Here is a 144,179-nt window from a genome sequence, read left to right on the forward strand (position 1 = left end):
AGCATGAAAAAGAAGGCAAGAAAATTTCTCACCTATTTCCTAAAGGATTTAACTAAATGTGGCACATGAAAAAGAGTATCAATGTACAGAAAATGATATCCATCATTCCGAAATATAATTTCCGAAATCTAGAGCTATGAGCAGCGGAATTCGAGTTAGTAATCCAAGCTTTTCGGTTTGTTTTTCTAAGTCAAGCTGCAGTTCGTGTCGATGGTTGTTTGTCGCTGCAGTGTTGAAATGAGACAGCTCTGTGAAAGAAAGCACTTGATCATCATGTAATCTCTAAGGCGAAAACTACTTGGTGTTTCCGGGGGCTCTCTTTGGCAAAGTTCCGGGGGCGAACACTGGGAACTGATTTAAAACTTGCCGCCTCTCTACAGTTGATTCGCGAGCTGCATTTGGTTCCCTTTCGGTCTCTGATCTCAGCCTTGAGCCTCCTTCATTTAGAAGAGGTCCGCCGAAGAATATCGACTGTCCAGTGTACATTAGTCTCTCCGGTTGTTGTGCAGGAGCAGCGGGCGCTGAAGTACTTGGAAAACTCGGCCTTCTTCCATGACCACTACTTGTTTCAGCTGTGGTGTTTGTCAAGGAAACACGAGAAGTTCTCACGGGTGCATCAATCATAGGTTCAGTTCTAGTAGACGATGCAGGAACTGAAACATATCGGCCGGCTTCTTGGTCCCAAACAACCGATGCCTTTTTGCTCTCCCGGATAAGGGAAGTGGCGGTCTGAAACATCGGGTTGGTGAGCTGAGTATTCAGTATCGGTCCTCTTTGAATCAAGGGGCGATCGGGAAGAGAACGCTGCAAAGGAAGAGGGTTGAGGACCACAGGGGCTTCATGAATGGGACCGGGACTGCTGAAGCTACTGGCAGATGGTGTAATACTTTCATAGTCCTCTTTGCTTGCAATACTCTGCGGGTATGAGTTCTTTAAAGAATCCGGTTTCAACTGAGACTTGAACTCTTTATGAGCACTGTAATCCATGCTTGTACTGCTTCGAACACTGGCATTACCACTAGAGCTGAGATCACCGTCCGGTAACCTACGAGGTTCTATTGGCCGGAGAACAGAAGAGGATGCTCGGGCTTTTGCGGCTGCTTTCATTGCCTCACCAGAGTCTAACTTAGCGAGTTTCCAAGCGCTAATCTTAACTGCCCTTTTAGACTTCATTCCACTATCTGCATTTCCAGCAGCATCCGGATCAACAGTCGAAGGTACCATCCCAGGTTCCAAATGCGGGATAATCTCATCCTGCAACAAGAGTTAAATTAACGGTGAGAAACAAGCATATAAAGTTTCAATTAAACTTATGTATGTCTTACCTGTTGATCAACGAACACTCTCGGTCGGAGTACACCAAACGCCTTTGTATTGTAGACCAAGAGAACTACCACCGCTTATGCCAGTGGTGGCAGAATTAGTCGGAGAATAAAGGGCCCACTGTCTAAGCTCATCTTCCGGAGATGCCGGAGGTGCCTCGCTCATGGCTCTCATCGCCACCACATACTCATATGTTGTGATGCCCTGTTAGAAAGTCAGAAAAGACGGAATGAGTGAAGTAAATATAGCTTATTGACGTTTAGAAATGATGTGTTCATCTTCTTTGAGTCTAACCTTTTTAATCAAAATCATATGGAAAAAGAATAGTTCGCCCAGTGGCACACAAGCCAATAATGAAACTGCAGTACAGATAGCCTGCATATCAAAAATTTGGCTTTAGCATATGAATGAATAATTCAGATATATAAAATAAACACAAGTCGGTGATGCATATGGTATGGATGTCGAAGGGGTGAAATAATTAAGGAGCTAAACAACTAGTTTGGAAGAGGAGAAGACCAAGACTAGTGCAATCCTTCTAAACATACTCGAAATCCAGCCTAAAAATCACTAATGAAACATCAGCGATACCTAGCTTGCAGACGCAGATCAAGTTTATCACTTACTTGTATGTCGTGAAATTAAGTTTATCTTCTTGGAAATAAATCTCAACTGAACGTTTTTCTCTCATTTTAGATCCCTAAGACGTTTTTAAACAAAACAATTCTTTGTCTACCAAATCTATTTGTGTTTATTTTGCTAGCAATATTGCTCTTTCATTAGATACACTTCTTATTAGCACACCATAAACAAAATTCCTCCACAAAAATTGGTAACATGATTGATTAAAAAATAATAATACAAAATTTTATAAAACACAAACAAAATACCAAGAAATGTAGCAAATATAGGATCAATGCGAGAATGATGTGCTTGTAGAACAAAGAACACACTTGAACATTTAACCTTTTGCCAAAGTTCTAAAACTTATTAATGCTCTTCAATCTTGGCTCTGAGCGCACAGTCCCAAGATAATAAAACACACCCTTTGTGGATAATACACATCTTCAATGAGAGTAACATGATCGGGGATGGTAAAAATTTCTCTATTTAAAGATGCTGCTATAGCATAAATTCTGGCAGCATCCAAAAACTTTCAGACAAAACAAAACTACGATTAAGGTAAAAAAATGTAAAGTAAAACTGAGCGTGGTTGGGTTACATATAGAGTAAACATAGAGTAGGGAGATTGAGAAAGAAATAAGGGAATAGAAAAGAGAGGATATTCCGATATTGATTCAGACAGAAAGAACCTGAATGGTGATATTAGTTCCTTGAGACACTATGAAACATAGCATCATGTGATGCATATCCATTAAGGATAAAAAAAAATTGCCATGTAAATACAGACACTCAATTAAACCAAACTGAAAGAAAGTTAACAAGAATGTGTTTGCATCCTAGATGGGCCATTAAAAGCAAAAACTATAGCAAAGATACTTTTGATCACAAATAAACAAAAAGTCAAGGAAAAATAAAACATCAGAACATGTAGGAGACAGATGAAAAGGAACAGAAAAGGTTTCAATAACTGAGCTCAATATTCTGCAAAGAAGTCCGATTTAGTTACGAGCCTATTTCAAAAATAAAACCAGGGCTGACCAAACACAACAATTTAAATAAGCAATCCATTTCAAGAATATTAAATCATTACCAAGGTGAACTTACCACAATAGTTGCAAATGGGGCACGAGAGAAACCATTTCCAAGCTTGTCAACAATGCTTTTCTCTGTGCCCTTCTTATCCACAAAACAGAGCACAAGAACAGCAACTCCAACCCCAAACTCAATCGCAAGCTGGGAAAGTTAAAAAAATAAAATAAAGACGCCATAACCCATATCAGAACTTACTAGATCATTTAAGATGAATATTGGGAAGAAAATCAGAAGGTCCAAGCCTTAGCTCCTGCTGCATACCCAAACCAGACTTGTCGCCATCAGTGATATAAATGTGATATAATTCTTTCTCCCCACACAATTATTCAACCACTGTTCATAAATAAACACCAGGCAAATTAAAAAGTTCTGTAGAATACCAAATATTAATAAAGTGGTAATAACAATGTTCGAAGAATATTTTACCCGACAATGATGATCAAATCCATCCACACATTTATCACAACTTCTACAATGTTTGCTGAACTTACGCACCTGCAAGATGAAAATGCACACAAGAAGTTAACCTTTATGAACATAAAAGATCAAAAATAATTTTGGAGTTGAGGAATCCTGCAGTTTTTATCTATTATGCATCTAACATTGATAACACAGATTCTAAGAGGCTGCTTTGGAGTTCATGCAAATTCAGTGAAGGTCAATAAAAAATTTGTTAAAATTTTGAATCGCCACATCAGATTTAAGAAGATGGGCAAACCTCCATGTGAAGCAAAGGTCCTAAAGATTTTAATTCCAAGGAGAAGGTTTTCAAGAAAATCCAAGTTAAAGCAGTTTCCACATAGAAAGAAAGGGACAACCAACATAAATTTGGATAAAAGTACAAAACAGATGCAGGAGAGAAAAAAAATCCTATTATACTTTATGAGGAGATGCCTCTAAAAAGAATTAATAGAGAGGCAAACCATACAAAGCCCACCGAACAGGAGGGTTCACTAAATCACCACAAATAAAATTACAGAAACATGAAAACAGAATAAAAATAGAATATATATATATATATATATAAAAGTAATCAATAAAAAGGAAACAAAAAGAAATTTACCAAAATTCTCTTGAATGTTATATTACTTAAGCTAAGGCAGGTTTCAGCAACTGAATTAACGTAAACAAATAAATGAGGGCAACAAATGGTTATCACAAAGCACAAGAGAATGCATATGGCTTGGACCATAGAATTGATAAAAAAAAAAATTACAGAAGACTGTAACATGGTAAGTGATTCCAGAACATTGCAAAAGGGACTGGTTCAAAACAAAGATAAACAAATGCTTTTGATCAGGAAGCTATACCTCAGCATTGCACAGTGTGCAGAACAAAGCATCCTCCCCACCAGCTTGTTCATTAGCATCTTCTTTCCGGCAATCATCTTTTGCAAAAGGTAAACAGATTAGCGCACCGAGTATGCAGCAAGGGGATGAGCGTTTTCTAGGAGGAGCCACAGGAATATCTATTTTCCTGTCATCTCCAGCTGACACTTTTTTCTGAGAACCATCCACAGAACTCCTACAAGCTGACGAGGGAGAAGAATGCGCTCCAGTTCCAACATTGTCGAAATTAGCTGGCAGATTCATGTTTTGCAGACCCGGATTGCCATCCGGCATGCTACTGAACACACCATCAAACTTTCCCATAATCCCCTGGATCAGCGGGATTAATGCGTGTGCAGCGGACATAAAGAACAAAAACAGCAACAGCCTGGAAACATTGAACAGAAAAGAATGTCACTTATTAGTTCAAAATAATCCCAGTAAATATATCATCACCTAAGCCTTTGAAGAGGCCAGGCATACATACCACTGGAGTGTAAACTGCAATCGCAATGTATTCGAAGATTTGCTTGCTCAGAAAGGGTGCGAAGAAGGCGTAGAAAGCTATAACCAGCAGAAAGAAAACAGTGATAGCAACAACCTACCAATGTAAAGACACGCAGAAAAGAAAGTTATTCTCTGATTATGAGATCATGCACAATCATATATCGCAAATATATATATATATATATATATATATACATGCTGAAAAACTCTGATCATAAGCAACACCGCAAACGCAAGAAAATGCCACAAAACCTAAACCTAAAACACAAATGAAAATTCCCATATGTGCTACAAAGATGAAGACAGCCAAGAATAATCAACAATGGTAAAAGCAAAAGAAGAGAAATTGAAACGAAAAAGACGATCCATTCTCTCATTCTTCTCACACTATACAATCAAAAAAATCAACTTCAGTGAGTTTACAAACAAATCAAGCAAATCCACATCAAGCTGACACCTTTTTTCAGAAAATGATCTCCAAACATTCCAATATCCCATCACTCAACTAACATCCAAAAAAAACCAACACCAATAGAGTCAAACACATGATTTGAGGTACCTGAAAGGTGTGCGCTGGGAGTTGCCATCCATGGCGCCTCACCATGGTTTCTTATACAGATTGGAACCGCCTCTTCCTCAGATCACAGCATCCAAAGAGAGGGTGAGAAGGAGAGGAGTAGGAGAAGAAGGGTTGACGAACTCGCTCAAGAGGAGAAGGCCATGGATTGCTTGGTGTTTGTGCTTGTGTTTGGGATGAAAACCTTTTTCTTTAGTTTTTCTCACTCTCTCCCAAGTTTCTAGCTTTTGACTCTTTCTCTCTCTAAACTCTCTTTCTCTCTCTAGACTTTTTCTCTCTCTCTCTCTTCTTTAAAAAATTGCATTGAAGCCAGTTTTTCAAGAATTTTTTAATGAGAAAATTATTATTATTAATAAAAAAAATTATTAAAAACTTTATAACATTTTCCCCTTGTTCCATCTATTTTTCTGTTTATTATTTTTATTTTTTTAATAATTATTAAATAATATAATAGAAGACATCACAAAAATAAGTGAGTGATATAAAATCGAATCACTTATATTATAGTACTGTATAAATAATACTGTGATATTATTATTTATCAGATTCTCTGAGGATTGAATTATATGTTTTTACTTTTATTTAGAATTGTTAGGTTGTCTGATTTTTTTAATTTTATTTTATTTGATATTTTAAAAGAGATTTTTTAATGTTATTTTAAATTAAAATGATTTTCTTATTTTTTTTATTTATTTAAAATAATTCTAACATATAAATATTGAATATAAAATTTGGCAGTTTATTCTGCTTTCACTAAAAAAGTATTTTTAAAAAAATTTATTATATTATATATTAATAAAACCCGTGATTTATTTGTTAAAATTAATTATTAATCTAGTGCAAAAAAGAAGGCTTTAATATAAATGATTAAAAATTATTTTTTTAACTCGTTAAAAAAAACAAATAAAATATAATTCAAAACTTAATAACTAAAATTTGAAATATTTCAGAATTATTTATAATAATTATTATTATTATTTATTAAACGTACTTATTTTTGGTATCTCGGTTCTTTCTTTTTCTCTCTCTCTAGAGTTTCTCTCTCTTCTTTAAATGTGGCATTGTGAGATACGTTGGAAACCTAAGACTAGTTTTCCAATGTTAATTAATTATTATTCTTTACTGTTTATTAAAATAAAATTATTTTATAATTTGTGTAATGAAAACCAATTCATATTTTAGTTCTATATCAGCCCATGTAAATTTTTTTATTTTAAAAATACTATTAATTTAAGAATTTAACCTCCATTATTTCCGTAACAGTACTAATTTGAAGAATTTGATTCTGGGTTTACATACTTATTATTTAAGTAATAATTCACTGAACTAAATAAAAGTTGTTATCTCTTTCGGTGTTTTAAAATTAATTATTTATAAATTATAATTTTAGAAACTAAATATAATAATAATAATAATAATCATAATCATAATAATGATTTTTTTTCAAAACCATCCAAGAAAAAAACATTTTTTTTTTAAATTTGAAATAAGTCAAAAATGAAAAGCAGCATTTACAAAGGGACCTTTCTGCCAAGTTGGCGAATTTATTGGTTTTTTTGTGGGCCCCTACGATTTGGATTTTTTTTTTTTCCGTCTTTTTGAAACACGTATCATAATTTCCTCAATAAATGCATATTTCCTTAATTCCTTTAAAAAGAAAAAAAAAAAGAATTTTCAGATGGACCCCTATAAAAAGGGGTAATTATGTGGGTTTCTATTTTCTAATACCCTTTTTGGCCTCCTTCCTATCTCATTTAAGTCCTAGATCTATTCTAGAAGAGGAAAAAAAATTGAGGGCAACATAGTCATTTTAAAAAGTTACTCAATTGTTGACTTGAATATTTACATAAATATTGATTTTTTTTTAAATTGGTATGGTATTCATGCAAATATAATTCCTGAAATTAAGAAACAATAACATAAAACTCCACAACATATATGTTTTTTCCATAAATTGTATTATTTATTTATAAAAAAAAGTAATAATAGAAAAATTTTAAATGAAAAACCTAAAATCACAAAAATAACGACAAAAAAAGGAGAAAATAATTTTACTATATTGAAAATCAAGTATAATGGTGAGGCACATACTTTGCCAAATTTGTTATTCACGAAAATAAAATTTTAAAATTATATTATTTAATATACTCTAAATCCTCTGGGTTTAATTCTAAATGATTTTTTTAATTTTTCATAATTCAAAAAATCATATAAGCTACATCGGATCAGTATAATTAGCGTCACAAACTCTACCATAAATCAATCTTGTAAAAAAACATTCAAATACATAACGAATTATTTTCAATATATATATATATATCAGAAATTTTCAAGGGTATATATGTAAAAAAACGCCACTTCTATGTTGTTCAAGTTGATAACACAAGCAATTAATAATTCAAAAGTCCACTTAGCCTCAAAACATACAAAGAAAGAAGACAAATCTTCAAACAAAAAAAAAAAAAAGATTAATTAAATCAAAATAATGAGAAGTAGTTGAAGTTGTTAATGTATGCACAAAAGAGTAGATGAGATTTCCCAACCTTTCTTGGCTGCAGTTTCCATCTCATTTTGGACATGAAGAATCCACAAACAAATACATGTTTGGAAGTCAAACTATGATGCATAAATTAATTGGTTTGCAAATTTTGAGACCTTGTTTAATGTTCGAAACATCGATATTATATCATCGGTTTAGTTATGTTTCCGATGCTCATTGGTTTGTTAACCATGGTTAACTAAACTATGCTCAGAATAAGAAAATTCTGCAGAAAAAAAAATTAAAATCATGCAGGCAAGAGATCATGATTTTCTTTAATCACATTCCATGTTTCCAGTTTATTGTTTGATTAGTTTGTTAACCGTGGTTAATGGCTTGTTAACCATGGTTACCTAAACTAAGCTCAGAATAAGAAAATTCTGCAGACAAAAAAAAAATCATGCAGACAAGAGATCATGATTTTCTTTAATCACTATCAATGTTTGAATTCAAGACAACGGTATTCTCGATCAAGTTTAATGTTTGATTATTTTGTTAACCATGGTTAATTGCTTGTTAACCATGGTTACCTAAACTAAGCTCAGAATAAGAATTTTTGTAGACAAAAAAAAATCATGCAGACAAGAGACGATGATTTTCTTTAATCACATTCAATGTTTGAATTCAAGACAAGGGTATTCTCGATCGAGTTTAATGTTTGCTTAGTTTGTTAACCATGGTTACCCAAACTAAGCTCAAAATAAGAAAAATATGCAGAAAAAAATGATGCAGATAAGAGATCAAGAATTTTTTTTTTAATCACATTCAATGTTGGAATTTAAGACAGCAGGATTCTTAATTGAGTTTAATGTTCAATTAGTTTCATATGGCGATAATTAAACAAAGTTTCATATACTTTTTCTGGAAAGAAGAAAATTCTATAGTAAAAAATTATGCAGAAAAGAAGTCATGATTTCATTGAATTCAATGTTAGAATTCATGGCAGTAATGATATCGGAGTGTTGATCATTCGACATAATAATTAGAAATTCTACAAAAAAAAAATTATGGTTTTACCACATTCTAAATTGCTGTTAACATGTGATATATCAGCTGAGTTTGTTAGTTGTGGTTTAAATAGTTTCATATGACGATAATTAAAGAAATTTTCATATAATTTACTGAAAAGTAGAAAATTCTGCAGAAAAAAATCATGCAGACAAAAGATCATGATTTCATTGAATTCAATGGTGATCATAACAGTGTGGCCCAGTAATGTTTACAGGTTGATTTGATACAGCAATGTGCACAAGTTCTATCATTCAAATGAGATTCGACATATTAATTCACATGGGTAGTAGGGTGATAATTAGAACAAGCTGTTCAGTAATAATCAAGCAAACTAGTTAAGAATAATCACATTCTCTGACTATTATGATGAATTAGTACGTAAACCTTGTCGACAGAATGCAAGCACTCAACAGTTTCATTCATCGGCCTTGAAATCTAGCATAATATGTTCATGCAAAATTATTTGAAGTTCAATATAATTTGGTACAAGCTGTTGAGTCAAATAAATACATACAATAGCTTTGTTCGACTTGGGCATGTTGTTTCCAATGTAATTCTGACGGCAAGGCCGAAATTATTTTAGCATGTTAATTGAGGTATTTATCACAGTTTGCTTGTGGGGACGCCAGTCGGCGATGTCCTCGACTTCTTCTCTACAACACGAGAGAGTTGTTTCACTTCCTCTTTTGGTATGTGTCTAGGCTGGCTTAGCCAGAGCCCACCATCAACAACCATGGTTGCTCCATTGACATACTTACCTACACGAGGATTTCAGCAAATAAGAGACGATCAGGGAAACGAGAACATCGTTTATCTCAGTGATCTAATTGTATATTTTAATTCACAAAGATTATTTTGAGTGTAAGAAATGAAACTAATAGTGATAAAAACTTTAATAAGATCATAAAATACGAGCACATTGACAACCTGCATCAGAAGCCAGGTACACGGCGGCCATTGCAATGTCCCATCTCTCTCCCATTTTGAACAAAGGCATGGCTTCTCTCAATTTTACCTTCATCTCCTCCGGTGCGAGTTTTCGGAGTCCTGGTGTCCCTTCAATGGGCCCGGGCGCAATCCCGTTCACCCTTATATCATAATCAGTTCCCCATTCAAGAGCCAAAGATTTTGTAATGCTATCTACTGCTGCCTGTTGAACAAGAATATCATAACATATCGGAAATATAAACTCTTCATAATTTAGACGATCAAATTGCATTACATATAACATGCCTTAGCTGCCGATACGTGAATTTGATACCAGGATGCCGTGTAGTGAAGTGTTGCGCTAATGTTCAGTATGAGACCACCTGTTGATGAATCTCTCCCTGGGCCACCCTTTTTCAGATACTTCAGTGCTTCATGGCACATTGTGTATGTACCAACTGAATCAATGTCTATAACTGCCGAAGGTTATTTACAATGTAAATACACTCTTCGGGTAGCAGGCATTTGCTTGCATGGAATGGAAAGTGTAAAATGTGAAACAGAAGAAACCTCACCGGTTCGAAATCCATTGGGTGATAAGTCTTCCGGCGATGCGAGGAAATTACCTGCTGCTCCATTCACAAGAATATCAAGTCTTCCGAAATGTTGAACAGTTGTGTCAACTGCCTTTGCTGCATCTTCCCGCTTACGAACATCTCCCTCAATCCCAATGGCCTGCATGATACATTAAGCAAACTTGCTTCACATAAAGTCCAAACAATTTGAATATCATAATCAAACCCATTATCTGATTTTTATCTTGAAGAGATTCAGAGATTCAAATTATCAACCAAACAATTTAACTAATCTCACCACAGAGGAAACAAGAATTTAGACAGTCCAAACAGTTCAGCATTCTATAACTATCCCTCTGAGCACATGAAAGATAACAAAAAAATGAAGAAAATTATGACAGAAAAGTCAATTAAACTTTTCAGTAATCCAAACCAAATTCATAGACATCAAGTTCTCAAGAAAATTAAAGACAGAAGAACTCTTCTTTTGGAGGAAAGCAAAGAAATGTAACGACAGAATGTAAAGCATTCAAATCATCAGCATTCTGTGGTTATCCATCAAAGACAAATAATCCCATTTTTTGCAACATGATAAGCATGGAAATAAAGAACACCATGAGAGGTACCAAAAAGTCCGAAAAGAACAGCTTAATTTCACGTGATGTCGGTAATCAAAATAAAAATCAAAGGCATCAAACTATGGAAAAAGAAATATTCTCTTCTGACAGTTACCCATTTCAGCAATTGATGACAGAAACAAAGACACTAAATTCATAAGATAAAAGACATTTCTCCTCCTTTCAAGAAAAGAAGACTAGTCAGCAAGGAAGACTACTTGATTTTTTTTCTCCACATTACCATCTATTTAAAAACACTGCACAACAAAACCATCACAAACCATAAAAAATAGAATGCCATGAGAGATACCATAATAGTTCATATAAACATTTGTGAGAGGAGAAGTACAAGAATCAAATATGTTAAGTTCTGAAATACAAGCATTTCTCATCCTTCAGAGAAAACTAAAATTAATCAGCAAGGAAAAGTACTCCATTTCTTTTCACATAACAATCCATCTAAAAGAAATACTCCATTCCATCACAAAAAACAGTTACCATGAAATAAAGAATACCGGGAGAGATAAGATTTCTCCTCATTAACACACAAAAAAAAAACAAATAAGTAAATTCACCATTCAAGTAATCCAAACCAGAAACAAAGACATTGTGGAATAGAAATATCTCTCTTCCTTTCAAGAAAAAAAAAACAAACAAACACCAATAGAGATACCAAAAGTCCCAAAGAACCAAATTTTCCTATGAATATCGATATCAGAAATCGAAAACATTAATTTTTAAACAAGAAATAAATCTCTTCCTTCAAATGAAAAGAAACCAAACAGGAAGGAGAACTCCTCCATTTCTCTTCACAAAAATATCCATCTAATAGATCTCCTTCAATCCATCACAAGAACATCACAAACAAGGAAACACCACCAGACACACCAAAAAAACCCCAAAATTAAACTCCCAAAGAACCAATTTTTCCCAATAATTAACAATATAATCAACCAAAAACAGAAGTTTTTTTTTAAAAAAAAATAGAATCAAACCTCTTCTTTTTAATGAGAAAAAGAAAACAAATCAGAAAGGAGACCTCCCCCATTTCTCTTCACATAACCATCCAAACGAGCTAAGCTACTCCAATCACATACAAACCCCAAAAAGAAACAATTTTTTTCCCAAAAATCAACAAAACTCACATACAAAAAGAAGTTAAACTCAACATTCCAGCAAAATAAAACCACAAATCAAAAACATACATCAAACTCCCAAACAATAAACAAATAAAAAGAAAAGCTTACCCGAATCCCTTGTGACTGAAGAGCCAAGACAGCAGCATCAAGGACCTGACGCCGGCGGCCCATGATGGCAACGGCGGCGCCATGCTTGCCAAACTGTGTGGTGATCTCAAAGCCAATCCCTGAGCCTCCGCCGGTCAAAAGCGCCACCTTTCCCTTCAAAATATCAACTTTAAACGGCGAATCCATCTCTCTCTCTCCTCTCTCTCTCTCTCTCTCTGTGTGTTTGTGTTCCAACTTTGTGGGAATAAAACAAAATCTCCAACTTTGTGGGACTAAAACAAAATCTAAGCCGTTTACTGTCATGGGTTTCCGCACATGGTCGGTAATGTGTTGTCTTGTCAAGAGAAGTTGGCCGAGAAGATCAAAGTTGGCCAAAATCCAATTCCAATGGAAGTGGTCTCACTTACCATGGCTGCCGGCTAAGTTTTTTTATTTTTATTTATTTTTTAATTATTATTATTAATATATATATATAATAATATTATAATCATTTTATGAATATACCCTTGAATATTTCAAGATTTAATTATCGAACCTCAAGTATGGCAGAATCAAATCTCAATATTTATGTTTTAATCACTCACTGGGAAGGAGTTGAACCCTTAACTTTATATATGAAAGTTGAATGCTTTACCTTTCAAGCATTAAGACATAGCTTCATGTACTTTTGACAAATGTATTCACACGGCCAAACATTCTGCATGTTAAAATTTTATTTTATATAATTTTGTTAAAAAACCACATTAAGACCAAGGTTTGCAGACCTGGATCGGGCATTGACTAGGGAAAAAGTTAAGAGTCAAGGGTTGGATTCAACCAGGTTGAACCGGGGTCAACAATTTTTATTAAAAATAATTTAAATTTTAGTTATATAATTAAAAAATAAAATATTGAAGAATAAAAAATAATAAAAATAATAAAAACATGAATTTTAAAATTTTAAGCAAGTATTTTATATAAATAATATTAGTACACCACATTAAAAATAAACAAGTACAAAATTAGTATATTAATAATTATATTATAGTACATCAAATAACATAAAAATAAACTAGTACAAAATTAATTGAAAACATAAAAATATTCCACTAGAAAATAAACAAGTAGGAAGTTCTATAATTTTACATTATAACCCTCAAACATTAGTATATTATAAAATAAAATAAGAATTAAAAAAAAAATTTGTGCAAACCCGGGCTGATGACAAGGCCGATCACCGGTCGGATCGGCCGGGTTACCTATATATTAGACTGGACCGGTTTTAAGGCCTGATTCGGGTCAACTCGATCTGACCGGCTGGTCCAGTCCGGGTCTGAAAACATTGATTAAGACTATGTTTTCAATAATAATAATAATAATAATAATTAATAATACAAGGTCTAAATGATCACCTTAGAATGATGACAATTGATGCTCTATCTTTATATATATATGTATATATTAGAAAAATGATAAGGTTTTTTTTTTCAAAAGCGGTAAGCGACAAGTACTATATACATAAGAGGCGCACGCACGGGATAGAAATTAATCATTCAACCCACGCACCCTCAGCCAAAGACAAGGGATTTGGGTTGTGAGCCCATACTAACAACTCGTTACCATTATTGCTTCTAATGAGTCTTGAACTCGAGTTTTTTTTATTATCTCACTAGAGACATTTTTGCAATAAGTCTAAATGGTCACCTTAGAATGGTGACAATTGATGCTCTATCTTTATATATATATATATATATAATACTAAGCTTTATTAATAAAATCATCCAATTTGCATAACTCTTCCATCTCTCTCTCTCTCTATAACGCTTTTGACCATAACCTTTACTTCACTTTGGGTTGTAGATTCATCACCGGCGCTCATCACCAGAGTCCAAGTCAGTTGAAAAGCATAACAACCCCCTAATGGTATCAGAGCTAGAGTTTCAATCTTCAAGAAAAAGGTACTTTTTACCATGCAAGGGTAAACTCTTAATAGGGTCTCCAACATGTCGACAGTTAGCTTTAGCTTGGTTACATGGCTTTTATTGATCCATTAATTAATTAAAAAAAAAAGAAAAAAATGAAGCTTGAAATGGGTTTTAATATGAAAAAAAGAGCTGATATGTCTGGCATGAAGAGGTAAGATGAAATGGAGAGCACCAATACTACCCGTCAAAGGACAAGAGATATGTTTAGGGGAAAGAGTGTGGCGGTAAGTTTAAACTCTCGAAACTTGAATGATCATCCCTCGATTGTTTCCATATCGGATATTCATGATGCTTGGTCCCTAAAACAGCCAAGACTATTCTTATATTAAGATAGTGAAACATGAACTAAAAAAATTTATATATATATATATATATTATTTCAATAAGCATAAATCAATTAAAGTTATTAATTTAGTTAAATCATCTGTCATATTATATGTTGAGGATCTTGTTTGCTCATAAGAAGTCTCTTTTTTCTCTTACTTGTGGAACTTATTTCAGTAAAAGTAGTATTTAGTAAAGTAAATTTAGTATTTAGTAAAATTTTATTTAAGTAACTTTAGTATTTAATTTAGTATTTAGCATTTGGTAATATTCAGTAAATTTTATTTTTATCATAATTCTTGTTTATGATATAAGTAAACAAAGTAATCAAAGTAGTAGTTAATTTAGTATTTAATAAATTAATATTTAAAGTATTAGAAATTGCTAGCCTTATGTTTCCTTATAGTAATGTATACTATTTTTCAATCAAAACCTTAATCCTATGTTTTCTTTTCGAAATGTTTCCTATTTTGCAAATAAAACCCAAATCCTATGTTTTATTTTCTTAATATCTCCTATTTATAAATTTTGAATCAAAACCTAACCTATGTTTTCTTTTAGGAATGTGTTCTATTTTTCAGGTTTGATTCAAACCTTAATCATTTGTTTTTTTTTTCGGAATGTCTCATTTTTTTTAATCAAAACCCAGATCCTATCTTTTGTTTTGGGAATATCTGCTAATTTTTAATCAAAACCATAATCCCATGTTTTTTTTATAATGTCTCAGATTTTTCAGTCAAATCCCTAACCCTGTGTTTTATTTTCGGAATACCTCCTATTTTTCAGTCAAAATCTAATCCTATTTGTTCTTTTCTGAATGTCTACTATTTTTAAATCAAAACTCCAATCCTATGTTTTGTTATAGTAATGTCTCATATTTTTCAATTAAAACCCTAATGCTATGTTTTTTTTTTTCGGAATGCCTACTATATTATGAAAAACTAGTTTACAATATCTTGCTGATGGAAAGAGTCTGTGTGCTAAAAATTTTGGCACTTTTCCAATTCTCCGCATATCCGCGTATGGTAAGTTTTTCACTTTGACAATTCTCCACAAGCCAATGTATCCGTGATTGTCAGGAACTTGCCCTTTTGAAGAAAGTGTTTTCAGCGTTAGCTCATCCAGGAACATGACGAAGCATACATTCTTCTTAGAATATTTGCCAAGCTGTGAAAAGTATGAGCTAGCGATACTTATTACTCATACAAAACCTGCGAGAATATTTCTAATGGTATATAGTATGGCAGTAGGCATAATGATACAACATTGAATATTCAAATATATGGTCTATGGTTCATGTTTGGGGATATTCCTTTTAAAATCCTAGAACTACATGTACAAGATTTCTATCAGTAATAGGCAAATTACCCAAAGCCACCACCCCTTGAGATGATTATGATATAATCAAGTTGGCTAAGGTCAGAATTGAAGGAGAAAGCCCACTTAGGGCCTGCTTGGTTGAAGGTTTTGGGAGGTAATGTAAAGTAAGGTTTTGGGAATAACCTTGCTTGGGGGAGGAAGTAAGGATGGAGGTAAAGGTTTAGAGGTTGGGGAGGTTTTGGATGGGAATTATTTTATTGTTGACCAAAATGCCCTTGGTCATTTACAAAAAGTCCAACATATTTAATTAAAAAAATAAACATATAGTCTTGCTCATCTTGCTTCTCTGGCCCCTTTTTCGTTCTCTCTCTTGTGCAGCCCCATCGGAACTCTAATCGCATCCCCATCGCAGCCTTCTGCTCCCTCTTTTTGAAAGTATGCTTGTTTACTGTTGATTTTTATCCACTTCAGTGGGGGTGGTGGTGTTGGTTTTTGAGAACGAAGATGGAGCTGCTGGTTCTTCTTTGGGGCTGAAATGGAACTACAATATTTGTGTATTTGTATAGCATTTTAATGTGTTTGATGTTTTTATTTTGATTTATGTTATTCATTGTTCTTGTTTTTCTTTCTTATCAGAATATGTGGGGAAGAAGATTGTTCATCAATTATTTAGGATTATCTTAGAATTTTACTCTATAGTATCTAATGCTGATGGCTTCCTTAAGTTTTGGTTCAGATATGAGTTCGTTATCTAAATATATATATATATATATATAATTATATATGTTGCTGGTTCTTCATAGGGGCCACAATGACACACTGAATGTTTATATGTTTGTATGACCTTTTGATTTGTAAGATTTTTCTTTTATTTTGCTTTATCTCATTCATTGTTCTTAGTTTCTTGCTTGTCAAAATAGCTAGGCAAGAAGAAAAACTTTGTTGCAATCTTTAGATTTAGAATGTTTATGAATTCTATGTGAAACTGTTAGAATTTGACTTTGCAATATCTAAAAGTTGATGACTTTAGATATATGGGTTAGTTATCTGATAATATTTTTAAGCATTTTTTATTGTGAATGTGGTGTTGCATGTTCTTCTTAGTGGCCACAATGACACTGCCTATTTATATGTTTGTATAACTTCTTGATTTATTAGATGTTTTTGTTTTTCTTTTATCTCACTCATTTCTCTTACTTTATTTTCTTAACAAAATATCTTGGGAGGAAGAAAATCTTTGCTTGATTTTGTTTGCAATAAGGGTTAGTTATCTGATGATTTTGATTTTAATTATTAGTGTGGTGGTGGTGTTGCTGATTCTTCTCAGGGGCACAGTGACACTAGCAATTTTTATGTTCGTCAAAGCTTTTAATTTATTAGATGCTTTTATTTTGTTTTAATATTATTGTTCTTGGCTTACTTGATTGTCAAAATGTCAAGAAAAAAAAAATTCTGATTGCAGTGTTGAGATGTTAGAGTGTTATGATTTTTTTTGGGAAATCTCGGAACTTGACTTTGTAGTATCTAGATGAATTTCTTTACTTTTGGTTCAGGTTTGAGTTAATTATCTGAAAAATCACTTTCTAAGTTTGAGTATGAAAATGAGATTACTGGTTCTTCTTACTGGCCATAATAACATAGCCTATGTACATGTTTGTATTATTTCTTGATAATTATTAGATGGATTTATATTTTTCTTGTTTTACTTGTTTATCAACATATGGGTAATTTGGTAATATTACTATAAAACCTTATCTCCAATTACCTTCAAACCAAACACAACAAGGTTTCAAAACCTCCATTTACCTTACCTTGCCCCAAGCAAGGAAGGGTTTAAAAACTTCTTTTTACCTCCCATTACTTAACTTTACCTTACTTTACAAAATCTCCCAAAACCTTCATCCAAGCAGACCCTTAATTGATCACGAGATATAGATTTCCATAACCATTTCCACATATGTATGCCATGCACTTACAAGAAACCTCTTTGATATCATACAACAAAGTTATACCCTAATCTCCGCTTTTTAAAACCAACTTATAAATAATATATGTCCAATGAGATAGAAAACTATTTGAATGTGGGATTTGTGGATTAAAGTCACATGAAGATTTCCTAAAACAAATGATCAAAGCTTACAGTGTAGTTAGATTTAAAGAACAATATACCTTCTTGCTTGCAGGTTTTCTCAAAAAGTCTGAACTTCCAAAAATGCATGATGACACCACCACATGACAAGTAGATAGGTAATCCTTATCTTGTTCATCTAAATCAAAACCAGAGCTAGGATGCTCAACTGGTCCTTTGAGGAAACCACAATGAATTGTTTGGTCAGTTGCAAGAAATGAAGCTTCCCTCTCATCAAGAGTTTGATGACCACCAAATTTTGGTACAAAGCTATCATCCTCACTAAGTTTTCCCTCTTTTACAACATATTCAAGTGTGAATTTTGTAAATTTCATGTAATTCTCTGGTTCCAAAAGATCACCATCACCAATTGACTCTATTAACTTACCATGCAATTAGTATGTAATTTAATTATTTTTACAGTTTTAATTAATATTCTAGTTATCATCAGAAAAAACACAATTATTAAAATTAGAACCATACCATCCAACTTAGACTATGTAAAAAATAGTATAAAAAGAAAAATAAAATCACAAAATTGATATAGATAAGTTATGCACCCAAGAAAAAATATACAAATAGGATCTGATCAAAAAATTAGAAAACCAATAACTCCTTTCAAAATATGGACTAAATAAGAATTAAAAAAACTATCAGAATATAGATTAAAATTTCTTAGTAATGAAGCACTTACTTGAAACAATAGAATATTACAAAATAGAACTCATAAAATTAAGATATTTTCCTTTAGAAAAAAAAAATCAAATCTACATAACATAAAAGATAAAATAATATATCAAAAGTACTTATGGCTTAATGAAGTTGAAGTCTATTTAACAAAAAAAAAATAAAAATCATTAAAAATGGATCGAAAGAAGAAAGAGAGCTATTAGAAAATTGAAAAATAAAATTATCACAAAAGTTAGATGAAATAGAAACAAAATATGTTTAAAGAAAATACAGAAAATTCAGAACATAAAACTATATTAAAAGTATAGATAATATTAGAAGATTTTTTTTCCTAAATCACATTAGATATACTAGTCAGATTAGTAAGCATCATAAAAGAATGGAAGTAGTACATATGATTGAAGAACAACAAGATAAGGCTATAATTATAAATATTAAATTAATTCCCAGAGAAAAATTATATAAATTTGGAATATTTGAATTAAAAACAAAAATATATGAACATTATGATGAAATAGATATATGTTGTACAAGTGATGATAAACAAATAGTATTAGATTTAATTACAAAATAACCATATCACAAAATGATATCCTCAGGTTATACTTTAATCCATCTAGGCCTAATAATGCTAGGAGTAATAGGTTTACATTGAAAAGGATTGGTACAAAAGTTTTAGTAAGTTTGGTAGACTTAAGGCAAATCGAAAACATGACTAAACCTACTATCGAATCCATAGAATTAGATATGAATTATAATCATCCGGAGATAATATACATGACCCCAAACTTCCTAATCTCCCTAAAAACTTCTATAAATATATAAAGATAGTAGTAAACTCCAAAGGGTATAATATGATTCCAAATGCATCAAATCTTTTACTAACAAAAATATTTACATGACAATTAACAAATAGTTGTAGGGTAAAATATATTTTAACACCCAAAAGGGTAAACTCTTTTTTAGAAAATCAAGGATTAAAAGGAATAGAAAAAAATACTATGCTTCAGAAATATTAGAAGGAAGTGAGGAACATAAAACCCATAGAAATTGTATCTACAAATAAGGATGTTAGATTATAAAAACAAAGGAATAATGATAGAAGAACTCCAAGAGTAAAATGGATCTACTTCACACAATGAATCCAAAATTAATTAACAAACAATTAGAACCCTTAAGAAAGTATTTTGGTACCATAAATACAAATATAATAGAACAAATAAAATATAGAAAAGCTATTTGGTTAATATGTGTTAGAGATTATGTAGTAACGAAAAAAGCTTATCAACAAAGTGCAAAAACTTTAATGGAAGTTAAATCAGTCAATTATGATAACCAGGGAAGCTGGATATGGATATCAAAATGGATACCAACAAAAAAAGTACATCCTTTAGAACACCAACAAAGAATGATTAGACTTAATAAGAGAAAAAATCATTATAAGATAAATATCAATCCATAGAAGTTCATTTTACACGAAAAGTTTAATAGATTCAACAGACATAACATTAATAGATAATCTTATAGATGACTTAATAAAATATAAATTAAGGACAAATAAAAATCTAAAAGAAAAAATAAAAGCTATAAAATGTCTTTGGTTAAGAGGAGTTAAAAGATATATAAGATTAAGGGATCAAATTCATTACCGAGCAAAATCACTTATAGAAGTTAGAACTAAAACTAAAAAAAAGGATGAAAAAGGCAAATCTATTTGGAAATCAACAAAATCAAGTATATAGATTTTTATCAAGATGAGTATCTTAGAGACCAACAAAGACTATGGAATTATCGAATGAGACTTACAAGTGAATATGATTCAATAGAAAGTTGTCATGATTAAAATAAAAGAAATAATTGAAAAAATATATCCAGGATATGACTGAAAAATAGATTTTGAAGAATTACCAGAAAATATAGATGATGTAAATTTTCTGATAGAATGTAGATATGATCGTTATAACTATCCTATGAAACTAAAAGAAGAAACTTATATGATGGAGGACATCAATAATGTAGAAGATAAAGAATATCAAAAAATCATTAAACAATTAGAAGAAATTATGGTGAATGTTGAATCAAGAGGAAGTAATAATAATCAAGATAACTAAAGAGCAGAAAGCTCTAATACTAGAATAATAGTAACATCTACAACCATTGAAAGAACCAGTAGAACTACACAACCTTTACAATTTCAATCCCAACATAGTTTTACTTGAAATAATTATTATGAACAAAATTACAGAATAAGCAAAGGAAAACCAAGCCCCTTAGAAGTTATAAGAATAATGCCAAAACAAAACAATGAAAGTAGTATGTTAGTATTAAGTATAGTTCATCCCCAGAAATGGCCTGAATTAATAGAAAGATGGGAATCAGATGCAACAAATGCACTAGAAAGAATACCTTATACATTAGACTCAATTGGAACAACAAATTTCATTGAAAATCTTTTAGGAAACCACTGCAAGAGACTTATTAAATAGCTAAACAATTAATTATTCTAAAGAATACCAATACATGGTACAGATGATAGATAACCCTTATAATGTAACATGACAAATCATACAAATCATATTAGGAACTAATTTATCCAGAGGAGATACATTATTACAATATATGCAGCTAGAGATTTAGAAAGACTCCAGATTAATAATTTTGGTGAAATAGTACAATTTAGTCAAGCATATATCACTTTAGCAACTAAAACAAGAAGTGCATTTACAAATAATGAATTAACTAAAATATGGTTTAATAAACTTCCTAAACCATTAGGAGACATAATTCTTAAACATTGGATAGATAGAGGACATAAAAATTTAACTGGAATATGACCATCAATAATGTTTACTTTCAATTATTTAAAGGATAAATGCTTAGAAGTTGAAGCAGATAGACAAATATCAAATTACAATTATTGTAGTAAAAGTTATGTACCAACACTTAATAAAGAATATAAAAAACATAAAAGACTTAAAAGAAGCCAATACTTTAAGAAAGGAAGACCTAAACCAAACCATTTTAAAAAATTCAAAACACATAAATCCCCAGAAAAATGTAAATGTTATTTATGTGGTAAAGAAGGGCATTATGCTAGAGAATGTAAGAATCCACAAGTTAAAAAAGAGATATTAAATATGTACCAAAATCTTGAAATTCATGATTAAACAGACATAGTAAGCCTTGATAGTAATGATAGTGAAAACGATAGAGATGTGCGTAGTATATTTGAGAAACGAAGGACCAAACTTTTTCTTTGAAGATTTATAGACTTTAATGATATAAGATGACTAAGCAAACATATAGTCTAGATATAAATCCAAAATATTTATTTGAACAGTATCATCAAGTAGAGGATTTTGAAAAATGTATACATGAGTTTGAACCTTTGTAAGATAAATTTTAAATCAAAATGTGATAAATGTTATAGATTTCATATAACAAGACATAGAATAACTTGCAAAAAATGTGAATTATCTTTATGCAGCAAAATGTGTTTCAGATCTTTTATAATTTTAATTTTGAAGAACAGAAGGCAGAAAGACCAAATATACCAAATAATGATAAGGAAATCATAGAGCAACTATTAAAGAGAATAAAAACCTTAGAGGAGGAAGTTAGTAAGTTACAGGAAGAACTAAAGAATATAAAAGATGTAAGAAATAATGGGAAGAGTATATTAATACAGGAGGAAGAAGAAAATAATGCCTAGAGAAAGAAGCAGAGAAACAGATGAAGAAAATCCAATAGAATTAGGAAAGATGATTAAATATTTAAGAGAATTTAAAGATAACATAATATTAAAATATTCTCTTTCATATTCTAGAAATAGAATAGTTGATTCTATACAAAGGATAATAGATCTTATTACAAAAAGAGAAACAAGAATGAATGGGGATGTTAGTGAAAATAAGGAGAAAAAAATTAACAATGTCCCAAAAAATAACAAAAATAGAAAAAGATATAGAACAAATACAAGCTATTTTAAGACAATTAGAAATAGATAATTATTTAAAGCAACAAGAACCCACAACTTGTCCATCTGCGATGATAGAAATGGAAACTACACAATCAGTAGAATCTTTAGTATTCTTATCACTATGGGAGTCATGCAACCTGAACCTTACCCCATAGTTTGTCCATACGCATTAGAGAAATTTGTAACTGCAAAACTAGTAGGTTCATTTGTGTTTTCTTTAATTGTGGGAATTATGTAAACAAGTCCCTTGTAGCAATAGAAGACAAAGGTTTGCTCATCAGAATAATAAGAGCTGTAGCTACAAAACCAATAGGTCCATATGTGCCTCTTGTTATGGTGAAAACCTGGCTATCCTCAAAACCAGATATATGTAAATTAGATAGTCTAATAATTATAAGTAACAAGTTTTCTCTTTCATGCAAAAATGGCAGGAAAAACTTTTATAATCATCAATCCATTTTAGAACCCCAATTGAAGAAGTCAAATAAATCATCTATAAAAAAAGTGATGACATCTCAATATTAATAATTCATCTCTGAACAAGAAGTACTGAGATAGTTAGCAAAAGAAGAAGCCTTTCCTGTAGGATTTGCAATAGATGGAAACGCATTCAGAGAATTATCACACAAGGATGTAGGATGTCATTGTGAAGAAGGTTTCACAGTATTAAAATGCTCATTAGATATGTCTCAATGGAGAAATCAAGAAATCAAGAAATCAATGGTGTACATATGAAAGCTATAAGTCTGTTTAGACATGGGTATCTAGCCAGAATTATGCTAACCAGTCCAGAGCAAGTAAATTTTTTGAATGACTACTGGCAACTGATCCATCTGCTTCACAGATTCTTCAAAGCTCTTGGGCCACATTTGGATGGATATGTTAATTTAGAATTAAATTCCATTCCCCCTTGTTGTGATGAAGGCGATGATGATGAAGCAAGACATCATATCAAGATAACTCTTCTTCGCCATCACAAGCCTGATCAAGAAAAGATAACTTCCATTATATTAAAATACGTGATCATCCCAAGAGATGTCAAAAAACAGATGAAATTATGACGAGCGTGTGCAATTTCTACTGACTGGAAGAGAACATGTCCTAATCTTGTTGAGAATCAGAGATGTTAAATGGTGTTGGAAACAAAAGTAATGAGGTATATGTAGATCAATACATGTTCCCCATGTATTATCCATTTCCAAATTTAATTTCACAAATGCAAGCCACCGAACATCACATGAAGAAGATTTATGCATGGGAAAGAGAATATCGATTTGGAGACTATTCTAGGGTAAGCATACCCTCTGAAGCATTAATGCTACCAAGCCCGAAAGGATCTCCTATAGGCTTAGATGACATTGCTGAATAGAATTTAGACAATATGATGGAAGGATAAGAAGTAATTCAAGGATTCTACTAAAGATCACCATTCACATTGCTCATCTTTTGTAGGACTGAAGCGATATTTGTTTTTTTAGTATGTAAAAAAGAGCGAATGTTTATTTTTTAATGTGTAAAATAGGATTGTAATTGTAGCAGTATTGTCGAAAGTGGAGAATTTATGTCATCCCCTATCATGTCAATCAACCAATGTCTTGTCAGGGTCTTGTCAAAACCCTGTTGCAAAACTTTGAGCTTGAGTGGTTTCAGCCCATGGTTTTGTGTCCCTTGGAGTCTATATAAGGCTTTTTAGTGTTTGTAAGAATCAATGACCAACTTTTGGAGTAAATTCTAAGCTTTATCAATAAAATCATCCGGTTTGCATAACTCTTCCATCTCTCTCTAACGCTTCCAACCTTAATCTTTATATCACTTTGGGCTATAGATCCATCACTGGTGTTCATATATATATATATAATGTATATTATAAAAATGACAAGGGTTTTACCCTTTTTCTTTCCATTAATGAGCTATAATTTTTTAAAATATTTTAGTTTAGTTTCACTTGCTCACTAACTTCAAATAAATACTGTGTTTTTGGATGATCATAGTGTGTAACGTTCTTTAATTAAATATTGTATTTAAATGTTGTATTTTTGTTGATGTCTTTAGTATAATTTTAATATTTGAATTTCTACATAGATGATAGTACCATGCTATTATTTGGATTTTTTTTTATGATTTTTATTTTTATTTTTATTTTTTGGTTTGTTTACTTGTTTTTGTTTTTCTCATAGGGTTTACAAAAGTAATATATCCTAAGATAATTTTTTAATTGAAAATTGTTATTAAATAGAAAATATAATGTCAATTTCATACTATTCATATTGTAATATATATGTTGCATTAATGGCTAACCGTTTACTTAAGATTAAAAAAATATATATTATGCCTTGTGATTACGAATTTTCCCAAATTACATTTTTACACAAAATACAAACATTAAATTGGATCAAACGAATTTAATAAAGTACTAATGGTTTCGTAAAAACAGTACATTGTGATTGGTTGAAAAGTTTCAATTTACTAAAAGCTAAGTAATTATAATTATAAAATTTAGGAGAAAAGAATAGATGCATTTCCATTATTTTGCTATGGTTTTATTACTATACACACACATAAGAGGAGCAATCTATTAGGGGTCAACGGATAAGAATTCTACCGACGCCTTTATATCAATCGTTGGATTCAGATTTAATAGTTGCACATCATCTATTAGTGTGAATAGTTGCATAAATAGTGTTTCTCTAGTGCTATGTATAGTATTATAAATAGTGTTGAGCTAGCAGTGATCGTATCACAGCCGTTCGATCATATCTCAATAGTAACATTCTCATCACAGTCGTTCAATCTCTACAACAACCCCTCCCTCTCTCTCCAACCTATTATAACCCTCGTCAATTGTTCCGATTACTGTTGCCCCCCCTCTCTCTCTTCACCAATGTCTCTGTCTTTATCTTCCATTTTATCGACTTTTTAGTATTTTATTAATTCCGCCAGATGTCATATACAGGGCAGTTAGAGTTGTACTACATGCACGCCCACAATATTTTCAGAAATCAAACAAAATTAAGAAATCTACTGCTATGCAATTCTAGAGGAGAGAAAAATAACATTCTTCCACAGATGACCCAATGAACAGTGAAATTAATAATATGGTTACAGTGCTTTACAATGTTACACAACCCTGTAACATAACGGTACCACCAACCAAAAGATACAGTCTATGGGTTTGCTTATTTGCCACCCCAAGTAACTTCTAAAACAAAATAAGACTAATTCATATATATATATATTCATTGAATGGCATTATCCTATACATGTATAAAAATAATTATGATATGTAGGATTATATGATGTTTATACGAGATTCAGATATACATGAATAAACCCAGCGATTTATGGATTTATGCTCCTCTTTTTAACAATAATGTATTACAATAATCTAGATATAATTGTGTATCTAAAATTTATAGATTAGCAAAAAATAAGTAATATGAAGCAACAAGAAACTTCACACACACTCACACACACACACATAAGTAATATGAAGCAACAAGAAACTTCACACACACTCACACACACTCACACACACACACACATATATATATATATATGTGCAAATAATTATAATTACTTTGTATTTTTGACACTTGCATACTACTACATTTCAAACATAAAAATGTTTTGTCAACCGAGTTCTTTGAAGAACAACTTATTACTTTGAGTCTTTGACCATACATCATCAAGCACACTCATGCAATATTTCTAAATATATTTTTAAAAACTTTCTCATTGGTATGACTAACATAACCAAATCAAGATTGTTATTGCATAAAATCAGTATCACTCACATAAAAACCACATTTTCAAATCAAAATAACTACAACACACAAACATCCAAACACTAATTTTGAATCAAAATAACTAATTTTGAATTAAAAGCTATGTGTATACCTACGTGTGTGTGTATATATATAGTTAAAGTAAATAAATCACAATTTTATTAAAAAAAATATGTAATAATTATAATATATAAAATAAAAAAAAATAACCTAGCTAGATTAAATAAAATTTATGATCCTCTAGATTCACCACGAGCGATGGAAGTATAGCTAATAATAAAAAATGGCACCAATGAAAGAATCACAGAGGAGTTGATAATCCATTAAACGTGGCACTAGAAATAGCTGCCAACATATACATATTTTTTTATAAATAAAATAAATAAATCATTATTTTTTTTGAGAAAATCAGAAAGAAAACAAAATAGATGAACAACGTAAAGAAAATAAAGCAACAGAAAACAACAAATCAGAAAAGAAAAAAAGAAAACAACAACTACAAGATGACATGAAATACTGAGATAATCATCAAAGGTGAGTATATAAAATAAAGCAACAAAGTCAGCATTGCCTGACGTATGGCAGTACGAGTAAAACTCTTCTGTTAACTTCCAATATGTTAAAAATCTTTTTTTATTTTTATTTTATTAACGACAACAAATACAATAACAATAACAAATATAACACACACAAACACGACACACACAAATAAATTGATTGAAGAGCAAGCAATTCTTTTCAAAAATTCAATTTTTTTTTTAAATTTCTGCTGATAAAAAGTTTTGATCTTTGATTCAAAGAACGAAGAAGAAAAAACTCCAAAATAATTATAAAAAAAAGGGAAAAAAAAGAAAGAAAGGAAGAAAAGGAAAGCCTCGGCCTCTTAAAACCCTGTCGCTCGCTCGCTGCTGACCCTGCCGCTACTCTGCACGGCCTTCCACGTGTCAAGTTCTCATTGGTTCAAGGGCCCGGGATGGTCGCCCGGGTCGCGCACACGCGCACCGGCCCCTCTCTCCGCAGCCCCCAAATGATATTCCCCCACCCAACCCTCCCATTCTCTCGCTCTCTCTTGCCCTAGCGCGACCCATCTCCTCTTTCGATCGCCCCTGTCCTCTTGAGCCGGCTCTTCTTGATTCCGAGCGTGCAGCTGGAGATCCGGCGCTGGTAGGGACTGGGTTGTGGTCTGTGGATGGAGATGTGAAGGATTCCAGGTAAAACTTTGTGGATTTTTGTTTTTTGAGCTTGTTATGAATGATCGATTGATTGATTGTGCTGTTCTTGGTTTTAATTCGGTTTGGATCGGTTTAATCGAAGGTGGTTGTTTTGTTTCTTGATGGAAAGGAAAAAGGTCTTGCCTTTGAGGGTTTTCGGTGCGGCTCAGCTCCGAAAGATCGTATCTTTGGTTTTCTTTCTTTTGTTCTGTTTTTGGGTGTTGCTGTTTAGCGTGTTTTGGGTTTTTATTTGGAGGGTTTGTGACTGGTTTTGTGGATTGGAGGATTTGGAGATTGGTCCCTAGGTGAATCTCTGTGTTTGTGATGTTGCTTGGAGACTGCAGAGCTGCTTTTGCTGTGGAAAGAAGGAACTTGGGCATAGATAATGTGGATTGTTGTGAATGTGAAATTGGTGATCTGATGGATTTGTTCTAGTTTGCTGAAGTGATATTGGGGTTTTGGAGATGTTCTTTCAAAAGAGTGCAGACTGTGTTTTTAATGGTTGGTATTATCATTGGCTTCAAGATGGCTGAATTTTGGTCTTAACTTGCTGATGTGAAGACTATTGCCATGGATTCCTCTGTGAAGCTTCTGGGAACCCTTTTTTAGGGTTTGATTGGGCAGCCTGTGGTAATGGTGAAGTAACAGAGTTTATTAATGTTTAAAGTATCAACTGCATTCAATTGTATCATTTATACATTTTTCTTTGTGTCAAAGTTGATTGTTTTGTTTTTCCAATTTAGTTATATTTAGGCTTTGCATACAATGTTAAGGCATGATTCTGAGGAAATAAGTGGCGCATCATGATCTTCTATTTGTCAAACAATAGCATGAATCTATTAATGTTTGAAACCATCAACTCCATTCAATTGTATCATTTATACATTATTCTTTGTGTCAAAGTTGATTGTTTTGTTTTTCCAATTTAGTTATATTTAGGCTTTGCATACAATGTTAAAGCATGATTATGAGGAAATAAGTGGCTCATCATGATCTTCTATTTGTCAAACAATAGCATGAATCTATTAATGTTTGAAGCATCAACTGCATTCAATTGTATCATTTATACATTATTCTTTGTGTCAAAGTTGATTGTTTTGTCTTTCCAATTTTGTTATTTTTTTAGGCTTTTGCATACAATGTTTGAAACAAGCTTTGCATACAATGGTAAAGCTTGATTCTGAGGAAATAAATGGCGCACCATGATCTTCTATTTGTCAAACAATAGCATAAATCTATTAATGTTTGAAACTATTAACTCCATTCAATTGTATCATTTATACATTATTCTTTGTATCAAAGTTGATTGTTTTGTCTTTCCAATTTAGTTATATTTAGGCTTTGCATACAATGTTTTTTTTTTTGAAACAAGCTTTGCATACAATGTTAAAGCATGATTCTGAGGAAATAAGTGGCGCATCATGATCTTCTATTTGTCAAACAATAGAATGAATCTATTAATGTTTGAAGTATCAACTGCATTCAATTGTATCATTTGTACATTATTCTTTGTGTCAAAGTTGATTGCTTTGTCTTTCCAATTTAGTTCTATTTAGGCTTTGCATACAATGTTAAAGCATGATTCTGAGGAAATAAGTGGCGCATCATGATCTTCTATTTGTCAAACAATAGCATGAATCTATTAATGTTTGAAGTATCAACTGCATTCAATTGTATCATTTATACATTATTCTTTGTGTCAAAGTTGATTGTTTTGTCTTTCCAATTTAGTTATATTTAGGCTTTGCATACAATGTTAAAGCATGATTCGGAGGAAATATGTGGCACATCATGATCTTCTATTTGTCAAACAATAGCATGAATCTATTAATGTTTGAAGTATCAACTGCATTCAATTGTATCATTTATACATTATTCTTTGTGTCAAAGTTGATTGTTTTGTCTTTCGAATTTAGTTATATTTAGGCTTTGCATACAATGCTAAAGCATGATTATGAGGAAATAAATGGCGCATCATGATCTTCTATTTGTCAAACAATAGCGTGAATCTAACTGCAGCATGATCTGTGACATTAGAAAAGGAAAGCTTTTTGTTGAGCTCCATGTTATAAATTACAAGAAGCTAAGGAAGGAGAGTTTTAACAATGAGAAAGACAAGTCGAGGATGTTGTTAAGTGTGTTAGATCATGTCACTGATGGTGTCGATGAATAATACTGGTCTAGGTGGTTGCTGGAAGGAATCACAATGACAATACCGCGGACTATTCTGGCACAAAAAGAAAGGTGCCTATAGTGGTTGCGGCAAGGAAAATAGGCACTGCTGCTTGTGAATGGAAAAACGGTCTGAATGTCCACTCAAGTGCACATTAACTGCAAGTATGATGTTGGCAAGGGCGAAACTCAGAGGAAACACAGGAAACACAATGGATACGATATAATATCATGCCTTTTACAAAATTAGAACTTATTCATGGCAATGATCAAAAAGAGATTTGGGCACTGGTCCCTGTGAATGGTCATGTGCTGGCAATGTGAAGGACCCAGGTGCACAAGCATGGGGTTATTCAACATTATTTCTCTTTGAGGGTATTATATTTTCTGATCTCTCATTGGTATATGGCCAAATAAGAAAGCCGACCACCTTTTGTTGTATTTGGGCTAGGTTTAGGAGGCCATATCAGGAACAACAGTGCCTCCACCCTGATTGGAGCTCAAGAAGTGGCAGATCTGTACGGCTAGAATCTAGCTTATAGAAGGCACTGAGACCAAGTTTGGCGCAATTTGAAGCACTCAATTCATGCAAGACACAAATGGAATGTACGCAACTAATTGCAGGATATGTTGCAGCTCTGCATGATAAACCCTGGAATGTTGTTTGGTTTCAAATGGAAAGATACATTGATTAAGTTACAATGTTGCAGACTGAAATCCATTTAATAGTTGGCTCCAAAATTCAAGTGGGTTTGTAATTTAGAATCATTTGGATTGTAACAATTACTTGTACTGTCGTTATACCTGTATGCCTGTTACAGTTCACTTGGACAATGCTTGTGATGGTATATTAAGTTGTAAATTTGTAAGTTCCCTGGATTGATCAAGTTGTCCGGACTGGAATGGATAGCCTGACACGGACATGTTGCTAGTTAATTAGGAATTTTCCCTTGCTTTCTTTATGCAATCATTTTGTTTCTAATTTGAACATCTTTCATCACCTTACTTTTTTGTGTGTTTTTTGATTGTGGATTCAGGATCAGGAGTGGTATAAAGATGAGAGAAGCTGGTCCTTTACATGATAGAATGATAGATAGAAATTGGGTATTGAAGCGCAAGAGAAAGCGAGTTGCATACAGATCTGAGTTATCAAGGAAAGAGGATCCGTCTCTGCCATTAGAGACCCCAAGGAACTATCCTTCTGCTAAGCGGAAGTTGAAAGGCGATGTCAGTGTTACTCGATTTTCTAACAAGATAAAAGGACATGATGGGGTAATATATATATATTTTTTTATGAGGATTTTTGTTCTTCGTCAGCCTTACCTTAGATTTGAGTGACAGATCATTCTCTCATGATGTACTCCCTCATTTTATCTACCTTCGCCTATCTTGCTAATTATTTTGGTTGATAGTGTTGTATGCTTATATTTGTGACTTAAAATTGTGTCCTATAAACATATTGTAGAAGCAGGCAGATGGAGCAGGGGCTGACCAGTATGAGCCAATTCTGGAGTATGAAATCTGATATTTTGTTGAATATCTGTGTTTTTTTTAAATATTGATTGTGATCTTGAATTTCATAACCATATCAGAACCATTGGAGCACTTCTACTACAAAATTATCATTTTATGTGAAATGACAGAAAAAAAAATAGATGAGGAAAAAAAATTTAGAGGTAGCATCACTAGCAAAAACAATAGGATTTTTGCATGGTTCTAGACTTGTATTACATTTATGGATAATGGCATCCATTTTCTAGTTGCTTATCCTGTTTTGGTGACTATCACACTTATAAAATGCTCGCCTTCTATACAAGATTCAATGGATGCTCCAAAAGTGGAAAAATGTTGAAAATCCTTAACTTACACATATACATTCCAAGATTCACCTTTCACATGTACCCTTGAATAACACATTCTTGAAGACCCATACAACCTTCTTGATATTTTTACATATATACTCTCAAAGTTAAGGGAAATATTGATAATCATTTTAATAATTGATGGGAAATGGGTAAATCATCACCTCTACCCATTATATATATACATCTCTCTCCCTAAACTGTCAAAATTTTCTAATGCATTTTTTTAAATGTTAGGAATTAACATAAAGTTCTTTTTCTTAAGCTGGTCAAATGATTCAATGTAATAATGCTTGTCTAACCATGGGGCTATATATGTAAATCAATTGTGAACTTTTGCCATATATATATAGGGAGAACATTTATGACGGTATACATGTATTTTCAAGACTCGATAGGAGTAATTGCGTAAAAAAACCGTGTAATTTGTCGTTTCTAGAAAGATTCAACGCTTATTTCCTTATCCATCCACGTGCCATCAAGAACCGAATAATGTTTTAGATGCATAATTTGGTTTCACTAGTTTGTTTAAATGCCGCTAGGTGCATTTTCAAAGGTTTATGATTTTTGTTAATTTAGAGTGCTATATCCCACTGTTGGCTGATTTGGAAATTCTTGTTATAAGATAGCTGTAAAATTCCATTATGTAGCTTATTATCATAGCTCCCAATTTTAACTGTACTAATTCTCTGTCTTTTTATTCTTTGGTGCAGTATTATTTTGAATGTGTAGAGTGTGATCTTGGTGGCAATTTGCTTTGCTGTGATAGTTGTCCTCGTACCTATCACCTAAAGTGTCTAAATCCACCCCTCAAGGTAAGTGTTTAATATCTTTTGCTTGTGATCTTCTATTTATTATGATTTGGAAAGTATGAGAATTAATATCTTTTTTTTTTTTCCCGGAAAAGCGCACGCCGCCTGGAAAATGGCAATGCCCAAATTGTTGTGGGCAGAAAGAATTTGTCGACCCATCAAGAAATGCAGAAGCTAGTTCAAGGAAAGCTAGAACTAAGGGCATTTTTGAAAAACTTAATCATTTGCATAGATCTTCATCCGACCGTGTGCTGGCCACTGGGAAGAGCTCAGTTCATGATCGCAGATTTAGTAAAAAAAATAAAGCTACTATATGTTGTAGGGTTCCTTCTGTTGAAAAGAAACCAGATGCCTCTGAACTTGATGTATCTTGCAGCACGAAATCAAGTAACTCAAGTGATGGTGGATCAATCAATGGCAATGTAACACCATCAGATGATAAAGCCCAGAATCAAACCGGCACATCTTGTGATTTGGATAGCAATTCGAAAAAGGGAATTCATTCTTCTGTTAAACTTTTGGATGATGCTGAGGTATCTCCTGAAGCAATTTTGAATGAAGTGCAAGCAAAGAAATCTATTGTTAGATTAGACACTCCTACTGAAAGGTCGAAGAAAAATAGGCGGAAGCGTAAGTTAAGCAAGAGAGACAAGAAGGGGATTCTAACTGAAAAAGTAAAGCTAGTTGCACAAATTGGTTCTACCAACGCATCTAATGAAAGTTCTGATCCTGAGCCTAGGGCGTTGCCTCAAAAGAGAAAATCAGTTACTCAGTCTACACCTATCTCAAAGGAGAAACAAAAACTGCGAAAGCTTTCCAATAAAAAACGGAGGGAGGTAGATTCATGTCTTAATTCCTTTTTTGTTGTTGCCTTATATTTTTAGCTTATAGGAATTGCAGATAACTGGAACGTTTGGAACCATAATATGAAGTTGTAGTGACGGTTGTCATTTCAAATTCTGTTTATGCTTTGAACATTAGCTTAAGGTTTTTTCAAGGGTAACATTTTGTTTAACAAATTTACAGATAAATATGATTTCTTGCTTGCCTACTTTTATTAGTGCGCTGCTAGATTTTTGTCTATTTTTGTTTAAGATGCCAAACTGAATTTTCATGATAGTTTGTTTTAGATGGTTATTTCTTTTTTAACCTATTAGAAAATATGACTATCATTTCATAACTATACCCATCTTTTCCTTCTGAAATGTAGAGGTCCCCTGAGAAAGTTTCTCCCATATCTGATCAGTTGCGTGAACGAGGACATGATGCAGATAAGACTGTCAAGTTCCATGATGACCTCCAGGATTCAACTCAACAGGTATGCAAACAAGTCAGAGATCACAGTTTTTGCTTTAAAAGCAGAAGGATCCCTCTCTTAATAATTCTGTTTACTTGTTAACTGTTTCTTATAATAAACAGGTAGATCGGATTCTGGGATGCAGAATTCAGAGAAGCAGTAAGGTCTCAGCATATTCTCAACTGGACAAGTTTTCTGGTTCCGCACAAACTAAGTCAGGAATCAATTTGGTAAAACTTCCTATTGAATCAGTGTCCAGTGGCATCAATCCTGGCAATGGTATGAAAGATATTATTTTGAAAGTTATTGAAAATGTGCATGTTGAAGGGTGTCATGGTAATGAAAATAATATTACTGGTGTTGATGTAGGGGAGAAGGATTCTGGTGTCAAAATATGTAAAACTGTAGAATGTTTTGAAGAATCTGAAGCCATCAAAACAATAGAATCTTCCAGAGATCAATCCATGGCTTTAAAAGATTCCAAAATTCTTGATGACTGTGCAGTAAATGCGGTCGAAAATGATAAAAAGGCGAAAGATGAATCCTTGGAAGAGAATGCCACTGGTGAACTGCTTACCTCAGCCAGTCATGCTGATTGTTCCAAACAGGAGTCTCCTCATGTACCTTCCAGTTGTGATTCTGAAGGTGTTCACTGTGCAAGTCTAGATGCTCAACCTGATAGCAGTGTTGACAATGGAATTCAATTAAAAACTGCTGAGGATCCAAAGCCTATAGATGAAGATACTGCTGTATATGAATTTTTGGTCAAATGGATGGGTCAATCCAACATTCATAACAGTTGGGTTTCTGAATCTCAACTAAAAAATCTAGCAAAGAGGAAATTAGAAAATTACAAGGCCAAGTATGGAACTGCTTTGATAAATATTTGTGAGGAGCAATGGAGGATCCCACAGCGAGTTATTTCTCTCCGAGTTACAGAGGATGGTATTGATGAAGCTTTGATAAAATGGTATGGTCTTCCTTATGATGAATGTACGTGGGAAAGACTAGATGAACCTGTGATTGAAAAGTCTGCTCATTTGATTGATGAATATAAACAATTTGAGTCCCAGGCTATGGAGAAGGATCTTAAAGATGACATTTGTAGAGCCAAAGATGATTTTCGTGAAGTAGTTGCTCTGGTGGATCAGCCAAAGGAGCTTCAAGGTGGCTCGTTGTTTTCACATCAGTTAGAAGCATTAAATTGGTTGCGGAAGTGCTGGCATAGATCTAAAAATGTGATTCTTGCTGATGAAATGGGATTGGGGAAGACTGTATCCGCATGTGCTTTCATATCATCTTTGTGTGTAGAGTTTAAAGCAAAGTTGCCATGCTTAGTTCTGGTTCCTCTGTCAACGATGCCCAACTGGATGGCAGAATTTACATCATGGACTCCTCATCTAAATGTTGTGGAATATCATGGAGGCGCAAAAGCGAGAGCCATGATTCGTCAATATGAATGGCATGCTTGTGGCCCAGAGGGATCACATACAAAAAGTGCATCATACAAATTTAATGTTCTCTTAACTACTTATGAGATGGTGCTTGCTGACTCCTCTCATCTGCGCAGTGTTTCTTGGGAGGCTCTCATTGTTGATGAAGGCCATCGTTTGAAGAATTCTAGTAGCAAACTTTTTAGTCTTCTGAACACATTTTCCTTTCAACATCGTGTGCTATTGACTGGCACCCCGCTGCAGAACAACATAGGGGAGATGTATAATCTCCTGCACTTTTTGCAACCTGTTTCATTTTCTTCTCTTTCAGCATTTGAAGAGAAGTTTAATGACCTTTCTAATGCTGAAAAAGTTGAAGAACTCAAAAAATTGGTTGCGCCTCATATGCTTCGAAGGCTTAAAAAAGATGCCATGAAAAATATTCCTCCAAAAACTGAGCGTATTGTACCAGTTGAGTTGTCATCCATACAGGCAGAATATTATCGAGCTATGCTTACAAAGAATTATCAAATTTTACGTAATATAGGAAAAGGGGGTGTACACCAGTCCATGCTAAATATTGTTATGCAACTCCGGAAGGTCTGCAATCATCCTTATCTTATACCAGGAACTGAACCAGAATCTGGTTCTACAGACTTCCTTCAGGAAATGCGTATAAAGGCATCAGGGAAATTGACTCTCTTACATTCAATGCTTAAGATTTTAAACAAGGAAGGTCATCGTGTTCTTATTTTCTCTCAGATGACAAAACTTCTTGATATCCTTGAGGATTATCTGACTATAGAATATGGCTCTAAAACTTTTGAAAGGGTTGATGGCTCAGTGTCAGTTGCAGATCGTCAAGCAGCCATTGCCCGTTTCAATCAGGATAAGTCTAGATTTGTGTTTCTACTATCAACACGATCTTGTGGCCTTGGGATAAATTTAGCTACTGCTGATACTGTCATTATATATGATTCTGACTTTAACCCTCATGCTGATATTCAAGCTATGAATAGAGCACATAGAATTGGGCAGTCCAGTCGACTTCTAGTTTACCGACTTGTAGTTCGTGCTAGTGTTGAAGAGCGTATCTTGCAACTTGCGAAGAAGAAATTGATGCTTGATCAACTTTTTGTGAATAAGTCTGAATCTCAAAAGGAAGTGGAAGATATACTTCGTTGGGGGACTGAGGAACTTTTCAAGGAATCTGATGATGTGACTGGTAAAGATACAAAAGATACTTCAAGTACCATAACTGATATCGTTGTAGATGGGGAGGTTAAACATAGGAGGAGGGTTGGTGGCCTTGGAGATGTATACCAGGATAAATGCACTGATGGGCCCTCAAAGATTGTGTGGGATGAGAATGCAATACTGAAATTGCTTGATCGTTCTAACCTCCAGTCAGGGGCCTCTGAAAGCCCTGAGGGGGATTTAGAGAATGATATGCTTGGATCAGTTAAGGTGAAATTGCTAGACCTGTACATTTATTTTAGTATGTTCTTTTCACATCTGATTCCAGTGCCTTTTTTGTATTGTTACGTAGATTATTGTGCATTGATTTCTTGATATATTTCTTGAAAGTTGCAACTGATCCAAAGTCATATTTACTTCTTTTTTGCTTGCTACAATCAGTGACTTATTGCAGCATTGAATCCATGCTACCTAGTATTTAGTATTTTCTCCAGCACATAAATGACGCTGTTTAATAATATTTTCCCCCTCCGCAATTGCTATGAAGTCTCTAGATTTGTGCTTTTAACAAATATTATGCAGAGTAAATGGAAATTTATTGAAAAGTTGAGCCAACCTGATAGGTACAAGTCTTCTTTTTGCATCACCCACTTTGAACAGCCATTAGCTACTGTAATTGGTCAGGTTTAACAATCATGCCATGTGATTCCTTTTGTTCATGTGAACTTTCATTTTGGTATCTAATATGACTGCTATTTACTGAGAAGAATAGCTGTAAAATGGAATTTCATGATCCTCACGACAAAGATTCATCATTCTTTCACCAGTCACTTGAATGGAATGACGACTCAAATGAAGATCTGGCGGGAACTGATTCGTCTCCTAATATAGTTGGTGATGGATCTGAACACACCCCTGAAATCAAGGAGGATAATGTAGCTAGTGTCACAGAGGAAAATGAATGGGATCGACTGTTGCGTGTGAGGTAACTGCAACTTGCATGATTCTTTTGATATAATTTACAGTCTCAATAACTAATTACTATACTTCTTACAGACCTTTTTATTTTCTGAGGAATCAAGATTTTGTTTTCATTCTTGACACTGAACCAAATTGTTTTTACTATGCAAATATGTTGTGTTCAATATATTTTCTTCTATTCATGGCAAAGCATGATGATAAAGTGTTATTCCTACATAACAACTTGGACAACATTTGCTAATTGTGCTGTGGACAGCTTTTCTTCTGTGTCCTAAGTCTAGGATTTCAACAAATGATTGATGACTTCAATTGAAGATATGATTTCTGGCTAAAGCTCTTTTCATCTGAATTTTATTTTAGATTTTCATAACTTCCATAAAAGTTTGATTCCATGGGCTATATGGTTAAATATATGAGCACCAAGAAAAGGAAATATTGGGCTATCTGGAAGATTTAATGGTAGTAGAAGAATTTAGAATTTAATGCACCGTTTTGCTAGTCTATTCTGCTTGAAGCAACCTGCAGCGTTAAATTATGCAAGTTGTATGAAGTACAGCTGTCGTACTGTATAATTCACCTTCAACTTACTAATAAATGTTAGTGGATTAAAATCAATTCTGTATAAGTTTGGACTATTATATCTAGTTCTTTATCTTGAAATTGCTTTTTGAAATACTAGAAAGAATGCTGGCTGTTCCAACATAAAGTCCTTCAGATGGTAGTAAAAAATTGGAAGGAAGTTTCTATGGCCGTGAGTGCTGCAAATTAAAATGAGGTTGGGAGCAAGGTGCTATTTGCATAGTCCTGGTCTGACAAACCCCTTGTACCAAGCAAGCTTTTAATCGTAAAGAATAACTGTGGAAGAACTTGTTTAAACTGAAAGAACATAATCATGCTTCTATCTTGTATGTGATTGGTTAATATTGAAATGCAGCATCAAGTTTTTTCACCTCTCTTGAACTCATATAGTATTTCCAAGCCGCTTGGAAAGTGTTTTAATTTTCATGGTGATGGGCTGAAGTCATGGTGTCAATAATTTCCCTGTGGCTTTAGAAAGCTGCAAAATACTTGTTTATTGATAGACTTAACATGGGCAAAATGATTTCTTCATATTCTTTTTAGCACATATCACGCGGCACTTACTCCATCAACTAGACCTGTGTTTCTCTTATATATGTATGTTTTGTGCTCAGTTGAACAACTCGGTGTTCACTTGGCAATGAAATTCTGGTTATTCCTTGTGGAGTTTAGATTATTATAAAAAATGGACATACTTGCTTTGAAGTTTTGCATTAGAAATCTATTATATTTATTCGTTTGATTAAATGTTGCTGTCAGAAGTATGCCCTAAACATCTTGTTTTTTATTGAATAGGTGGGAAAAATATCAGACTGAGGAGGAAGCTACACTTGGCCGGGGCAAGCGCTTGAGAAAAGCAGTTTCTTACAAGGAGACATTTGCTACAATACCTAGTGAAGCTTTAAGTGAGGTACTCACCACTTAATTATCTTACTAGGGCAACTCCACAAATATCTACGGTTAATGATACTTATTCTCTGTTTTTACTGACTTGAAAAACTTGAATTTCATCGAAAATATTGCCAAGACCACCATAGAGCTAAGCTAAATTCTTTCACATTTAACAAATATCATCGTTGTCCTTCTTGGAAAGAAGTTGAATAACTCTGATCTCGCACAACCAATGGTTTCTAAAGTGTGTTGGAAGTGAACCTAAAATGGCAGTTAGCTTGTTATTGTCTTACTGACCAAATGTTATATTACACATTTATGTTCTACAGAAAAACACGCCTGTAGGTTCATTGAGGAGTTGTTACTGTCCAAATGTGTATACGCTCGTTCTTGTTACATCTAAATTGCTTCATACTTTTCTTGTGTTTTGCATGAATACTTTGAAATTTAAAAAGCTTTCAAGTGTATGGATGGTGCATGAAGAGCTTAATATGAGCATGATCAGTAGCTTGCGTCAAAACATTTTATTTGAATAAAAAATTCCTTAGTTCATACTAGTTATTTGTTTATTTTTATTTTTTATAAGTTAATAAGACTTGTTTGACTGTACATTCATGATAGAAATTTTATGTAATGTGATGAGGACTTTTCTTTGATTTATCTGTGTGTTTGTCCGCATTACATATGTGGTGACCGCATGATTTAAGCAATCATCTGGGCACTAGCTTTTCTATAGAGATATACAATTTGGCGAGTGTGCATTGTGTCTATCCTCATTATTAACCCTTCCTAATTGAGCATTGACTTCAACAGAAAATGAATTACATAATATGCCGCAGCTTGGCAAATAGGTTAAATGTATATATCTATCTTGTTTTAGATGTTTTCCTTCCCAAAAACATTTTGCATAATGACTTTGATTTATAATTCTGGATTATATACTTGTTTAAGTTGTGTTTATTTGCCAAATCTCTGTGTTATATTAACTTATTATTGATGAAAGCAGAGTGGTAATGAGGATGAAGAGCCAGAACCAGAATACACACCTGCTGGTCGAGCGCACAAAGAAAAATAGTAAGTTGGATTTTCATTAATTGTTTCATTTCGTCAGTTTGAGTTCCGCAGCCTTGCTGAAACCTTTCCACAAACAGTGTTAAGTTGCGTGCTAGGCAGAAGGAACGGTTAGCTCGGAGGCGCATAATAGAGATACCTTTTCCGACCGAAGGGCTTGATTCACATATGCAATTGCAGATTCCCAACTTAAAGGAAACAGAGAGTGCTTGTCCAAGAAAAACTATGAATGATACAACACCAAGTTGTTCTCACATTAATGATCGAGAAACATCAACAAGCCATCCAGTTGAAGATAAAGATAGAATGGCGAGACAAGGGAAGTCTTTGAAGCATGGAATCAAAAGATTCCAAAACACTCTTCTAGATCTTTCTGTTAGACCTCCCGGATCTTTCCCTCATGATGTTGCCTTGCCAAACCTCCAGTCCAAGAATGCTGGTTACCCATCTACAGTGCCTCCTAGCAATAATTTGCCTGTTTTAGGACTTTGTGCTCCCAATGCTACTCAGGCAGAATCAGCTTCTCGGAAGTTTCAGTCTTTCCTCAGCCTTCCATCATCATCATCACATAATGAGCACCGAGGAACAAGCGCTGGAATGGCAGACTTTCCAATTCCCCCAACTTCTTGTTCTGGACCTTCAAATATGAACATCAAAGATGCACAGCAGATACTTCCAGAAACATCTGGGGAGGTTTTGCGTTCATCCTTGAAGCATATTTTATCTGACAGCTATATACCTTTTTGCCATGTATGTTTTTTTGCTCAGTTCATTTTTGAGCTAAACTTTGTGATGCCGAGAACTTTATAAGCATTTGGTTGATGTGCAGGGCCCCCCTCCAGCTTCGAAAGGAAGTGGCCATGATCCTCATGATTGTTCCAGTTCTTCTTTTGCTGCTTTCCGGGAGAAAATGTGTCTTCCTAGTTTAGGTCTTGACAGTAGGTCGCCCCCACCACCGCCTAAGTTTCCGCTTCCATCGTTGAACTCAGCAAGGCCCTCACATATGGATCTCTTGCCGAACTTGTCTTTGAGCACAAATATGGATCACCCTAGTGTTCCCTTTGAAGAGCTGCCGAATGTCCCACTGGTGCCACATTTCAGGCAACAGTTGAATGATTGTCTGAAGCTAAAGCAGCAAGCGATGGAGCTACCTTCAATGCTTGGTTTAAGTCAGATGCAAACCACTCATAATTCATTGCCCGAAAATCACAAGAGAGTTCTGGACAGTATTATGATGAGAACTGGCTCTGCGAGAAGTAAATTCTCAAAGAAGAGAGTAAAACTAGAGGTGTGGTCGGAAGATGAACTTGATGCTCTTTGGATTGGTGTGAGGAGGCACGGGCGGGGTAACTGGGATTCCATGCTAAGAGACCCGAAATTGAAGTTCTCAAAGCACAGAACTCCCGGGGATTTATCATCCAGGTGGACTGAAGAGCAGCTGAAGATTTTCGATGGGCCAACTTTCAACTCATCAAGATCATCCAGACCTCCGTTGTTGCCGGGGATCTCTGATGGAATGATGACTCGAGCATTGTTTGGCAGTAAATTTGCTAGTCTAGGCGCTGATCCTTCTAAGTTCCGCTCGCATCTGACAGATATCCAACTAGGCCGTGGGGATTTGAATTCTTCCTTTCTTCCTATTGACTCGGGCAATCATTTCAGTACAGTAAATGAGAGCTTCCTCTCTGCTCCGTCGTGGCTTCCCGAAAAATCCAACTTTTCTACTGATTTTGGCATCGGATCATCTGATCGACCTGGAAACTTAAATTTGCATGCTGATCACCAGTTTGACCTCAATCCATTTGCAGCAGGCAAGAATTTTGTATCTCCAAACATGAATTACTCTGCCAGCTGTGATATACCGAAAATGGATGATCAAGCATCCACCAGCAAGTACCTCAAACTGCCGAATTTTCTGGATAGATCATTACATCCAATGGCAGAGAACTACAATACTTATCACTTTGGTGAAAGCAGTTCTGGATTTTCGCTTGATGCACAAAAGAAACAGAATTTTGGCAAATCGCCAATCGATAATGATGCTGCTCCTGCTAGCAGCTCAAAAGCAGACAAACTTCCTCATTGGCTTCGAGATGCTGTTAGTCTTCCTCCAACGAAGCCACCGGAGCCCGAGTTGCCACCTACTGTTACTGCAATTGCTCAATCTGTCCGCTTGCTTTACGGTGAAGATAAGCCGACTATTCCTCCGTTCATCATTCCGGGCCCTCCTCTTTTCCAACCGAAAGATCCAAGAAAAGACCTGAAAAAGAAGAGAAAATTGCAGAAACTTCGTCAGGTACCTCCCGAGGTTGCAGGATCAAGCAAGAACTCTCAGCCTGATAATTCAGACATCCCGTCGGCTGGTCCAAATCCCAGACTTCTATCCCTGAACCTGAATTTAACTTCACCATCCTCACCATCATTTGAAAACAAAGAAAAGAAATCAGTATCTCCGTCTGTTGTAACTCCGGAAGCTAGTTTCCTGGTAACTGAAACCTTTGCCTCAAAAGAACAGGAAACAACTACTGAACCAACTGGCAAAGAAGTTCCCGGTGATTTAAAACCCTTCAGCGGAGTACGAATTGGAAGTACAAACTCACTCATGGGATCGTGTGCGGAGACTGCACAGGCCGGAGATTGTAGCAAGACTAAAACAGATATGTTCGGAGATGAAGAGAAAAAAACCGATGAGTTATCATCAGAAGAAACCGTACACGGTGATGGTTCATAGTGATCATGTACCATGATATTTTTCGCCTTACATCATCAACATTCATCTATGCTTGACCAGCGGAATGCCAGTTTTGTAGCTCGGTCAGAACAAATGCCGCCTTGCAGAAAATACTTCGAGATCGAAACATCTTTGTAAAGTTTTCAAAAAGAGAAATATATATATATAATTATATAGTAAGTGTTGCTCAATTGAAATTACTGTATTACAGTTGAACATTGTTGTTAACTTATTCAGATAAAGATAATTTTTTTTTCTTCTTTTCTTGATCAGTCTTCTTCTTGTTTTGTATGAGGCCATCTTTTTTTGCATATATAACCCTGGAAATTTTGTAATTGGCATTTTAAGATCAGCACTGATTAATTTTATGGAACTATGTTTTTATTTATTTTTGAAATGAGGTAGTTACGCACAGTTCCATCACTTCATTAGTGGCTTCCATTTAGGAATGGGCATGAGGCGGGGACAGAAAGTGTCTCCCCACTCACTTCTCCATTTCCAGTGATGATTTTTCGGGTGAAGAATCAAGGAGGAAGTTCTCACTCCCGTCCCATGGGGATCCATCCCCAATTTCTCAATACATTTTTTTTTTTAAAAAAAAAAACTAATAATCTAATACTTAAATTTATGAATATAGATACCAATTAAGACATATCTTTATTAATATCAAACATGATATTATATATTTTTTTTTTCAACAAATATTATATATATATAAAACATTTCGGTGGCGGGATTTCACGGGGCGGGGAGATCACTTCCCGCCCCAGCCCGTTATAGTGATCGGAAAATTTTATTCTTCCATCTCGTTCCCACAAAGGGAGGTGGATTTTTTTTGTTTTTGCAAATATACGCCTGTGAAGTTTTGATATTGCAATATTACATTTCACATTATCTTCATATGAATATTGTTTTTTTATGCATGATTTCAAATCAAGAGTCAGAAATTTGTGAAAATATGTATGTAAATAAATATTTTATGGTGGTAAGTAAAAAGGTGAAATTTCCTTTCTTTTTACCTACAAGAGTATGATAAATGATTAAAACAAAAATTAACAAAGAGAGAGAGAGAGAGAGAGAGAGAGAGAGAATCAAATAAAACTCTTCATCCAATTCAATTGCAATGTAAATATTAATTATGTCTACATGATCTCCATCAATTATCCATATCATGTTCACAGTAAATAAATGAACAAAGAGTTTAAATCTTAAGAAGAAGAAGAAGTAGAAGAAGTAGACATTACAAACCTTGAAGAAAAAGAATGAGAAAAATGATAACAATAATAATCATCACCATCACAAGAAGTTAATCCAAAACCAGTACTATCAAAGTTCTTTGCATAGCTCAAAGGATCATATTGGCAATGAAAAGAAGAAGAAGAAGATGTACCACTCCTCCGACTCTTGCTCCACATTGCACCCATTTTGCTTCTCTTCTTCACCTTCTTTACAAACTTCTCAATGCCGAAGAAGCTCGGCCGCCTTCTCGATACTTTGTCGGAGATCTTTTCTCCTTCTCCTTCTCTTTCTCTGTTACTAGATTTATTAACAATATTACTACTTGAGCTCCCTTTGTTGCACCATGAAATGATAAACATGTAGCTCATTGTATATATATATATATATATATATATATATCTGTGTTTGTGTGTGTCTGTGTGTTCCTCTCTTGATATTAAAACGAATAAGAGATTTTAATTCTGTCTCTCTCTCTCTCTCTCTCTCTCTCTCTCTCTCTCTCTCACACACACACACACACACACACACACATACATATACAGACACACAAACATGCTCTCTATATATAGTGAAATGGGATGGAGTTTTGCTGGTATTTATTTATTTATTTATTATTATTATTGTTATTATTTTGTGATAAATTGTTTTTGTTGGTTTGAAAGGGGGTTTGAAAGTTGAAACAATGGGAATGGATGTGTAGGTACATGTGCATCCAGAGTATTTTTAAAAATGTTGACAAAGCCAAGAATATCGTGGTATTTTTTTTTTTAATGAATGTGGATAAATCATATGTTAGAGACGAGTACACATGAGAAGCATGAATAAGGATGGCAAAAAATGAACTAACCTGTGGTTTCCGACCTGATGCACCCTGAACGGAGGGCGGCTTTGGTTTTCCATATGCTCCGTCCTGCCCCGCCCGCTAATAATTTAACTTATTATAAATATTATATAGTGTAGGGGAGTGAATGAATTTTTTTAAAAAAAATTTCAATAAATTCCTTATAACCTTTCTTTTATAAGTATATATATTTATAAAAAAATTTATTTTAAAAATATTTTTAGGAATTTTAGTTATTTGTTTGTAATTATGAGTGGGGCAGGGCGGGGCAGGCGAACAGTTTATGAAAAAAAAATGGGATAAGGCGGGCGGGGGCTGGGCGAGGATGGTAAAGGCTTGCCCCGCCTCGTCCCACTTTATTGCCATACGGGGTGGGGATGGTAGAGGCGTGCCCCGCCCCTATTACCATCCCTAAGCACGAACTCAAGCTTTACAACACCTGTGCTATCACCTAGAGTAAGCTAAGATCCGAACACTCCTATTTAATGAGATACAAATATCTTTTACAGGGGATCTAGTATCTATAGGCTAAACTCTCTTTGGCAAGAGTAGAAAACTATTTAAAAATAATTTTTTTCATATATTTTTATATAAAATATTTTTACTTACTCATATTTAACCATTTGATAGAAAATTAACTTACAAGTTTTATAAAAATACACATTGATTACCATATTTTTCATTTTTCAAATTTTTTTAATTATTTATATAGAAGTATACATATATTTTTATACAGATAGCCTATAACAACATAAAATTGGATATATATATATATATATCTAACTTTTGAAAATAAATAAAATTATAAAATAACTTAAAAATAAGTAAAAACTTAATAAAGATTTTTTTAAGGGACATTCAAATAATTACATCTTTTATTGGATTCCAAACTTACTAACACTTATTATCATCCCATAAATTAATAATAATTTGAAAAATTCCATATCAATCTCACTGTAGTGGTCTAAAACAAAGTGTAATAAATAATACAAAAACATGTCAAAAGTTGTGAAAAATAAACCCTAGCTAGGGTTTAGTGGGAGACTGGTAGGCATCTCCAACTTATTTTTAGGGTTTCAAAAACTAGTACAAAATTAATAATTCTCAAGCACTACTTTATTTAATAGTTAAATTATAAAGTGGAAATATATTTATAATCTAGCAAATATTGTAATACATTAAGAATTTCTTGAAATATAAAAAAAAAAAATATTTGAGCATAACTACAACATCTTCATACTTAAAATTGTTTATATTTGAATTAAAGAAGAATTTTTTTAACTTTTACAGTGGAATAAAGCATTTTGATCCAAATAAGTTATTTTTAAGACATTTATACTCTAATTATGCCTCCTAATTTAATTAATTAATTCCATAAGTAATTCAAATAGACAGTCAATTTTTCCCAACTTTTATATTAGAATCCGACCTAATATCTTATATGTAATACTGTCTTACAAACATTGGGCTACGCACTTGCTCTAGTGAAGAGGATTGGGTGTTTAAATCTCACCCAATGTATAATAGATAAAGGTATATTGTGCATAGGTGGTGTGTGGAAGTTCTCTTATGCACATATACTATGAAAGGTCTCTCATATGGGAGTAGTCAAATGATCAATTTTGGACCGTGTGCACGTCCTGACTATTGTGTTTATTGCATTTGAAATATATATATATATATATATATAGTTTTAAATATGATTTTTTTTGTGTTTAATAAATTTACTTTAATTTTTTTTTATAAATATGAATAAGTGACTTTAAGAACATATACAAATATGAAGTTACTACCCTCAATACACGTATCTCTTCACTTTGTATTAATTAAAGTTTCAAACTTATCTCAGGAGTGAAATATGAATACTTTATATCGGTGACCCATAAAAATTATAAAATTTGATTTTGAGGTACCATCCGTGACTAATTTATATTTATTAAAATAAAAAAATATATGTATATAATAATACATGTGGAAAAACAAAGGAGAGAAGATGATGATGATAAGTGGAGGTAAACATATGGCATTGAAGACCACACCCATTCCACATGCATCAACGGTCAAAATGAAAGTCAACACAAGATGGAGTTAGGTTTTTCTCTTATTATTTTTAATATTAGTAATATAATATTTATTAATTAATAATAAATACAGCTTGATGCATTGGAGAATTAGTTTAATATCTGGTTATTAATAAATTATTATAAGACGTGCTTTCTTTTTATTATTATATTTATATATCTCCGTCAAATGTCACCAACTCCAACACAAATTTATTCTTTTTTTTAAGAAGGGTATCATTTAAATAATTTTTTAATTTGGAAATTTTGCACACATAAATGATAAATAGATTAAAAGGTACATATTTGAGTTTGAGTATATATTATTCCCAAAAAAAATATTTATAAAAAAATATATCATTTTACCATCACTCATTTGAGCATTTTGACAAGTGAGGCTAAAATATTATTTTTTTATATATAAAAGTACAATATCGGATATTCAATTTTGAGCTATGCACGTGCACTTGGCTACTGCACATATCGCATTTGTTAATATATATATATATATATATATATATATGGTAAACATCACGAACGTCCGCAGGTAAGCACAGTAATTTTAATTGCGCTACAATGGGACAAAATTATGGTTTAGGGGTGAGTTGATTAGTCTAGTTTGGGTTTAGTTTTTGGTTTTTGGGTTTCTGTAGATCTGGTAGAAACGGGATTGGACGGTTGAGATTGTTTCGATTCTTTCGTCAGATCGGTGATCTGGATGGTTTAGATTAAAACACTGTGCATCTCACTTTTTACTGTACTTATAAATAGTATGCAGAGATACTGTTGACATAATAGTGCTGAATCGTTCGATTAAAATCGAACGGTTGATACGAACGTTCGTAGATTTCACATCTACGAATGTTCGTAGATGATGCAACCTCATATATATATATATATATATATATATATAGTTATTTATTTAAATTAATTGTATGAATTTTTTGATCCAATAATATTCATAAATATGATTTTTATAAAATAGAAACATAATTATGCAATTTTTATAAGAGTATATATGCAAACTTCTCTCCCTTTCTATCTTAGAATAAGTTCACTAACTTTGTATAATAAAGCATTGGAACGAGAGCACTGAATTCACTAATATAATAATAATGATAACCATGATAACAATAATATTAATAGTAACAAAGTGAAAGCATCAAAGATGTTCAGCATTATTTATTTATTTATTATGAGTTATGAACACTGAAGCATTTGCAAAAGCACATGACTTCCAATCTTGGATCAAACAATTTTTTTTAAGGTAAAAATAAATTTGACATATTCACCATGATTTTTTAAAAAAAAAAAAACAAAAAAACAAAAACCATATAACCAAAAGATATTTGCAAATATTTCATTTTTAGAGGGGTATACAGGTAATTACAATTTTTTTACAGAGACATATATGAATATCATTATTTATATGATTATCGCAGATAAAGAAATCTTCTTCATAAAAATAGGTTTTAGAAAAATAAACAACTAATTGCAAGTTTGCAATTTTTACAAGGGAAAATATGCACTTATTGATAGTGTATATATATATATATAGAGGACCGGTTATCTAGAGATGTCCCACAATAACTGTTAGATCATCATCGAACGATTGTTTTATTATAAAAAAAATGGAATGCTGAAATCTTACATTTCATCATTCATATTAAAAAAAGCCCTGAAAAATAAACAGTTTTTCTAATAGAAAGTAAAAGTATAATACTTCCTGATTTCTTTTTAATAATTTTTTTGGCATGATATCAAACAGAAATTACAAAACCATCTCAAAAAAACAGTACAAAATCATCTGACAAACATCCCAGCCTTAATTCAACACAAATGCAACATAGATGGAATCAAGAATCAACTGCTCAATCTTGTAAGAAATAAAAATTCCAAATATTGAAATGAAGACAGGAAACAGCAAAATGAATATATAGGGAGCAAACTGAAGGGTCTAGCTACCAATGTTTGATGATCATCTGATACCAAGGTAGAATACAGAAAAGGTAAAAACATGATGTTTCTTTCTTTCTTCTTTTTTTTTTTTCAGATAAAACTGAGGGTATTTAAAATTAATCATCATCTTTATACGGGTATTCTTCGGGTACCTGTTTCAGAAGCTTCACTCGTAGCTCGTAAGCATCATCGCCATGTAGCATGTCTCGAATCCAGGTGACTTCGGTCTTCATGGACACCTGAAACAATGATATGCTGAGTTCAGTGCAGAAGCAGCATTTCACCTACCTAAGTAGAATAGTTCACTGAGAGTTTTTCAACCACAGCTATGCTATTAACCCACTGACTGAGATGGGAAAAAACAAACAAATTTAAGGCAGAGTTTTAAGGGCTGCATCTGTAGAGCAATTTGACAAAGTTTTATGTTGGTGGAGTTGTGTTATAAAGATTTCAGATGAACACAAGGTTATTTCACATTAGCTATCATAGTGACATGATGTGCAGTGGAAAAACATGCTTGTCTTCTAATAATTGAACAAAACTCAATATCAAGATCTTATGTTCTATAGAGTACTTCAACTGACACTCATGAAATTGAAGGCACAGCCCAATGGTACAGTGCAAAATGAACCAATATGGATAAGAATGGATAAAATGGTATAGCAAAAAGCTTTTCCTCAATCACCCAACGTCCATTTACAAATCTTGCAGAGAGTTCAAAAACGAGAAGAGATCTTGTAAATCAAGCACACAAAGCCCAGATCATAATTCATATGAGGTAAGGAGACTCTTTGAACAGCGCATCCTCCTCTTCAGACTTAAACTTGCACCTTCCAAACTTAGTGATGAGATCTCATAGCAGAAACTGATATTAGTAGGATGTGCATAACTGCAAAGGACCCAAGTTGCTTTGGTTTTTAGAGGGGTTTAAGACAACTGGAAACACAGAATTACTTTATAAAAAGGGAACATGGACAACTTGACTTGCTCTCATGAACTCAAAAAATGTTAATGCAACATACAACTAAACAATAAAACAAAAAATACAGAGTTTAGAAACTGACCATCTCAAGTGCTCCTCTTACAACACCACTTAGGATATTGCAGTAATAAAGGCCTTGGCATGTGTCGGGAAGTTCAACAAAATCTACCAGGGGGTTGTCCTCCAAAATAAGGCTGCAACTCATGCCATCTGCATCCCAATTGGTCACAGATGCAGTTACCCCTAAAAACATTTTGAAACCAACCTGTCCAACATTTTCCAAACGATCACACCCACATTAAATAATCAGAGAACAAAATGGCACTGTGACAACTATAAACTGCAAGGGGTAATATGAATAAGAAACAACCATTTTTTGAAAGAACCATAAAGTAAATTACTGGATGAGCTCACATATAAATAATCCATATGCAAAGGAACAGAGTCGCAATTTGATTCATATCTCTACATGAGGTCCTTGTATAAAAAATGAATAAGAGGCCAACCTTGCCCCCATCTCCAACCCAACCAGTGATTTATTCTGGCAGTACTACAAAAGTTGCTCCAGCATATTCATAAGCTTGAAGTGTATAATATGGATTGGATTGAATGATAAAGACTAGTGAAGGAAGCAGTATGCATAGTCTCATACTCTCATTACTGCGTTATTTCTTATGTAAATTAACTTGCAAACTAGAAACTTATGTATCAAAGTAAGATCATAGCAGCCAACAAACAAAAAAGAAAAACTGCCTCCATGGTTGAGAATGTCCAAGTGCTTTGAGGATACTAGTCCTATGGCTTTCTTGGCAAATGTAACATGGATGGAAGTTAAAAATTTTGTGCAAGTTATGGGTGAAATCAACTTCAAGAATTTGAATTAGTTATGAGATTCTCAAGAATTTGTTCAGCGAAACCTTCAAGATTGCTGTCACAATTTTCCTCATACCACCTAGGAAAAATTTATGGTCCAGCACTGATCTACCATGCCTAAATTCCATGTGGTTAAGTGGTTTCTTATTGAATCCCAAAACAGATGCACCCTAGTGTGGTCATCCCTTCACAATTTTGGTCAACCTTTTTAACATCCATCTTTTGTATTGCAAAGGTGTAGAATATGGGATTGTGAAGTCTGAACTAGCAAATATTGCCACTTTTTCCTTGTTCATCTATATAGACAGGTCAAAAATTTTTAATTTCACAAGAAGGAAAAACAGGAGGTGTAGACAAGAAAAGTAATAAGAATGATTTTAGTCACACTAGCATATATATTAATAGGTGTTGTCACTAGAAAAACTGAGGGACACTTAGATTTTCCGCACATAAAATTTCCATACTATACATTAATGAATAAAAAACATGAAATGCCAAAAGAGATCATCACATGCATGTGTGTGTGTGTGTGTTTCACTAGAGGTCACAACTTCAAGCAAATAGTTGCGTGCAAGTGAACACCAGAGGTCCAGAATTTAGTAATAGTCACAAAATCACACTAGATCCAACAATATAGTGCATACCCAACCACTTCATATGAGACAAGTGAATAATGCCATGCTATTTCTCTACTGGTCTACAACAAATTAAGAAACAAACACAAGATCCCTTAAAAGTCATCTCAGGCGATCAGTACACCATTGCTAAAACCTAGTACCCATAAAATTAAAAATCACACCATATATTAATATGACCATATCCAATTTGGGAAAATAAAGATATCACCTTTGCAATAACATCAGCAGTTTCCTTGAAATCAGCACACCTTGATACATTTGATTTAGCTAGAAACTCATCGATCAACCTAACACCAATATTGTAACCCCTGCAAGATAACATAGAAATAGAACGATAAAAATTCAACAGATTAATCACAAAGAACATAACTTTTTGACAATGTGCTCACCAAGCGCATCAATAATCAAACAAAGTCCAAAAAGAAATGCGAATTTACGAAAAATAAAAGACAGAATCGAATGAAAAACGAAAATGAAGATAGATTTCTTACATCTGATCGAGCTGCTTATTGACCTCATCGACCTCCTCGAGATCCGTCAGCAACTGGCGAACTATCGCTCCATACGTTAGCGAAAACAGCTCCGCATTCTGAACCCAAGATCAGAGCAAACAACGAATAAATTCGATCATAAAAGGTGCAGAAGGCCAGAATGAATGGGTCTAGAGTTTAGATCGTCTCTCTTACCACGCGCTCGATGTTGGCGAAGACGGCGTCGCCGGATCTCGGCGGCAGAGGAGCCATCGCCGGAGACGTGCTTCTCTTTCTCCAGATCCCTTCCCAAGTACTCTTGTAGGATTAGCGGGTCGGAGTTGGTGTTGCTTAACGGATCGGGTGTTTGGAATCCGTACCCGATAAAAAGTACAAACCCGACCCGCAAAGATAACCCGTTTTGGAATTTGTTTTCAAATGGACCCTTGTTTTTTAATATAATTATAATGTCTTTTTGTTTTGATAATATGAGAAACTCTCATATGCCCCCACAAAACAACAGTTTTTACCTATATACGTTATACTTATGTAAAAAGTTAATTAATTTTTTTTAAGGGCTTTCGGTCCTTATGCCCTTGAAAAAACATTAGGATTTCTTTATATGTTCTCAAGTACAATTAATTGTATATTATTATATTTGTACATCTAAAATTTTTAAGATATTTAAGTGAGAGAAAAAAAATTTTAAAAAAATAATTTAATAATTTAATCCAGGAAACACCTAGATGTTCATGAAAAGATATATATATATATATATTATGAAACTTCTTATGTGAAAATTTATGAATGTTCACAGATTTGAAAAAATAAATAAATAAACTAATAAAAATTTGAAAAAAATCTTTAGAGTGAAGGTATCATTAAATGTTGATCTAACAGTCACGGGAGGATGTCGGTAGATTTTCAGTCTACTAACGTCTCCAGAAGACTAGCCCTCTCTCCCTCCCTCTTTCTATATATATTTATATATGTGCGTGTGCGTATGTAATTTTAGGTTTTTATAGTGTATCAATATAATTACAAATATCCATGCAATAGTATTTAGTAAGAAAGAAGAAATAAATTTTGCCTTTACAGGGACAGAAACATAATTACAAACTTTGCAAGGGCGTAAACACAAAAACAAACAAATATTTATCAGATGTTCTTCATTCCCCAATGAATACATAGACATCAATCAAACATATAACTTTTAATTCACACAACAATAATGAACTCTAAATTCTAAAACTATCTGCTAATTTCAATACCAAAACTCCTCCCATTAAAATTTCATGTTCTTTCCAATATGACAACATTTAACAACAAGAAAATAAATTTTACAACAAATCTTCGGCACTCACACAATCCTCCAGTGACTGTTGAGAGACCTCAAATTTTTCCGAGAAATCACCTGTTCGATATGTTCGACAGTAATTAGTTTGAGTTTTATCAGATGTACGATATGTTGGAAAACATACGCAATTATTTTCAGACTTTCAATGAATCACACTGCAGTAGCATTACATTATCTTTACCCGAAAGAGTGGTGAGAAGTTCACAAAATAATGCAGCTTCCTTGTCCCCTGAAGTTTAATTAAAGTTAAGAGTTTATTATGAACTCCTGATTTTTTTACTGAATGACAAAATGATGTTTATAATCATCTATTCGAGAAGAAAAGTAAAAAAATATATTAAAAAGCATACTTTTTATCGGCTTCATAGGAACTCAGGATCTCTTGATACTTTTGCCATATCGGGCCTGTCTCTTGAAGGTTTACATTCTCCGGACCTCCAACATATGCTTGAACAATGAATTGGTGACTTCTTCGTCTAATGTACAAGCATGAAATAGAACATAGTTGTTTATAATGCAATGAGAAATACGAAAGGACGGTGCGGCACATTATATCTTTGTCATTTCATTGATCAGATGGTGACAACAGAAGTAAAAATGGTTTAATTGACGAACTTTTCACTCACCGGCCTTCGTATTCTGATAACCAGACCAAGTATGCTGCACCGAAGTAGATAGACGCGAAAGGATTGTAGAGATCATTCACAGAGCTTACTTTGTATGTGTTGTAGCCAATGTCCCTATAATACGGGAAAACAAATTAAAAGATCCATGAACAAAAACAAACTTTATGATATAAATATCCGCGTTTAAGATGGTGAGAAATTAAATAGGAGTGATATATGGCAACAATACTTGTATAGCCAAGAAGCCGTAGGATAGTCAATCCCCATTAATCCGGTATGTGCACGCACTCCATGAACAAATCTCATGCTACATAGTTCGGCGACAGCAGCTAAAGCTGTCTGTGCAGAGAAGATACATCATAAATGACGAATAAGTATTTTAAATGGCTACATGAAATTGGACATATAAGAAAGCGACACATTTCTTTACTCTTTATATAAGTTTCATGACAAACAACTACACAAGGTGAGTTTTTCATTCATCATTGAAGTATCAAAATTCGCTGTCATCATACACTTGGTGCAGTTATGAAAAAATTAGAGGTGCATGACAATGTGTTAATTTGACAAAAAGAAAAAGAAACTACAGATAGAATGGTTGTCATCAGAGAAAATAATTGAATTGTGCTTACAGAATTTAACTGAGATGATTTCAAGGATGATTGAAAGCATGCTGACATGATAAGCTCAGGAAGAATAAATAAGATAAAAAAATTAAATTAATTGAGAAATTTTTTATGATCAACAAATGCAGCAGATAGCAAACACTAAAACATGTAAAGAATTCCAACTATAAGTTATGGCAAGTCAAAAGTCCAGCATACAGGTGTTATTCCTCTTGAATTGAAGCACCGGGAAATAATGATTTCCGCAACTGCCTGTAGAAAGAAAATAATAATAAGTTTGCGTCAAAAAATTTTGACAAAAAAGGCGCATATTAATATATGGAAACCCATTCTTTGCTCTGTAAGCTGTAGCTTTATATGCAACATTACCTTCACCTCAACTCGAGAAAGGTATGGTCGCTTCTCTGGATCTTGTGAAAAGCGTACTTTTCCGCGTCTTTCACCAGATGCTGTCCATTCTTTGAGGACATCAGGATGCCTCCATAACTCTTCCATGTCTTCGGGAGATACTATTGAGTCCCAGTATTTCCATGAATCACCTAATGTCCACAAAAAGATATCTTGTTGAGAAAAACTGAAGTCACATCATTCATTCAGAGCAGAAAATTCTTTTGTCCAATTCTAATGGAAATTCTAAATTTTTAAAATCCAATTCTAATGGAAATTCTAAATTTTTAAATAAGAGTCATAAAACAAAGCCAAAATAAACTATACTTTCAGTATCATCAATCAGATGCTATTGTATTATATTTAGCAGGACTAATTTGACAATCATAAATTGGTTAAAGTATAGCTTGTTGTATTCATTTCAGATAACAACCTGCCTTCAGTGAGCTGTTGGTAGCAAATGACCGATTAGCAGGCATTTGTTGTCCACTGCAAATAAAATAAAAATCATCAAATGACTGCAAGTACTTATGGCGACAAGCAGTAATACAGAACCAATTCTGCAATAAATAAAACAATAATGATGACGCTGATAAGCAGGTGATTACAAACTACTATAGAAGTTTTGAATATTTTAGGTTATACGAATGATCTATCTATTTAGCCTTGGTGTCAGGCTTATGAATTGCATTCACTTTAGTCAATCAAAATCTCTGTTCAATAATAAGCCACTTAATCTAGAGGAATGTAAATGCATATTGGTGAAATTTTCAAGTTTTAATCATGAGTTATGCCTTATGATACATTTCAATTGACATAAACCTCTCAAAAGTCATTTAGATAGTAGAACTTATGGTTAATTCATAAATTTGTTCGAAAGGCATCAAAAATCTGAACTCAAACAACATGAATTCCCAAAAAAAAAACATCATTATAAATCGTGCTTTTTCTTATATAGTTCCGAAGGTTCATAAACTTTTTCTTTCTTTCTTATATTAGTTCCGAAGGTCATATGCTTCTAACAAAACTTTACTTAACCTCTTGGGTGGTAGGCTCTGTTTAACAGAGAGATATTGCTTGAAATATTGTGCAGTTGACTTGTGAGTTGCTTTTTTTATTCCGCCCTTGTAAGCCCTCACCACATATTCTTCACTTCTTTCTCTGTAAGAAATAACCAAAGTGTTAATTATATATCTAGGACTAGAAATAACAAGCCTAGTAAAATATTTGTAAGAAGATGCAAGTCAGGGTCTCTCTTCCTATAAGCTTAACCTTTAAGTTGAAATAACAAGAAACAATAGAAACAACTGCTGTATAATTCATATCTTTAGACCAACACAAATTTAATTAAATTATGAGATACAACCAAAAAGGTTTAAATTCTCAGACATACTTCCCATCATGGCTAGATAACCATATTATATAGGCCCCGGCAAAATAGATATTTATGAAAGGCCGGAACAGAAGTGATTGATTTCCATCTATTTTGTAATTTCGGTACCCCATTTCCCTGCACAAACAAAAAGAAACAATAAAAGAAGCTCGGCAGTAATGTACTTTTCAGGAATTCTTCTAAAAACTCAATATACATAGAAATGCTTGGCTGTAGTACCTGAACAGCCATTCGGCAGTTTGTGGAACAACCTGCATAATCCCCAACCTAGTTTCCTTTGTTTTGCGATCATACCCTTCTGCAAGAAGTCGTCTGTCACTCCCTATTTCAGCCAATGCACGTAGCATATCCTGTAAAAGAATGTACTTTCAAGGATAAGCACAATTTTAGCAAGCTCCTTGAACAAGATGAGGATTTTAATCTTGATTATGTGGTATCATGAGCTCAAGCTAGGTCAAGAATCAGTGCCCATTGATGGAGTTAAATTAAATGTGTCAAAAGAACTAATAATCATCAGAAAACCACCATCATAAGTTTGACAATCTGCACCATAATATCTCCCTATTTATTTTCAAGTTAGAGTGATGTTTAGTTGGATAATAAGTCAGGATAGAATAATTTATCCCAAATTATTCCAATCTATCTCTTCAAGTGGGAATAAAAATAGTTTTTCTACAAAAAAATTAATTGAGTAAACATTGTCATTAACTAATATTAAAAATAGTAACAGTCAGTAAATTTCCATTATAATTAGAAAAAAAATGAAATTTAAATTAGTAATCTGGCTAGGAAATTTCCCTTCAAACCAAATTCATACTTCAAAATTCTTAACTCTTCCTGATCCACCAAACCAAGCACCACCTACGAGTTGCCCACAAATATCTATTTGCATGATTTCAATGTGCTAAATAGCTTCTTTTTCTCATACTTTATTGTCTAAGCTTCTATTAATTTTATGTGAGCAAAGCATCGAGACATGTATAAAATCTGAGAAGTAATCATATTAGGCTTTCTCAACATAGCATTACAGTAATATATCATTATCTCCTAAACTTTTCATGACTATTAACAGAGGTAAATAGACAACCATACAAATTTTGCAGGTGTACAAATATATGCAGAAGGCCATCACCTCTTTATATTTAAAAATGTGTTACTCAGGTGTCATCCAACGATTAGCTTCCTAGTGTATATGAATCAACATAAAACCATGTTTTGATTCTAGTTGCACCTAAATGATCAACACATTTGATGCTGATAATTATCTCAAAAATAAGAACACTATAGAAGCTACCAAGGATAATCGACAACCATAATAATATAGCATATCTGTTCATGATATATCAGAGTAAACAAGAATTTTGTTAAGAAACCACAAAACAGTTTCAGGGGCATTCAAGCATAGATGCACTAGTTATGCAAGAGAGAATTACTTGAGCTCCATGGATGAAAGCATAAGGCACAGATAAGTTTTGTCTCAAAAAATTATAACAGAACTAAAAGTCTACATCTCATCATAACAGAAATAGAGAGACATAATAAACAGGAAAACATGTTACCACGTCAAGCTGTGATTTGAAGTGCCGATCAACTATAATTTCAGCTACAGCCTGCACAAATAAGTAATAGCAGCATCTGAAGAAATGTAAAGATTAGAAATAACTACAGATGCAGCAGAGTTGTTTATGAAAAAATTCGAAAAAGAAGGTTATGACCTAACAATAAGCTGATGGCTCTAACCAATTTGATTAACAGTTTTGTTGCAATCATCATGTTTTCATTTGTTAGTTGTCAATCATAGCTGTCTATCTATTCTAGTATTTACCTAGATTAGGATTGATTGATTGATAATTGATTCATTGGCTAACTTATAGCTATTTCCATATTACTAGACATTCCTATTAGGATTGTTGTATACATGTATATATATATATATATATATATAAAGGTGTAATTGATATATTGAGAGATATACAACTTACTTTTCTCCACTATTTTTCTCATCTACATGGTATAAGAGAATGTTTATTCTGATCTTAGATTTTTTTTTCTTGTGAGGTTTAATCAATCCCCTCTTGTGTATTGATTTCTTGTACCTCTGTGTTTGAGGTTGTACCTGATAGAGAGACAAGAGAGAGAGATGAAGATAGAGTGGAACAATTCTCATTAACTAGATGGAAATGAAGAAGACCTTAGGTCTACATATATAGGAACAACTATACCCAAGTATACATCTATACATGTATAAGTATACATACATATATATCTAACACCCCCCCTCAAACTCAAGGCGGATCATGCGTCTTGAGTTTGGATAACATGAATAGATGTTGATCGCGCGTCTGTGCTTTGGTAAAGAAATCAGCCACTTGGACCTCTGTAGGAAGATAGTGAAGTGACACAGCCTGAGCACGTACATGACATCGAGTGAAGTGGGCATCCACACCTATGTGTTTGGTCAGCTCATGCTTGACCGGATCTGTAGCAATCTGAAGTGCCCCAGTACTGTCACAGTGAACAGGAATAGGAGAAGTGATCAGTATACCAAAATCCTGCAGAATCGAACGAAGCCAAAGGACCTCCTGGACAGTAGACGCTAATGCACGAACCTCAGCCTCAGCACTGGACTTGGCAACAATATTCTGTTTCTTGGTCTTCCAAACAACAAGGGAAGACCCAAGAAATATCTGATGAGCTCGATGTGAAACACGATCATCAGGAGAACTAGCCCAAGTAGCATCAGAATAAGCACAGAATGGCGAAGAGTGGGATCGACGTGAATAGAATAGACCACGCGAGACGATGCCACGAAGATAGCGCAACACCCGGATAAGATGACCATAGTGAACAGAAGTGGGGGCCGCGACAAACTGACTGAGAATGTGAACAGCATGAGAAATGTCAGGACGTGTGACGGCTAAGTATACCAAACTGCCAACAAGATGGCGATAGCGAGAAGGATCAGATAAGGGGATCCCATCAGACGCACGAAGCTGCAAATGTAACTCCATCGGTGTAGCAGCAGTACGAGTATCTGTCAAACCAGATCGAGCAAGGAGATCTAGAGTGTAACGCTGCTGAGATAAACGATACCCATTAGGATGGGAAGTGATCTCAATGCCCAAGAAGTAACGAAGCGGACCTAGATCGGTCATCAAGAATGTCTCACACAATTTCTGCTTCACAAAGGTAATATGAGCAGAATCATCCCCAGTAAGGATCATGTCATCTACATACAAAAGGAGAATGGTACGACCTCGAGGTGAAGTATGTACGAAGACTGCTGGATCATGTATGCTCGGAGTAAAACCAGCAGCCTCAACAACGGTGCTGAATCTCTCAAACCAGGCACGTGGAGCCTGTTTGAGACCATAGAGAGCACGTCGAAGACGGCAAACAAACCCTGGAGACACCTGAAGGCCAGGAAGAGGAGTCATGTAAACCTCCTCCTTTAACTCCCCATGAAGAAAGGCGTACATCAAGCTGATGAAGAACCCACCCACGAACAGCCGCAACAGCAACTAATGTACGCACAGTGTGCATGTGGGCCACTGGAGCAAAAGTCTCCTCATAGTCACGGCCATGCTCCTGCTGAAAACCACGAGCAACAAGACGCGCTTTATAGCGCTCAAGAGATCCATCAGAGCGGGTCTTGACCCGGTAGATCCAACGACAAGTGATGGGAGTAGCATGAGCAGGTAGAGGGACAAGATCCCACGTGTGAATCCGAGACAAAGCATCAAGTTCCTCGGCCATGGCAGTCCGCCACTCAGGTGACCGAACCGCTTCCTTGTAGGTACCTGGCTCAAAGACATCTGAGACACTGGTGCTAGTAAAGGCATAACGATTAGGAGGATGTAAAGTAGAGCGATCACGTAAAGTGTAAGTATGGGAGGATACCTCAGGAGCTGGATCGGTAACAGGAGAGGCGTCAGAGAGGCCTTGCCTAAGTGGAGAGGATGCGGGATCCCGACGATGGTAAAAGAAACGAACAGGCGAGTGAGCAGGAGGAAGCGAGGAAGAAGGGGAAGACACTGTAGGAGACTCAACAGATAAAGGAGGAGGGGGGTCAAGAGTGGAGTGAGTAAGAAACTCGGGAGGAGGTAAAGACACAAGGGGAGCATCCTCAAAAGGAGTAGGGAAAAGGAATGATAAAGGAACTGAGGGAGAGGGAGACACAGTAGAAGACGGAGAAACATAGAAGGGTGTGGACTCGTCAAAATTGACATCACGAGAGATACGTATACGACGAGTAACAGGATCATAACAACGATAACCTTTATGCTCAAGACTATACCCAAGAAAAACGCAAGAAACAGACTGGGCAGTGAGTTTAGTCCGCTCTCGAGGTGAGAGCAAAACAAAGCAGCGACAACCAAAAACACAAAGATGATCATAGCGGGGAGGTGTCCCATGAAGACACTCGCCTGGACTACGATCTTGAAGTTGAGATGATGGTTGAAGGTTAATCAAGTAAACAGCAGTGCTAACAGCATCAGCCCAGAAATGAGGAGGAAGAAAAGCACCAAGGAGAAGAGCACGTGCCGTCTCTAAGATATGACGATGCTTACGTTCAGCGACCCCGTTCTGAGGATGAGCCCCAGGACAAGATAACTGAGGCAAGGTGCCCTCAGAAGACAAAAAGGAACGAAAAGCGTGAGAAGTGTACTCGCCACCAGAGTCAGATCTAAAAGTCTTGATTGAGGTGGTAAATTGAGTGTGAACCATAGCAGTAAAAGACCGATAGATTGATAATAGCTGACTACGATGATGCATAAAATAAATCCAGGTGAAGCGAGTGTAATCATCAATAAAAATAACATAATAACGATTACCGCCTTTAGAAACAAAAGGAGCGGGTCCCCAAACATCAGAGTGAATAAGTTCAAAAGGGGCAGTAGTTTGAGATACACTTAAAGGATAAGAGCGTTGTAGTTGCTTACCAAGCTTACAACCAACACAGAGTACATCAGAGGAAGGAGAGACAGCTCCTAGGACACCAAGACGAACAAGGGATGACATGCGAGAAGGACACAAATGACCAAGACGATGATGCCACATATGATGAGACAAAACAGTGGCATGACACTGATGAGTAGGTCCAACGGAAGAAGGTAGGTGAAGGGTATCCAACACATAAACTCCACTATGGCGGCGGCCAGCTCCAATCACCTTCCCATTATGATCCTGCACACGACACGAAGTACGGTCAAAAATAATATGACAGTCATAATCAGTAAGTTGGCTAACAGACATGAGGTTCGTGGATAAACGAGGGACATAGGAGACAGAGGGAACGGAAAAAGCACTAGATGAGAGATGACCGGTGGAGGAGACAGGAAGAAGAGTGCCATCAGCAGTGCGAACACGTGTAATAAGTAATGGTGGACTAGTGTGATGAAGATGAGTGGCATCAGGGGTCATGTGAAGAGAAGCACCAGAATCAAGAAGCCAAAGAGGACAGGAACTACCTGGAGCGGATGGAGGAACCTGAGCCGAACGTGCATGTCCAGTGGAGTCAGTCAGGTGGGACTGCTGAAACTGTCGGAACATCGCCAATAGCTGCTGATCGGCAACAGACAACGGAGCAGAAGAAGCCGGTACAGAATGACTCTGAGGAGAATGGGGCAGCGGGAGAAGAGGGGGAGCCGGTGAAGACGCAGTGCGCGGAAGTCCACGCTGCTTCTTTCGATAATCACGCTCAAGATGACCAAGTATGCCACAGTAGTGGCAAGTCACAGTCCGTTTCGGCCGTGGAGAAGGCCGAGGTGAACCAGTGGAAGAAACCGGGGGTCGAGTAGAGGATGATGCCAGATGTGCAGGGGGAAGACGAGAAACAGCAAGAGCACTACCTCCCCCTGTGAAAGAAGCCCTGAGGCGGGTTTCCTCCGCACGAACAAAAGCAAAGGCCTCATCCAATGAATATGCAGACGGAGCATGAAGAAGCTGAGCTCTAGTCGACTCAAACTCGGGGCGAAGACGCATAATGAACTCATACATGCGCCGTGTCTCATCATGGCAACGACGACTAGAGCAGGAATCAGAACAAGTAAGGATCTGAGCAGCATGAACAGCACAGTATGAAGGAGTAATAGCATCAATCTGACGCCATATAGCACAATACCGACCGTAAAACTGATTAACTGTATCCTCCCCTTGCTGAAGACTAGTAAGAGCCTGATACAGGGTGTAGAGTTGCGCCTGACTGGAACCACAATAGCGGTGCTCAAGATATATCCACATCTCACGAGCAGTGGGAAGATCAGCAATCTGAGTACGGATCTCAAGAGTGACCGTTTGACAGATGAACATCTTTGCCATAGAGTCATTGGCGTACCCTCACTTCTAACTCGCCGGATGTCGTGAGAATGATAGAGGCCTCTGAGGAGGAAGCAATAGATTCAGGAAGAGTAGGGGCAGTACATGTGCCGTCAACATGACCAAGAACACGGATACCATCAAGGATCCGCTTAATAGTGAGTTTCCAAGGGATGTAATTAGTGCCATCAAGCATCACATCAGAATGCTGAAGATTTTGGTGACGCATCTCTGGTAACACCCCACTGAATCCATAAAAATTCATAATATATATATATATTATTATATATATGTATATATATATATATATATTTTTAATCAGACGATATTTGCTTGTCAAAACAAAGAATCACAAGTGCACAGTGGAGTCACATCCATGTGTGTGCTTTGCCAGACAATGAGTGACAATCCATAGTGACTTATTCACATGAGCATAGTGAATTAATCACAATCAGAACATTGACAATGATGTGCTATGGTGGTCGCCGGAGGGTAGCAGGTCACCGGTGATGAATCACGCCTGGCCGGTGACGGGCAATAGTGCGTGTCGACAATGGTGGTGGGCGGCGATGATGGGAGCTGCAGGTCGCGAGTAAACGAGGGTGATGGGTGACCGGATGTGCGATGACGGGTGACCGGATCTGTGATGGCGGTGGTGGGTGAGAGATAGTGGTGACCGGAGCTGCGATGGTGGTGTCAGGTGAGAGATATCCAGATCTGTAAATGAATGTGAAGTTGAGTGAGAGATAGTAGTTGAAAGGAGAGGATGAGTGAATTTAGAATGGGTGAGTGGATGATGGAATGGCTGGTGAAGTAGAGAGTGAAGTAGAATGGGTTAATGAGTGAAGAGATGAATGAGAATAAAGAAAAGGCTGAGGAAGAGATCAGTTGAGAGGAAAGAAGAAATGGTTGATGAAGTAGAGTAGGTTGACCCAAGAGAGTGGTTGAATAAAGATGTGACCGGAGAAGGTGACCGGAGAAGATGATCGGAGAAGGTGGCCGGAGAAAGTGGCCGGAGGACAGTACCTAGTCTGATACCATGATAGAGAGACAAGAGAGAGAGATGAAGATAGAGTGGAACAATTCTCATTAACTAGATGGAAATGAAGAAGACCTTAGGTCTACATATATAGGAACAACTATACCCAAGTATACATCTATACATGTATAAGTATACATACATACATATATATCTAACAGTACCTCTATTTGAGGTTGCGTAATTGGTACTTGCATTTGTAATTCAAGATGACAAATAGCATGGCCGACTCTGATTTGTGTGCTTCTGTTGGAACTACCATAAAGTTTAATGGCAGAAATTATGCCCTTTGGTCTCAAGCGTTTCGTACCTTTCTTGGTTCTCAAGGCCGTGATCATCATCTAGTTCAAACAATGGCAGACACTAAGGATTCCAAATATGCAGCCTAGCGTCAATCTGATTGTGCAGTGAAAACATGGCTGCTGAATTCCTTGGAACCTGAAATTGCTGCCTCCGTTGGATTGATGTAAACTGCTAAGGAGATGTGGGACTCTATCAAAGAGATTTTCTCTAATGATGGTAATAATTCTCATATTTTCTACTTGTTTCAACAACTTGTTGATAATAAACAAGGTGAAAAATCCCTTCCTGAATTTTTTGCTGCCTATAAAGGAATTATCAATGAATTTTGTGAATTGCAGCCCCTCTCTACAAATTTAGAAACTCAAAAACGTCAATGGGAAAATCTCTTTGTTTGTGGATTTCTTATGAATCTGAATGATCAGTATATTACTCTTAGAAGTCAATTACTTGGAGATAGCACTATGCCTATTCTTCGATCAGCTTTCTCTTGCTTGCAGCCTTTTTAACTCTGTCCTCTCCAGTTGTTACTCTTGAACATTCTACTATGGTTGCACAAGGACGTGGGTACAATAATGGCAAGGGTAAAGGATGTGATAGACAATGTGATTTTTGTGGCATAAAAAAATAATACTGAAGAAGCATGCTGGGACAAACATGGTAAACCTAATTGGGCCCCCAAACGTACCAAAAGGCACAACACTTCTAAGGCAGCTGCGGTTAATTTCACTTCTAATAAATCAGCTTCTTCAGATGGACCTAAGAATGTTATTCAGATTTCTAAAGTGGAGTGTGAACGGTTAATTCACTCACAACCTAATTATGTTGCCTCTCATACTCCACAGACAGGTACCGTTGCACTTGCAACTCTCTCGAGTAATTCTTGGTTAATAGATTTAGGTGCATCAAATCATATGACTGGTGACCTGTGACAATTTCATAATTTTACTCCTTGTCAATCGCTATCACCTATTACTGTTGATGATGGGTCTGTTTCTATTGTCTCTGGTTTTGGTACTGTTCATACCCTTTCTCTTACACTACCAAGTCTTACTGTTCCCAAATTATCATTCAATCTTCTTTCAGTGAATCAAATCACAAAAGCTTTAAATTGTTCTGTAACCTTCTTTCCTACTCATTGTATTTTTCAGGATCTACAGACAAATATAATGATTAGACACGGTTCTGAATTAGGAGGTGTTTACTATCTTAATTCTTCTATTGATGTTGTTGCTGGTGGAGTGTCTCCATGTGATTGGCATTGTCGTTTAGATCATCCTAGTTTTTCTAAACTTAAAAAATTAGTACCTTTTGTTGACTCTGTTTCTCTAAATAATTGTGATGCATGTCAGTTAGGAAAACATCACAAAGCGTCTTTTCCTTCTAAAGAGAGTCGTAGTTTACATTTTTTTGATCTAGTTCACTCCGATGTATGGGGTCATTGTCGTTATCCTACCTTGTCTAGTCATAAGTATTCATTACTTTTGTGGATGATTATTCTCATATGACTTGGATTTATTTGTTAAAAGACAGGTCTTTTGTTTTTGATGTATTTCAAACATTTTATAATGAAATAAAGGCTCAATTTTCTACTAGTATTTGTGTTTTACGAACTGATAATGCTTTGAAATATATGACAACAGACTTCTCTCGTTTTTTGTTCTGCTAATGGCATTATTCACCAAACATCATGTGCTCATACTCCACAACAAAATGGCGCGGTAGAACATAAAAACAAACATCTTCTCGATGTTTCCCGTGCAACTATTATGATTCAAATGACTGTACCCAAATATCTTTGGAGTGATGTTGTTCTCACTGCTGGATTTCTCATTAATCGAATGCCATCTTCTACTCTTGAAGGTGACATTCCTTTCAAATATCTTTTTTCAAATTCTCCATTATTTTCTTTAACTCCTTGAATTTTTGGGTGTGTCTACTTCGTTCATTTATTTGAAACTAGTACGGATATGTTGTCTCCTAGAACTGTTCGTTGTGTTTTCTTAGGGTATTCTCGAACTCAAAAAGGTTATAAGTGTTTTGATCCAAAATATATTTTCAACTGATGTCATGTTTTTTGAGTCCGACTCATTTTTTAAAAACTCTAAAGTCAAAGAATCAGTTCCTCTTCCTACCACAGTAACACCATCCCCCGTAAACATCCCTCCTTCAAAACCTTTACAGGTTTACACAAGACGAAATAATTTTCAAGCTCCTCCTGTCTTACAGCCATCTCCTTCATTGCATTCTACTAATGATCCTGATGATTTGCCAATAGCTCTCCGAAAAGGTAAACGTTCTTGTACCCAGCATTCTATTGCTCCTATTGTTTCCTTTACTCACCTTTGTTGTAAAATATAGGACCGAATAGAGGAATACAGTAGCAAAATAAATGAAAATAATGCTGAAAATTAAAGAACACAAAAGGTGTTATGTGGAAAACCCCTAAATAATTAGGGTAAAATTCCAGGAGTTATAAACTCTCTAATAACAAGGAGAAAACCAATACTCTCTCTTGTAGTAGGAGAATAGACTAACTCTCAAAATAATTTTTTCATACTTCCTCACTCTTCTTCTTTCTCTTCTCTCTTATTTTTCTTACTCTCACTATCACTTTTGGTTGTATTAAAATGGGATGAGAACCTCTCATATATATAGGGGAGAAGAAGCATGGTTTGTGCCATTAGTTTATGGTCCATTGGTTTGTCATCCATGGATTAAGAGGCCATTGGTTTATAATCCATGGATTAAGAAGTTGATAGTTTGGAGGAGTTGGTATTGAGCCATTGGTTTGTGTTGATGGTTTATGCCAACAACCTTGGTCTTGCTTTTAGTCGTTTAGCCTTATCCTTGTCATCTATATCTATTCCTAAGAATGATCTAGAGGCAATTCAGGATCCTCATTAGGAAGAGGCCATGAATGAGGAAATGTCCACTCTTCTCAGCAGACACACATGAGACTTAGTACCTTTACTTGAAAGAGTTTCACCTGCTGCTTGTCGTTGGGTCTTTATTGTCAAATACAACCCTAATGACTCTATTAACCGATATAAAGCTCGACTGGTTGCCAAAGGATACACACAGACACCAGGCATCGACTTTTTTGACACTTTCTCTCCTGTTGCTCGATTAAATTCTATTCGTGTGCTCATCTCTATTGCAATCAATCATGATTGGCCATTGTATCAACTAGATGTCGAGAATGTGTTTCTTTATGGAGACTTAAATGAGGAAGTTTATATGGAGCAACCACCTGCCTTTGTTGCTCAGGGGGAGACTCACTTAGTATGTAAGCTCAACAAAGCTATTTATGGATTAAAGCAAAGCCCTAGAGCTTGGTTTGATAAATTCAGTCAAGTTGTTTTTGCAGCAGGATTCAAGCAAAGTCAAGCTGATCATTCAGTATTTGTGAAACACAGTTCATCAGGGATTGTAGCACTTATTGTTTATGTTGATGATATACTCTTGTCAGGTAGTGATGTAAATGGCATTGAAGCAGTCAAGAAGCACCTGTAGCAACAATTTGTCACCAAAGATCTTGGTCAGTTAAGATACTTTCTTGGTATTGAAGTTGCCCGTGGTAAAGGTGTAGTACTGTCTCAACGAAAATATGCAACTGATCTATTAAAAGAAGCAGGTCTACTAGATGCAAAACCATTGGATACTCCAATGGAACCTAATCTAGACTTGTGGAAGGATTTGCAGACTATGGGCAATACAGAAGATTAGTTGGGAAGCTTATCTACTATACAGTTACTAAACCGGACATTATGCATGTCGTGGGCTTGATTAGTCAATTTATGGATAAACCTAAGAAAGGTCATTGGGAAGTTGCTTGCAACATTCTGAGATATATAAACAAATCTCCACAAAAAGGATTATGGTTTAGAAAGAACAAGCATGTGAAATTAGTTGGCTATTCTGATACTAACTATATTGGTGATAAGAGTGACAGAAAATCTACATCAGGTTATTGTACCTTTGTAGGTGGGAATCTAGTAACTTGGAAAAGTAAAAAGCAGACAGTTGTATCAAGATCTAGTGCTGAAGCAGAATACCGTGCCATGGCTCACACCACATGTGAGTTGATTTGGTTGAAAGCTCTCCTTAAAGATTTCAATATCATTTATTGAGATCCTATTCGTATGTATTGTGATAATCAAGCTGCAATTCATATTGCAATTAATCCTGTTTTTTATGAATGGACTAAGCACATCGAAATTGATTGTCATTTTGTGAGACATGTAGTTACTGACAAGAAGATTTGCACTCCTTTTACACCTTCAAGAGATCAAATTGTTGATATATTTACTAAAGCACTTAAGAAGGAAGACTTCCTCATATTGAGTAACAAGTTGTGCATGATAGACATCTATGCTCCAGCTTGAGAAGGAGTGTTAGTTGTCAATCATAGCTGTCTTTCTATTCTAGTATTTACCTAGATTAGGATTGATTGATTGATGATTGATTCATTGGCTAACTTATAGCTATTTCGATATTACTAGACAATCCTATTAGGACTGTTGTATACATGTATATATATATATAAAGGTGTAATTGATACATTGAGAGATATACAACTTACTTTTCTCCACTATTTTGCTCACCTACATCATTAGACAAAAAAGATTTCTGATCTTCCAAACAACACGGGAATTATGAGGCTTGCCAAAAATTCATTTTTGCTACGCTGGATACATTCAAGCATAATTGGCTTTTCATTGTTTTCAAGATAAGCAGAAATGAGCCTAACTTTATGCTTGGGAACTGCAAGCTCATTCCAGGATAATTTTAATGCCTGGCTTTAGGCTTTTTGACAGAACTGTAATCGCATCAAGCAAAAAGTAAAATATAATTATATATATATGCACCTATGACACAATATGCATCAAGAGAGCTTGTAGGTCAGGCAAATAGCAGGTACCTATAAAAAATTCATGGAATTCTTTGCATGGGATAGGTCACATACCCTCATTTCTGTTTGTGTAAGGTAAGTTTCTCCATCAGGGTCCCTTGAGAGGTGAATTCTCTGACCCATTTTTTCTCCAGCATCTAACCATTCTTTTCTCACATCTGCATCCATCCATAATGCTTGCATGTCCTCCGGATCCACACAATCATCCCAATATTTAAAGCTCACAGACATTTTGAGATCAGCAGGATGTTTCTGATGATCAAGCAATAGATGGATACCGTGTTTTTTGTACAGAATCAACTAAAATGAACATTAGAAGTAGCAGCTAAAGCATACTCCCTGAGCTTAATATGCCTGTTGACAAAACATAAGAGAATAGCAACTGAAATAGCAGAAATTCTAGAAATACTAGTAAAAGATGCTTGCACATACGATTACACATGTCTTCAAAGAAAACACAGACATATTTCACAAGGCAAAGAAATTTTTAAAAAAAATTGGGCTACATGATGCATGAAACAAATATCTCACTGTACCAAATCAGGAGAAACCGATATAGGCTCAATAAATGATATTCATATTTTGCATGTGAAGCCTAAGGATGTAATAAATGAACAGAATCTCTCATAGATAATTCGAACAACTAAACAAAATCTTTTAATTTTACACTAATATATTGCATGCAAGGCCAATCTTCAATGCTGGTTCAAATTTAGAGATTCACCTGCCAACCTTAAATATAACTTCCGCAATCTATGTTATCAAATTCATGGTTTTGGCTTCATGAGAGTGAAAATAAGTCAACTCGCCTTGAACCTCTGAATCATGGATACTATCAAGCAGGATATCAACGAAAACCTAATTTAGGCATTTTTTCCTAATGAGAACAATAAAATTAATTTGAGAAACCGCTCACTAAAAATATAAAGTCTAGTTGTACTCTAAACAAATAAGGCAAAAAAAGCCACCTAGCAGACAGGCTAAAACAAAGCACCAATTCCTAATCTTAGGCAGCTCTTCCTAATGAAAACAATAACATTAATTTTATAAAACCGCCAGCTAAAAATACAAAGTCTAGTTTTACTCTAAACAAGAATGGAAAAAAGGCCACCTGGCAGACAAAAACAAAACACTCACAAGTAATCTTAGGCATCTCTTCCTACTGATAACAATAACATTAACATCGTAGAATTGCTGCTAAATATACAAAGTCTAGTTTTCACTAAACAAGTATGGAAGATAAACCACCTAGCAAATTGCTAAAACAAAACACAAGTAGTTCACTGATACCTAAAGTATTTCCTAATCTTAGACATCTCTTCCTAATGAGAACAACAACATTAATTTCCATAAAATTGCCCTCTAAAGTTAAAATGTCTAGTTTTACTCTAAACAAATATGAAAGAAAAGCCACCTGGCAGACAGGATAAAACAAAACATAATTGGTTTGTTGACACCTATATTAACTCTTAATTTTAGGAGTTTCTTCCTAATGAGAATAATAACATTAATTTCAGTAAAACATAAATTAAAAATACAAAGTCTAGTTTTACTCTAAACAGGAATGAAAGGAAGCACAAAGCACAATTGGTTCATTGATACGTACACTGATTCCTAATCCTAGTCATCTCTCCCTAATAAAATAACAACATTAATTTTTATAAAATCACCCACGAAATTTACATAGTCTAGTTTTACTCTGAATAAATATGCAAGATAAGCCACTCGACAGACAAGCTAAAACAAAATATAACTAGTTCACTGACAATGCCAAACTACCCACTAGAGGTACACTAATTTTACAGTAATGCTGTTTTCCGACATTACAATGCCAGACTGCAGTTTCTCACAATAAACAACAAACTTTTGAAAAAAATTTGTGGAAGAATATAATACTTAATCTAAAAATAATTCTTAAAATTATGAGAAAAACTCACAAGGCTTCTGCACCCTCAATAAAATTAATAACAATGAAATGCCTAACATGTATGCACAACAGAGATATAAAGATCCACCGTGCTAGTATAGCTTTCAGTCCAAATTCGTTAACATAGTTTCATGGTTGACAAGATTGATGCAAACCAGTAGCTTGTTGAATTTTTAAAGCCTAAAAAACTCATAAAACTCAGCACTAGACATGGACTATAGCAAGCGTGCATCACTCAGAGGAAACTTGTGACAACAACTCTGTTTTGTGGAAACAAAAGTTTCATCCCAACACATTACGTTTTGAGTGTCTGGATTTTCAAACAGTTTTTCATGGTTTCACACCAAGTTTCATCTTCTCAAGATAATCAAATAAACATCCATATTTGCGCATGCGTAAACAGTCATAAAAAAGGCAACAATACGAGTAACATGCCATTGTACCAATACCACTATAAAATTCAATTAATCTACCTAAATACACTATGAATTACAATTCTCTCGACAACAAGGACCAGGTATGGTATGTATTAGGAAAAAAATAATAATTTTTTTACAAATTTCGCAATAATAATATAGTAGAGACATTGGAATTTCCAATGCATGCACACCATATAAAGAATTTGGAGAGAATTCCAATATTTTCATTAAAAACAAAAAGTGACCACAAGATACAGATTTGAAACAAATCAAGCAGATAATTCTTTCAATTAAGAATCAAATTCAAGAGATAAAACAAGCAATTTCAGGCTAAAAACAAAGAAACATATGAAATAAGAAAGCACTAAGAATGCTAGAAATGGATTAGGGATTGGAGAAAGGGGATCAACGAACCTGGAGGAGGAGAGAGAGAGGCGAGAGATGGGCATTGGAACGAAAAAGCTTGAATCTTTATATTTGGAGAGAAAGGAGAGCGAGATGCTCGCTTAGTGTGGGACACGTGGAGATCAGAGAGTGGTATGGAGAGCTGTTTGGTGTTTGTGGTGTGGCAGGCATGCCGCCATAGCGTAGGCTTGAAGGGAGGGAGAATTGAAAGCCTTTGAGTTATGGTGCTCCGCGGCTCCTTTGAAATTTGACAGCATGGACACGTGGCGTGTTATCATTTGAAAAGGTTAGAATATGTTCATGTTTTTTTGTTTTTATGCTTTACTTTGTTTTTTAATATTTGATACAGTTACTATATTTTTAAAAAAAAACACACGTATATGAGTATCATCATGAATTGATTCAAAATTTACAGACGTTTGTATCAATTATTGAATTAAAATCATTGTACTTAAATAGTATTATTGTACTTAAAAATAATAGTACAGTAAAAAATAAAATACACACTGTGCTTAAGAATAATAGTACAGTGAAAAGTGAGATATACAGTATTTTTGATCTAAGGGGATGTTTGTTTGCAAAAATTGGAGTGGGATTGGATTGGGATTGGATTGGGAATGGGCCTAATCCTTTGTGTTGGTTGGCATGCATAGGAATAAGGGAGAATTGTTTGAGGAATAAGATGAGAAGAGAACCCTGATTGGGATTCATCCAATTTTTTTGAGGAATTGAATGGCCAATTCAGAACTTGAAATAACCATTTTACCCCTCACTTTAATTGTTTTTCCATCCATTTTTCTCCTTTTCTTAGGTCTGTGACAGAAACCAGTGCCGGAGAGAGCCAACGCTCGCCATCCTCCTCCAAAGGTACCACTTCGATCGATGCTCTCCCGGCGAAGGTGTGCAGAGCTTCTCTTCCGCTGTTGATCCAGTAGTCTTTGGGCTGCTTTTCTTCCTCTCTCTCCCACTCCTTCTCAAGTGCTAGTATGTTTTTCCTCTTATATTTTTTTTTATTCACTATTATTCAATTCGTCCTTTGTTGCATTAAATTGAGAATATCTTCTTTTTGTTAGTGGAATTGGGTGGTTTAGAGTATTTCACCTGAACTAGTTGTCATTTCCTATTTTTCAGATTTTATCCTTAAAAATATATGAGGAACTGTGGTATTTATCCTTATTTTTCATATATTTTGTTTGATGTTCTTGATTATTTCTTATATGCTTGTTTATTATCATATGAAAATGATACATTGTTTATATTTCTTGCGTCTAATCAATCTTGTGTTCATGAATAACCTAATCTGAATATGGCCATTGTTTTCTGGTATTACCTCTGAGTTTCCCTATGGGAGGTCCAGACTTAAGTATTCTTTATGTGCTACAGGGTGATGCTTGTTATCAATTTTGTTTCTGCAATGCCTTCATGTTCTAGCAATTTTAACTGAGGAAGTTGTGAGTTTGAGCTATATGCCTTTATAATCCATTTATTGGTTCAAGTTGCACTATAGTTGTTGTTACGCTAATGTCATGAATGTTTAAGAGTTAACTTTGGTATGGTGGTCAAGCATTTTGATCTACTTCTGCTCTATATTTTATTTGCATAAAATTTTTGCCATTAATTTGCATTGTTACATATGTTCATATGTTTGCATCTAGTTGTGTTCTGTAGTTGTTTTGCAAGTAAGCTCTTCCAAATTTATTTGGACCTTAACACATTCATATATATCTTGTTGATGTCTATGCTTGAATAATTTCTTCATCTCTGTGTTCCTATGTTTCAAGGAATTTGTGGTTTCTTGGTCTAGTGGTAACTTAGTATGTGGTGATGTACTATATACATGAACTAATAAAATATCAAGAGTGATGCCTCCAAATGACCTCTTAATTTTTTTCTGACAATTTGGTCCAAGCTGCATATTAATATAGTTGGCAGGTTTTGTGCCCTTAAACCACCAAGCTTGTTTCTTTCTCATACTTTGGCACCAAGTCACATCATAAAGGTATGATTCTTGAAAAAACATGTCACACCCACCCCTTCTACTGAGGTAAATATGGCACCCATCAGTTAAAATTCCCTTTTAGCTGAAGCCCGACACCTGTTTTTAAACAAAATCAGACCTACAAATCACAATTTACAACTTTACACCAACTACAGGTTCAAATACATAAATACAACAAATATAACTACTCAAATTTGCGGGTACAACCGCTACAAGATCACAACACCAATGACAAGAAATAAAGATATAGGACTCACTGCAATCCTGGACTCAACCCTGACTAGCTCTATACTCGATCAGGCAATCTAGGGTCCTGCTCCTGCTGACTCTGACACATTCGGTTGGTCGGTGGTGGCTTAATAATTTCAAATACTTAAATCAGAGTATATATAAAGTATATAAATACCAACTTCTCAAATAATTTTTTTCCAACTTTTTCCAAAAATACGAATTCTAGCAAAAATACATTTTTAAAGAACTTTTTGAAACATAAATTCAACATAAATCAACATCAATTTGATTTTTCTCGGAAAACACAAATTTTTGTGAGAGGCTGGTCTCATCACGATTCAAAAATATAACATAAATCTCAAATTCAAAAATAAAGCGATACCCAACACTCACCCGAGCGTAACATGGTCTAGAAAACTCTCTAAACCCTCGTAGTGGCGCGGCTAGGGTTGAGGCCGTCGAGGAACTCATGTCCTTAGCGTTGACCCATCGGTTCAGCGGTCGGTGACCCCGGCTACCCGATGAATATCCGATCGGGGCTCTACGCTCCCACAGGCGGCCCTCGTGAAAATCAACACCCGGGTCCACCACGCCACCTCTAAAGGGCGGCCCGTGGGGACCCACTCTGCGATGAGTCGGGCCCTTAGCCCGGCCAGTCGCGATCGAAACCATCAAGTAGATCTGCGATAATACTGATCGATATAAATCATATCACGAGATCCTTATCCGGGACAAGCATTCACATCACGGAAATAACCATTATTTTTCCACAAAGCCAATGCCAAAAAGTATAACGATGCACAATACCGGTAAAGCCCGGATCCACGATACCATTCCTATACCGGGAATGAAAACCAATTCTACTAACAATGCTCGATAAAACATCTTTAATATGCTCACATGGTTTTCATGAAATCACTCCAAATCAAAGCTTATATACCCATTAAAAATAAATACAATAATTGAATAATTAAATCACATATACATGTATTTTCACTATTCACAAATACATATAATTATACAAAACTGATGTATCAATACGGTTATCATGAACATCAATGGCAAACAAATATACGTATATTTCAACTATATATGAAATCAAACATGATAAAATGAAATATTTAAAAATTTATTTCCAAAATACTAGCCATTAAACAATTATTTCAAAATAATAATAATTAAATCAATTATTTAAAATAATAGCCACTACCAACTCACTGAGTCTCCTTGGGTTTCTTGCTAGACACGGAACCCCTCCCAAGCCTAATCAACACCTAACGGGATAACATAATAAAATAAATAAACAATTATGACAACTAAAAAGCATAATTGAACCCAGCAGAAAATACATGAAAAGCAATAACCGATCTGTCTAATTGGGCCCACTCACTCCAATCGGTTCAAACTGACCTGCATAATCAAATTGGTCTCGATTGCACTTAAAGCCAACTCGATTTGAGCTTTGAACCATTCTCGAACCAACCTGAACCAACCCTCAATTCCACTGAACCAAACTCAAATTCACTGAACCTGGTTTAATTAAACCCACTAGCCTTGAACCAACTTAATTCTTATACAAATTCTGTTGAACCAGCTTGGTTCAACCGAACTCATTCTCTTCAATTGGTTCAGCCCAAACCTTTAGCCCAACATCTAAACCAAACCCAAATCAACTTCAACCAATTTAATTCAACCAAACCATTCAAGTCAACCACACTCAACTCGATTTGATCAAAGCCGGGACCAGGATCGATTCAATTAAAGCCCAACAACTTCGATTCTCATCCAAGCCGATTCGATTCGATTAAATGAACTTGGTTAAACCAGAATCAAACTCAACTCAATTAATTCAATTCAACTCAACCAAAATCAATTTGGCTAAACCCAACCAATTCCAATCCAACCATCATCATTAACACCTTAATCATCATAATCATCAACAATTAACTAAACCAAACCCCTAATCTCGGTGCTACGAGTAATTGCTACGATGAAGCCGAAAATCTCATCCTCCATTTTAAGCGATTTCAACTCAAATCTGAGATTTTTTTCCAAATAACTGAGCGTTTCATCATCGATCAACGACAAACCATGATTATTTCTACTCAAATCTATCATTTTATTCATCAAATCCACAATATATATATACATCCAAACATACACAAACATTAAACAAAAAAACTACACCAAAGAAACCCTTACCAAGCAATATCACTCCGTGATCTCCTCCCAGTGATCTCAAGTTTTTTCTCTTTTAAAAACCTCCAATTTCTCCCATTTCTTCATTAAACTCTCGGGATTCTTGTAGCAAAAATGGTGGAGAAGAAGATGAACAACACTAGCTCTAGATTTTTTTCTCAATTAACTCTTCAGCCGAAATTCACTTTTAGTCCCTGAAAATATAATTTCTTACAAAACAGTCCCTGAAAACTCCCAAATGGTCCTTGAATTATGAAATAGTATTCTCAAAAAGTCCTTTCAAATTATCCAATGGTCCCTGGATTATAACACAACATTTCAAAAAGATCCCTTCCATCTTACCTTTCAGTCCTCGGTTTCCATAAACATTTCATGTCCATCCTTTTCATTTATTCTTTAACCCAAAATCTTGTAAAAACTTTTACATTTAAGTCCTTGTTCTTTCCACTTGGGTTTCTCACCAAAATTACTCTGTACAAAAATCTTACTGCAACTGTAGTATTACCCTAAATATATTTTTTTCAGTAATTATCCAAAGGTTCAGGGTATTACAAAACATCTCTTTCTTAGTAGTTATGTTGTTTATCTAAGTAAATTTATTAAATTTAGTTGTCCCTGCTTTTATGGTTATGATGTTAGCTTCTTCAATAAATCTATTTCCAAAGTATTGAGTCTTAGATCAATCTAGAATCTTCAATTTGAGTATGATTGCAAGACCACATGGATTAAAATCAGAACTAGTTGTCATCTGTGTCTCAGTTATTGTGTTTGATGATTTGGGAAAATGGGTTTGATGTATTTGCTTATCAAAATTTTCTTTGTTATAATCACAAGATGCAGAATTTATAGCTAGCAACTTAGCATCCTAATGATCACTTTGTTTCTTATGAAAAAATGGTGGACTTTGGTTTAATAAATAGCTTTTATTTTACTCCCTGATTTAAATGGGAAGTGCATTCTTTACTGAAGTGTCAAAATGTAACAAGTTAAAATGCAATAAGCTAGAGGTTTTATTTGTTTGGTAGCATCTTCAATGTTAATAGCATGATATATCAACAACTGTAAGCTAGAGGTTAATAATATAATAATGGCATTATAGATGTACACTCACATCACCAGCACATTTGGACACTTCAATGATATCGGCTTTACCACTAGAAAACTCCAGGGACTTTAGAGATGTAAGCAACTCCTATAATTCAAGAACAAGAGGATAGGCAAGTTATTAGATGTAAAAACACACATTACACTAAACCAATATAACTATGCACATAACATTAAACCACACATATACTTGAAATACTACAAAATCTCATTCCCTATAGAATAATGCAGATATCCTTAAAACAATACTACCAATAAATAGAACAAATTAGCAGACCTTTATGCTGTTACTTTCCCATGAATTAAGAGATTTTTTTTCCTCCCAAGTTCCAGCCTGCACTTTAAATTGAGGTTGGAGTTTTTTTTTTAATTAGTATTTAATGGAGTCCTACCACACAAATGCACACAAATACAACAGCAATGGCTTTGAGTTCTTATGCATGTAATTGTTATTTTATATATGAAGATTATTAAACAACTTCAACGTTATACCGCAATGATTATGTTTTACATCTACGTACTAAGCCTCATGAGCGCCACATGTGCAATCAAGCTATGAAACCGTAGAAATAAAATGATTCAGCGGGAGATTGTATCAACATCTTCACGGTATCACAGACAACAAATATATCTTCACTGTGTGGTTTATAAAAGTGATATAAAATGCGTCGATAAGTTGCGTATGGACCGACGATGTTTCCATAATTTGTGTCAGTTACTAACTACTATTGGTGGGCTATGAGGCACTATAAATGTCGGGGTCCAAGAAATGATGGCAATGTTTCTTAACATTATAGCACATCACGTCAAGAATAGAATAATTAAATTTGATTTCATCCAATCCGGAGAAATAGTTAAGTGATATTTTCATGTTGTATTGAAGTCAGTCATTCTTTGCTACGGTGTTCTATTGAAAAAAATCAGAATCTGTATCTGAAAACTAAATTGACTTTAGATGGAAGTGGTTTAAGGTAAATAACTTAGAGGTTGTTTGGCATCGTTTTTGTTTTTCATTTTTTGTTTTGTTTTCATTTATTTTCAATTTTTTGAAAACAAAAACATGTTTGGATACACTAATTGTTGTATATTTTAAAACGCTAGAAGCAAAAACACATTTGGTTAGCACAAAATTATTATAACGCTTTTTTTATCCTTTTTTTTTCAAATTCATATTTTTAATTTTTTTATAGAATTTTATCTTTTCATATTAGTTTACTTGATTATATTATTAAATAAAATTAATAACATAGATAGGTATTGTATAGGTAAAAAATTATTCATAAAAATTGCACCATTTGAAATTAAAAAATATTTTGCCATTTTTCTTAAAAATTTATATATATATATATTAGATCCATCTAATTTAAATAATAATAATAATAATAATAATAATAATAATAATAATAATAATAATAATAATAATAATAAAGGGAGAGGAGGGGCAATATAAACACATAGTCATAATTTTTGAGATCAAGTAAAAAGTCAATAGCTCAAACAATAGATTTTTACAAATATTTTTTCAATATATATTAATATATATATATATATATTATATGCTATATCCTAGGAGAGAGTTTTTGAAAAAATTTCCAAAAAAGTTGCTTCTTGTTTTTTGGAAACACGATGATTGTTGCCAAAATTTTTTAAAACAAAAACAATGTGCCAAACATGTTTTCTGAATTTTATTTCCAAAACATGAAATTGAAAACAAAAAACAGTAATTGGCAACAATGCCAAACAACCCCTTAACTTTTTTTCCTTTTTTAGTTTTATTTATATTTTGTAAGTGATATTTTTTTCAAACATAGTGTTGTCTAGGAGCGTTAGATGGCACACACATCCATGTAAATGTGGCTAAAGCTGATCGTTCAAGATATGGATCAAGAAAGTCTGAAATGACAACTAACGTACTCGGTGTTTGTGATCAAGGTATGCAATTTACATGTCTAGTCTGGCTGGGAAGATTCAACTCATAATGGTCGAGTTCTTAGGAATGCCATAATGAAGCCTAATGGGTTGAGAGTTTCAAATGGTAAATAAGATGTGCCTCTAAATTTTTTTTTTGTCTATCTAATATTACTAACACAACGGTCTATAAAACAAATTGTACTTTTTTTTACATCTCTTAAGTTTCTACTACTTAGTGGACGCTGGATATGCAAATTGGCCCTAGTTTTCTTGCTCTTTTTCGAGGGCAACGCTATCACTTAAGTGCCTGGGCCGATGGACATCAACCATGCACACCTCAAGAATTTTTCAATATGAGACATGTGAGTGCGAGAAATGTGATCAAGAGGGCATTTGGTCTTCTAAAAACTCAGTGAAAAATTTTAACCAGTCCAAGTTTCTATAGCATAATCACTCAACGATGTATCATCAAAGCGTGTTGCTTGCTACATAATTTTATTATGAGGGAGATAGCAGAAGACCCCGCCGAAGATGAAATTGATGATATGAACCTAGAGGAACAAGAAGAAGATGATATGGAAAATATCACAACCGTTGAACCAACTGATGAGTGGACACAATTTAGACTTGACATGGCTATCGATATGTATAACAATTGGTGTTTAGGTTGACGTCTACTATTTCATATTGACATAATGTGCATGTGTGCTTCTACATTTTTTTTATTTCTCTCTAGTTATTATTTTTTGTGAGATTGTACTAATTGTGGATTTTGGCAACATGTGTCATGAAACATATTTGGTTGGTACTTCATAATTATGTCATTTGTGTTTTGTGTGACACTTGAATATTATTTACTTGCTCAATATGTCTTCTTCTATCTAAGGTTGTTTTTTTTTCTAGTGTGGATTCACAATCATAATCAAGGGGCAGGGGACAAAACAAGCATTTCTGGACTATAAATGAGGATAGAGCACTTATTGACTCAATAGTTGAGTTATCTACAAATCCTTATTGGAGGGCAGAAATGGGTTCAGAAACGGGTACCAAATTCAATTAGAAAGAATGAAGAAAGAGAAGATTCCCCAAACAAACACTGAAGGCCGTCCCCAATATCTGGTCTCGAGTGAAATTATTTAGGAACAAAATCACTACAATTGCCGATATACTAGGAATAAGTGGTTTTGTTTGGAGTCACGAATGATGCACTATTGAATGTGATAAAAGTGCATATGATGAGTATGTTAAGGTATATAAAAATTGTTATTTGGTAAATTTATATTGTTATTTTTATATGTTGTTTGTATTACTAATTGTACTTTTCATTACAACGTAGGCTCGCAAAGAAGCTGCATGGCTTTAGGGAAAATCTTTTCCATTTTTCAATAACCTTGTCCAAGTATTTACAAAAGATAGAGCACAAGACACTGCAGAAGGAGATATTGGTGATGATGCAGAGCATGATCAGCATGAGAACATTAATTTGAATGATGACAAGGCTTTCTTTGAAATGACCACCGATGGTTTTTTTTTATGTTGCGTATTTCTAACAAGATCATCGTTTTCCCCACCTGGTATCATTATTCATATTAAGTTTTTCTCACAATGTTTGTTTCATAAGTTGATTAAGACTGATTGATTAATTGAATGTTATTTGGCCAGGTTATTAGAGGAAACTCACTACAGCAGTTTGGAATGTTGTTTCACCAAGTTATTGAATGTTACTAATACTGCTGACTCTACATTTTAGCTTCAATTGTTATTTGGTCATAAACTAATTGTTCTATTTGCTTGATTTACTTGATTGCAGAGCACCTAAAAAGTTGAAGAAGTGATCGAGTACAGAAGCACACGTTTCAACTTGATTTAGCATCTCCATGCAAATTATTTTTTTTGATGATGTAGACTATGTCTCCGATTTGCTTCTTTAGTTTGTTTCTTTATGCCAAGAAAATTGTTTCAATACACTATTTTCATTCTTACTTTGAACTTGTTTCTATCTTGTTGACATGTTCACATGGTTGTTTCTTTATGCCAAGAAAATTACTTTGCCTATGTTCACATGGTTGTTTTATCTTTTGTTTTATTTTTGTTTGTTCAGGTTCTTGTTCTTTGTTTGTTCTTATTCCTTGGTTGGAACTTTTTTTGCATTTTGTCAACACAATGGATTGAAAAACAATATATATATATATAATATTATATTTAGAAAAAAATTATTGAGAACATTGTCAAAAAAGTAATAATGAATATTACAAATAAAATAATATTACAATAAAAAACAATAATAATAATAATAATAATAATAATAATAATAATAATAAAGATTAATTGTAAAATTAATTATAAAAATAAAAAGATTTAAATTATAACAATAATGATAACATATTACAAATAAAGTAATATTATTAATTAATATATTTATTTATGTACTTAATAAGGGCATAAAAGATATTTCTCACGTATTTTTTTTTTTTACTTTTTTTATACAATCCAACTAAACACAGTTTTCTTTTCATTCATAATCCATTCCCTCTTATTCTTATTTCTATCTTATTCCTACTCAATTCCACTCCTTAGACTTATAGGAATTGTTAAAAACTAATTAGTATTTACTGCAGCTAGCTAATTAGAGAAAATTAACAAAAAATTAAAATCAATGGTCACTTCTCTTCCTTTTAGTTGTACACTTGTACCATTTGGATGAACGATATCTATTTTATCTATTTTTTTCGTGTGTTATTTATTTCTTCAATGTTGTTTGTTTACTGTTTTTTTTCTGGAATATTTTAGTTTTAGTGAATATTATATTTCTTTTCTTTGTTTCTTTCCTATTATTTGTTATTATCTTCTGCACTCTCTTTTTTTGGGCTAAAATAAATGAGTGACGTGTGAATCCATTTTTACCAAAAATAAAAAAATATAATATAAAAATAAAATGAAACTTTAAGATACTTCAATTTATCAACAACCTTTTGCCTTACTAATTTAGTACTAAGTTCCTTTTCATAAAGTATTGTTTCAAGGAAAAATCCAAATCGAAAGAAAAAACTATGCAAAGTTAGGTCACAAGCGTTTATTAAATTTGCATCACTTTTGTGTCCATTTTTGACTTCTCTTAAATGAATTATCACTTATTTGGAAATAAAAAAATTTTATTTAAGAAATAATTATTTTAAATATTAAATTTTATTTAGATTTTTGTGTGTGTATCTGCATAGATTATGTATCTCGATTAAGTATATAATTATAGTAATCATATAAATGCATATATAAAAAAGATAAATCTATCACTAAATATCAAAATCTCAAAAATATAAAGAATAAATCATGTACAAAAATATATATATATATATATCATTAAATATCAAAATCTCAAAAATATAAAGAATAAATCATGTACAAAAGGGAAAATTACTGTTTACCCCTCAAGTATTTCAAAACTTCCCAAACAGCCCTGTGAGTTTTGAATACCTCATACAGACCCTTCCTTTATTGTTTCACTTTTTTTTTGCCCCTGCATTATGAAATTCCATCATTGCCCTTAAACCTTTTTGTATATATATTTTTTCATTCTTTTTGCATGTACTCATTTTTTAAACAGAGAATATTTTCTTAAACAGAGAGTTCATTTCTTAAATAGAGAGTTCATTTCTTAAACAGAAGAGTAATGCTATACAACACTACTGGATTGCACTACTGGATCACACGACCCATGTGGCAAAGGGTAATCTCTCTCCTAGTCAACATAGGTTTAAAAAAAAAAAAACAAATCCTTGAAGAAGAAGAAAAAGAAGAGCATCATCATCATCCATGGCTTCATCAAGTTCTCCAGGTCATGGCCGCCATGCTTCAACTCCAGCATAGGTTTTTTAAAAAAAAAAAAAAAAAAAAAAATCATCATCATCCATGGCTTCATCAAGTTCTCCAGGTCATGGCCGCCATGATTCAACTCCGCCCCTTCTCCACTTCCCCTTTCCCTCCCCACGCTTCCCACGGGTCGGACAACCAACTCCATCCTCTCCATCCCCACCGCCATCCCCTCCTTCTTCTTCCTTTCCACCCGCTCCATCGGCCGCCAACCCACAACTCGCCACCGTTCCCCCCTTAAACCTCGACCTCTCCGCCTCCACACCCTCGCCATCTACCACGACCCTTCCAGGATCCATCTCGACGTCTCTCAAGCCCTAGCTTTCTACTCCTGGGTTGAATCCCATTGTGGATTCATCCACAATGAGAGCACTTGCCGCGCGATGTGCCGAATCCTTGCCAAATCCAACAACCTCCGGATTCTATGGCGGTTCCTCATTGGGTACTACTGCTGGAGAAGCATGGAGACCGGGTGCCGGAAGGCGATCAGGAGGAGAATTTGGGAGGCTAATCACATGTTCCGGCGAATGATCTTCAAAGGTTTTGTTCCTGATGTTGTGACCTACAACTTGATGAAGCCATGGATGATGATGATGCTCTTCTTTTTCTTCTTCTTCAAGGATTTGTTATTTTTTTTAAAACCTATGCTGACTAGGAGAGAGATTACCCTTTGCCACATGGGTCGTGTGATCCAGTAGTGTAATCTAGTAGTGCTATATAGCATTACTCTAAACAGAAACCTCATTTCTTAAACAGAAAACTCATTTTTTAAAACAGAAACCTCATTTTGTTAAACAGAAAACTCATTTTTTAAACAGAAACATTGATATTTAAACAGAAAAATCAATATTTACATGATAAATTAATCCTGGGTATAAAAACTAATTAAACTTGGCCACTCGTACATATTTAAATAGAAACAACGATATTTAAGCACTTTTGTAAACGTAAACGTAATATATTAAACAGAAACATCGATAGTTAAACAAAGACAACCAAGCATAAAGACGGTCATTCTTTATTATATGGAGATAACGATATTTACATTAAAAATTTAATAAGTTTCTGGAAAAAAAGTTAGGTTAGCATGATTACATTATAACTACAAACAAATTTATAACTACAAACAAAAGAATTTAGGTTAGCATGAAGAGTAATAAATGTACTCATTTCTTAAACAGAGAGCTCATTTCTTTAAACAGAAACCTCATTTTTTAAACAGAAAACTCATTTTTTAAACTGAAACCTCATTTTTTAAACTGAAAACTCATTTTTTAAATAGAAACCTAACATAAATCTCATTTCTTAAACAGAAAACTCATTTCTTAAACAGAAACCTCATTTTTTTTTAACAGAAAACTCATTTTTTAAATAGAAACATTAATATTTAAATAAAAAAACCAATATTTACCTGACAAATTAATCCTGGGTATAAAAATCAATTAATCTTGGTCACTCGTACATATTTAAATAGAAACAACAATATTTAAGCACTTTTTTAAACGTAAACGCAATATATTAAACAAAACATCAATAGTTAAACAAAGACAAACAAGCATAAAGATGGTCGTTTTTTATTATATGGAGATAATGATATTTACATTAAAAATTTAATAAGTTTGTGGGAAAAAATTTAGGTTAGCATGATTACATTATAACTACAAACAAACTTATAACTACAAACAAAAGAATTTAGATTAGCATGAAGAGTAATGCATGTACTCATTTGTTAAACAGAGAACTCATTTTTTAAATAGAGCTCATTTCTTTAAACAGAAATCTAACAGAAACCTCATTTCTTAAATAGAAATCTAACAGAAAACTCATTTCTTAAACAAAAACCTCATTTTTTTTTAAACAACAAACTCATTTTTTTAAACAAAAACATTGATATTTAAACAGAAAAACCAATATTTACGTGACAAATTAATCCTGGGTATAAAAACCAATTAATCTTGGCCACTCATACATATTTAAATAGAAACAATGATATTTAAGCACTTTTTTAAACGTAAAAGCAATATATTAAACAGAAACATCGATAGTTAAACAAAGACAAACAAGCATAAAGATTATCGTTTTTTATTATATGGAGATAACGATATTTACATTAAAAATTTAATAAGTTTGTGGGAAAAAATTTAGGTTAGCATAATTACATTATAACTACAAACAAAAGAATTTAGGTTAGGATGAAGAGTAATGCATGTACTCATTTTTTTAACAGAAAACTTATTTTTTAAACAGAACCTCATATTTTAAACGGAAGACTCATGTTTTAAATAGAAACTCATTGCACCCAAAGGCATTATAGTTAAACTTTGTCACACTTCCACAACTTCCCACGCAAGGGACAATTTCGTCCAAAAAAATCCAAATTAACTCTATCAATCACTGTTAGATGTTGGGGGGTTTAAAAAATCATTGTATTCAAAAAGAAGGAGTTTTTATGGATATTCAAATTTAGAGGGAGAATATGTACATATTGCAAATTTTGGGAGTGTTTTTAGCAATTTCCACTTTATATATATATAACCCATGTAATTTTTTTATAAAATGAGTAAAGTATACAAACAAATATAAATTTTACAAAGGCATCTATGTAATTCCAGATTTGTATAGGGGTATATCCATAAAACTCATGTATCTATTCCAACCAACATCCAACCATCAATTCATCATCAAGATGAGCGATCTAATCAAACCCATATCAACCGTCCGATGATTCTAATACACAAATCTCAAAGCAATCACAAGACTACAAACAGGCACTTCTCTTTCCCAAAAGCCCAAAGCCCTGCGCGGGAGTGCGTCACCATACGATGCCGCTTTTGCTCTCGCCGGCCAGCGCCGTCGTCGCCGCCATCGCCGCCAAGTTAGCCCACGTCCATCACCCCTACTCTCATCGCCGGTTCCTCCATCGCCCCCGACCCGTAAGCCCTTGCTTGATTGCTTCCTCTTCTCCTCCTCTTCTTTGTCTAACCGTAAAGATTTCACCTTTTCAGGGCCTTGCTTGCTTATCTAGCTCCTCCTTTCCTGCCAAGATCTCCATCAAGGCCATGGCCGAGACTGAAACTCGTAGCGCCGCTGCCCCTCGCTCTGTTGCTGGTGAGGGGTTTATCTTTGAGTTTTTGGTTGAAAGTTTGGATTTTTAGCTTTTGGATTCACTTATGAAGATGCAAAAAAAAATTCTTCTTTTTGGTGTTTGTAGGTTGCAAGCAAGCGTTGATTTCATTGTCCGATAAGAGGGATCTCTCTTTGCTCGCGAACGGACTTGTGAGCTTAGGGTGAGTCGCTGCTCTTCCTGCTGTTGAAGTCTTATGCTAGCTAGTCTGTTTGATGGGTTTTGTTAAATCTTGCGTTTTTGTTTTTGTGCTTTCTTTTTTTCTTTTTTCTGAATGAATGTTTTGCAAGTATCTCCATCATTTGTTTGTTGTTTTTATAGTGAGTTTTTGTCATAATTTTTTTTATTGGCCTGCGCATCATTTTTTTTTTTGGTTGATTATTCTTTTCTTTTGTTTCATTCGTGGGTGGAATGGTTATGGTTCTAGATTTATTTTTCTTCTTAATTTCTTAATTTTCTAGTTTATAATCTTATATGTGTGTGTGTGTGTGTGTTTTTCTTTATGTTGTTATAGATATTCTATTGTTTCAACTGGTGGAACAGCATCTGCCATAGAGGAAGCAGGAGTTCCGGTCACTAAAGTTGAAGAGATCACACATTTCCCTGAAATGGTATATCTAGTATATGTACATATATCATAAATTAAATTAGCCAGTGTTTAATGGACATGATGATAAAGCAACTCAGATTGGTTTTCTGGACAAGTACAATAGATTGCTGTTGGACAATATTGTTAGCTGAGAATGTAACCTGTTCAGAAAATGATTTCTTAGTTGTCAATTGTAGTTTTCAATTTTGTTTGTAATGCAGGCATGTGCAAGTACTTCTTTTGTTTTTTTTGTTTTTAATCTGTTCATCTTACACCAACTTCAAATATAAAGCTGCATTATTTACTATTCTCAGTCAAGAATATGATTTATGATCTTTGCATGATAATGTTATTGAAGACCAAATGGTTCAATGATGATTTGAGCTCACTTGTATTGATCTTGTTCATTGTTGTTTTGTATTTGTCAAAACTTTTTTTGTTTTTTGAAAGAGGGAATTTTTATTTAATTTATAAATCAGGAATAATTGGCTTATGCCATTTGTTCAGCTTGATGGCCGAGTGAAAACTTTGCATCCCAGTATACATGGTGGTATACTTGCTCGAAGGGATCAAGAACATCACATTGAAGCCTTAAATAAGCATGGGATTGGTAAGTTAAATTAGTAAAACAACTAAATGTGTAGAAAAAGTTTCAATTTGACTTGCATATATACACAACAAGCCTCAATCCATCACTTTAAAACCCCCAATGAGACTTACATAATGTTTTCCATAGGAACATTTGATATCGTTGTTGTGAACCTGTATCCTTTTTATGAGAAAGTATCGTCTGGTGGGATTACATTTGAAGATGGCATTGAGAATATTGATATTGGTGGCCCTACCTTAATCCGAGCAGCTGCTAAGGTTGTTGCTTCAAACTTTGGATTTAGATAAATTTTCCTCATTTGATTACTAAAACTCATTTTTAACAGAATCATAAGGATGTATTGGTCGTGGTGGACCATAAAGATTATCCTGCTTTGTTGGACTTTTTGCAAGGAAAACAAGTCAGTCAACAATTCCGGAAGGAGTTGGCATGGAAGGCTTTTCAGCATGTTGCTTCTTATGATTCTGCAGTCTCAGAGTGGCTGTGGAAGCAATCGTCTGAAGGTAATGTACATGTTTTATGTTAAATCTGCAGATGCAAACATGCAGATATCCCATGGTAACATGTCTGTCTTTTTTTTCTCCTTTTCCTTTCTTAACCAGGAGAAAGTTTTCCTCCTAGCTTCACGGTGCCTCTGTCACTGAAATCTACACTTCGCTATGGTGAAAATCCTCATCAAAAAGCTGCTTTTTATGATGACAAGAGTCTTTCTTTGGTGAATGCTGGTGGTATTGCAACTGCCATACAACATCACGGGAAGGTAAGAACAATTGGTGCAAATTAGTCAGACTTAAGTCAGTGTTGCACAAAGCCTGTATGGATGCGCATAACCTAAGCCTTTTCTTTAATTAATTTTTATAAGTTTGCTGCGTTACATTGAACAGTCACGTGCATTATCTTCTTACACATTTCCTGACCATTATCAGGAAATGTCATACAATAATTATTTAGATGCGGATGCAGCTTGGAATTGTGTGTCAGAGTTCAAAAGCCCGACATGTGTGATTGTGAAGCACACCAATCCATGTGGGGTAGCATCACGACAAGATATTCTTGAAGCGTATAGATTAGCAGTGAAAGCAGACCCTGTTAGCGCATTTGGTGGGATAGTTGCATTTAACACAACAATAGATGAGGTAAGAAGGATTTATAATGTACGGATGATGGGACTTGGAAACTTGCATTTATTCACACTGCATCGTGGATTTATAGGACCTTGCAAGGGAAATTCGAGAATTTAGAAGTCCCACTGATGGTGAAACACGAATGTTTTATGAGATAGTCATCGCTCCTGGTTACACCGAAAAAGGTCTTGAAGTCTTGCGTGGTAAGTCAAAGACTTTAAGGATCCTTGAGGCAAAAAGGACTGAGAAGGGGATGCTCTCACTCAGGCAAGTCAGTGGAGGATGGTTAGTTCAGGACTCGGATGATTTGGTCCCGCAAGATATTAAATTTGAAGTGAAGACAGAAAAGGTTCCTGAAGAGGGTGAGCTTCAGGACGCGGAGTTTGCGTGGCTTTGTGTCAAGCATGTCAAGAGTAACTCCATTGTGATTGCCAAGGTCAGTGTTTCTGATCATTAGTGTTGTGCATCTTAAAAGACTGGTAAATTCCATTGGTTGATACTGTTGCTATGCATTTCTTGTTGCAATATATAGAGGATGCTTATTTTATGTGGCGTCCTAATGATTATATGAGGAACTGCTTATAATTATGTGTGTATGAAGGCAGGTTTCCTGTATTTTAGATTTTGGAACTGAATTCCACAGTCTACTCATGCAATATAGAGCTTTTCAAATCAAAGCAGGACAAAAATACCTTGTTGTACTGTTCTTAAAAAATTCTTGCTATAGTTAATATATTTATTCGAATGGTTTGTCAGAGAAAGCCCCCACTCTTCTAGGATGTCCTCATGATTGATGAACAAAACATGTATTAGTCCATTGTATATGCAACTCATTCTAATTCCAATCATAAACTCAAGCACATGGTTATACGCACTTCATGGATTCATTTTTGTCTTATGAGAATTTAAATGCAGATAGCTTATGATTGGAAGTTTGGTGGCAAACATATTTGCTGAAATTAAAGGACACGTCTTCATTGATTCTGAATTATATTGCATGTTTGTAGAACAACTGCATGTTGGGAATGGGTAGTGGACAACCAAACAGGCTGGAGAGCTTAAGAATTGCTTTCAGGAAAGCAGGGGAAGAGGCAAAGGGAGCTACTTTGGCTAGTGATGCGTTTTTCCCATTTGGTAAGTTAATAGTTATATATTTTCACAAGAGCAAAAATCCTTTTACAATTATGTGCCATTGAATCATGCTACATCATTTCAACAATGATGAAACTCTCCCATGCTTTATTACGGTCATTTTATTTTTCCGCTAAGCCAGTGAAAGATTCTTTTACAAACTTTGTGGTCGGGCCGCCGGTTGCACTGTCCTTTTTCTCTCATACACATGTTTGGTATATCTCTTTTATATTACTGTAAATGCTAACCTTGAATCATTGAGGGAACATAGAGACCGACAGAACAATGACGATGATACATCGTAACTCACTTGTTTATCACGAAACAACTCAATTATTTTCACCTTAAAGTTACAACCAAAGACTTTATGCATGTAATTCCTGTCAATCACTAAATAAGGCCATAAATTTGTTGGCAGCTTGGAATGATGCAGTTGAAGAAGCATGCCAGAATGGCATCGGAGTGATTGCCGAGCCAGGGAGGCAGCATCAGAGACAAGGATGCCATAGATTGTTGCAACAAGTATGGTGTGTCTCTTCTCTTCACCAATGTTAGACACTTCAGGCACTGAATACAGCTTCAATTCTTCGGCATTATATGTTCCAAGAAAATAATAATAGTCATAGAGATCAAATGCTATGGTTGATATAAACCCGAAATTTCAGTAATGTTTAAACTCAAAGGGAATTTGAAGCATCAAATCCATTGATAAACTTAAAAGTTACCTTGTGTCTTTGGCTTGGTGTATGACAGATATCTTTCTGTTATTGGAAGTTTTCAGAGGCTATAAACATAAAGTTATTATTATATGTCGAGATTATTTCTTACATTTTTTTTTGTTTATTCAATTTTGATTTCCTTGTTCTTTTTAAAAATTCCAAATAACGTTATTGAATATATTTGTATTTATATACATATAGGGAAAATTGTGTTAAACTACTTTATGGTTTATTTGTTTATCAATTCAGTATTTATGGTTTGAATTATAATACTTTAGAACTCTGTCTGTGAAAATGTGTTAAAACACTTAACTCCCTGTTAATTTTTACTGATGTGATGATGTGATGAAAAGTGAAAACAGAGAGTTAAATGAAAACCGAGAATATATTTGTATTAAAACATGTGTTAATAAAAATTATTCGTATCAATTTTTATAGTATTTAAAAATTATTCAAGCTATAATTGGAGATAGACTTGAATGGTCTTAATTAGTACGTATTTTAGCAATGTAAATAAGGGCAAAATTTTAAATTCATGTTTAAATTGATGAAGTTGAGCATTTTATCATTTTCTTACGAATAGTGTAGACTACAAGGTGTTACATAACTCAAATCACATGTCTTTAATTAATAAAAAGACAAATTACATGGTAGTTTAACAAAACTTTTCCATATATTTATACTTTTTAAAAATTTTGTTGTGTTAGTTTTTTTTTTTTCTTTTTGTTGAAAATAAGGCCTTAAGATCAAAAATCAAACTAAGCATTTCTGGCAACAAGAATATTCAAATTGTTATAATCCTCATTAAATAAAACAAACAAATTAAAGACAGCTAGCGAGTTGCTATAGAATTTGCATGTCATATGCTCCATAATCAAGTATAATTCTTTAAATAATCCCGCTTAAAGGCTATTTAGGGAATTACACCCTATAACTAATGGGGGCTAAGTAATCTTGGCAACATAGAGGCAAACTGTTGTTAGATTCTACGCAGTTTGTACTTTAATCTGCTATGTGATATATGGTTGCAACTTCAATAAAATTTCCACATCCAAACAACCAAATAGCCTGTTGGTAGTTGAGTCTTCATTAGAACCTTTCATAAGTTGTGAGAGTTTAAATCATGGGTGAAGGTATAATTCGGAGAGTGTAAGTGGTGGGTTAGGTACCAGCGCCCATGTGTGCATGGCCTCACGCCCACTTGCTCTGCTGAAATTTGTGCATACCTATGTCTTTCTTAACAGTTTAATTACTCATCTTGAAAAAAAAAACAACGTAGAATTTCCACATCGGAAAGAGAGCACATGCCTAGTTTGCCAAGGAACCAAAAAATTGAATTTCCTTGCTTATTTCGAATTAAATCATTACCTCTAATTTGAGAATTCTGATAATACACTAAACCATCAGTATTAATTTTGATAAAACCAACTGCCATAGCTTGCGAACCCATTGTAGGAAATATACTATTTGTATAGCATGCAAATACTACAAACGAAAACTGTAGAAATATAAGATGCAATCAAACACAAACTAGAGTAATAGTTCAATATAATAGTTATAAATTTCCAATCTGGGGTAGGCCCCGTAGGGGTGTAAATGATACATTTCTACTCACATGCTATTTGGGGTCGATTCGGCGAAAACTCGAACTCGACTCGGTTGTGGTTGAGCCGAGCTCGAGCTCGAGTAGTCGACTGAGCTGTGTTTGAGTATTGTGATACTTGGCTCGAGTGCTCGTGAGACTAATCGAGCATATATGTATATATATATATATATATAATAGTATTAGATTTATTTGATGAAAATCAAGGGGAAAACTTTCGAGCTCGAGTCGAGCTCGAGTCGAGCTCAAGCTCAAGCATAATGTTTATGGTCATTTTTAGCCTTTTCGAGTTTAGTCGAGCTTAGTCGAGTAGCTCGATTTATGTACCGAGTCGAGCTCGAGCTATAAAATGAATACTCGATCGAGCTCGAGCCGAATATCGACTACCGAATTTCCAGTCGAGCTCGAATTTCTAGTTGAGCTCGAGCTCGAGCTCGCTACTACTTGGCTCGAGCTCGATCGAACCCCTAGGTAGGCATGCGTAAGCACTGACCGAACGCTGAATTGGCCTCCCTCGTGAATGATTTTCCAGCCTCACTCCAAGCGCAGAATACACTAACCCGGGAGGAAGAACCGTAGCCTAGCACATTTGGCATCGAGATATCCCAAGCACACCCGCAAGGTTCAGGCAAAGAACCACACAATAAGAATAAGAATATTTGGGTTTTTCAGGTACTCAAAAGAGCACACCCGAGAGAAAGAGAATGTGAGAGAAGGAAGTAAGCAAGTATGTGTTTAGAGTTCATGGTTGGACATATATTTAAAGACAAGAAATCTCTAACAACTCTCTTAAATACACAATGTAGGACTAAAAATAAGGAGTTTGGTCACGTTGAGATATCCCAAGCACACCCACAATGTTCATGCAAAAAACCACAAAATAAGAAAAAGAATATTTGGGTTTTCCAGGTACTCAAAAGAGCACACCCGGGAGAAAGAGAATGTGAGAGAAGGAAGTAAGCAAGTGTGTGTTTAGAGTTCATGGTTGGACATATATTTAAAGCCAAAAAATCTCTAACAATTCTCTTAAATACACAATATAGGACTAAAAATAAGGAGGAGTTTGGTTTGAGTGTACCAGCACGTGGAATCCACATCTAACACCCATAAATGTATTTGAAGTTCTTCCACCACGAATGAGTTTTGAGTTTATTATGTTGCTAAAATTCCTAGTAGAAGAATTTAGTGCACAGTAAAACACAATTAGATTTCTTACGCCAAATTATGTATATGACAGTATCAAATAAAGTACTCCATAGAAGATGCTCCTAACGATTATTTTAAAATTAAAAATTTATTTTTTAATGATAATAAATATTAATTATTAAATAACTTTGATATTTACATTAAAATATTATAAAATTTTATATGCTTGGCACATATTAAATAAAGGTATTTTAATATAATTTTTTTTTTACTAAACCAATTATATTCCATTCTAGTCACATTACTATTTTATTAATTAAATAATTTTTTTATTTCTAACTATAAACCAGAGGTCTCTTTTAGATTTTTAACAAAAGAAAAAAATTCTGTATATTTTGGGGGGTTTCTTGCAAAATTACAAAATGAAATTTATTTTATATAATATCCGGATAGCCGCGAATGCGAAGGGCACACGCATTTTCTCTACATCGAGAAAAAATGGCGGCAGTGTTGGAGCTCCATGCTTCTCCGCGAGTACACGGCTCCTCCTTCTCTCTCGTGCTCCCTCGCCGCTTCCGCTCCTCAATCTCTTGCTGCTCCAACGACGTGGCCGTGCGTCCCCTTGTGCTCACTGATGCCGAGCAGCGCAGTGTTGTTCGCCTCGGTCTACCCAGCAAGGGCCGCATGGCTGAAGAAACCCTAGATCTCCTCAAGGTCCCCTTTTTGTCTTCTTTTATCTCTCTGGTTGCTATTTTTTCCCCTCATTTATCTGTTTTTTTTTGTCATTTTTTTTATGATTTTTGTTTGTTATTAGGCGTGCCAATTGACGGTGAAGCAGGTGAACCCTCGGCAATACGTGGCTTTCATCCCTCAGGTCGTTTCCTTTTCCTTGATAATATCATGATTTCCAGAATTTTTTTTGCAGAATAATGATGGATTTCTGGATGTTGCTTGAAAATGTGTTTTTTTTTTTTTATTTTTTTGCTTGAATCTTGAATTCGTTTTTTGTTCTTTTGAATATATTTAATTTAATTTAATTTTTGTGAAATTTGCAATCTTTTCATGCAGCTCTCAAACTTGGAGGTGTGGTTTCAGCGTCCCAATGATATTGTGAGGAAATTACAATCTGGAGATCTAGACCTTGGTATCGTAGGGTTCGATACATACTGTGAATATGGACGGGTGAGCTTGATTAATGTTGTGTAAGAATTGTTTAAATCTGTTTGATTAGTTGCATCATTAGTGAAATCTGAATGAAATATGAGAATTTAATGAGTGTTTTCATGATAAAGTATCATATACACTGTTATTATCACGCTGTAAGGTTCATCATTTTGAGCTTGATCACTGAGAAAGAATAAAGCAAGCAAGATATCAGACGTCGTTAAAATGCTGACTAGTTGAGCATGAGAGGCAGAGGGAGATAATGAATGTGCCAATTTCTGTGTGATGGATGATGATAATGCTCTTTGATAAAGTTTATTAGCTCAGCCAGGTTTTCAAACACAAAATAGTGATATGAGGGGTATTCTGTTTATTGGCCAAGTCAGGATGTTAATGGGAAATTCTACATAGCGCCATAAGATATTCATTGACAAAACACACAATCTCCTTTCCCTTATTAAGCTCGAATAGATTGCCTCTAGAGATAGGACATGATGACCAACAGTGGCCCTTCAAATTATGGAGTCTGGTTTGCTTCTCTGAAAAACAGCAAAGCTTGGTAAAGGAGGAAAGCAATAACCATGAAGGTGTGGCCTAACCCATCTCAATATACTAACTAATGTTACTGGCCTCTTATGTCTTTTGCTAATAATATACCTGATGATGTTACCTTCTAGAATGCTATCTTGGCAAATGGTATGAGTGTCTCCAAAGTGGTAGTTCTTGTGTCATTTTTTGAAGTTTCTTGCTGTTAACTGCATGGTGATCATGCTCTTGGAAGGAATAGGTTACATGTTTCATGCATTCATGTGTTTATGCTTTGTCTAGGCACCCTGTTTACTGAAGAAAAGTGCATAGTTACATCTTTGTTCTTGCAGGGAAATGAGGATTTGATGATTATTCATGATGAGCTTGGTTATGGACACTGTCGTTTATCACTTGCAGTAAGTACAGTATTCACTGCCCACTTTGATATTATAATTATCATCAAGGATTTACTGTGTATTTGCTTAAAGCTCACTGTTAAGAATTTTGTTATGGATCAGATTCCTAGATATGGAATTTTTGAAAATATCAACTCTCTAAAAGAGTTAGCTCAAATGCCTCACTGGACAGATGAGAGACCTTTGCGAATAGTTACTGGATTTACATATGTAAGCTTACATCATCTGTTTATAATCTTTTTATTTCTTTACTTTGTTGGTTGTAGCCTTGTCCTTATGCCATCTAACATAAATTAACAGTTGGGCCGAAAATTTATGGAGGAGAAAGGTCTGAAGCATGTTAGATTTTTGACCGCTGATGGTGCACTTGAGGCAAGCCCTGCGGTGAGAATCTTCTCTGTGCTTGTCACCTTCTTGTGAAAACTTGTGCTTCCAGTTAGGATATATGAAGATATATGAATTCTAATCAGTGGCACTGATGTTCTTGTTCTCTGATGCTTTCTCATCTGGCATATGTGTATAATGCTTTCTACTTGTATACTTGTTTGCCTGCCTGGTCTTCACTCTACCACTTTGATATGGTGAAAGCTTCCCAAAAAATAAAACAAAATAAACACTGTATTTTCAGCTTTGTACATGTTGGAATTCTTTTGTGCTTTTTTGATCACCTGGTTTTTTTACTTGTATCACATAAATTCTTGCCACTTTATTTTTTGGAGGCTAAGAAGTATCATGTAACTTTCTCATGCCCTGGTGGAGAAAACTTGTAAGACCCCATGGTTCTCACATCCATGCTATTCAAAGGGACAGTTTTGTGGTCCCCAGTTACCTCAACAGCAGTGCAAACAAAGGATTTGTGGGAGGATATCCTGGAGTTCTTGCATATATTTAATTCAGCTCATGGATCTTGGTTTTTACTTGATTGAACCTGAACATTATAATTGTTTTATAAATCGATATTATATTTGCTTATCTTTAGAATATTTGTTGTCTTAGATGGGCATAGCTGATGCCATTGTGGATCTAGTGAGTAGTGGGACAACGTTGCGAGAAAACAATTTGAAAGAAATAGAAGATGGAGTTTTGCTAGAAAGCCAGGTAAGTTATTCCTTTAGCTCTTTGAGAATAGTACAGTATAAATATCACCCATATTACCATTGCGTTCATACTTTCTTCATAGTGTATTCTTCTAACTATCATCTGACTTGCATTTTTTGGCAGGGTGTACTTATTGCTAATAAAAAATCCTTGATCCAGCGTAAAGGACTATTAGACATTACTCATGAAATTCTTGAAAGACTAGAAGCTCATCTAAGGGCAGCTGGTCAATTTACGGTAATTCTAGAGTTATTTGCATCAAGCTTGATTCCGTGCCATCTTGGTGAACGTTTCCATGATAATTTTGTCACTTTGCTTTGTGAGGTAAGGTCATTGCAAACATGAGGGGAAACAATGCACAAGAAGTGGCAGATCGAGTTCTTAGCCAACCTTCACTATCTGGGTTGCAGGTAAAAATTTCGAAGAATTGATGTTGTCGTAAGTTAGTCACCAAGAACAAGCATTTGTTTTTTTATTCTATTGGAATGAACTACAATTACTTGCATCAATTGAAATGATCTTTAATCTATTTTACGACATGGTTAATTTCTTGCAATGAATTTTTTTTGCCGAAACTTTGGTAGGATTTCATACTATGGTAAATTACTAATTAATTGCCACAAGACTTTTTTGTGCAGGGGCCTACTATAAGTCCAGTGTATTGCAAACGAAATGGGAAGGTAACAGTAGACTATTATGCGATTGTAATATGTGTGCCTCAAAAGGCCCTCTACAAGTCTGTTCAGCAGCTGAGATCAGTGAGTCACGTTCTTTTGGTTGCAATTACTGGTTTAAAATGAACATTAACTGTTCATTCTTTAAAGTTTTGCATCTAGTTATTTACAGGAATTTTACTTTGAACATTGTTTAACATTGTCGAAACACATGTAGATAAGTGGCAGCGGGGTTTTGGTTTCTAATTTAACATACATATTTGAAGAAGAGACTCCTAGATGGCGCAAACTTCTATCCGAGCTCGGGTTATGACTTTCAACTCATAATTCATCTGATAATGCACCTGTCCTTGATGTCAAACCTTGTTATTCGGAATTACCGTGCAAATGATCTTGGTGAGTTTCTTATGTTCTATTAACATTCACTCTGAATAATTCTAAACTTCATGCACTTTCTAATCTTTGTCAAGACATGATTTCAGGTTCTGGTTGGTGAGGGATTTCTTTTTGATTGCATGCATTACCAAATGATACAAACAAATGTGGATTTTTTAATGCCTACTTAATCAGTTATTTGTCTCATGCTTGTTCTACATTAACTGCCCCCCATGTCCCTATATATATTGCATTTATATATTTAAGTTATGTTTCACCTGTTTACATTTAAATATCCATGGCTTTCTCTCCTAAAAATTATGAGAAAGCTTTGCATGTTCCACATGTGTACTTGTCACATGCTTCCTATGCTCATTGTCAATATTTTTGTGTGGAAAGTTTTTGTTGGGATTGAATTAAAATATGATTTCAGGTTCTGGTTGGTGGGGGATCTCTTTTTGATTTTTCATACATTAACAATTGAGAAAACAAATTTGGACTCTTTAATGTCCACTTTAATCAGTTATTTTTCTCATGTTTGTTCTGCATTAAGCCATTAACCAATAACCACTTCTCATGTCTTAATATATATATAGCATTTATATAGTTTATTCATGTTACACATGTTTAACATTTAAATATCCATTACTTTCTCACATGTTTCCTCTGCTCATTGTCAGTCATTGTGTGGAAAGTTTTGGTTGGGATTGAAATCATTGAATTGGTAGTGACTTTTATTTTATCAGTGAGTAGTAGTACTATATAGTTCCATTGAATTAAAATTTTATTGAAGTGCATAAAGTTATGATCTACCCTTCAAAGTGCCACGTTGATGTGTTTCAAAAACAAAAATGATTAAAATATATGGTTTTAGAATCTTGAAATATGTTTAATTCAAATATGTAGTGTGTTGTTTGTCTATCTGATTCAAGGCATAAGCACATCTTTTCTGTCTTCGGTTTTTTGTTGTTTTTTTTTCCACCAAGATCAGATATATATTTTTATTAGATTTTTTTTATTTATTTTTGAAGATTCAAACTTAAAACTATTTGTTAAAGTGAATCTTTACTATTTAAATACGACCTTATTAATTCACATTTGGTGGATATATTTATCTATTTAAGGATTTTTTTATGTAAAAAAAATTTGATAGAAATAAATAAAATAAATTATAATATATATATTTTTAATTAAGATATTTAATTTTTATGCAGGAGGTTGAGCGTTTCACTCACTTAACACCTAATCAAGGCCTAAATAATCAGGGCCTAAATAAGACGTTCTATCCACATTATATATATATATATATATATAAATCTTGAGTTCGAGTCTTTCAAATTATAATTCACATTCTGAATTGTGAGAGTTTTGGGTTTTAGAAAATTAGTCAAATTACTGTAATTAGTATGATTTTTTACATATTTGTTTCTTATTTTGTTGTTTGTCAATTTTATTAAATATATATATAAAGAATATCCAGCGAATAATCTTACACCCTAATATTAGTCATATATAATTAAAGGCAAGAACTTAGTGCAAGTAATCTAAAAAGAAATCACTCAATTAATCAGCGCACTTTGAAACCATCATCAAGATGCCAAAAGAACCTGATTAGCATATCCGCACCTGAACCAAGATCGCGGTTCAATACTCCTCAAGCACATCTTTCTTAACCTACTCCATTCCCATCCAACGGTCCACATCACCTCGTCCCATCTTAAAAAGTACACCATCAGATCCACCAGACCATAAAAATATCTTTTTCCTACAACAACCCGCCTACCCCCCTCTCCGATGAAATCAAACAATTCAGCGACCGTTGAAAGTGACATCCCACGTTAAAAAACCCGACAATCCCACGTGTCTATCTCTTATGTACCGCAAGCTCAACGTAATGCTTTCCTGTCCTAAAGTTTTCACCGTTTGGATTCATCTGAGGTTTGGAATCCAACGGTGCGTCAAAGCGAGACTGTTTGGTTATATTGTGTCGGCGATGCACTGTATCCTGTACGTGGTCTCTGAGTCTGACGTGTTTGTATGTGTGCATGCCTGACACGTGCTAGTTCCTTTTGTCGATCCGAAAATGGAGAGCCCATTGCCCTGGCCCGTTTAGCACTTACTCCTCTGTTCTTTTTTATCTGTCGTGAATAACTCAAATCTCACATATCAAGAAAGTCGGTTATTTTACACAATTTAATAAAAAATTAGTTATCTTTCTAAAATTACCTCTAATTTATATTTTTCACATTTTTCTCTCCTATTAAATTTCAAAAAGAGAATTGAATCAGGTGTTAGGATAATTTTGGAAAAAAAAATAATAAATACTTCTTGATATTTAAAAATGACATATAAAAAGAAACATGGGTTTATAACAAATAAAAAAAGGAGGGAGTACTTAATAAGTTGGGTTTTTTTAATCACATCTTCCTCTTGGTCTAATTATGTATTCCAATAGTTATCTCTTAAAATTTAATTTGTTTGTATATATACTTTATTTATTGCCTGTCACATAAGAAGTGATCCATTTCATCGTAACACGTTGAGTAGATATTTTGTTACCATGCAGTGAATTATAGGAGTATATTATCCTTAAATGATTGTTTGCAAGTTACATTAGGTTCTGTTCTTATGGTTATTTTTCATTTTCGAAATAGTTTTATTTGTTTTATTGTTTATTCTCTTTCTTATATTTATTGTGTTGGTTTTTTTTAAAAGAATAACAAATGATAATTTCTATGACATATGAGTGTGAGTTGCGACATAACTTTTGTATTAATTTCTTCAATTAAGATTTGAACTATCATCACTCCGTAAATCACACATGAGATTGATTTTTAGTGCTGCTAACTACTGCTACTTATTAAATTTTGTATTTTTTAAAAAATCATATTTTTAAAGAAAAATAATAATAATTCCTTAAAAATTTCATAAATACTTATTTATAATTAACCATATTGTCTTATGAGTAAAAAAAAAATGATGTAATACGGATTTGAATATAAACGGGTCAAATGACCATCGGCCCGGCCCGAACCCGTTTGGTCAACAAGTTTTGACACCCCCTTCTCCGAGAAGTCAGGCGGCCGGTGCCAGCTCAGCACCAAAACCCTCCCACCTAACCCCCTAGTCAAACCCTCAAAACCATCCCCGTTTCCCGACCAGATATCAAACTCTCATCCTTTCACCTAATCATTATTCGCCACGTGGATAAGTCACTTCTAAGGTCGGTAAATCCAAGTGTCCAAAGTTTGATTCAGAAAAGTCCGCCGCATTAGAAATGTGCCAAAAAAAAAATAAAATAAAAAATAAATAAAAATCTTAGCTTTTGTTTTTATATAATCGAGAGCTTTCTTCGTTTCTCTTTGCGCTCTCTCATTCCCTTCTCCTTCGCCTTCGAAATCTAGGGTTAGGGTTAGGGATTTGGTTGTTTGGGGGTTGGATTCTTGTGAAGAGAAGGGAAAGAGAGGAGATTTTCTCATGGCGTACACGGCTCTTGTTAGATCCGCCACCCCGCTTGTCTCTGGAGCTCGTGATTCCTTCCACTCCGACTCAGCTCCTCCCGCTGCTGATTTCGTGAAGGTACCTTTCTTTTATTGATGATTTGATGGTAATTATGTTGCTAATGGTTTTTGGTTTTCTTGGATTTGATGATTCTTGAACATTTTGTGTGGTTTCTTTTAATGGTGTGTAGGTTGGTTGCTCTTCTGCGATTCGATCGAGTGTTTTTGGTTCTGCGCTTTCTCCTGTTGAGCCAATCTCATCAAGGTTGATGGTAATTTGGAGGGTTTCTTTTGTTTTCTTTAGAGTGAAATTTTGGAAATCGTGTGCTTTTGCAGAGATTTGAGTGGAAGGAGCATTCAGCCGATCAGAGCGACAGCCACTGAGGCGCCTCCTGCAGTTTCGAGTGAGTTTCTTGGAGTGAATGGTTAAAAGGATTGTGATTAGACTGTGGGTCTTTGTTTTCTGTTGTTTTGATTATACTGATGGGGTTTGGTTTTGCTTCTTTTCTAGGGTCGTCAAGGGGTGGAAAGGCCCGGATTGGTATAAATGGTGAGTTTTTTTGGAACGAGGGCATTGCTTTATTTAGTATTTTGCGGTGATGAATGTGCTTAGTTGTGTGGTTAATTAAGTGTTAGAAGGTAACTTTATTGATCTAGATAGCATTTGTTCCAGGTTTTGTTTTACAAGAGTAATGATTGAGTTTTGGGCATTTGTTTTAACTACTAAAAAGTAATGGTCTATTTTTCTAGTGTTGACTATGCTGTATTTTCTTATGGTTATACATTTTTCTATGTGTAACTCTCTACCTTTCATTTTGTTTATTCTGTGTATTCCCTTAAGCATGATTGCTTTCAAGAATTTGTTTGACAATTCTTTCTAAGGTGTTTGTTATATTTGGAAAGAAGTTGTTAGTTGTTGAATCAAGTGAGCATGAAACTGGGTCATCCTTTAGTGTGCTAAAGTTATTTGACATCCTGCAGGTTTTGGTCGGATTGGAAGGTTGGTTTTACGTGTAGCCGCGTCTAGAGATGATGTTGAAGTTTTAGCTGTTAACGATCCCTTTATTGATGCTAAATACATGGTAAAGACTAAGGAGCATTTATATCTTATATTCGTTTTAGTATATTGTCTAATCCACGATGCTGAGCTTTGTTATGCATATTTATATAAAAATGGAATCAAGTATAATTTTATATCTTCTGAGTTTTTCCAGGTTCAAAAACATATTCTTATTCATGTAAATTAAAGTAAATTAAATTGAATATGTTGTGTTTGTGGATTAGTTTCCATCTTTTGTTAGCTTAATTTTTATTGTCCACTTGTTAATTTTATTATTAATAAGGCTTGTTTCTTTCCAGTAAGTTCGCAATCATCTTTATTTGTTCAAGTTCCAAATAAGGGCATCCAATTTTCTGGTACCTAGACAAACAGCGTGTTTGTTGCTTTTTGAGTGGCAATATACGTATCATGTCTCCATTTGCTCTGTATTGTAGAAGCCAATTTAAGAATCAGAGGAAGATGTGAGTCAATAGTTGTGAGGGATGGCGTTTTACAAATTTTGTTGATATGTAGAATGTGGGGTTTCAAAATACATCATTTCTTGATCATAAAGGCTGTGTCTCATATCTTTGTTCAAATTCAATCACAGTTTTGTGATACAATGAGCTTCCTTGAATTTATGAATATCTCTGTTCTAGTTTCACACAACTATGTAGTAGGAGAATATTCACATCTGTGACAGGTTATGGTAATGATTCTCTTCTATTGGAAGTGTTTGGGGTTGTATTGTTAATATATACTGTTCAATTACAGTTTTCTAATCTAATTGTTGTTGTTTTATGCTTCTATCCAGGCATATATGTTTAAATATGATTCAACTCATGGCACTTTTAGGGGCACCATTAAGGTTGTGGATGAGTCCACTCTTGAAATCAATGGGAAGCGGATTGCAGTTACCAGCAAAAGGTATATCTTTAAACAAATTTATTGTAGCAATAGTTTTAATTTTTTTGAAAAAAATAAAATTAAGTAATATATAATTAACATATAAAATAACAAAGGTACTTATATGCAAAAATCTATAAACTTTGTGAAACTTAGTATAGAGGAATTCTGTTTGCGTTTTTATTTTTCTATCACAGAAAATAAAAACAAAATGGATTTGCCATACATGTTGTGTGTTTTTTTTAAAGACAATAAAACAGAAAACAACAACAATACCAAACAGGTCCTTAATTTTTTCTGTTTCATTATAGATTATTCTTTAAGCTCTAACTGCAGTCCTTATTTCAGCTGGTCTTGATTAAGCTAAATGGTTGGTCCTAGTTGTCATGTTTATGTTATCAGCATTTGCTTCATTTGTGATGATTTCATTTATTTAGATAAAATAACATATACATTTTTTTGATTTCTTTCCTCAGGGACCCAGCTGAGATACCTTGGGGAGATTTTGGCGTTGACTATGTTGTTGAGTCTTCAGGTGTTTTTACTACTTTGGAGAAGGCATCAGCTCACAAGAAGGTTAGCATTGTCAAGTTCAAGTTATATTCCTGCATGCTACTGTTGGCCATGCAAAATTTTCCAATAAAATCCTTGCCTTCCAGAGGAATTTACTTTATTAGAAGACTCCAGGAATTCAGAATCAGTAGTTTGTTTGTGTTCTGATAGGGCGGCGCCAAAAAGGTGGTAATCTCTGCTCCTTCGGCTGATGCACCCATGTTTGTGGTTGGAGTAAATGAGAATACCTACAAACCAGGCATGGACATTGTTTCCAATGCTAGCTGCACAACCAACTGTCTTGCTCCTCTTGCTAAGGTTTGATCTTCTCACCATGATGAATCTAGACACAGAAAATTCAGTTTCTTGGCTAACATTAAGAGGACCTTTTACTGATGTTTGAACAGTTGGATGAAAAAAAATAAAAACAAAGATGATATTTTGTGCTTACTCAAGAGACTTGATTATAGTATTCTTGATGCAGGTGGTCCATGAGGAGTTTGGTATTGCTGAAGGACTTATGACCACTGTTCATGCAACAACAGGTTTCTTTTTCTGCCTGTGACAATCATAATTACATCATATCTGTGAATGTTTTTTTTAATAGACATGTTTTCAGCCAGATTTTTATGTTGCCAATCTGACATTTTTTTAATACTAAAAGTTTACTATATTCTATTCTGTCTTAGCAACACAGAAGACTGTTGATGGCCCATCAATGAAAGATTGGCGTGGAGGGCGTGGAGCTTCACAGAACATCATCCCAAGCTCAACTGGTGCGGCTAAGGTAAGAGATATATATATATATATATATTAAAAAAAATTCCACAGTATGAAGTGGTTAAAAAAATTCTTGCATATTTCTTCTATTATGTCATTAGGCTGTTGGAAAAGTTCTTCCTGAGCTTAATGGGAAACTTACTGGGATGGCTTTCCGTGTTCCAACGCCAAACGTTTCTGTTGTGGACTTAACCTGCCGACTTGAGAAAAATGCATCATATGATGATGTCAAGGCAGCTATCAAGTATGCAAGCCTTCTACTCCTTTTTTAATTTATATAATAATTATCAAATGTGTTTTGCTATATGCACACACCGGTTGTCATCAAAGAAGTATCATAACTGTTCCAAACATCTTGAGCCTTCCCCTCATGTATGGAGTTAACCCATATAACTCTAATGGCCACATCTTATGAAGATTCACCGACTCTTTTATCACCCTTGTTAGAATCTAGCTCTTTTCCTCGTAAACTATGGCCACAAATTTCTTTTATCCTAGCTCTTATAACTCCAAATCTGGCCATAGTTTATGAAACAGATATTTATTTGATTGTCTGCTAATCCATCTATGGTTCTTTCTAAATCCATGATACTTACATAAAGATGGTTGCCAATGAAAATGCCAGCTTGATCTCAGTTCTCTAGTATTTGTTCATGGAGAATGTATCATTCAATATCTAAATTCAAGTTGTTTTCTAGTAAAGCATGGACAATATATATGACTTTGATGTATAATGTTTGCAAGGAAATTGTTATGCTTGCAAAACACAGACCAAATTAAGTAGCCCAAGGAAACATAAGTTTGTCTCTTTATTTGGTGGTTTCTTGTTATGTACTGCCTGTTTGTGTTATACTAGATTTCATTCTGTTGAATTCATTTCCCATGTTGTGAACCTATGATTTTCTTCCTACAAGCTTTATGTAAAGCAGAATGTTTTTATATGCTTGCATCTGCAAACATTTGTGTGTATCCTCTGATCATATATACTTGTTCTAAATCCGTGAATTTGCTACCACAGGTATGCATCTGAGGGACCTCTGTTGGGCATTCTTGGGTACACAGATGATGATGTAGTGTCTAATGATTTTGTTGGTGACTCCAGGTGAGCCCTTGTATTTTTCAAAGCAAATTCTCTTATGCTTGCAAGCAGAATAAAAATTATCACATCCATCTTACATTCTCTGTTTCCTTCACATTCAAAGGTCGAGCATTTTCGATGCTAAAGCTGGCATTGGGTTGAGTTCTTCTTTCATGAAGTTTATAGCATGGTACGATAATGAATGGGGTTACAGGTGAGAGACAACACTTCACACCAAATTTGTCGCCGTCTTTACTTTCTTTTACATCACACACTAAATCATTTACTCCCTTCTTCGATTCAGCAACCGTGTGCTAGACCTGATCGAGCACATTGCTCTGGTCAGTGCCCTCAACTAAAGTAACTGATGCTCCAAGGCCTTCATTCAAACAGAATAGATATATATTTTTTTTCCATTGCTAGAACATGCAAATTTTGATTGGGTGGGATCTGTACCCTTCATGATACCAAAATAAATGTAGGAAACATTTGATTTTATTCTCATGAGCTTTGTATGAATGGAGGTGGTCTGATAATGTTTGACACCTCCACTTATAAAGAAAAGAAGGCAAAAAAAGAGAAAACCTGAAGACATATTAATGTTGTTCTGATCACTATTTTTCATTTACATTTAATTTCATTTTGTCTTTGATTCAGCTTGTGGTCATATGTTTATCTTATCATCTACTTGCTTTTTTAGCGTAGAAGCAAGACATTGTTCTTGATATGACATGTGCTTTTAAATTTGTGAAGTCTGTCGCTAAAAGTCTGCATCAAAAGTTTGGTGGATCTGGGAACATGGATTGTATTTTAATGCTTCTTGTGGTGGGGTTGGTTTGCTGTTTGTGTTGTTCTATAATTGTTTCTCAGAAGTGTTTTCATTTTTATTGCTACTCTGATAAACGTCAAGTGATTAATTTATTTTATTTTAAAAAAATATTTTTTTGAAATAAATAAATTTGTTTTAGTGGGTGTTTTTTGGTTTTTCTCTGATACAATTTGTTTTCTAAGTGGAATGCTTTTGGAGGAAAAAAAAAAGAAAAAGAATTTTAATCTAAAATGTCTGAGTGGGATTTACCTTGATATTGATATGCAGTTATAGCAAAGTTGCGGTATTAGATTCAATTTTTTTCTTAATTCTGGATTTAGTTTTATATTTATTAAAATTTGCATATATATATATATATATATATACCTTTGGTCTCTCAGCATATTATTAGCTTTTTTGTGTGTAGGGATTTAGTTGATTCTGTTATATTTTTTTTAAAAAAAATATTATAATTATTCACTTTTAGTGAGTGATCAATGCTTTTATTTTTGAGAAAATGACTTAGGTGAAATTAGATAGATGTAGTTAGTGTAGTTTATTATTTATTTGTGACATGTGTATCAAAAATATATAAAAATATAATAATTTTCATATAATATCTCTTATTTTTTTTAAAAAATTACTCATCTTACGTCACGTGTTAAATATTCAATGGTGAATTAAATTAATTACATTTATTTGACTTCACCTAAATTATTCTTTTTATTTTTTTGGCATTATATTGCATTTAAATTTTGAGTTGCAAATTAGAGCACAATCTCAATCTCAATCTCAACTTTGAGAAGCAATATTCCAAAGGCTCAATTTGTTCTCAACTTTTCAGAAAAAGCCACTAAAAAACACAGGAAGAAAAAGAGAAAGATGATGTATGCCTCAGAGAAAGAAGAGACTTGAATTTGCCCACCCCCCCAACTATTCATTTAACCCCACAAATACAAAGCAAGGCAGAGTGAGAGAGAGAGCCTGCATATTCCTTACTTTTTCCAAGTCTCAACCATTCTTTATATCTACAACCTTTGCCTACATGGCACCCAATTAATTGTTCATTAGTCATTCAAGAAAGAGAGATCCAAATGAACATGACCACACATGTTTCAGAGAATCTCTTTCTTCCAACCAACCCCTTCTTTGCATTATCTATCCATATCCTTCATTTTGCAGTAGCATAATAATTTGCTATTTAAGTTGTTCAATAATTAAAATAATAAAGCTTTTTTTCACTTATTTTCCTTGATAATAGTGTTTTTTTTATTAATATGTATTAAGATAAAATTGAAATTACATACCAATGGCCCTTTCGCTTATTGGTATCGAATTTCTTATGTAAAATGTTCGTTTCAGATGGGGGCATATATGCTTGTTAAGCTTGCTTCACACCTGTGCACGTTCCAGATGCATGCTTGTCGTAATTCGTCAAAATAAAAATAAAAATAAACTACTCCACTTTTGTTTCATTTTTTTTCCTTTTAGCATTGCCTCCCTTGTGTTTATCATGAGATCCTTTTTATTGAATACCATCATACTTTTATCAATGAAGTTCCAATCTTGCAAAGAAAACAGCCATAGAAAACTTTAAATGATTCTTTCTCCAGTATTAGGTATATTGTTAATATCTAATTTTTTTTATTTTTATCATTGTTCTATTTGTTAAATATGGATTTAAATAACTATTATACATGTAGAAATATTTTTAAAATGCACCAAGCTGGAGTCCTCTCTACAATCTCCCTGAAGGAAGTCTTTCTTTTGGTTTGGGATTAAAAACTACTCACTAGCATTCCAGTCAGGTCTTTTACTTGTCATTAGGGATGGGGTAAGATCTTCACTATGGCATGATTGTTGGTTTGAGAGAAAGGGCACCTTGTGATATATGGCATGAGTTTTTTTTTTCACCTAGATGAGCGACAAGGCCATTAGAAAAGACAAAGGTGTGTATAAATCTCGGCGGAGCAAGTGGGGATGGAGTCCGTGTACACATGGGCTCTAAAATCACTCGCACATAATCGTTATTCATACTCTCAGAAATCTACCCCACCCATAATTTGAATTCTCACAACTTGTGAAAAGTTCTGATGGGGACCCGGTTACTAATAAACCACTTCGTCGTTATTTTTTTTGAATATTATGATTTTGATTTATGAGTTTTAATGTAACGAAACTTTAGGAGATGATCCTATGACTCAAGGCTAACAAGCCTCACATCAAATTGTGGTGTTGGAATGCAAGGGAAAGTTTTCCATTAAGACGTTCTATCATTTCCTCAACGAGCACACAAGAGCCAAAAAATTTGAAATAGGACCTTATCCCCCAAAAATTAACATCTTTACCTAGCCCATCTGGGATAATAAGATCTTGACACTGAGCCAAATTAGCAAAACAAAACTACAATAGATTACCTATTGCAACAAACGTTCTCTTCTTTAACAACCTTTTCACTTTTTGAATATAGTATTTTTTGAGAACATATTTGATCTATCTTGATATCTTTCCTCCCTGGGTGGTTTGCGGTCTTCCTAAAGAAATAATTTTGACAATCACCAATAGAATGTCCGGGTAGATCCTCGCTATAGCAATCTATGGGAATATCTGGTTTGCTGGAGCTAATTAACTGCATTTTTGGCATGCGTATTCTCGATCCCATATTTATCAATCATAATCAAAATTGATTTCATTATTCTTTCTTGGATATCCTCAACCCCAGACCCCAAAAGAATCAAATTGGAGGAGTTTCACACCAACTATCAAATGGAGCCTCAATTTTCTTTATTTACTTTTCAAGTGCTCTCGATTAGCTAGTCCCTAACAATGACCTTGATTGAAGCTATTACCATTTAGCTACGCTATGTGCCCTAGTCCTAGCTTCCATCATCTAGGCGTCACAAATTTCTCCCAATAGCCGTTAGGCTGTCATCATACCTCCTATCTCCGCTCTTTGTAGGGTTATAAGGCAATTTACTTTGTATTTCCAGTAGTTTTATATCCCCCTCCCCCAACACACAAATTTAGTGGTTTATCCACTTTTATAAAATAAAAATACAAGCATATAAAAACTAAATGCTTTTTCAAAGCGCCTATGTTACGCGCCCAGTGAGTGCCTCATTATGAGCATTTGGTGACCACTGAGCGTTCAGTGGCCATTAAACGTTTAAAAGGAGATTCATTTATTATTTTTTTTAACAATATGGTCCATGTCCATTTAAAAAATAAAAATAATTAATAATTTATTTAAAAATAAATAACCATTGCATTTATTTATTTATTTATTTATATTTTAAATTTTTATAGAGACATCTACATTCTTTTTCAATCTTCCACCACTTATTCATTTTTTTTATTCCACTACTTTATTCTCTTTCTTCCATTATTTCTTCTTTTATTTTCTTTCAATCTCCCACTCAACAAACTCTTTATTTTTTTTTTCTAAACTACATCCCTTTATTATATTTAAAAAAATAATTCTACTTATATGGAACAAAGAAAACAATTTTTAATAGATGAGTTATGAATGATTTTGAAAAAAAAAAAATTGTGTGTTGCTAGAAAAAAAAAATAAAGGCAAAAAGAACGTCCACCATCAGTAGAAAATGAAAGCATTTGAATCGTGATTTATAAAACAGGACATGAAAGACTTTTCAATGGTTATTTGACCTTAATACTTATTCATTTTATTTTATTTTATTATTAATGTCGTTAATTTATATTAAATTATTTCATATTTTTTCACCAAAATAAATAAATATTTTTATTTTTATTTTTTATACCAAGAATTAAGTATTCTATAAAAGATTAACAATATATTATTTATTAAAACTCGCATGATTTTTGAAATATTTAATAATTTATTTTAAAATAAAATGTTTATTGTGAATAATTGACAAGATGAATGATAAAACTTTAAGTTCCATACTATAGTACAACTATTATTGAAAGCAATCTAATGAATAAGAATTGTATAAACATTGAGTTACTTCGATAATCTAATTATTAAAAATGTCTATAAGTTTAGAGTGGATAAGAAGAAAAAAATATATATATATATATATATTTCCAAGAATAAAGTAGGGAGATGGGAGGCCAAATGTGGCTGAGGTTGAACACTTTTGGGACTTGTGGGTTTGGATTCCAATGTGATTATAGATGGACCACCACATGAACTCACTTATTTTGGGTGGGACTCAAAAAAGTTGCTCAAAAAGGTAATAGGTCCTCCCGGATCCAACTTCTTTATTTATTTTATTTTATTTTATTTTATTTATTTTTGGGGTGTCATGAAAAGGACTTGGGGGATTCCTTTGCAACTTTGCTTGAGGGAAACAAAAAAAAATAGGGTGGTATTAGAATTTTTATTAATAAATCAAAATCAAAGAATAAAGCGATGCTTCTTTATTTATTTATTTATTTATTTTGTCACAATAGGCGATAAACACCACTTAAGGATTTATTAAGAGACAAACAGATAGAGAGACGCATTAGTTATGGTGATTTATCGACTTTTTAGAAATTTATTAACTTGGTTTGTTATCACATAGAAGTTGTTTAGTTCACAAAACTTTATATTATCGCCGAGAATAAGATTACTAGGAATATAATTCTCGAGTCATATTAATGGGAATATCTGAAATTTTTGTTTGGTTAACAAGACAGTAATGTGCTCAGAATATAACATTATAGTGACCTGAAACCTTTTACTAAAAATTGTGTTTTTACTAAAATATTTTTTTCTAATAAGTAATAAATATATCAAAATTAATTATATTTCTAAGGATATATCGATAAATTTTATTTATTAATATTAATTAAATCAAACTTGCCTATTTTAAATAAATATTATTTATTTATAGAAAATTGATATTTTAGAAAATTTTAATGAATTTGAAGGATATAACGGGAAAAAAATTTACATTTAGCCGGGAATATGAGATTACTACCTATTGAATTGATAATTATATTACAGGAAAAATTGACTAAGTTATCACATACCCCGACTCTATATAACCAAACGAAGTAATGGAAGATCACCCGGCTCATATTCTGAGGGTAATGTGATATTATCCCCAACCAAATGGTCTTATAAAGTAATAAAATTTTACCAAGTGCACGCCCATAAAATTTATAGAAACCATACCAAGTTAATAAATCCTTCTACTATATAATTTTGGGGAGAGAAATATAACTCTCATAAATGACCTATTGGCCCCAGTTGAATAATAATATAAACAATAACTGAGCTCGATAACAATTGATGAACAATATTGTTATAGTATTACATCACAGGAATTTAACCCTGCAATTGACCATCTATGGATGGTGTGATTGACAACTGCTCAAGCCAATAGTTGTCCTCAAGTATAAATGTCATATGTCAATAAAATCATAATTAAAAAGTAATAAAAAAAAAATAGGTAAGTGAAAGCAAGTTTCACTTTGATTTAATCTTCCCAACAACTCTAAATTAATAATTAGATATATATAACAACTACTTAGTATATAATATTTATTAATTTTTTTATATGACATCTCATCAGAAATTATTCACGAGATTCAACCAAATATTATTTGTCTTTAAGAAACTTGGCAAAATGAATTACTTGAATACAAATGATATGGATGTTGAAGAAAATGATTACTTTTAAGTTGTTTAATACCCATTTTCCTCCAAAAGAACCACAAACATAATAAATTTATTGAAAATATTGTTATATATAAATATTGACAAGCTATAAATCTTAAACTTCAAATTATAAAGATCTGAACCAACCACTTTTGGCTTCGAGGAGAATAATTAAAAAGATAAATTAAGATGGCTCCTTCTTTAGCTTTATAGAGTGAGTATAACAACCACTAATCATTAATTGATCTATCTTTAACGTGTATTTAGGAAAGGGATAAACATTAAAATGAATCATTAATGATCTTTATCAGGCGTTTGTTGTTATTTAAAATATAATAATATAATTATTTTCATCATATTCTATTTGAAAAACTATTTATTATTTATGCCTTAACATCTATACGTAACATAAATTTGTCTTAAAATGGGACAAGCAATTGTAATCATTGTGATTTTTTTTTTATTTACCCTTAAAAAAATTATTTCAATTATATAATTAAATTTATAGCACATATTTTCAACATGCACAAATTATTGACAGTTGGTTTTTTTCTTATTCAATTATCAAAGGCACAAAGGAACAATACTAGTCTTAGTTGTTTTTTCTTTTTTTTAATTTTATTTTTTATAACGTGATAGGTTACCACAGGCACCATTCCTAAAATTAGGTATTGAGTAAGGTCCTCAAACCCCTATTCGAGCATTGACCAGGCCAAACCTAAGATTTAAGAGTCGAGGGTTTAAGCATGGTCGAGTTGGGATTGAACCGGATTTAATAATAAAATATAAAAAATATATATGGCAACAATTACTAATGAGAAAAATATGATATAAAATATAATTGTAATAATATAAAAAATATATAATTGGTTAAATTGTATACATATATTTATTATGATTACAGTTAATTAACTACTCAAATGCAATAAAAATGATTAAAAAAATTAATTTACCCTTTTATCATAAATTTACATCTATAAATAATAATTTTACATGGAATATATAAGTAAATACATATTCTTTTTAAAGTATATATTACTATAGAAAAAATAGTAAGTTATATACATGTCATTCATGTTAAAATCTATATATTTGCTAAAATTAAAGTTATTAATTTCATCTTTAATTAAATCCAATGTCAAGATCCAAACAAATATACATGATCAAATCAGAGCCGTTAATTTCATCCCTTATCAAATCCAATGTCTAGATTCAAATGTATATAGATGATCAAATCAGTACCGTTAATTTCATCTTTTTATTAAATCCAAGCAATATTTTTTGGATTAGGGTTTCAATTCTCCTCTACGGACTCCTCAATGCTCTTGTTCTCATCACGGCGAGGGCAGGAGTATAGGAGCACTTCGGTGGCTAAATTCTCTGTCGAACCAGCTAGATCACCAGATTTTTTTGATCGGTCTTCTCAAGTCCATTTTTAGGGATATTAGCCGGACTGATCTCTTAACCAGTTCTAGGTTTTTTTGTTTGGATCTGCCAATCCGGTCTGGATTTAACAACCTTGATATTTGAGAAGAAGTCAAATGTTTTAATCGTTCAACCACAGTGATAGATGTGTATATCAAATGGTAAATATTCATAAACACAAATTGAACTTTCAATTGTACGCTCTCATAAGGCCGGCGACACTAGGTTTGGGAATGCAAATTCGCACCTCATTAGACCGCTAAAAAAGACAAGAGCGTGCACAATCTTTGATGGAACAAGCATTGCCCACACTCTCAGATATGGATAATCACACACAAATTGAACTCTCGCCGCTTGGGAAAATTTTTATAAGACCCAGGTACCAATTGACCTCTGAGCCATTGGTAGCGGGTTTCAAACCAATGTCGCTCGACCAAGGGCCATTCACAAATGGTAAAGAATTTTAAAATGAATGCTTAATATATATTTTTATTATCATAGAATATATTATATATTCAACAGTTTAATAGAATACATCTGGTGAGGCAGGAGGAGTTTTTGGAGAACCATCTGTTAAGTCTACGGTTAAAACTTAAAAGAAACGGTTCAAAAGTTCAAATAATTAAAATGAGAAAAATAAGAAAACATCAAACTCTTTTTGCTACTATTGTGATATTGATTTTCCCCCATATTTGAGATAAACAAAACCAAAAAAGAAAAGCTCGCCGGAGAACACGCCGGCAGAGGATGACAGGCAATTAGGAAAGGAAGACACTTGAGATAATGAACTTGATTACATGGTTAGGGTATTGCCCTTATTCTTAAGGTCATAGTTTTCTTCTTTAGATGATCTACTTTTTTGGCCCTTTCCTTCCTTTGTGTTCTTCTTCTTCTTCTTCTTTTGACTTCATTGCATTAATATGCAATGATCCATCAAAAAAGAAAGAAAAAGGAAAGATACAAAATACAATAAAAACAATCATATAAATATATAAACACATAAATGCATAAAACATTACTAGAAATGGCGCACCTATCCATGCATTGATTTACTCTCACTTCAATGCTCTTCAAACCATTCTATTCCAAGCATCACCATGGATAATCCATAAAACATTTTTTTTTAAAAAAAAAAATTTTAAAAAAAGAAAGAAAAAAGAAGAAGAAGAAGGAGAAGAAGAAGCCAAAGACATCTTAGTGGGGGTCCTTAATCACTCTCAAAAGCTCCTCTTTTGCCTTCTTGATAAGCCATCACTTTTGCTCTCTTGCACACAAAACCTTTATGCCTTCATGTCTTCCTCTTCAAATACCTCAAGATAACCCCAAAAAAAAACAAAGAAAAAAATGAGAACCAAAGAAGATGAGGTACTAGATATGGGTGCAAACAAAGGAGGAGGAGGAGGAGAAGAAGAAGTGAGGATGAATAACAACAACAACAACAACAACAACAATGATGATGATGATCATCAAGTAGAGATAACAGTAATGGAGATGATGCACAAAGTGGAGCTTCCTCAACCTAAAAGCACCATTACCAAGCTCAAGATCAGGTTCAAAGAAACCTTCTTCCCTGATGATCCTTTCAGAAACTTCTCTGGCCAACCTTTCTCTTCCAAACTCTCTCTTTCTGCCCAGTTCCTCTTCCCCATTCTCTCTTGGGCTCCTTCTTATTCCTTCTCTCTTTTCAAGTCTGATCTCATCTCTGGCCTCACCATTGCCAGCCTTGCCATCCCTCAGGCATGCTCTCTTCTACTCCTCTTTCTCAATCTAATCTTTATATATATATATATATATATATATATATAGCTAACTTTATACATATGATGTTGTTGAACATGATATATAGGGTATCAGTTATGCAAAGCTTGCCAACCTGCCACCCATTGTAGGATTATGTAAGCTTGAGTTTATATATATATATATATATATATGAGATTCATTTATGCATGCATGCATGCAGTATGGAGATGGTTTGATATATGGGTTTAAATTGTGGATGTAGATTCAAGTTTTGTGCCACCATTAGTGTATGCAGTGCTGGGAAGTTCAAGAGATCTTGCAGTTGGACCTGTTTCAATTGCTTCTTTGATTATGGGATCAATGCTGAGACAAGCTGTGAATCCAAACACTGATCCTTATCTTTTCCTGCAACTTGCCTTCACTTCAACTCTCTTTGCTGGCATTTTCCAAGCCTCTCTTGGCATTTTCAGGTCATCTCAATCAACCATTCTTAATTTATTTATTTGTGAATGCATGTTTATATATTAATTATGTGAAAATTTTGATGCATGTGTTTGGTTTTTAATGTTTCATAGGTTAGGATTAATTATAGACTTCTTATCAAAGGCCACACTGATTGGATTCATGGCTGGTTCTGCAATCATAGTTTCTCTTCAGCAACTCAAAAGCCTTCTTGGGATTGTTCATTTCACCAAACAAATGGGTCTGGTCCCTGTTCTTGCTTCTGTTTTCCACACCACCAATGAGGTCCGTCCTTTTTCTCTCTGTATTATTATTTATTTTTGTTTACATATATTTTTATATTTTTATGTATATATATATATATATTTATATGAGCAGTGGTCATGGCAAACCATAGTGATGGGGATGAGTTTTCTAGGCATTCTGTTGCTTGCCAGACATGTTGTATGTGTTTCTCTTTTCCTTCTTTTGTTTATTTATTTATTTATTTTTATTTTCTTCATATTTTATTTGTAGTTTTTATTGCATGTCTTGATGTATATTAATGCACCGTTTTCCATTAATGAGTTTGTACAAGAAGAACAACCTGTTTTGTTTCTATTGGAAAACAAGTTTGACTATTTATTTTAATAATTTTTTTTTTCATCATAAAATGTTTTCAAAAGTAAAATAGAGATATTTGTAAATTTAAATTAACGCACTATTTTGATGAGGGGTACAAATGAATAAGTAAAGTGAATCAAGTTTAGAGTACTTCATGAACATCTTCTACTTGTCTTTATGAATGAATATTTCAACATGTAGATTCTATGCAGATAGTTAAATTAGTTTTTATATATTTATTTATTAATAATATATATTGGATTAATTAGGACTAATTAAATAATTATTTAATTAAAAACTAGAAAGAGAGTTGGACCCACATGGCTTTGGGTCCACTACTTTTTAATCATGTTTTGTAACAGTGGACTTGATGGGGCAAAGAAAGGGTACAAAAGTTCAAATCATCACTCTATCAATGTACTAATATCTTAGTATCTCTTTGGGATATCAACTATTTTGGTGTTTTTTTTTATTTTTAGGATAAAAATAAATGAGAACCACAGTACAGTGCGGTGGTTTCTCAATTTGAAAACAAGTGAATAATATTATAAAATACCATCGTTAGAAGGGTACAATTTTCTTTTTCAACCTTTTTTTATTTTTTGGCACTTTATTTTTAATTTTTTATAATTTTTGTTGTCTTGAAAATTTTATATATGCCTTATTTGGATTAGCTTATTAAAAAAATATTTTTTTATTAATTTAGTAGAAGTCGTCTCGAAAAAGTCTTCTTCGTAGTAGTTAATAATTTTTTATATATATGCTTTGATTAGCTTTTTACGTAGAAGTAGAAGTCAGTAAAATATAATAAACAACTTTTTTTCATAAAAGTTCTGGCTACGACTATCTATTGCTTTTCGACTTTTTTATCGCTGCTTTTTTCAAGAAACTAATACAAACAACATTTTTGGAATTCAAAAACGTTTAACTTATAAAAAGACTTCTGGGTTTTCCAAAAGGCAATCCAAACAAAGCCATATTATCAAAAAATATTTTTGCTCCGTTGGTGCTAAAGTTCGTACTTCATACATTCATCACTATTTTAGCCCAATAGACTCTGGTAACTGCTCAATACTGGTGTCAATGAGCAAAATTAGAAATATTTAGTAATTTTAATATGAAAAATTTGAAAAAATTTTATGGATGAAATTGAAAGAATTAGATGATCACCCCTTACTGTTCTCCTTAATAATGAAGAACCAATATTCATTTATAAATAATTTATTGTTTACATTAATCACCTTTAAATAAGAGATTCCCCTTAACATTATTGATCAGAGTGTTGTCTTTTTTTTTTCTCTTGATCTATTTTAATAACATCAATAACTGGCATTCTATACATTCAAAATAAAACTTTTAGAGTTAATCATTTTCTTATTAGTTTTAGTTTTAAATTTAGAAGTACTGATTTTTTTTTTTTTTACTTTTGATGCAGAGTATGAAAAAGCCAAGCCTTTTCTGGGTTTCAGCAGGGGCTCCATTAGCATCAGTTATCATTTCCACCCTCCTTGTTTTCCTCTTCAAAGCTCAAAACCATGGAATCAGTATTGTTAGCTTCTTCCTTCTTGCTCATTTCTCATATCTCATATTTTAATATCTATTAAATATTTATATATATATTGTTTTAATATAGATTGGACACTTGCCACATGGACTTAATCCACCTTCATGGGATAAACTTATCTTCAAAAGTTCATATCTAAGTTTGGTAATGAAAACAGGACTCATCACTGGAATCATTTCTCTAACTGTAAGTCTCCATTCAATATTACTTATAAAACTTTAATATTTCTGATTAATTAAAAAGATCATTCAATGTTTTCTGATAATTTTTTTTTTTAGGAAGGAGTTGCAGTTGGAAGAACATTTGCTTCACTTAAAGACTACAAAGTTGATGGTAACAAAGAAATGATGGCAATTGGATTGATGAACATTGTTGGTTGTTGCACTTCATGTTATGTTACAACAGGTAATTAAAAAAAAAATTATCATCAAATCATTTACTATTATTCTCATTATTCGTATTTTTCCAATACCGTATCTCATCATTCATTGTCCGTATTCATTTTTGTACAATAACCTACTTTTTCTATGCAAATCACGTATAAATACCGACAGGGGTCGGTCCAAATAACATAAACTTGAGATGTTTAAACAAGTAGTTTCAAGTCTGAATATATTACGGATTAATTTATAATCTATAGCTCCTGACAAATTGACGATCAAAGACTAAAAAAAATGTGTTTTTCTTCTTAGTATGTTTTTTCTGCTATGATCACTTTGTAGGAGCATTTTCCCGGTCGGCGGTAAATCACAATGCAGGATGCAAAACGGCGATGTCGAATATAGTAATGGCATTGACGGTGATGGTCACGCTACTCTTCCTCATGCCGCTCTTCGTCTACACCCCTAATGTTGTTCTCGGAGCGATCATAGTGACGGCCGTCATCGGTCTCATTGATCTGCCTGCTGCATATCATATATGGAAGATGGATAAAATGGACTTCCTAGTTTTGTTAGCAGCATTTCTTGGAGTTGTCTTTATTTCTGTCCAAGAAGGCCTAGCAATTGCGGTAATGTTTTATTTTTTTCGATCAAGTTGAATGTTGCTAGATGAATATTATAAGTTTATTAATCGACGCAGATAGGAATTTCGATCTTTAGAGTTCTGCTTCAAATCACAAGGCCGAAGATTGTGAGTTTAGGGAACATATCAGGGAGTGATATTTATAGGAATGTTCAACAATACAGAGATGCAAAAAGAGTTCCAGGATTTCTAATTCTTGCAGTTGAAGCTCCAATTAACTTTGCAAACTGTACCTACCTTCATGAAAGGTAATTTTTTTTGGTTTCAAATTAGTATAGAAGTTAAGAAGTTTTAGTGATGATTAATTTATTTTGCTGTTGAATTTCAGAATTGGAAGGTGGATAGAAGATGAACTTGATTGTGGAGGGAAATGCGCTTCTCTTCAATTTGTAATTCTGGATTTATCAAGTACTTATTTTACTCTAAAAGCTTAAGCTAATAGAATGATAGACGCGTACTTAAATCTTTTTTTTTTGTTGTTTTAGCCGTGAGTGCGGTGGATACAAGCGGAATTTCACTTTTGATTGACTTAAAAAAAATTTTGAGAAAAAAAGACATTGAGGTAAATATATTATTTATTTATTTATTTATATATTTATTTGAAATTTATAGGATTGAGTTTTGGTTGCAGCTAGTGCTTGTAAATCCAGTGGGAGAAGTGATGGAGAAAATTAAAAGAGCAGATGATGCACTTCAATTTCTTGGAGTTGATTCTCTTTATTTAACTATTGAGGAGGCTGTCATATCACTCTCTTCATTGATTAAGGAAGCATCCTAAATTCCTAATTACTCCAAAATTTCTCTATTTTCTATTTTATTTTATTCAATATTAATGTTTGCATGTAACTGTAAATTTCTATGTATTTATTAATAGTAATGGCATCACTCTCTTTGCTTCATGGTTTGACAATTTTATCTATTATAATCATAAAGCTATATTTATAAATTAAAAAGTATTTTTCATTATTGCCCATAAACCATGCTCAACATGCATCATTGTTTGTACAATTAAAAAGAGCACAGTAATTTCTTAATGTAAAACAATACATAACAAAATTATGTGTCTTTCAATATTTCTTTTCCTCTTATTAGCACTTGATCATAACTCCAAGTTTTCCCCTTAGTTTAAATAAGCTCTGTTTTCTAATTTATTAATATTGTTCTTGTTTCGGTAGATTCTGTGGTTCAATCAATTGTATTTTTCTCTTATTTTCTGCATATATTTACAAAAAAGAAAATTAAGATTTAAAGAGATTTATCTAGTTTTGCACTATTAGAATACAAAATTATATATATATATATATATATATGGATGCATAAACACAGAAACACATCTTCTTGTTGTTGTGTCTCAATGAACTTCCTCTAGAGTTCTCTAGCTTTGCTTGGAGAGATGCATCATCAAGAGAAGCTAAGCATGCATACAAAATCCAAGTTATTGGTGGGTTAGTTTTTTTCTACTAATCTTCAGGGAAACATTGGTTTTAATTTGAACTTTAATATTTTTACCTGCAAACATAGTCAATTTTGTTCAGTATTTCTAACCCTCATTATTTTACTATCAAGTGTGCCATTTTAATTAATTGAATCACTACCTTTTGTTGATTCTGATCTTGCTTTGTTGCATTAGAGCTAGTGACTTTACATGATTGTGATTTCTGAGGTTTTGAGCATTTCTCTGAATTGTTCTCAGTGAGTGAACTACTACATGGACAAATAGAGTCCTTTTCCCTTTGAGTTTTAATCCTCTCCTCATTTTGGTTCATAAACTTGTGATCATTGTCTTCAATCAATTGTATTTTTCTCCTTTTTTTTCTGCATATATTTACAAGGAAAAAAACATTAAGATAAAAAGATTTGCAAAGATTTATATAGCTTTATATTATTAGAGTACTGAAATTATAAATATAGATGTAGATAATATACACACAAACTCACCTTCTTGTTGTTGTTGTTGTCTCTCAATGAACTTCCTTTAGGAATTCTCCAGTTTTGATTGGAGAGATGGATCATCAAGAGAAGCCAAGCATGACTACAAAATTCAAGTTATTTACCATTAATCTTCAATTAAACATTGGTTTTAATTTGAACTTTAATATTACAACCTTTTGAGTAGAGTCTTTATTAGTTAGAAGTATTAATTTTTTTTTAAGTGCTTAATTACAATGTTCAATGAATGAAACAGTAATTATCTTACTATCAAGTGTGATAATTTAGTTAATGAATCACTACCATTTGTTGATTCTGATCCTGTTTTGTTGAATTTGAGCTGATAAAAATGCAGTTGTTGGTAATTTAGTATTTTATTCTCCACATTACTCAAAGATTAAGAGTTTAAAACCCACCTTTCACTTATTCATAATTTAAAAAGAAAATAAAAATTAAAACTATATATATAGAACGAAATTGTTATGAGAAAAATCTTAATCAACAAAATTAATAATATTATAAAAAACAAATTATAAAGTGAATAATTAAATAAAATCATATCAATAAAAATAAGAAGTTAGAAGTGAACAAGCCAAAAGAAAAAGTGGAAATCTAAAAAGTACCAGTTCTTGAGAAGGAAAAGAAAATGAAGAGAGGGTTTGATGATCAGCAAAGGGATATGATATTAGTATGTGATCACTTGGCTTTTTTATAATATATTTTTTAAATATTTTAAATTTCCAAAAAATAAAATAAAATAAATTTTTGGCGGGAAAATTGCTTTCATTATAAGCAAGTATCTGGATTAATTTATCCAAATCAAAAAATAAATTACAGTTTATAGTAGTGAAACCTTTATCCAATTTTAAAATTTCTTAGACGATAAGACAAGGTTACCCATTGAATATCTAACTAATCTAATTTTTTAATATAAATATGTTTTTTTAAATCTAAGTCCCCATGCAAAGTGACATCATAGAACAAAGAAATAATATATATATATATATATATATTAATTTTGGAAGATGGTTTTATTTATATCTTAATTATATTCAACTTAAAATTTATATATATATGGATCTATATGTATGTTTAAAATAGTTGTATAATATAATCTATTTCCAAAGAGTTTCAAAGAAGATTTTTAATTTTTTTTTTTTATGATTTTTTTCTATTGCATTTAAGTCTTTAGTTGTATTAAACATGATATTAGTAAGGAAGAAATGTTTAATTACAATGTTGTTTTAAATGTCCTATTGGATATTTCTAGGGATGTAAATGGGGCGGGAGCAGGGGAAAAATCCTCCCGCCTGGGCGAGGCGAGGCGGGGAAGGCATTTATGTGGGTTTCAAAAAAATATATTTGGGTTTCAATAACTCATATGATTAGTTATTTATTTTTTTAAAATAATTCAATATGAATATAAGATTATAAGGACCAAATATGTGGGTTTCAAAAAAAAAAAAATTTTAGTATTTATTAATAATGTTTTAGACTTTTAGACTTTAAGTAATACTAGTATTACTCCCGTGTGATGTACGAATATAAAATTTTTAAAAAAATTAATATTTTTTTTATTTTCTATAGAAATTAAGGTAAAATTAAGATTAAATAAAATAAGCTATTTATCAACTTCAAAAATATAATATTTTTATAAAATTAATTTTATTATATATTATGAGATAAAATAATAAAAATTAGTTTAAAACAATATAATTTAGTGTTATAAATATTTTAATATTATTAAAATAATATTGGTAAAATTTCTATGAGAAATTGACAAATATCAAATAGGTTTTCTACTTTAATATATATATATTGATATATAATATTATTAGAATTTTATGTAATAAAAAAAAAATTGACGGCGGCGGGGATTCCCCGACCCCGTGGGAATCCCCGTTGGGGAGTGAGTGGGAATAATTTCTCCCCCGCGGGGAATTTGGAGGCGGGGAATCCCCGCCCCGCTCCACTTACATCCCAAGATATTTCAAAGTAATTATAATTATTAAAAAATATTTTTATTTTGTGGAAAAAAAATATATCAACAGTTTGTGTATTGTTTGAAGTATAGTTATTAGAATTAATTCCAACATCAAACACTTCTAGTTCGAGGCCCATGGATTCTAAGTTAAATGGTTTAATCATCTAATCATTTGAGTAAATGCTAGGTTAATAAAAAAAAATTTAAATATTATTCTAGAATTATAAACCATTTGATATATAATACATAATATAATATGTTATTCATTACCATTTTAGTTATAAAATAAAAAATTTGAAAGGGTAAAATAAATTGATAATCAATTTTTATTTAAATTAAATACAGTATTAATAATTGAAATTTTTAATTACACTTATTTATTTGCACAATAGATATTTATAACTTTTTTTTAAAAGCAAGATATGCCAACAATTTCCATTATATAAAGTTTTTTAATCATAATGTTTTAGTTTTCAGTATATGCATGTATATAATATTGTCTCAAAATCCTCAAAATATAAAAAAATCTTAATACAAAGGAGTTTACATAATAGACTATAATAAGAAGAGACAAGTATTTACATAATACTCTTAAAAAATTGGGTATTTACCCTTGTAAATATTTTTATTAGCTTATATATTTTATATTAAAAAATGAATGAATTTTATAAAAATATAGATAGATCTTTGATTTCATTTTTGGTTTTATAAAATGAAGGAGGTCACGAGGGTAAAACATAATATATATTTTTTTTACTAATAGACGATAAGTACCTCTATTTCAAAGATTATCAAAGGGATTACAGAAGTGCATCAGCTACAATAGCTTATGAATCTCCTAAAAAAATCTTCCTACCCTGCAACTTTATAGGGGTAAAACCACTATTTTTCCCACAGAGGACTCACACCCAAGCCCATAAATAGTAATGATGAACAATATTGGACTCGAGTGTATATTGCATGAACATTACATAAACAGGAAGAAGAATTCGAACCATTGCCCTCCTTCTTAGCACTCATGTGTCAAAAAGCATAATTTAATCTCCATACAAAATTTTATAATTAATTTTCTTTTCAGAGTTGTATACAACTAAATATTATTTTTAGAAAGATATACAAGTAAAAAAAACTCCCTATTATTATTGGGAAAATTATTAAAAACTCAGCATATTTTTTTTTCATTCTAATCATATAGTCTCTTTGATTTTTCCATTTATTTTTACTAATTGTTTATTGAATTTGTATATTGAATTTATTCCTATCTGATCTCAATATTTTAATAAATTATTTAAAATATTTTTAGCACAGGTGTCACTCAACACGGGGGAGCTGGATACCTAAATTGAGGTATGGCCAGTTCAAGCAAATGAATAAAGTAATAGCAATTTTGTTGTTAAACTTTAATTTGGATTGAAAATTATAAGTCTTAAAAAATTAAGAAACTTTTGCAATACAATAAATATGAAGGATTGTTTTAGTAATTACAATAACTGAAGGACCTGTTGTTACTTTGGTATTATTATTATTATTATTATTATTATTATTATTATTATTATTATTATTATTATTATTATTACTAGACATTCGGCTTCGCATCAGAGTTTTAAAAATTTGATGAGGAGTTTTGAGTCAATATCATATATAAAATAATATAATTAAACAACTTCTACCATAGAAACTATTTTATACTTTAGATTTCAAAAGTCTTATGGATATTTATTACATAAATAATTAGATGTAATTAATGTTTTTCTATTATTAATATTATAAGTAATATAAATAAAAATTAAAATGCTATAAAATAATTTAAATTGTTCCTTGAAATACTCTCAGAGTAGATTTTACACCTACTTTAATAGTATGTATAGATTATTATTATTATTATTATTATTATTATTATTATTATTATTAAAAGAGAGAATCTAACTATGAATCTAGGTCTTCCTGGAGTTGATAAATTTGGAGTTTCTGCAATATTGACCTTATAATTTTTTTTATTATTGAATTAGCCCTAATGTGATTACATCAGTGTCCAACAAGCACTTAACCGTTAGGTGATCATATTAGTGTCTAACAAGCACATAAGCTTTCTGCTCTGAACTAGATCTGTCCAAGGGCCGGATTATCTGCCCAAGAGGGCTTGGATAAATATATAAGGCCTTAGACAAAAAAAAAAAGAAGCCTATTTTAAAAAGGGCCGGGTTTGGTTTTCATTATTAAAAACCCGGCCCGGCCCGAATTATAAAATATATTTATTAATTAATTTTGTATGTATATACTTTTATATATATATATATATATATATATATAATATTTTGAATTGTCATTAATTATTTATTAATTAGTTTTCTATATATTTAAATAATATATATTTATTATTGATTACCATTGATTATAATGGTTTGAATTTTAGTTGTTATAATTGAATAAATATTTGCATTTTGTATTTTAATTTTTAAGTGTTTTGTAGAATAATATTTGTTCATATTTACATATTAATATTATTGTTAATTTTTTTTATAACTTATATATTATTTGATGAAAAACCTATTTGGGCTGGCTTGGACGGGCCTTGGGCAGAGGATATTAAATTTTGGCGGATTTTGGCAAGAGTTAAGGCCCATATTTTAGGGCAAAACCGTGCTTGAGCAAGCTTAAAATTTAGTAATTATGAATGAGACCCGGCTCGTACTTGGCTCGGCCCAGCCCATGGACAGGTCTACTCTGAACTGTCATTGGTTATTTTAAAAACAAAATCACTAATTTTTTTTGTGTTTCATTTTAACCATTTTTTTATAATTATTTAAATAGTTTATATTATTTTAAATTAAAATTATTACTATTAACCTGAGAATTATTAAAGTGAGAATTATTTTAAATTAATTTATTAATATTTTGATTATAACTAAAGTGACAATTATTTAAGTATGAATTATTTAAATTTATTATTATTATTATTACTAATACTGGAAATGTCCTAAAAATCCCTCTAAATTTTATTTCTTCACATATTATCCCGCCAAGTTGGGTATTCTCAAAAAATCTTTTTTTTTCTAATATTATAGTTTTGTTTTTCTGTCATAAACGTAATGATGTTGATCAAAATGCCTCTCAATTTTTTAAGTGGAAATACATAATATTAAACGAAAGGCCATATATTAAATAGAAATGTCAAATATTAAACAAGAAATGTATTATATACTAAATAAAAAACTTATGTTATTACACAAAAATACGTAATGTTGAATGAAAATTATACAGTTTAAATGGGAAGTACATGTTATAAAATAAAATAAACTGATGGAGTGCGTTACGTCAACTGAAAAGTAAACTATCAGAAAAAGGAGAGACGGTCTAGTAAATTCAAATGTGAGAGGATCCATCTCAGATATTTTGAAATTTTCAGGAACTTAGAACTTATTATTATTATTATTATTATTATTATTATTATTATTATTATTACTATTACTATTATTATTATTATTATTATTATTATTATTATTATTAAGGTGGGAATTATTTAAACAGGAATTATCATTTACAGCAAAAGCACTACTAATACTACATGCAGTCATGTCTCTAAAAACTCTAGATACCAATACATGTCAATGATTTAAAAATAAATAAATAAATCATAAGGATTTAAACTGAAAATAAAGAGAGTATTCTCAGTTTCTAAAACTCTAGAAGTACTATAGATACCAATACAAAAATAATATTTGCTCATATGATTTTACCAGTTAATTAAAATCTAATCAATCTTGTAAAATATGACATTTATAAGGGTATTTAAGTAAATATTTATTTATACCAAAATTAAATCAATTATTATAACAATAAATTATCACCATTCTTTCAAGTTTAAATTTTTTTAACTGGTTAATTTTGAAAACTGTTAAAATTACTTACCACTCCCTCTTCAATTTTATTTTACTTATCACTCCTTGAAGTTAAAATAATTTTTTTAAATCTCTTATAAAATAAAATTTAAAAAAATACAAAGTTTTGATTTGTAAAAAAAAAACTAAGGCTGTGTTTGATTGCCCTTTTTTCCATGAAAATATTTTTACAGGTTATTTTCCAGCTAAATAGGCTATTTGTTTGTCAAAATTTTTTGTGAAATTTTTTTTCACAAATTCTATCACGTGATCCTATTTTCCCTCAAATCAGTAGAAAATTTTTTCTGCCTCCACCTTGGGAAAAATTTTCCAGGAAAAACGTAAGTGCCTATGTGAAAAGATAACGTGTGATTGAAATATTTAAAATAACTTTTTTTAAAAAAAATTAAAAGAAAAGTTTTTCCTTTTCTTTTAATTTTTTTTTTAAAAAAAGATGAATTATATAACTTAATAATATTTTAAATAAATTTATATAGATCAGATCCCGCGGCGTTTTGATGATAAGATTCAATTTCACGTAGCGCTATTTATAATTTTAAAATAACTTTTTAAAAAAAAAAAAAAATTCCTTTTCTTTTAAATTTTTTTAAAAAATAGATAATTATATAACTTGATAATATTTTAAATATATTTATCCAGATCAGTGAACAGATTCCGCGACATTTTGACGATAAGATTCAATTCCACGTAGGGCTATTTACAATTTTAATAATTTTAAAAAAAAATTCATGAAAAATGTGACTTTTTCCAGAGAAAATTGATGCAATCAAACAACAAATGAGGTTTTTTCTATAGAAAATGTTTCATTTTCCAAACAACAAAATCTGAATTTTCAATAAATTTTTTTTTATTTTCTTGCTAGAAAATAATGCTAATCAAATGACTTCTTTCATTTTCCATGGAAAAATTTTCTTTTGCAGCCATTTTCCATCTTGCCAATCAAACACAGCCTAAAAAAAAAAAATTTTGGTTTGGAAAAAAAAATTAAGTAAATAAATAGATGAAGAGATCTATCTATGGTAATAACATGGTAAATTAATACAAAGTACTAGATTAAAATAATGTATATATTTTTATATATGCACATGCATGTGAGGGTTATGAGTCATGGAATATATAGATATAAAACAAATAGAAATTTTATAAATAAATAATGAAGGCTCACCAAACCCTATACATCACCAACCCTTCACCAAGCGGCTTTTTTTTTTTAAATATTGCTTTTTTTAAATTAATTACTAGAATAGGTCTTTTTATAATTATTTACCAAACTAGGCATTTTTATGGACCAGAATTCGTAATGAGATGGACATAAGGGAGGGTGGTCAGCCAAAACGTTGTGGTCTATATCGTAATGCAGGTCATAGTCGTCGAAATTGTCCGAATGCAGCTGGTCCAAGTCATATGTCGTAATATAATTTAATTATTGTATTTGTTGAATAATTTTATAATATATGTAATTGTTTTCGTTCATTAATAATATCGAGTGAGTTTATTTTAGTGAAAGTAGAAGTGGGAATAAAACTAGTTGTAAAAAATTTTATGAAATGATAAGGGATTTAGTGTAAAATTGTTTTTAATTAAAAAAAAACTAGTAGGACCAATTCTAGTTTTAAAAATATAAATTTTAATATTAAAAAACTAGTGGAACCTGTTGATTTAAAAAAATAAAATAAAATTTTAATATTAAAAACCCAGATTGGAACCCACATTATTAAAAATTTAAAATTTAATATTAAAAAAATAAAAACTCCTAATTTGGTAAATAATTCTAAAAATGACTATTCTAGTAATTAATTAAAAAAAAGCAATATTAAAAAAAAAAAACCTCACCAAGCTTTCATTTATTATTTAAATAAAATATATCATCAGCATAAGAGATTGAGAAAAAATCACTACCTACTCTTGGTCAACACTCAGTAAAAAATTATAATTAAAAGGGGCAATTACTTGCATACCCCTACAAAAATGAATAATTATTAATGTAGCCTAATAAAAATTATATTTTTTGAGAAATAATAAAAAAAAATTATATATATATATATATGACTAAAAAAAATTTCTTTGTTACAGTTAAAAATTAACGTACAATTTTTTTAATAAAATATAAATAGATTCTTTGAATTTTAAAAAAATGAATGTAGTGAAGGGGGGTAAAAGATAAATTAATTTTATATAAAATTTATATTTTATTTTTTTATCAAAGAGTTATATAACTAAATATTATTTTTACAAGGGTATATTAAAAACCTATTATTATTGAAAAAATTACTAAAAACTCTTTGTATTTTTTTCATTCAAATTGTATAGTTTTTCTAACCTTTTCACATATTTTTACTCTTTATTTATTAAATTTTTTTTCAGTCAGATTATGCGATCAATATTTTTAATAAAATGTCAAAAATACTCCTAGCATTGATGCCAGTCCAGAGAATATCAATAAGTAAAATAAAGATAATTTTATAATTTTAATTTAATATGAATTTAAAAATAAAAGTTTTGAAATTTTTTAATATTTTGGGAATTGATAAATTTAAAAGATTTTTTCTTTTTTAGATTTGTAAGAGTTGAATTGGCCAATGACCTGTTGATAATCTATTGGCACCAAATTTTCAATGTAAAATATTCAAGTCTTTATAAAGGAGACGGTTAAAACTTTAGCTCATGTAGTACGATTACACATTTGTGTTAAGATATTAATTACATATCTATATATATTCCTGAATTTTCTTATCTAAATTTTATAAAATTTTAAAAAAAATGGACACATAATGATGATGTTCATGTTGAGAAAGAAAGGGAGAATATAACCACGAACATGATGATGATGATGATGTTCTACATTGAAAAACATGTTGTGTTGCTAAATTTTAAATTATTTTTATATATCCCTCAAAATTTCTCTAAAATTATGAAACGTAGCCCATACTACATGCCCTAAATGTCTAAATCAATATTAAATATGTGGATGTCATCGAAGGTTGTTTAGTTCAACGGTACTAATCTCATTGTAAAAAATATTTAAAATAGAAAACTCATTATTCAAAATTGAAAACATATTGAATATTATGGTGTCAAGCGTCTTTGGCTGTGAGTACTGATTTACAACTCAATCCAAGTATCCATAGAGTGAGGGTATATGAGAGGTTTGTATTAGTTACACAGATCTATAAATACTTGCTTGTACATGTTTTAAAAAGTGTGACAAACGCCTATCTCTATAGCGTGTGAGTTGGATGCGACATCACTTGTGAGTTAATTCTTTTAACACCAGCTTCGCACGCCTGCACGAGATACTTATTTTTGATACATTAGCAATCTTGAGCCAGAATGACTTTGGCTCCTTACTTGTACATGTGCTTATCGTAATTTGTCAATATATATACATGGATGTACAATTCCATATACAATAAACAAAAAAAAATTGCCTGAGAAACTTAAAATTTTATAAATATATACATGCGAAAACAACCATAAAAATAAATAAATTCGCTAGTGGTCATCTATGTCCATTTTTTAATGAGATTTTTAATCTTATCCAGCCAAACAGGGACTGATTATTTATTTATTATTTTTAATAAGTCAACTATGTCTTATTAGACTTATTCATTGATCCATTTTTCCAAGATTTCATTGTTGAAAAGGACTCACATGAGTCCCATTTGTTAAATTAGTCTGAGTAAAAGTCTTTCTTGACCCAATGTTGGGTTAAAGACTCACAAGAGAGAAGACCAAGCTAAAAATTAGAAATTTTTTTATTTACACCCTCCTAGAAGTGGATAATTATTATTATAATTTTTATGAAAAACATACTTGGTTATAAAACTTATTTATTAAAAAATAACAAAAATACACACACACATCCTACAAGATTTTATACATGCAAGTGATTATAGAAATAAATTTAAAAATCTTACAAAAAATTAGGTCTCCCTTTATATTTTATTCTCCTTTGTTATAAATTTTTATAATTAATTATTTTTTTTTGTCATAGAAATATTATATAAGCTAGTGAAGTTTCTGCAAAGGTATATTAGCAATAACACAATTTTGTGGGGTTATGAGGGAAAAAACAACATTGAAAATTAGAGAAAAGTTGATGATTGGGTTGAGACTTGAGAGAAGACTTGGAAGTTTTCATATATATTCCTCTAAAAGTTGATAATTATTTCTGTCATAACAGTTATATTTGTTTATATATCCCTAAGTTTGATAATTACTAAATTTTTATGGTTAAATATGAAATTTGAAGTTAGTAGTCACTTTTTGCTATTTTGATTTCTTGCCCCTCCTTTTTTTTCATTGACACTGAGTTTGAAAAGAATAGGAAGACTTTATAAAAAGCAATACACATTAAATGAAGACCTAAGATATTATGTAATTAGGTCTTTGCTAGGCCTTTGCCTTATAAAAGCTCTTTTTCAAGAAAAAAAAAAATTTGAATACTTTTTAATTTAAAAAACCTTGAAAATTTTATTTAAACTCTTTTTCATAATATTTTTCAAATGGCATGCAAACTTTTTAAAAATGACTAAAATCAACTAAAATAATATTTAAAAAAAGGGAAAAAAATATAATATAAAAGTTTAAATTATATTTTTGAAAATTATTCAAACTTTGAGCCTCATGAGGATGACAATATGTCAATAACCCAAGGTGAGAGCACATGAAATAGTAACTCCCACACCTATTTGACTAATTCATAAGTTTATCTCTTTTGTAAAAAATAAAAAATAAAAAATAAAAAAATAAAAATAAAAAAAAAAATATTTGGGTAGGTGAAACCGAAAGACTCAAATTTGATAACAAATATCATAAATTTAATATATATATATATATATATACATAAAGTAGCAAGTCTCTATCAAAAGTTTCTATCACCCACCATATCAAAGGGTCTAATTTTTATAAGAGGTATCAAAATCAAATGTTTATGTTGCTTGAATTCTAAATAATCCTCGATCGAGCCACTAGTCTTTCTAAACCAACCATTCACCTTCTTTTTCTTTTTATTATTAAGGGTTTTTTTAATTTTATTTTTTGTATATATTAATAAGACTTATTTTAATTAGTGTTTTTTTTTATAAATTGATTAGGAAAAAAATACGTAATAAAGTGTCTAAATTTATATAAATATAAATTAAATTTGCATATATATTGATTCTTTCATGAAACATCATTATCTATGAATATATCAACGTTCAAAGTCGTCTTAAATTAATATTTTAAAAAGTATCATTTTCACATCACTCTTTTTCACTAGAAAAATTTCCTAGAAGAATTAACAAATAAAAGATCAGGAATTTAACAATTTAATTTATTTTTCATATTTGGTGGGGTATTTTGGTAAATTTAACTTTTTTTACATCATTTTCTATGCAAATATATAAAAATTAATTCCCATGTAATAAACCACCCCCACAAAATAATAAATAAATAAACATATTGATTATAAATTGATAATAAAATAATATAAGGGAGCATTAAGTACAAAAACAACGTGTACCATGCACAAAATTAATTAATTATAAACTTTGAGAGGACTAATAATAATAGTAATAATAATAATAATAATTTTAAAAAGGTTTATTATGTGCATAATTAATTTCCCTTATATTATTTTTATTATGTTCAATTGTCCAAATGGGGATGGTAGTGGTGACCGGTGGGTGACCTCTCCCTTCACTCCTCCCTCTTCATCATTCCTTCTACGCTACATAATATTTTTTAAAATATATTTATTTATTTTATTTTATTTTTATATTTAAACCATATTTTTTTAACTTAACCATAGGTACATAGGCATAACTCAACCATCTCTCAACTCACAAGTCTCACTAGAATACAAAACCATCTTTCTCGGAGTTTTCTTTTTAAAATTGATGTTTTTATAATTATATCTCAAATGGATAGACGTGTATGTATTACAAATATAAAATATAGGTGTAAGGTGTTACATGTACAAATACATTAAAATATATGTATAAATATATAAATATATATAAATATATGCGATCCTCCCAACCATCATAGATGATTAAATGACTTAACAAAAATAAAAAAACTCATAAAAAAAAACTAAAAATTAATATCTTATTTAAGATATTCCAGAGGTGATCCAACAAATAAAAAGAGTTAAAAACCAAGTCTTTAAAGAATAAATGCATAGAAAAATCATCCCTCCATCATCATCACTCTGTCTCTCTCTATATATATATACCATCTTTTTTTTTTACACCTCATTCTTCATTATCATCATATTTTAAAAAATAATAAAAAATAAAAACAAACCTCATTTAACCGACTCTTGACTTAAATAAATAAAATAAAATAAAATAAAATAATTCTCTTATTATTAATAACAAGAGAAATAGGTTAAAAAGCATAAAATTTGATCCGACGATAGCTACATAATTATGGTTAGAGATTCGGTTAATTTACAGTATTACGATTAAATGTTTAGAATTAAGCATGTGTGAGGAACATTTCACGACAATTGTGCATTCTCGATTAGAAACATTATATTTTATCGTTTCTCGACTTTGTAGTAAAAAAAAAAAAAAAAATTAGCAGTCGTACCTATTTTTCTCTCTCTTCATAGACTTATTTGACTTGAACTTATTATTATTATTATTATTACTATTATTATTATTATTATATAAAGCCTGAATGACCACGTTATAAAGAATCCATTCCATTGTTGCAAGAGCTTGAAGCCCATTTCAATGGCGAACTCCGGCACCGACCTCGCCGGAGCTATCATCCTCTTCTTCTTCTTCGGCTCTGTATCTTCGCGTTTCGTTGTTGAAAAGAACAACATAAGAGTGTTGTCGCCGGAGCATTTCAGAGCTCAGCATGATGGAGCTATTGCTAACTTCGGAGTTCCCAATTATGGAGGCTCTATGACTGGCGTCGTCGTCTACCCACCCAAAGCCTCCACTGGTTGTGATCCTTTCGATGGACCTCCGTTCAAGTCCAAGTCTCGCCGTCCTGTGATTCTTCTCCTTGATCGCGGAGGTATTACTCTCTCAGATGCTGTTTTCATTCTAAATCTCATTCAATTTGATAGTGTTTGATTGATTTTCAAATGAGATGATTTGGATGCAGAGTGTTTCAATCAATTTATTGTTTTTTTTTTTAAAAAAAATATATAGATTGATTGATCTAGAATTTTTATTGAAAATTATCAAATTTTATCCCCAAATCAGTGAGAAATTAAGAGTTGTTATTCAATGGTTCTTTCAATCAAATTATTATGTGTAAATTACTTGGAATTCATCTGTTGGATTGGATTGGATTGGATTGGATTGGATTTGGTGAGACTCTTCCATCTTTTTTTTGGGTGTTGTTGAATGCTGGAAGTTGAGAAAACAATAAAAACCTTGAATTCTAAGAAAAGTTTTTGAAGATTTAATACTGAATCATATCTTATGTTTTACTTCAACTGTTTGTAGAATGTTTCTTTGCTTTAAAGGCATGGAATGGGCAGAAAGCTGGTGCAGCTGCAGTTCTTGTTGCTGATAGTATGGATGAACCTCTTATCACCATGGACACCCCATCGGAGACCGGTGACAGTGAGGATTACGTCGAGAAGATCACTATACCGTCGGTTCTTGTTAATCGAGCTTTCGGGGAAAGCTTGAAGAAAGCATTGGCACAAGGTTCAGATGAGGTTGTTGTCAAACTAGATTGGAGAGAGTCCATGCCTCATCCTGATGAGAGAGTTGAGTATGAACTCTGGACGAATAGCAACGACGAGTGCGGTACCCGTTGCGACGAGCAAATGAACTTCATTAAGAATTTCAGAGGCCATGCTCAGGTTCTTGAGAAGGGAGGATACACACAGTTCACTCCTCACTACATTACTTGGTATTGTCCTGAGCCTTTTAGACTTAGTAAACAATGCAAGTCTCAGTGTATAAACCATGGGAGGTATTGTGCTCCAGACCCGGAGCAGGATTTCGGTGAAGGGTATGATGGCAAGGATGTTGTTTTTGAGAATTTGAGGCAGCTCTGTGTGCACAGAGTTGCTAATGAGAGTAATATTCCATGGTTGTGGTGGGACTTTGTGACCGATTTCCATGTTCGATGCTCGATGAAGAAGAAGAGGTATAGCAAGGAGTGTGCTGAGGAAGTTGTTCAATCACTTGGTATGCCTATTGATTCTAATTCCATGAATGTGTTACTTCACTTGTGTTCTTTCTATCCATTAATTCCTTGTACTTATTTTAGGCTTGCCACTTGAGAAGGTGAAAGAGTGCATGGGTGATCCTGAAGCTGATGTTGAGAACAGGGTATTAAAATCAGAGCAAGAGCTCCAGGTAGCATCATTTGTTATTATTATGCAGTGTCTGGGGGATCTTCTTCATGATCTTTACTGTGGTTCTAATGATCTGTGACACAGGTTGGCCGAGGTTCTCGCGGAGATGTAACCATTTTGCCTACTTTAGTTATAAACGAGATCCAATATCGAGGTTTGTATTTGTAATGCGATCGATCTGTCTTCATGATTATCGACTGATTTATTCGTTATCGATAGCTCTAGTCTGCTGTGGTAGTGATTTCATACTAACATGAATACAAGGCCATCCAATTGAAGTGCTAAATGAAGTAGTGCATGATTATAATGAATGAATTGTGTTTTCTTTTTCTGAAGGTGTATTGGAGAGGACTGCAGTTTTGAAGGCTGTATGTGCAGGGTTTAAAGAAACTACTGAACCTTCTGTTTGCTTAAGCGGAGGTTTGGATATCTAATATCCTTAAAAAAAATAAAGCTTCTTAATTTGAGTTTCTTTCTGGATTTTACCATGTTCTTCTGTTCATGCCCTTGCAGATATAGAAACAAATCAGTGCCTACACAGGAATGGTGGTTGTTGGCGGGATGAGCAACTAAATGCTACTGCTTGCAAGGTAATTTTCGTTACAGAAAATATTGATGAGATACTTTATAATTTTTTCTTTTTTTTTTATCAATTATGGATTTGTAGTTTGAGTTAACACTTTAGTATCTTATAGTTAATTATTGCTGACGTGGCATAAAAATAAATATGAATTTATTATTTTGTCTTTATTTACATTACTAAAACATGCACTAATAAGAACCATTCAAATTTAGTTGTATAGTATTTAAAAATCATTCAAGTTGTAACTGGGAGTAGACTTGAATGATTTTTAATTAGTATATGTTTTATTAATATAAATGAGGGAAAAAATAAATTTGGATTTAAATTAACGGAGTTAAGTGTTGTACATTAGATTATATGGTCCTAAAGTGTTACAATTCAAACAATAAATCCTGAATTAATAAAGAGACAAATCATGTGATAGTTTAGCAAAATTTATCTTTCAGTTATTATGCCTCTTACAAATCACTAGTATTGTGGCTGGTAACTATAAAAGGCTTATTTGATTGGTTAATTTTTTGAACAGTCACCTAACTTTCTCTTATTTTCACTTAAATCATCCAACTGCAAAAATATATCAAATTAGTCACTCAAGTTACAAAAACTTTTACCGGACAGTCATCCAAAATTTTTTGGCAGCCAATAACCTACGTGGTTGCCCAATAGAGTTGCCATATAAGCTTGATGATGTGGGCATCAGCTGCTAACTCAACCTTTACGGCGGCCACGTAAACTATTGGGCATCGAAAAATCTCGAGTGGCTATCGGGTGAAAAATTTTATAACTTGAGTGATCATTTTGATATATATTGGAGTTGGATGACTAAAGTGAAAATAAGACAAAATTGGATGAATGTTCAAAAAATTTAAATTTAACCCCTTATTTGACCAACAGCATCATTTTTTAGTTAATAATTTGTGGTTGTTTTTATGCATTTTAGGATACTTTCAGAGGTAGAGTATGTGAATGCCCTACAGTGAATGGTGTTGAATTTCAGGGAGATGGCTATTCATCATGCAAAGGTAATCATTCTCTCCTGATTACGTCTAATTTCTCTTTGTTTTGTGTGTTGTGAAAAATATTTGTCCTTTGATCCTTCTGATCTTTTAAACTATGCACACATGCAACACTGCTTCTTTGCTTTCTGAAATCCAAGCATGCATAGATCTCAATGTACTTATTAGCTGAAGACAGCCGTACGGATCCTTATTAACTAATAATAATAACTTACTCTATCTTCTATTAAAAAAAAAAAATGTCCAATTTGATTGACATTGAGTGGTCCTGCAAAATAACTGCCAAATTTACAACATTACTGAGTCATTGCTGCTGCAAATATTGAGTATGATACTAGATCAGGGAAACACAAGTTCAATTTGAAGAATCTGAGACATTATTGGATCAACAAAACAAACATAAAACTTTTGCTGTATCTTGAAACCATGAAATTCTTCAATCAACTATAGCTTATTGATAAATATATGAAATTCATGTTATCTCATTCTCCCTTAAAACAGCTGTGGGACCTGGAAGGTGTGCCATTAACAATGGAGGTTGCTGGTCGGAGACCAAAAATGGACAAACCTTTTCGGCGTGCTCAGTTCGGTGATCATAAATTGTTTTAAATTTCCCATGTGTTTTCGTGATCTTAACTAGAGCACATAATTTCCGCCTCAATCATACAGGACTTCGAATTAAGTGGTTGCCGGTGCCCATTTGGCTTCCGAGAAAATGGAAACAAATGCGAAGGTGCTTGCTTGTTCTCAACCTCATCAAATTATACAAAAGAATTTCTATTGAAAATTGAGAAAAGATACATACAAGATTAATATAATCTGTACTCTTTTATGCGGAATAGATATCAATGAGTGCAAGGACGGACTTGCATGTCAATGCAATGGCTGTACCTGTAAGAATACATGGGGTGGATATGACTGCAAATGCAAGGGGAACCTTTTGTACATCAAGGGAGAGGACACATGTATTGGTAAGCACTTCATCAAAAGAGCGAAACATGATGTTTATTTTGTCTTCGATCGACTTACCCTTCATTTGAGTGAACATTTACAATATCTTATATTCATTTATGTTCCAATTGACATCAAAGAAATTTATTCTCATATGTCAAATGCAGCCAAGGATGCTTCTAAATTTGGATGGCTTATGGCTATCTTAGTAATATCTTGTGTGGTTGGTGCTGCTTTAGCAGGATACATATTCTACAAATATAGACTCCGGGTATGTTTTCTCGAGTAATTGGATGTGCATTTCTTTTATCGCATCACTACGTATTTATCATACCAAACTTTATAATTAATTGAGCTATTTCTCGTTGGCAGTCTTACATGGATTCAGAAATTATGTCTATCATGTCTCAATACATGCCACTTGACAATCAACACAATGAGGCTCAACCTCTAAGACACGATACGACAGCATGATTAGGTATTGGCAAATGAATCTCTAAATTTTCAGTTAATAATTACCTTTGTTTTTCACGTGTTTAAAATTTTGTTTCATTGTTTGTAGGACGAGTTTTGGATGTAAATTTGTTAGACAAAGTGCATCATTCATCACGCAGACGTGAGGTATCATGATCCGTGTACACTTAACACTAAACTGATTTTTATGTATACTACAGTTGTACATGGGCAAAATGTGTTTGAACATCCGGATACTGTACCAAAATATTAAGCACCTTTGAGTCGTAGATAGATGACTCTAAAGTTTGATAAATCCTTGTTCATTGGATGAATAAGAAATTCAAGGAAAACAACCTTAGAACTAATTTGCATTTGAAAAGATCATTCATTGACATGTAAATTGCTACCAATTGACATGCCTTCCTGCTAAATCGCATAATTACATTTTATAACCCCACCGAACATGTCATGAAATTGCTTATAAGATATATTTGCCTATATACCCTCATGAAAAACCATGATTATATATTTACAAAAGTCAACTGAAATTATCTTTGTAAAATATTATTATTCATCATCATTTTATTATGATGTTACATCAAGTTATCTTTGAAACTATATTTTCGAAAACCACAGGAATAACATATACATATATATCATATAATTTTCCTTACATTATTGACTTACAAATTTTGTAAAGAAAAAAAGCAAAGTTTAAAAACTAACCATCATTGAAGGGGACATGTTCACAGTTAACACATTGAACTTTAAACTAAATCTTCTTCTCGTCACCCAGATCCCAAATTTATCAGCTTTTTCAGGTCCATGGTTATGATTGGAAACAAAGTAAAAAAGAATAAACTATGTCCATGTTCACAATGAAAAAGTCGACTCATCACGCCTCTATGTAATTGGCAAGCTTTAAAAGATATGATTCTTGATACTTCGGAACACTTGGTAATTTATAAATTATGTAAACGTTATCGGGAAAAAAAGGCTCTTCTATAATACAATCAAATAGAAACCTAGTCGACAAATTTTTTTTCATTCCGATAATTTATCAGAGATTTATTCCATATTAACTAACCTTTCTCTTTTTGGATGGTTGATTCTGAAATCCAACATGATCATCAACAAAATGAGCAGCAGTTCTGGCTCTCAGCTCCTCTAGGGTTTCTCCAGCTTTTGCTTGTTCAATGACCTAAAATAAAATAAAAGCAGTAAGCCCACATGCAAAATTCCAAGTTATAAGATGCATCCATCCTGTTTTGTTATAGAAAATAAGGAAAATATTGTACCAAATGACGGCCATAGAGATGCGTGCTTGAGAGAGCTTGAATGGCATTCTTCGCCTCCTGCTTTGTTACAAACTCCACAAATGCAAAACCCCTGTGTTTACCGACCTTCATTGGCAATCTCAAGCTCTTAATCTGACAGATACGGGTAAAAGAGTCATTAAAGGAAAGAAATTTGACTCGAATTTTTCCGGCAAACAACACTTTCATTATAGAATTAAAAGAATTTTTGAGAAAACTACATCATATAAATTATTTTTAAAAAAAAAAAAATGCATGCTTATAAGGCTAAGAGAACTTTATCCAAAGTACATAACAGTGGGAAAATTTAGAGTTGCAAGCTCTTGCTGTCTAGAACAGAAAACAAGATGCAGGATTCATAGAAAATTTTTTATATGAATAACGTCAGCATAAAATGTATCAAGGATATATTTTTGAACATGCAATCAAAGGAATGAAGCATAGATACCTGGCCAAATGGACTAAATAGCTGCCTTAAATCTTTTTCAGTTGCTTCAAATGCCACGTTTCTCACAATTAGTTTCGTCGAACTCTTATCCTTCTCATCTCTCTTCAAAACTTGATCATCTTTTTTGCCATGACAAAGTTGCAATATTAGAGCATGACCATCCAGAACTGTCCCCTGGATCCCAAAAAAAAAAAAGACCACACATTCCCATGATCCGATTAGAGTGAGACATTAGTAAAAGCACATGTTAAATAACAATCTTTTTAGATTTAGAATTATTTTTTCCCAAGGAAACTGTATTACCTGTAACTCTCTGCATACATTTGTAGCTGTATCAACAGAATCAAATTCAATAAAACCAAAACCCATTGAGAGGTTCTTGCCATTCTTAATGTGAGTTTTCACCTAACAGAAACGAGAAAAAATAAGTAAGAATAATTGGCTGAAATTGTTCTAAAAAGTTATAAGTTCTTGATTGTACCTTGACACTTCTTATGCTTCCTTTGGTCATATGATCACTGAAATGCTTTTTTAAGATCTCATCAGATGTCTTGAAATTCAAATTCTTTACATATATAGTCCGCGACTGAAACAGTAGCCCCCCCCCAAAAAAAAAACATCAGCAATCAATGAACAAAACAATATAGCGGTTAACGTCAAGCAGGTGCACAGAATAAAAATCATGTCGATGAGGGGCATGATATCACATTTGACATTGAGCATAGTGAATGACATGAGTAAAGAAATGAAAACTTTTAAACACCTAGTTTTCAAACACCTTAATCAAAGATGTCATGGTTTTCCGGATAAAAAATATTCGATCCAAACAGTTAAGTGAAACTAGAGCTATGTGACAACATATAGAATAGATACAAATAAAACTCGATTAATCTGTAAAATATATATACTGGAAGATCATATGCATCTTAAGACAGCAAACTGAGGGCAGCTTATGACGTTTGTAGCATATGCTGATACAAATGGAAATACCATAGAATTAGGGAAAATATCAGCAACCAAAACATCAAGGTTCTGATTCTCAAAACTAACCTTAGACATGCCAAAAACTGAATAGTGCCATAGAGAAAAAACAAAAGCTTCTGAAAGCATAATTAAAAGAAAAAATAGCTTCTACTCGGTGATTTTCAAGAAAAATTTGAGAATGCCATGTCATTCACAAAAAGCTAAATGGTTAATAGTGCGCCGCATAAGGAATAGTACATGGGAATTGCAAAACACAGAATAGCATGCAATTAGAAATAAATAGAAGGAAATTAGCACAAAAGAAAACCAGCAAACATCTAACCTCAGCCCTATCAGGATCTATCTCATCTTCTGTTAATCCCTCAATGCTTTGTTCCAGTAACAAACTCTTAATATTTTCGTCACTCACAACACCTGCAGGCCCATCTTTCACTGCTTTTACATTTTGGGATAAGATGTTGCTTGGTGCCCATTCTAAGTATAACACAGCGCCACTGAAATTTGAAAGCTTAATATAAGTGAAAATTCATAAATTAAATGTATAGTAAATACTTGATAATTCAATGGTGCATGACATCATTATACACGTAGGTACAAGAATAAGTTGGAGCACATATGCATGACCTAACATTGCGTCACCATTCATGGACAGAAACCAAATAGCAAAGTCCAAGGAAAGCATGCAAGCAATATATTAAAATATAGAAACTTGCAATACTTCCAGAATTTGGTAATAAAATCCAGTATTCAGAGAAACAAGATAATGGAATAGAGAGTTAAAATATTCTTCCCTTATATGTTCAGAAAATTTGGTTTTTAAAATTTTGCAAAGTCAGCCATAGAATAAGCTGCATACATATAAACATTATAGGAGAACTATAGGATACCCTGGTCCAGTATACATCATTTCCATGTAAAGAAATGGTGAAGGTTGTTTACTTGATAAACAAAGAAAATCTAGAAAGAAAGAAAACCAACACATAGGTGCTAATAACATGAGTAGCGTCGATAAAATGGCAAATGGCAAAAGGGTGTGATTTGAGAAAAACTTCAGTAGACTTGCACCAAACTGTTGAAAACATGGCTTACAAAGTCATGCAAACTGATAGCAATCTTTGTATGATAATGCAAATATTAGATTAATAAAGTTAAATGGAAATGGATAATGCTTTTGAGTAGCATGATAGAAGGATACAAATATTGATGCTGAGGAAAACTTTAGACATTGAACATTTTAGCAGAAATAAATAAGAACGAAATAAGGAACCTAGCGCCTTCCTTAGTTTGTCCGCTTAGGTAGTTTCCTTGCGGAATGAGGAAACCAACAATCTCAAAAGTGGCTGAAAAGGTTAATCATGTGATCTCTACAAATGAGCAACTGACACATGCATTTGAATGTCCCACTGCCACTTCAAGTCAAAAAAAAAAATAGCTTAGGCATAATAGGTACAGTACTGTCTTGTCAAAGATAATAACAAGGCATTTAAGAAGCCACAGAACCTACAGCAAAAAGCTATCTATTTGGATATAAAATGACACAAACAGCAGGCATTGGTGTTATGGTGTGATTTTAATAGCTAAATGGCCAATTCTTAAATGCCCAGGAGCATTTGCCACAAAGGGAGTTGAGAAGACTCCAGATGTGACATCTCTTATTTTATTTGGCATGCCATCCATTACATAATAAGAGTTCCATCAAGCAGCAATCAATAGCCACAAAAATAAAAATCAAGCTTGATACTGAGCAAAACAGAACTAGCATAAGCCTGCCATGCCTATCGTACACGCATACATGTCTCCAGTACACATAAAATACTTGTAGATGAGCCACAAACCTCATAACCCTTTTTCCTCATTTGACAAAGATAAAAGTTGTCATCCAGAAAATTGGAATATTATAAAGAATAAATTATCAAGAATTGAGAAATGGAATGAACTTGAATTGAAAATTTAAAAAATAAAAAAATCTGCAATATTCAAAGGCAGGAGAATAACAAATAAAAGCACTATGTTCTGTGATAAATATGCTATGAAGTTTTCTCTAAACAATAACCCTGATAAACAAACAGAACAGGGGGAACTTACTTGTATTGTTCATATATTAAGTGCTTGAAAGCTTTAGCAGCTTCTGAGGCTTCAAGAAAGATAACCTAAAAATACCAGATCAAAATGAAAATTAAAGTACAGAAAAAGATGTTCATAAATTTCCTAAATTTTCTTATTAGACTAGCTATAATGACATCTTTAAGGTGAACAACAAAACTTGGAATTTCATCTTAACAAGTCCATTCCACAACAAAAGTAAAACCCATTTAAGTTATCAAAACTTACATCTCATGTTCAAATGAAGACATCACCACAGTAGCATAAATTTTATGAATGATTCACAACTACTGAATTTTGTATTCTACGTTTTATCTCTGGTTGAATTCCTTTGGTAGAACACAACATCTAGAAATGGTACTGACTCTCATTACTTGGTTTCTCCAAAAGACATGTCAAACTACATTTATCATGTAAAGCAAAAGAAGGTAGAAAACAAAATTTTATACGCTTGGCATTTGTGGTAGTTACAATTTACCTAGATGAAGACTGCAGAACAATAAATCAATGTGCAAGGTTGTGTGACCAGAATCATATTTGTATAGTCATTTGGAGAGTTACTCATGAACAGATTAACTAGTGATCATACCAGTGCTAAAACTCTGGTTGGAGGAAGAATGATTTTGTCCACACTCCCAAATTTCCCAAACATGTCAGCAAGATCTCTTTCACAAGTACTGTATGGCAAGTTCTTGGCTAATATTATTTTGTTGCTTCTTTCTATACTGCCACCTCTCTTGGAAACAGACTCCTCTAATGCAATAATATTAACCCCAGCATTTGATAGAGCTTTTTTAGTTTCTGATATGACATATGTTTCTCCGAGTGCAACTCGTACAGCCAGGTCATCTGCTTCCCGATCAAGCAATTCACTTTTACTGATACCATGTTTCCTAGCAATATTTTCGACAACCTGCATATACGTAAATTCAATAACCATAACAAGACAAACATAGGGAAGAACAGAAAAAATATATCGAATAAGATACCAATGAAAACCACATTGAGGAAGATACAGGAAACTGGATATGCTAATCAAGAGAACACACAAAACAGTTGAAAATGATTGTCAAATATCATACAATAAAAGGATTTTCAACTCAACAGTGATTATTTAATTGGGCCAAAGGTTAAAATTGAATATCTGAAAACATGGCCACTAGATTAGGTTAAAAGAAAAACTTCTATTGTTTCAATGCAGCAACATTTAAGTATTTAACTTTGTAAGAAAATAAATTGACACAAAGGATAACAAGAAAAGCAATTCTGTTTGTTCTCATTTTCATTTTAAAAACGGCCCATACAGTATTTGGGTGTGTGATCAAGCTGTTCCATGCTCGTGTATCACCAGTAGTTTCAGATGCCTTCTTCTGCTCTTTCCTTTTCTGCTTAAAACTTTTATTATCTTGGATAGCAGACCGATCAGACCTTGTTGAACAATGGAAACAGTAAGAATCATTGACAAATAAAAGGAAATATGACTAAGAATTTCAAAATCAAGAAACACAAAATGAGAAAGATAATTCATTACATTAGGTGAGCCTTACTTTTGATCAGTGGACACAATCTGTGCTTTTGCAGGGATAACATGTAACAGCCTGCCCTGAAATATTGAGTGGTCAAGTTCTTCCAATGCCCTGCAATACCAAAAACCAAGTTATTAAATAAGCAATATCATACAGTAAAAAGACATCTGCATCCAAAAGTCATTTTTACCTGGCAGCTGATTCAGGAAGCTTGTACTGCACAAAGGCAAAACCTTTAGAATATTTTGTGACCTTGTCAACTACAATATGGACTTGTGACACATCACCATAATGGCTAAAGAGCTCCATCAATTCAGCTTCACTGTGTTTCATTCAATGTGAATAAGAGGTGTTAGAAAAAACAACTAATGA

The 144,179-nt window shown here is 33.0% G+C and overlaps 11 protein-coding genes across 12 annotated transcripts in view; 6 read left to right on the plus strand and 5 right to left on the minus strand.

Moving 5' to 3' along the window:
* Positions 1 to 5,639, minus strand: part of LOC120263519 (probable protein S-acyltransferase 19) — a 5,665-nt gene extending 26 nt beyond the window's left edge. Inside the window, 11 exon segments of the mRNA XM_039271459.1 lie at positions 1 to 1,254; positions 1,326 to 1,349; positions 1,351 to 1,527; positions 1,618 to 1,698; positions 3,052 to 3,180; positions 3,301 to 3,372; positions 3,466 to 3,534; positions 4,350 to 4,697; positions 4,699 to 4,755; positions 4,855 to 4,968; positions 5,434 to 5,639. The exon segment at positions 1 to 1,254 is cut by the window's left edge and continues 26 nt beyond it. Coding sequence (XP_039127393.1) covers positions 295 to 1,254; positions 1,326 to 1,349; positions 1,351 to 1,527; positions 1,618 to 1,698; positions 3,052 to 3,180; positions 3,301 to 3,372; positions 3,466 to 3,534; positions 4,350 to 4,697; positions 4,699 to 4,755; positions 4,855 to 4,968; positions 5,434 to 5,478 — 2,076 coding nt within the window. The 5' untranslated portion in view covers positions 5,479 to 5,639 and the 3' untranslated portion in view covers positions 1 to 294.
* Positions 5,640 to 9,437: 3,798 nt separating this feature from the next.
* LOC120262946 (peroxisomal 2,4-dienoyl-CoA reductase-like) lies at positions 9,438 to 12,761 on the minus strand. Its single transcript, XM_039270865.1, has 5 exons — positions 12,368 to 12,761; positions 10,504 to 10,663; positions 10,235 to 10,404; positions 9,929 to 10,151; positions 9,438 to 9,759 (listed from the first exon to the last, which is right to left on the minus strand). Exons 1-5 carry the CDS (start codon positions 12,668 to 12,670, stop codon positions 9,605 to 9,607), a joined length of 1,011 nt encoding a protein of 336 aa, XP_039126799.1. The 5' UTR covers positions 12,671 to 12,761; the 3' UTR covers positions 9,438 to 9,604.
* Positions 12,762 to 27,550: 14,789 nt separating this feature from the next.
* On the plus strand, positions 27,551 to 43,066 carry LOC120263453 (protein CHROMATIN REMODELING 4). Its single transcript, XM_039271363.1, has 12 exons — positions 27,551 to 27,768; positions 30,978 to 31,212; positions 32,516 to 32,617; positions 32,710 to 33,450; positions 33,825 to 33,932; positions 34,034 to 34,190; positions 34,281 to 36,811; positions 37,369 to 37,526; positions 38,897 to 39,011; positions 39,999 to 40,066; positions 40,144 to 40,813; positions 40,893 to 43,066. Exons 2-12 carry the CDS (start codon positions 30,997 to 30,999, stop codon positions 42,792 to 42,794), a joined length of 6,768 nt encoding a protein of 2,255 aa, XP_039127297.1. The 5' UTR covers positions 27,551 to 27,768; positions 30,978 to 30,996; the 3' UTR covers positions 42,795 to 43,066.
* A 5,715-nt stretch (positions 43,067 to 48,781) lies between these two features.
* Positions 48,782 to 52,196, minus strand: LOC120262855 (trafficking protein particle complex subunit 3-like). Of its 2 annotated transcripts, none has more exons than XM_039270759.1 (5): positions 52,073 to 52,196; positions 51,878 to 51,975; positions 51,595 to 51,694; positions 49,958 to 50,140; positions 48,782 to 49,132 (listed from the first exon to the last, which is right to left on the minus strand). In XM_039270759.1, the coding sequence occupies exons 1-5, from the start codon at positions 52,127 to 52,129 to the stop codon at positions 49,010 to 49,012; spliced, it is 561 nt and encodes a 186-aa protein (XP_039126693.1). In that variant the 5' UTR covers positions 52,130 to 52,196; the 3' UTR covers positions 48,782 to 49,009. The 2 variants fall into 2 exon arrangements, with proteins under 2 accessions (XP_039126693.1, XP_039126694.1); XM_039270760.1 differs by lacking the exon at positions 48,782 to 49,132 and adding an exon at positions 49,417 to 49,782.
* Positions 52,197 to 52,963: 767 nt separating this feature from the next.
* On the minus strand, positions 52,964 to 71,612 carry LOC120262965. Its single transcript, XM_039270884.1, has 14 exons — positions 71,578 to 71,612; positions 68,872 to 69,171; positions 57,805 to 57,855; positions 56,465 to 56,595; positions 56,246 to 56,362; positions 55,891 to 56,013; positions 55,286 to 55,341; positions 54,835 to 55,004; positions 54,664 to 54,717; positions 54,069 to 54,178; positions 53,840 to 53,953; positions 53,564 to 53,689; positions 53,384 to 53,442; positions 52,964 to 53,270 (listed from the first exon to the last, which is right to left on the minus strand). The coding sequence occupies exons 2-13, from the start codon at positions 69,046 to 69,048 to the stop codon at positions 53,415 to 53,417; spliced, it is 1,257 nt and encodes a 418-aa protein (XP_039126818.1). The 5' UTR covers positions 69,049 to 69,171; positions 71,578 to 71,612; the 3' UTR covers positions 52,964 to 53,270; positions 53,384 to 53,414.
* Positions 71,613 to 85,661: 14,049 nt separating this feature from the next.
* Positions 85,662 to 90,264, plus strand: LOC120263785 (bifunctional purine biosynthesis protein PurH). Its single transcript, XM_039271762.1, is given in 13 exon segments — positions 85,662 to 85,812; positions 85,885 to 85,987; positions 86,091 to 86,166; positions 86,518 to 86,614; positions 87,100 to 87,202; positions 87,329 to 87,459; positions 87,528 to 87,705; positions 87,805 to 87,962; positions 88,129 to 88,338; positions 88,415 to 88,762; positions 89,334 to 89,460; positions 89,876 to 89,934; positions 89,936 to 90,264. Coding segments are annotated over 13 exon segments (1,794 nt in total). The 5' UTR covers positions 85,662 to 85,701; the 3' UTR covers positions 90,029 to 90,264.
* A 3,133-nt stretch (positions 90,265 to 93,397) lies between these two features.
* Positions 93,398 to 97,521, plus strand: LOC120262816 (ATP phosphoribosyltransferase 1, chloroplastic-like). The gene is made up of 12 exons (XM_039270711.1): positions 93,398 to 93,639; positions 93,740 to 93,799; positions 93,994 to 94,107; positions 94,968 to 95,033; positions 95,136 to 95,243; positions 95,334 to 95,417; positions 96,030 to 96,131; positions 96,255 to 96,368; positions 96,461 to 96,541; positions 96,770 to 96,889; positions 97,023 to 97,201; positions 97,288 to 97,521. Exons 1-11 carry the CDS (start codon positions 93,424 to 93,426, stop codon positions 97,116 to 97,118), a joined length of 1,161 nt encoding a protein of 386 aa, XP_039126645.1. The 5' UTR covers positions 93,398 to 93,423; the 3' UTR covers positions 97,119 to 97,201; positions 97,288 to 97,521.
* A 3,010-nt stretch (positions 97,522 to 100,531) lies between these two features.
* On the plus strand, positions 100,532 to 105,691 carry LOC120263678 (glyceraldehyde-3-phosphate dehydrogenase GAPCP1, chloroplastic-like). The gene is made up of 14 exons (XM_039271641.1): positions 100,532 to 100,759; positions 100,872 to 100,945; positions 101,017 to 101,084; positions 101,192 to 101,230; positions 101,662 to 101,762; positions 102,534 to 102,646; positions 103,102 to 103,201; positions 103,349 to 103,495; positions 103,662 to 103,722; positions 103,867 to 103,964; positions 104,059 to 104,201; positions 104,976 to 105,059; positions 105,160 to 105,249; positions 105,340 to 105,691. The coding sequence occupies exons 1-14, from the start codon at positions 100,658 to 100,660 to the stop codon at positions 105,392 to 105,394; spliced, it is 1,275 nt and encodes a 424-aa protein (XP_039127575.1). The 5' UTR covers positions 100,532 to 100,657; the 3' UTR covers positions 105,395 to 105,691.
* Positions 105,692 to 113,932: 8,241 nt separating this feature from the next.
* On the plus strand, positions 113,933 to 119,191 carry LOC120262864 (probable sulfate transporter 3.3). The gene is made up of 13 exons (XM_039270769.1): positions 113,933 to 114,637; positions 114,747 to 114,795; positions 114,903 to 115,110; positions 115,216 to 115,387; positions 115,481 to 115,546; positions 117,141 to 117,254; positions 117,339 to 117,455; positions 117,548 to 117,674; positions 117,992 to 118,278; positions 118,350 to 118,540; positions 118,621 to 118,700; positions 118,778 to 118,854; positions 118,924 to 119,191. The coding sequence occupies exons 1-13, from the start codon at positions 114,245 to 114,247 to the stop codon at positions 119,068 to 119,070; spliced, it is 2,028 nt and encodes a 675-aa protein (XP_039126703.1). The 5' UTR covers positions 113,933 to 114,244; the 3' UTR covers positions 119,071 to 119,191.
* A 13,597-nt stretch (positions 119,192 to 132,788) lies between these two features.
* Positions 132,789 to 137,648, plus strand: LOC120263038 (vacuolar-sorting receptor 6-like). The gene is made up of 13 exons (XM_039270961.1): positions 132,789 to 133,121; positions 133,559 to 134,254; positions 134,337 to 134,425; positions 134,509 to 134,578; positions 134,761 to 134,844; positions 134,938 to 135,014; positions 135,948 to 136,029; positions 136,525 to 136,607; positions 136,693 to 136,756; positions 136,866 to 136,994; positions 137,142 to 137,245; positions 137,347 to 137,452; positions 137,537 to 137,648. Exons 1-12 carry the CDS (start codon positions 132,830 to 132,832, stop codon positions 137,446 to 137,448), a joined length of 1,872 nt encoding a protein of 623 aa, XP_039126895.1. The 5' UTR covers positions 132,789 to 132,829; the 3' UTR covers positions 137,449 to 137,452; positions 137,537 to 137,648.
* A 634-nt stretch (positions 137,649 to 138,282) lies between these two features.
* LOC120263037 (multiple RNA-binding domain-containing protein 1) overlaps positions 138,283 to 144,179 on the minus strand; it is an 8,051-nt gene continuing 2,154 nt past the window's right edge. The window contains exons 5-15 of the mRNA XM_039270960.1: positions 143,998 to 144,129; positions 143,829 to 143,918; positions 143,586 to 143,709; positions 142,871 to 143,194; positions 142,264 to 142,328; positions 140,501 to 140,672; positions 139,676 to 139,780; positions 139,498 to 139,599; positions 139,195 to 139,368; positions 138,729 to 138,860; positions 138,283 to 138,631 (exon numbers count right to left, since the gene is read on the minus strand). Of these exons, the coding sequence (XP_039126894.1) occupies positions 138,509 to 138,631; positions 138,729 to 138,860; positions 139,195 to 139,368; positions 139,498 to 139,599; positions 139,676 to 139,780; positions 140,501 to 140,672; positions 142,264 to 142,328; positions 142,871 to 143,194; positions 143,586 to 143,709; positions 143,829 to 143,918; positions 143,998 to 144,129 (1,543 nt within the window). The 3' untranslated portion in view covers positions 138,283 to 138,508. The remainder of the gene's footprint in view (positions 138,632 to 138,728; positions 138,861 to 139,194; positions 139,369 to 139,497; positions 139,600 to 139,675; positions 139,781 to 140,500; positions 140,673 to 142,263; positions 142,329 to 142,870; positions 143,195 to 143,585; positions 143,710 to 143,828; positions 143,919 to 143,997; positions 144,130 to 144,179) is intronic.

The sequence above is a fragment of the Dioscorea cayenensis genome, chromosome 6 (assembly GCF_009730915.1).
Source record: "Dioscorea cayenensis subsp. rotundata cultivar TDr96_F1 chromosome 6, TDr96_F1_v2_PseudoChromosome.rev07_lg8_w22 25.fasta, whole genome shotgun sequence".
Lineage (NCBI taxonomy): Eukaryota > Viridiplantae > Streptophyta > Magnoliopsida > Dioscoreales > Dioscoreaceae > Dioscorea > Dioscorea cayenensis.

Excerpts from the sequence above, each read along its gene's own strand:
- LOC120262855 (XM_039270759.1), bottom strand. The coding sequence starts at position 52,129 with ATGGCTCCTCTGCCGCCGAGATCCGGCGACGCCGTCTTCGCCAACATC. Across the intron at positions 50,141-51,594 it reads CTGCTGATGTTATTGCAAAG|GTTGGTTTCAAAATGTTTTT; the intron begins GTGATATCTTTA and ends AATGTTGGACAG. Across the intron at positions 49,133-49,957 it reads TAAGAGGAGCACTTGAGATG|GTGTCCATGAAGACCGAAGT; the intron begins GTCAGTTTCTAA and ends TCATTGTTTCAG.
- LOC120262864 (XM_039270769.1), top strand. The coding sequence starts at position 114,245 with ATGAGAACCAAAGAAGATGAGGTACTAGATATGGGTGCAAACAAAGGA. Across the intron at positions 114,796-114,902 it reads GCCACCCATTGTAGGATTAT|ATTCAAGTTTTGTGCCACCA; the intron begins GTAAGCTTGAGT and ends TTGTGGATGTAG. Across the intron at positions 118,541-118,620 it reads TGTACCTACCTTCATGAAAG|AATTGGAAGGTGGATAGAAG; the intron begins GTAATTTTTTTT and ends GTTGAATTTCAG.
- LOC120263453 (XM_039271363.1), top strand. The coding sequence starts at position 30,997 with ATGAGAGAAGCTGGTCCTTTACATGATAGAATGATAGATAGAAATTGG. Across the intron at positions 31,213-32,515 it reads AGATAAAAGGACATGATGGG|TATTATTTTGAATGTGTAGA; the intron begins GTAATATATATA and ends TCTTTGGTGCAG. Across the intron at positions 33,933-34,033 it reads TCCAGGATTCAACTCAACAG|GTAGATCGGATTCTGGGATG; the intron begins GTATGCAAACAA and ends TATAATAAACAG.
- LOC120263038 (XM_039270961.1), top strand. The coding sequence starts at position 132,830 with ATGGCGAACTCCGGCACCGACCTCGCCGGAGCTATCATCCTCTTCTTC. Across the intron at positions 133,122-133,558 it reads TCTTCTCCTTGATCGCGGAG|AATGTTTCTTTGCTTTAAAG; the intron begins GTATTACTCTCT and ends AACTGTTTGTAG. Across the intron at positions 134,579-134,760 it reads AAACGAGATCCAATATCGAG|GTGTATTGGAGAGGACTGCA; the intron begins GTTTGTATTTGT and ends CTTTTTCTGAAG.
- LOC120262816 (XM_039270711.1), top strand. The coding sequence starts at position 93,424 with ATGGCGGCAGTGTTGGAGCTCCATGCTTCTCCGCGAGTACACGGCTCC. Across the intron at positions 93,640-93,739 it reads AAACCCTAGATCTCCTCAAG|GCGTGCCAATTGACGGTGAA; the intron begins GTCCCCTTTTTG and ends GTTTGTTATTAG. Across the intron at positions 96,369-96,460 it reads GGGCAGCTGGTCAATTTACG|GTCATTGCAAACATGAGGGG; the intron begins GTAATTCTAGAG and ends TTGTGAGGTAAG.
- LOC120263678 (XM_039271641.1), top strand. The coding sequence starts at position 100,658 with ATGGCGTACACGGCTCTTGTTAGATCCGCCACCCCGCTTGTCTCTGGA. Across the intron at positions 100,946-101,016 it reads GTTGAGCCAATCTCATCAAG|AGATTTGAGTGGAAGGAGCA; the intron begins GTTGATGGTAAT and ends GTGCTTTTGCAG. Across the intron at positions 105,060-105,159 it reads GATTTTGTTGGTGACTCCAG|GTCGAGCATTTTCGATGCTA; the intron begins GTGAGCCCTTGT and ends TCACATTCAAAG.
- LOC120262946 (XM_039270865.1), bottom strand. The coding sequence starts at position 12,670 with ATGACAGTAAACGGCTTAGATTTTGTTTTAGTCCCACAAAGTTGGAGA. Across the intron at positions 10,664-12,367 it reads TTCAGTCACAAGGGATTCGG|GCCATTGGGATTGAGGGAGA; the intron begins GTAAGCTTTTCT and ends TGTATCATGCAG. Across the intron at positions 10,405-10,503 it reads ACCCAATGGATTTCGAACCG|TTATAGACATTGATTCAGTT; the intron begins GTGAGGTTTCTT and ends AACCTTCGGCAG.
- LOC120262965 (XM_039270884.1), bottom strand. The coding sequence starts at position 69,048 with ATGTCTGTGAGCTTTAAATATTGGGATGATTGTGTGGATCCGGAGGAC. Across the intron at positions 54,718-54,834 it reads TTTCTCGAGTTGAGGTGAAG|GCAGTTGCGGAAATCATTAT; the intron begins GTAATGTTGCAT and ends TTCTTTCTACAG. Across the intron at positions 53,690-53,839 it reads TTATCAGAATACGAAGGCCG|ACGAAGAAGTCACCAATTCA; the intron begins GTGAGTGAAAAG and ends CTTGTACATTAG.